At 46.3% G+C, this 144,179-nt stretch overlaps 5 protein-coding genes and 1 non-coding gene across 11 annotated transcripts in view; 4 read left to right on the forward strand and 2 right to left on the reverse strand.

Annotated features, from left to right (window-relative positions):
- Positions 1 to 11,106: 11,106 nt before the first annotated feature.
- LOC115122816 (spastin-like) lies at positions 11,107 to 41,241 on the reverse strand. Of its 3 annotated transcripts, none has more exons than XM_065007791.1 (16): positions 40,885 to 41,241; positions 40,592 to 40,675; positions 40,404 to 40,487; positions 37,872 to 38,026; positions 36,607 to 36,743; positions 35,398 to 35,491; positions 30,011 to 30,085; positions 29,757 to 29,828; positions 26,756 to 26,831; positions 23,451 to 23,542; positions 19,547 to 19,626; positions 17,851 to 17,893; positions 17,627 to 17,706; positions 17,432 to 17,502; positions 15,742 to 15,782; positions 11,107 to 14,962 (listed from the first exon to the last, which is right to left on the reverse strand). In XM_065007791.1, exons 1-16 carry the CDS (start codon positions 41,000 to 41,002, stop codon positions 14,837 to 14,839), a joined length of 1,428 nt encoding a protein of 475 aa, XP_064863863.1. In that variant the 5' UTR covers positions 41,003 to 41,241; the 3' UTR covers positions 11,107 to 14,836. The 3 variants fall into 3 exon arrangements, with proteins under 3 accessions (XP_064863863.1, XP_064863862.1, XP_064863864.1); XM_065007790.1 differs by having other exon boundaries at positions 23,430 to 23,542; XM_065007792.1 differs by lacking the exon at positions 30,011 to 30,085 and having other exon boundaries at positions 23,430 to 23,542.
- A 687-nt stretch (positions 41,242 to 41,928) lies between these two features.
- Positions 41,929 to 48,340, forward strand: LOC115122817 (protein dpy-30 homolog). 3 transcript variants are annotated; one of them, XM_029652082.2, is made up of 4 exons: positions 41,929 to 42,037; positions 45,909 to 45,949; positions 47,074 to 47,264; positions 48,053 to 48,340. In XM_029652082.2, exons 1-4 carry the CDS (start codon positions 42,028 to 42,030, stop codon positions 48,123 to 48,125), a joined length of 315 nt encoding a protein of 104 aa, XP_029507942.1. In that variant the 5' UTR covers positions 41,929 to 42,027; the 3' UTR covers positions 48,126 to 48,340. The 3 variants fall into 3 exon arrangements, with proteins under 3 accessions (XP_029507942.1, XP_029507944.1, XP_029507943.1); XM_029652084.2 differs by having other exon boundaries at positions 47,125 to 47,264; XM_029652083.2 differs by having other exon boundaries at positions 41,930 to 42,037; positions 47,122 to 47,264.
- Positions 48,341 to 51,317: 2,977 nt separating this feature from the next.
- trnah-gug (transfer RNA histidin (anticodon GUG)) lies at positions 51,318 to 51,389 on the forward strand. Its single transcript has one exon. It is a non-coding gene; the product is annotated as a tRNA-His (tRNA).
- A 597-nt stretch (positions 51,390 to 51,986) lies between these two features.
- Positions 51,987 to 79,011, forward strand: memo1 (mediator of cell motility 1). Its single transcript, XM_065007793.1, has 9 exons — positions 51,987 to 52,219; positions 67,463 to 67,544; positions 67,769 to 67,837; positions 68,268 to 68,380; positions 72,083 to 72,194; positions 76,084 to 76,226; positions 77,076 to 77,152; positions 77,974 to 78,078; positions 78,411 to 79,011. Exons 1-9 carry the CDS (start codon positions 52,159 to 52,161, stop codon positions 78,540 to 78,542), a joined length of 894 nt encoding a protein of 297 aa, XP_064863865.1. The 5' UTR covers positions 51,987 to 52,158; the 3' UTR covers positions 78,543 to 79,011.
- A 6,511-nt stretch (positions 79,012 to 85,522) lies between these two features.
- On the reverse strand, positions 85,523 to 86,566 carry LOC135564038 (small nuclear ribonucleoprotein-associated protein B-like). The gene has a single exon (XM_065008444.1). The coding sequence runs from the start codon at positions 86,564 to 86,566 to the stop codon at positions 85,523 to 85,525; it is 1,044 nt and encodes a 347-aa protein (XP_064864516.1).
- Positions 86,567 to 100,677: 14,111 nt separating this feature from the next.
- Positions 100,678 to 144,179, forward strand: part of srd5a2b (steroid-5-alpha-reductase, alpha polypeptide 2b) — a 65,994-nt gene continuing 22,492 nt past the window's right edge. The window contains exons 1-4 of one of the 2 annotated variants that reach the window (XR_010460645.1): positions 100,678 to 100,914; positions 105,976 to 106,301; positions 133,924 to 134,087; positions 134,651 to 134,752. Coding sequence is in view for 1 of the 2 variants with exons in the window: in XM_065007794.1 (XP_064863866.1) it covers positions 106,018 to 106,301; positions 133,924 to 134,087; positions 134,651 to 134,752 (550 nt within the window). In the remaining variant the exon portion in view is untranslated. The remainder of the gene's footprint in view (positions 100,915 to 105,975; positions 106,302 to 133,923; positions 134,088 to 134,650; positions 134,753 to 144,179) is intronic. The other variant, XM_065007794.1, reaches the window with a different exon arrangement.

Raw genomic sequence — 144,179 nt, forward strand, 5'->3', positions numbered from 1 at the left:
TGTCTGTTTGAGTTGTTCCAGAGGGTCGCTAGCATTAGTGGATTATATTAGGCTGACGTTGTGTAATAATTTGGGACATTTGGCCCTATTGAATCAGTATGGAACTCAGACCACACCTAGCAGGTTAAAGCTGGGGCCTGGAGCACGGTTCACGACGACTGGACGTTGTCATCACAGTTCCATGATTAGTGAGGATCAGGGTAGATTTATAGGACTACTGGTCAACCCCTATTGGACACTTCTCTCACCTTCCAATATTTAATGGATTGAACAGTTGAATACGGCAACTTTCAGGATGAATCAAACCACTGTATTTTTTATTCACCAATATATTTAGTGTATAAAGGCTCTCCAACCCTGTTTTTAATTTCCTAACTCTAAATAATATACAAGATTTATTTGTTTATCTACCAATTGGTGCTGAAAAGGAGATGAATATGCATGTATTTACATGGCTTACTGTTACTGATCCCCACACTGCCTGTAGCTAAACAGCCGGTCAATTACACACTAGTCATTTAATGACTCTAAACACTTTAATGACTCTAAACACTTTAATGACTCTAAACACTTTAATGACTCCCTTGTAAACACTCTCTTTCTGTTCCAAGTCAGAAAGGTAATCAACTTGGCACACCTGATAATTATGCATCAGTCATAGTGGCCATGTTGAAACGAATACCCTCAGCAAAACTAACCTTTACCTTAACGAACTCTAACCATTACCTTAACAAACTCTAACCATTACCTTAATGAACTCTAACCTTTACCTTAATGAACTCTAACCCTAACCTTAATGAACTCTAACCTTAACAAACTCTAACCTTTACCTTAACAAACTCCAACCTTAACAAACTCTAACCTTTACCTTAACAAACTCTAACCTTTACCTTAACGAACTCTAACCTTTACCTTAATGAACTCTAACCCTAACCTTAATGAATCTAACCTTAACAAACTCTAACCTTTACCTTAACGAACTCTAACCTTTACGAACTCTATCCTTTACCTTAACAAACTCTAACCTTAACAAAATCTAACCTTTACCTTAACGAACTCTAACCTTTACCTTAATGAACTCTAACCCTAACCTTAATGAATCTAACCTTAACAAACTCCAACCTTAACAAACTCTAACCTTTACCTTAACGAACTCTAACCTTTACCTTAACAAACTCTGACCTTTACCTTTACTCTAACCTTTACCTTAACAAACTCTGACCTTTACCTTTACTCTAACCTTTAGCATTTTCTTGGGTATATAATATTTATGCTGATGTAACTTTCTCACTCATCATTATTCACGATTCATTCAGGATTATCCATAATCATGGTAGCATCCATATTAACATAGATCTTAGGCTTGTGTGCGGCTGCTCGGCCACGGAAACTCATTTCATGAAGCTCCCGACAAACAGTTATTGTGCTGACGTTGCTTCCAGAGGCAGTTTGACACTCGGAAGTGAGTGTTGCAACATAAATTGCACACCATTTTTACATGTTATGTGCTTCAGCACTTGGCGGTCCCGTTCTGTGAGCTTGTGTGGCCTACCACTTCACGACTGAGCCGTTGTTGCTCCTAGACTTTTCCACGTCACAATAACAGCACTTACAGTTGACCGGGGGGCAGCTCTAGCAGGGCAGAAATTTGACGAACTGACTTGTTGGAAAGGTGGCATCCTATGACGGTGCCACATTGAAAGTTACTTAGCTCTTTAGTACGGGCCATTCTATTGCCAATGTTTGTCTATGGAGATTGCATGTCTGTGTGCTCGATTTAATACATCTGTCAGCAACGGGTGTGGCTGAAATAGCCAAATCAACTCATTTGAAGGAGTGTCCACATACTTTTGGCCATGCAGTGTATGTACATACAGTTAGGGATAAAGTGACTGAACTCTCATGCATGGTTCAGTGTTGTTTCGAAACGAGCAAAGAAGGTACAGTCGTTAGTACCCCTGGTAGGCTCGCATCACTGGGCAGCTCACAGCTGGGTTTCCCTATGTAATCCATGATAGTTTGCAAGCCAGTGTAGTAGGATTCGATCATGGTCCTGTATTGATGCTTTGCCTGTTTGATGGTTCGTCGGAGGGCGTAGCAGAATTACATATAACTGTCCGGAATAGTGTCCTGCTTCCTGAAAGCGGCAGCTCTAGCCTTTAGCTCGGTGTGGATGTTGCCTGTAACCCATGGCTTCTGGTTGGGATATGTACGTACGACACAGGAGGTTGGTAGCACCTTAACTGGGGAGGACGAGCTTGTGGTAGTGGTTAGAGGCGGAAATTAGAGGAATGGTATCAAATACATCAATCAAACACATAGTTTTCATGTGTTTGATGCCATTCCCTCAGCAGCCTCTTGTGACGTGTCATCGATGCACTTATTAATGAAGTCGTTGACTAATGTGGTAAACTCCTCTATTCCATCGGATGAATCCCGAGAACATATTCCAGTCTGTACTAGCCAAACAGTCCTGTAGCTTAGCATCCGCTACATATTTAGCACGTCACTGATACTTCCTGTTTGAGTTGTTGCTTGTAAGCAGGAATCAGGAGGATAGAGGTATGGTAACATTTTTCCAAATGGAGGGTGATCTAGAATTTTCTATGTGTCAGCGGTCATGAGGTCACAAAAACAAACAGCCCAAAATAAACTTTATGTCAAACTTCAGGCCTCACCTCTAACTGACTGACATGGGGAAAAGAGAATTGTTTGAGTGAGATTGATTTGACGAGGATTTGCTCTGTCTTCAAAGCAGAAGGTTTTTAAGACGTGGACGTTCTGTAACAGACTCCGACCTGAACGACAGCAGCTGACCCCCGTCAGTATGCATCTCTTTATTGACGTGGAGAGAGAGTCAGTGAGATCAAGCTACAGCTGCTTATCATAACTCAAGTCATCATCAGTGCTGTGACCTCTCCCTGAAGAGGACATGCACAAACATGAAGACACCTGTACATAATAAATATCCCACAGGTAGAAGGGCTGAGGGATATTTTTTTTATTTTACCTTTATTTAACCAGGTAGGCTAGTTGAGAACACCTTTATTTAACCAGGTAGGCTAGTTGAGAACACCTTTATTTAACCAGGTAGGCTAGTTGAGAACACCTTTATTTAACCAGGTAGGCTAGTTGAGAACACCTTTATTTAACCAGGTAGGCTAGTTGAGAACAAGTTCTCATTTGCAACTGCGACCTGGCCAAGATAAAGCATAGCAGTGTGAACAGACAACACAGAGTTACACATGGAGTAAGCAATTAACAAGTCAATAACACAGTAGGAAAAAAAGAGTCTATATACATTGTGTGCAAAAGGCATGAGGAGGTAAGGCAATAAATAGGCCATAGGAGCAAATAATTACAATTTAGCAGATTAACACTGGAGTGATAAATGATCAGATGGTCATGTACAGGTAGAGATACTGGTGTACAAAAGAGCAGAAAAGTACATAAATAAAAACAGTATGGGGAAGAGGTAGGTAAATTGGGTGGACTATGTACAGCTGCAGCGATCGTTTAGCTGCTCAGATAGCTGATGTTTAAAGTTGGTGAGGGAAATAAAAGTCTCCAACTTCAGCGATTTTTGCAATTCGTTCCAGTTGCAGGCAGCAGAGAACTGGAAGGAAAGGCGGCCAAATGAGGTTTTGGCTTTAGGGATGATCAGTGAGATACACCTGCTGGAGCGCGTGCTACGGGTGGGTGTTGGCATCATGACCAGTGAACTGAGATAAGGCGGAGCTTTACCTAGCATGGACTTATAGATGACCTGGAGCCAGTGGGTCTGGCAACGAATATGTAGTGAGGGCCAGCCGACTAGAGCATACAGGTCACAGTGGTGGGTGGTATAAGGTGCTTTAGTAACAAAACGGATGGCACTGTGATAAACTGCATCCAGTTTGCTGAGTAGAGTATTGGAAGCTATTTTGTAGGTGACATCTCTGAAGTCGAGGATCGGTAGGATAGTCAGTTTTACTAGGGTGCAGGTTGAAAAGCATGCATTTAGTTTTACTTGCGTTTAAGAGCAGTTGGAGGCCACGGAAGGAGAGTTGTATGGCATTGAAGCTCGTTTGGAGGAACAGGATTACACAGAGACAGGTAGGAGGGCTGAGGACTACACAGGGACAGGTAGGTGGACTGAGGACTACACAGGGACAGGTAGGTGGGCTGAGGACTACACAGGGACAGGTAGGAGGACTGAGGACTACACAGGGACAGGTAGAAGAACTGAGGACTACACAGGGACAGGTAGAAGGACTGAGGACTACACAGGGACAGGTAGAAGGACTGAGGACTACACAGGGACAGGTAGAAGGACTGAGGACTACACAGGGACAGGTAGGAGGACTGAGGACTACACAGGGACAGGTAGGAGGGCTGAGGACTATACAGGGACAGGTAGAAGGGCTGAGGACTACACAGGGACAGGTAGGAGGGTTGAGGACTACACGGGGACAGGTAGGAGGGTTGAGGACTACACAGGGACAGGTAGAAAGACTGAGGACTACACAGGGACAGGTAGGAGGCTGGGTTGAGGAATACACCGGGACAGGTAGAAGGGCTGAGGACTACACAGGGAGAGGTAGAAGGACTGAGGACTACACAGGGACAGGTAGAAGGACTGAGGACTACACGGGGACAGGTAGAAGGACTGAGGACTACACAGGGACAGGTAGAAGGGCTGAGGACTACACAAGGACAGGTAGGTGGGCTGAGGACTACACAGGGACAGGTAGAAGGACTGAGGACTACACGGGGACAGGTAGGAGGCTGGGTTGAGGACTACACAGGGACAGGTAGAAGGACTGAGGACTACGCAGGGACAGGTAGAAGGACTGAGGACTACACAGGGACAGGTAGAAGGACTGAGGACTGCACAGGGACAGGTGGAAGGACTGAGGACTACACAGGGACAGGTAGAAGGGCTGAGGACTACACAGGGACAGGTAGAAGGACTGAGGACTACACATGGACAGGTAGAAGGATGAGGACTACACAGGGACAGGTAGAAGGGCTGAGGACTACACAGGGACAGGTAGGAGGGTTGAGGACTACACGGGGACAGGTAGGAGGGTTGAGGACTACACAGGGACAGGTAGAAAGACTGAGGACTACACAGGGACAGGTAGGAGGCTGGGTTGAGGACTACACCGGGACAGGTAGAAGGACTGAGGACTACACAGGGACAGGTAGAAGGGCTGAGGACTACACAGGGACAGGTAGAAGGACTGAGGACTACACAGGGACAGGTAGAAGGACTGAGGACTACACGGGGACAGGTAGAAGGACTGAGGACTACACAGGGACAGGTAGAAGGGCTGAGGACTACACAGGGACAGGTAGGTGGGCTGAGGACTACACAGGGACAGGTAGGTGGGCTGAGGACTACACAGGGACAGGTAGGAGGGTTGAGGACTACACAGGGACAGGTAGAAGGACTGAGGACTACACGGGGACAGGTAGGAGGGTTGAGGACTACACATGGACAGGTAGAAGGACTGATGACTACACGGGGACAGGTAGAAGGGTTGAGGACTACACAGGGACATGTAGGAGGGTTGAGGACTACACAGGGACAGGTAGGAGGCTGGGTTGGGGATGTGGCGCTGTACTCTTATGTGATTTATGACTACCTGATACACACACACACAAACACTCCCCAAAACCGAACCCACCCCACTTGTGATTTATACTCACACCTGCACATCTCATCCAGCCTCCTCACTCAACCTATGGAAGCCAACCAACCAGAAAACATCCTTCATGATGTACTGTGCTCAGCAAAGTTGGACAGGAATGTACAACAGAAATACAACCTTATACATAAGGACATATAAGAATCTCTGACCTACATATTAATATGAATCCGTTTGTGTTGTGGTTCACTGTGTGTTTTCAGATGGGGTTAAGTGCAGCTATTGAGAAGTTGAGCAAACTAGCACTGTGGCGCCATCTAGCTACAAGACCTGGGATATGTTCTCTGAGTGAGTCCCAAGCGTGTTCTCTGAGTGAGTCCCAAGCGTGTTCTCTGAGTGAGTCCCAAGCGTGTTCTCTGAGTGAGTCCCAAGCGTGTTCTCTGAGTGAGTCCCAAGCGTGTTCTCTGAGTGAGTCCCAAGTGTGTTCTCTGAGTGAGTCCCAAGCGTGTCGTATCAGTATCTTCAAATTCAGACCTTGAAGCCAGTTCCACTTACCTTTTTCATTGTTCCCCTTTAAGCAGGGGACTGATTTAGATCTACGACACCAATTCGTTATCAGGTATAACAGAAAACTGACAGTAGTCGGGGCCTCGTAAGGTCACGTTGAATTACCCATGGTATTGTGTTTCAGGATAGGTTAGTGCAGAGGAACAGTGGATGCAATTTAGAGATACAAAACAACCCTTTCAGAGTGGATTCTTCTTTAGACGTGTCTCTGTGTCATAACAACACGATTAAAAACAAAACATTGGTTTATTTTCACACAAGACAAGCCATTCCAACCCCCTCTAGTTGGAATACAGGCCATTCCAACCCCCTCTAGTTGGAAGACAAGCCATTCCAACCCCCTCTAGTTGGAAGACAAGCCATTCCAACCCCCTCTAGTTGGAAGACAAGCCATTCCAACTCCCTCTAGTTGGAAGACAAGCCATTCCAACCCCCTCTAGTTGGAAGACAGGCCATTCCAACCCCCTCTAGTTGGAAGACAAGCCATTCCAACCCCCTCTAGTTGGAAGACAGGCCATTCCAACCCCCTCTAGTTGGAAGACAGGCCATTCCAACCCCCTCTAGTTGGAAGACAGGCCATTCCAACCCCCTCTAGTTGGAAGACAGGCCATTCCAACCCCTCCAGTTGGAAGACAAGCCATTCCAACCCCTCTAGTTGGAAGACAGGCCATTCCAACCCCTCTAGTTGGAAGACAAGCCATTCCAACCCCCTCTAGTTGGAAGACAAGCCATTCCAACCCCTCTAGTTGGAAGACAGGCCATTCCAACCCCTCTAGTTGGAAGACAGGCCATTCCAACCCCTCTAGTTGGAAGACAGGCCATTCCAACCCCTCTAGTTGGAAGACAGGCCATTCCAACCCCCTCTAGTTGGAAGACAGGCCATTCCAACCCCCTCTAGTTGGAAGACAGGCCATTCCAACCCCCTCTAGTTGGAAGACAGGCCATTCCAACTCCCTCTAGTTGAAAGACAGGCCATTCCAACCCCCTCTAGTTGGAAGACAGGCCATTCCAACTCCCTCTAGTTGAAAGACAGGCCATTCCAACCCCCTCCAGTTGGAAGACAGGCCATTCCAACCCACTCTAGTTGAAAGACAGGCCATTCCAACTCCCTCTAGTTGAAAGACAGGCCATTCCAACCCCCTCCAGTTGGAAGACAGGCCATTCCAACCTCCTCTAGTTGGAAGACAAGCCATTCCAACCCCCTCTAGTTGGAAGACAAGCCATTCCAACCCCCTCTAGTTGGAAGACAGGCCATTCCAACCCCCTCTAGTTGAAAGACAGGCCATTCCAACTCCCTCCAGTTGGAAGACAGGCCATTCCAACCTCCTCTAGTTGGAAGACAGGCCGTTCCAACCCCCTCTAGTTGGAAGACAGGCCATTCCAACCCCCTCTAGTTGGAAGACAGGCCATTCCAACCACCTCTAGTTGGAAAACAGGCCATTCCAACCCCCTCTAGTTGGAAGACAGGCCATTCCAACTCCCTCTAGTTGGAAGACAAGCCATTCCAACCCCCTCTAGTTGGAAGACAGGCCATTCCAACCCCCTCTAGTTGGAAGACAAGCCATTCCAACCCCCTCTAGTTGGAAGACAAGCCATTCCAACCCCCTCTAGTTGGAAGACAGGCCATTCCAACCCCCTCTAGTTGGAAGACAGGCCATTCCAACCCCCTCTAGTTGGAAGACAGGCCATTCCAACCCCCTCTAGTTGGAAGACAGGCCATTCCAACCCCCTCTAGTTGGAAGACAAGCCATTCCAACCCCCTCTAGTTGGAAGACAGGCCGTTCCAACCCCCTCTAGTTGAAAGACAGGCCATTCCAACCCCCTCCAGTGGCAGTTACAGCAGCTGAGTGACAGGCCGATATTATCATTCTCAGTGAAATCATCCTTTAGCCGACAGCTGAGTGACAGGCCGATATTATCATTCTCAGTGAAATCATCCTTTAGCCGACAGCTGAGTGACAGGCCGATATTATCATTCTCAGTGAAATCATCCTTTAGCCGACAGCTGAGTGACAGGCCGATATTATCATTCTCAGTGAAATCATCCTTTAGCCGACAGCTGAGTGACAGGCCGATATTATCATTCTCAGTGAAATCATCCTTTAGCCGACAGCTGAGTGACAGGCCGATATTATCATTCTCAGTGAAATCATCCTTTAGCCGACAGCTGAGTGACAGGCCGATATTATCATTCTCAGTGAAATCATCCTTTAGCCGACAGCTGAGTGACAGGCCGATATTATCATTCTCAGTGAAATCATCCTTTAGCCGACAGCTGAGTGACAGGCCGATATTATCATTCTCAGTGAAATCATCCTTTAGCCGACAGCTGAGTGACAGGCCGATATTATCATTCTCAGTGAAATCATCCTTTAGCCGACAGCTGAGTGACAGGCCGATATTATCATTCTCAGTGAAATCATCCTTTAGCCGACAGCTGAGTGACAGGCCGATATTATCATTCTCAGTGAAATCATCCTTTAGCCGACAGCTGAGTGACAGGCCGATATTATCATTCTCAGTGAAATCATCCTTTAGCCGACAGCTGAGTGACAGGCCGATATTATCATTCTCAGTGAAATCATCCTTTAGCCGACAGCTGAGTGACAGGCCGATATTATCATTCTCAGTGAAATCATCCTTTAGCCGACAGCTGAGTGACAGGCCGATATTATCATTCTCAGTGAAATCATCCTTTAGCCGACAGCTGAGTGACAGGCCGATATTATCATTCTCAGTGAAATCATCCTTTAGCCGACAGCTGAGTGACAGGCCGATATTATCATTCTCAGTGAAATCATCCTTTAGCCGACAGCTGAGTGACAGGCCGATATTATCATTCTCAGTGAAATCATCCTTTAGCCGACAGCTGAGTGACAGGCCGATATTATCATTCTCAGTGAAATCATCCTTTAGCCGACAGCTGAGTGACAGGCCGATATTATCATTCTCAGTGAAATCATCCTTTAGCCGACAGCTGAGTGACAGGCCGATATTATCATTCTCAGTGAAATCATCCTTTAGCCGACAGCTGAGTGACAGGCCGATATTATCATTCTCAGTGAAATCATCCTTTAGCCGACAGCTGAGTGACAGGCCGATATTATCATTCTCAGTGAAATCATCCTTTAGCCGACAGCTGAGTGACAGGCCGATATTATCATTCTCAGTGAAATCATCCTTTAGCCGACAGCTGAGTGACAGGCCGATATTATCATTCTCAGTGAAATCATCCTTTAGCCGACAGCTGAGTGACAGGCCGATATTATCATTCTCAGTGAAATCATCCTTTAGCCGACAGCTGAGTGACAGGCCGATATTATCATTCTCAGTGAAATCATCCTTTAGCCAACAGGTGGGCAGCGTGACTCCTCCCTTGTACTTGATTGATCAATTAACAAAATGTTACTTATGAGTTATAAAACACCCAATACCAGGACACAACATTTTGGGATGTTCAGATAGAAATATGTAGACCAAGGAATCATGTTGGAAGACAAGCCATTCACGGAATTTCTATCTGCAACGTTCGACAACGTTTCGGGGGAACTGAAGGTTTTTATTTTATTTTTACCCCCTTTTCTCCTCAATTTCGTGGTGTCCAATTGTTAGTAGTTACTGTCTTGTCTCATCGCTGCAACTCCCGTACGGGCTTGGGAGAGACAAAGGTCCAGAGCCATGCGTCCTCCGAAACACAACCCAACCAAGCCGCACTCCTTAACACAGCGCGTATCCAACCCGGAAGCCAGCCACACCAATGTGTCGGAGTAAACACCGTACACCTGGCAACCTTGGTTAGCGCGCATTGCGCCCGGCCCGCCACAGGAGTCGCTGGTGCGCGATGAGACAAGGATATCCCTACCGGCCAAACCCTCCCTAACCCGGACGACGCTAGGCCAATTGTGCGTCACCCCATGGACCTCCCGGTCGCGGCCGGCTGCAACAGAGCCTGGGCACGAACCCAGTCTCTGGTGGCACAGCTAGCACTGCCTTAGACCACTGCGCCACCCGGAAGGTGTTCAGATTTTAATTGAACTGAAAGGAAACAACTAAAACCAGCAGCCTCTCAGCCCTCCATGGAATGAGTTGGGACACCCCCCCCCCCCAGCCCTCCATGGAATGAGTTGGGACCCCCCCAGCCCTCCATGGAATGAGTTGGGACACCCCCAGCCCTCCATGGAATGAGTTGGGACCCCCGCCCTCCCAGCCCTCCATGGAATGAGTTGGGACCCCCAGCCCTCCATGGATGAGTTGGGACCCTCCCCCAGCCCTCCATGGAATGAGTTGGGACCCTCCCCCCCAGCCCTCCATGGAATGAGTTGGGACCCTCCCCCCCAGCCCTCCATGGAATGAGTTGGGACCCCCCAGCCCTCCATGGAATGAGTTGGGGACACCCCCAGCCCTCCATGGAATGAGTTGGGACACCCCCCCCAGCCCTCCATGGAATGAGTTGGGACCCCCAGCCCTCCATGGAATGAGTTGGGACACCCCCCAGCCCTCCATGGAATGAGTTGGGACACCCCCCCCCCAGCCCTCCATGGAATGAGTTGGGACATCCCCCCCCCCAGCCCTCCATGGAATGAGTTGGGACACCCCCCCCAGCCCTCCATGGAATGAGTTGGGACACCCCCCCAGCCCTCCATGGAATGAGTTGGGACACCCCCCCAGCCCTCCCCCCCCCCCCAGCCCTCCATGGAATGAGTTGGGACACCCCCCCCAGCCCTCCATGGAATGAGTTGGGACACCCCCCAGCCCTCCATGGAATGAGTTGGGACACCCCCCCAGCCCTCCATGGAATGAGTTGGGACACCCCCAGCCCTCCATGGAATGAGTTGGGACATCCCCCATCAGTTACTTTACAAAATAAGTTAATCAATCAATCAAATCGATCAGAAATCTGGAGCTGTAGGATGCAACTTTATAACTTTATTGGGATCCCCGTTAATAGCGACAGCCCATCTTCCTGGGGTTCGACAAATAACGAAAAATACATTAAACATTAAACAGTGTTTTAGTCTGTAAACACATGAACATAGACAGACTTACATGAATACATGAACAGATAGGGACAGGCCCGCTGTTGAATCTAGTTGATGAGCCTTGGTTTAAAAAGGTGATAGCAAGAAGTTAATTAAGTCTCCTCAATTTGCTCAACAGCCACACTATTCATTGCCAGATTCAGCGGAGGTGTGGAACTTGCGAAGAATGATTTGTAACAAATACAATTACTCTTAGTTTTAGAGATGTTCAGGACTAGTTTATTTTTTATTTTACCTTTATTTAACTAGGAAAAGTCAGTTAAGAACACATTCTTATTTTCAATGACGGCCTAGGAACGGTGGGTTAACTGGCCTAGGAACAGTGGGTTAACTGGCCTAGGAACAGTGGGTTAACTGGCCTAGGAACAGTGGGTTAACTGGCCTAGGAACAGTGGGTTAACTGGCCTAGGAACAGTGGGTTAACTGGCCTAGGAACAGTGGGTTAACTGGCCTAGGAACAGTGGGTTAACTGGCCTAGGAACGGTGGGTTAACTGGTCTAGGAACAGTGGGTTAACTGGTCTAGGAACAGTGAGTTAACTGCCTGTTCAGGGGCAGAACGACAGATTTTGTACCTTGTCAGCTCAGGGGTTTGAACTTACAACCTTCCGGTTACTAGTCCAATGCTCTAAACCACTAGGCTACCCTGCTGTCCCTACACTCTAACCACTAGGCTGCCCTGCCGTCCCTACACTCTAACCACTAGGCTACCCTGCCGTCCCTACACTCTAACCACTAGGCTACCCTGCCGTCCCTACACTCTAACCACTAGGCTACCCTGCCGTCCCTACACTCTAACCACTAGGCTACCCTGCCGTCCCTACACTCTAACCACTAGGCTGCCCTGCCGTCCCTACACTCTAACCACTAGGCTACCCTGCCGGCCATCCATTCTAAAACTCTTTGTTTAGAGAGTTGCCGTGGTTTCACTAGCTGTGGTTGCTGACATGTACACTGAATGGACAAAACATTAGGAACGACTGCTCTTTCCATGACAGGGTGATCCCCTATTGATGTCACTTGCTAAATCCACTTCAAATCAGAATTGTTTTGTTTTTAAATATGTTTTTTAAGCCTTGAGACATGGATTGGGTGTGTGTGCCATTCAGAGGGTGAATGGGCAAGACAGAAGGTTTAATTGCCTTTGAACAGGGTATGGTAGTAGGCCCCAGGTGCACCGGTTTGTGACAACTGTAACGCAGCTGGGCTTTTCACACTCAAGTGTTTCCCGTGTGTATCAAGAATGGTCCACCACCCATCCAGCCAACTGGACACAACTGTGAGAAGCATTGGAGTCAACATGGTCCACCACCCATCCAGCCAACTGGACACAACTGTGGGAAGCATTGGAGTCAACATGGTCCACCACCCATCCAGCCAACTGGACACAACTGTGGGAAGCATTGGAGTCAACATGGTCCACCACCCATCCAGCCAACTGGACACAACTGTGGGAAGCATTGGAGTCAACATGGACCAGCTTCTCTGTGGAATGCTTTCGACACCTTGAGGAGGCAATATGGGAGTAAGGGGGGGGGGGGTAATATCCTGTCTTTAAGCAGTAGCTATATACACAGTAGTAAAGGGGGGGGGGGGTAATATCCTGTCTTTAAGCAGTAGCTATATACACAGTAGTAAGGGGTGGGGGGTAATATCCTGTCTTTAAGCAGTAGCTATATACACAGTAGTAGAAGTTCAACTCTCAAAGCAGTCAATACAACAATATCAGCAAATCAGAACGTAATTCCTGTCTCTATGCAATTTTCTACATTTTTAATCAAATTCTACAGTGGTCTATTCTATGCATCTCCATTTCCCTCCCACAAAACTGAAGCAAAACGTTGAAACTGGGAGAGACTGTTTGCTATGGTGGTGTGCACTAATGAACACACCCCTGGTTCCATCACGTCTCAGATGGAACTAACCCAGCTAGCAGATTTGGTTCGTTGGAAGTTAAGGGAACATACGGTTTAGGTTTCACATTGGTTGTGGGAACGAAGCCATATGCTTCCCGAGCATTTACATTTTTTAAAAACGTTCTGAGAATAGAAGTGAAAACGTTGACTGTTCTGGGTTTAATTTTTAGGTTGCAGGGAGGTTCTGAGAACGTTTTCCTTTGGTTCCTTGATAATACATTTTTTTTTAAAGATTTTTAAAAATGTTATTTTATTTTCATTGTTTTTTTCTTTCTTTCTTCTATTTGTTAGTTGTATAACTTTTAAACTGCATTGTTGGGAAAGGACTCGTAAGGAATCATTTAATGGTAAAGTCTATACTTCCCGGGGGTTTTTAATTAGCGCAGTGAAAATGGAAATTATAGGTTATTTTGGAGGTTTCTGAAAAACTTCCTTAAAACGTTCACTGAATATTTCAATGGGACTTTTAATAACACAGCTTAGGTTGTTTGGAACTCCCAGCACAGCTTAGGTTGTTTGGAACTCCCAGCACAGCTTAGGTTGTTTGGAACTCCCAGCACAGCTTAGGTTGTTTGGAACTCCCAGCACAGCTTAGGTTGTTTGGAACTCCCAGCACAGCTTAGGTTGTTTGGAACTCCCAGCACAGCTTAGGTTGTTTGGAACTCCCAGCACAGCTTAGGTTGTTTGGAACTCCCAGCACAGCTTAGGTTGTTTGGAACTCCCAGCACAGCTTAGGTTGTTTGGAACTCCCAGCACAGCTTAGGTTGTTTGGAACTCCCAGCACAGCTTAGGTTGTTTGGAACTCCCAGCACAGCTTAGGTTGTTTGGAACTCCCAGCACAGATAGGACGCATGGAAATTAATTTGCTTAGGTATTAAATCATCCATAACACAGTTTTTTAAATTTATTGTGACACGGCATCAGTGAGATTCAAATTTATAATCTTCTGTTCTTCATCCATGAAATGAGTCCACTGCATCACCAGGATGCAGCTGGAATGCCGTGTTTTTTAAAACTCAAACGAAGCGGTTCATTTTTAGTCTATTTTAAAAACAGACCACGTTTCAAAAGGAAACAAGCACTCATTAAGATCAGCTATGGCCAATTAGTGGGTTACGGCCAACACACCTGAACACACTTATTAATAATAAGATAGAGGATAGAGGGAGAGTTTTGTTGACGCTGAGAACGGTATGTTTTTAAATAAGATTCTTAGAATGTTCTGTGAACGTTAAAGTTGTCTTGTGGTTTTTATGGAACGTTTTAATGCTCTCAGATTATTATTTGTATTCCTTAAATAGAACCATGAGGCAATCAGAAGGGAACGTTAGGTTAAAGTACTGAAATTCCCACAGAAGAACGTTGTTTCTTAGCATTCTCTGAACAATTTGAGAACATTCCCAACGTCAAACCAGCTGGAGAACGTTCCCAGAACGTAACCATGTTTGAACGTTTAGGAAACATTCTGGTTAAAGCAATGAAATACCGCAAAAAAAAAATGTTTTGTCAAGTTCCTTAAATGTGCTGAGAATGTTCCAAAGCCAAGCGACTCCCTGTACCATTCCCAGAAAGTTGTGAAAAGGTTTTATGGCAAAATAAGCATAGAACAACAACCACGCTCTAAGAGACATATGGTTCTCAGAACGTTATGCGCTAGCTGGGAAATGAGTTAGTTCCATGGTTCTAGAAGGCTGTAGTGTCTCCGTAGTCAGTGTTCCATCGTACATAGAGGTCCAGGGTTGTGGGACTGACACTGGGCTTAATACGCTTCAGAGAATCCTCAAAGTCCTTGCAGCGGATGTTACGCATCTGTAACAGCATACACATAAATATATTCTCTATTTCATACACAGAAATATATTCTCTATTTCATACACAGAAATATATTCTCTATTTCATACACAGAAATATATTCTCTATTTCATACACAGAAATATATTCTCCATTTCATACACAGAAATATATTCTCTATTTCATACACAGAAATATATTCTCTATTTCATACACAGAAATATATTCTCCATTTCATACACAGAAATATATTCTCTATTTCATACACAGAAATATATTCTCTATTTCATACACAGAAATATATTCTCCATTTCATACACAGAAATATATTCTCTATTTCATACACAGAAATATATTCTCTATTTCATACACAGAAATATATTCTCCATTTCATACACAGAAATATATTCTCTATTTCATACACAGAAATATATTCTCTATTTCATACACAGAAATATATTCTCCATTTCATACACAGAAATATATTCTCTATTTCATACACAGAAATATATTCTCCATTTCATACACAGAAATATATTCTCTATTTCATACACAGAAATATATTCTCTATTTCATACACAGAAATATATTCTCCATTTCATACACAGAAATATATTCTCTATTTCATACACAGAAATATATTCTCCATTTCATACACAGAAATATATTCTCTATTTCATACACAGAAATATATTCTCTATTTCATACACAGAAATATATTCTCTATTCCATACACAGAAATGTATTCTCTATTCATGTCAGACAGTCTATTATAGCTTTGAGCTGTTATAACTTACATCACTAGCAGCCATGTTTTTCACTTGCTCTGGTCCCAGTTCTGTGTGAACAGACAAAAGAAACATGATCAGGGGCCAGGCATAAAGACACTTAGCGACCTCGTCAAGGCATAAAGACATTGTAGTGACCTTAACCCAACACTTAGCGACCTCCTCAAGGCATAAAGACAATGTAGCGACCTTAACCCAACACTTAGCGACCTCGTCAAGGCATAAAGACAATGTAGCGACCTTAACCCAACACTTAGCGACCTCGTCAAGGCATAAAGACATTGTAGCAACCTTAACCCAACACTTAGCGACCTCGTCAAGGCATAAAGACAATGTAGCGACCTTAACCCAACACTTAGCGACCTCGTCAAGGCATAAAGACAATGTAGCGACCTTAACCCAACACTTAGCGACCTTAACCCAACACTTAGCGACCTCCTCAAGGCATAAAGACAATGTAGCGACCTTAACCCAACACTTAGCGACCTTAACCCAACACTTAGCGACCTCGGCAAGGCATAAAGACACTGTAGCGACCTTAACCCAACACTTAGCGACCTTAACCCAACACTTAGCGATCTCGTCAAGGCATAAAGACATTGTAGCGACCTTAACCCAATACTTAGCGACCTCGTCAAGGCACAAAGACAATGTAGCGACCTTAACCCAATACTTAGCGACCTCGTCAAGGCACAAAGACATTGTAGCAACCTTAACCCAACACTTAGCGACCTCGTCAAGGCATAAAGACACTGTAGCGACCTTAACCCCCCCCTCAAGTTTGCTAAAATATTATAATATACACCGACCAGACAGTTTATTAGGTACACCCAACTAGTACAGGGGACGGACTCCGCTTTGCCTCCAGAACGCCTGATTATTCGGGGGAATTCTACAAAGGTGTCGGAAACGTTCCACAAGGATGTCGGTCCATGCTGACGCGATGGCATCATGCAGTTGCTGCAGATTGGACGGCAGTACATTCATGCTGCTAACGGCTCGTTCCATCTCTTCCCATTAGACTCTATTAGGTCGAGGTGTGGGACTGACCAGGCCACTCAAATACGCTGAACTGACCGTCACGTTCCAGGAAATGGTTTTCCACTCTTCAATTGTCCAGTGTTGGTGATGGCCTTGTCTACTGGAGCTGCTTCCTCTTGTTTTAAGCTGATAGGAGTGGAACCCAGTGTGGTCGGCAGCTGCAACAGCCCATCCATGACAAGGATCGCCGAGTTGCGAGTTCCCCCGAGTTGCCTTTCTGCACATCACTGTTGCACTGCGCCGTTATTTGCCTGTTAGCTTGCAACATTCTCCTTTTCACCTCTTTCATCAACATTTTCCCCCACCAGGACTGCCGCCGACTGGATGTTTATGTTTTGTCGACACCCTTCTCAGGAAACCCTAGACGCTCTCCTGCGTGAAAAGCCCAGGAGGCCGTCTGTTTCAGTGATTATGGATCCAGTCCGCTTGGCACCGACGATGACACCACAACGTCGCTTAGGTCACTAGTTTAACCCATTCTAACATTCAGTGGAGCATTACCTGAATGCCTTGATGCCTGTTTTATATAGTAGGAGCGATCCGAGGTGTACCTAATAAACTGTCCGGATAGTGTATAATAGGTACATTGTCTATTACTATTGCACATAGCCATAACTTTTGGGCATTGGGACAGGCTGAAAGATAGGTCTTTACTCACCCCTGATTGGTCCAAGAGCAGCATCCTTAGCCAACGATGTAAGATCACTTCCTGAATAGCCCCCCGTCATTCTGAGAAGGTTTATATTTCGGTTAGAGCGTGTTTAGGTTGTATAGTTTTATCTCTACGGTTTATGCTGGGGGGGGGGGGGGGGGGGGGGGGGGTTGCCTAGTGTAGCGTAGTGTGAGAACTTACTTTGCTAGATGGGCTAATTCCTTCTGATTGAGTGGGTGTCCATGTTTTCCCAATAGATTCTTCAGCAACTTGAAACGCGTCTGTGATGATAGCAAACAAAACATTGGTTAAAAAAATGTATTTTTATTATTGTTGTTTTTTAAAATCTACCCAGTAAACCGCTCGAGCCATAACAAAGTTCAGTGTTGGTCCTACACAAGAGGAAACATGCAACAAGGGTTTACCTCCTCTGTTGGTAAGGCCACATGCACCCTTTTGGCAAATCGCCTGTAGAGGGAAAAACAAAATGACAAATTAAATATTGTCACCAGGGGTTTGAACCGGTTCAGGGAACAGAACCGTAAACAGAAGAAAAACAAATGACATGAACAGAATCACAACAGGGAATGAAAGTGATCTATACTGGTTTTGGAACAGAACTGTTATTTCCCCCAGCCGTTTTAGGCTACCTGCCTCTCTCCCATCTGAAGCATAGGCTACAGTAGCCTACCGACGTTACAAGACTGATTCAGAAATTAGGTAGAGAAAATAGATTTTTTTTAATTAGAAAAATAATAGATAAAACGTTTTCAATGCGTGTGTGTGTTGTGTCCAGTACCTGAGCACAGCTTCCTGTGTGTGTGTTGTGTCCAGTACCTGAGCACAGCTTCCTGTGTGTGTTGTGTCCAGTACCTGAGCACAGCTTCCTGTGTGTGTGTTGTGTCCAGTACCTGAGCACAGCTTCCTGTGTGTGTGTTGTGTCCAGTACCTGAGCACAGCTTCCTGTGTGTGTTGTGTCCAGTACCTGAGCACAGCTTCCTGTGTGTGTGTTGTGTCCAGTACCTGAGCAAAGCTTCCTGTGTGTGTGTTGTGTCCAGTACCTGAGCACAGCTTCCTGTGTGTGTGTTGTGTCCAGTACCTGAGCACAGCTTCCTGTGTGTGTGTTGTGTCCAGTACCTGAGCACAGCTTCCTGTGTGTGTGTTGTGTCCAGTACCTGAGCACAGCTTCCTGTGTGTGTGTTGTGTCCAGTACCTGAGCACAGCTTCCTGTGTGTGTTGTGTCCAGTACCTGAGCACAGCTTCCTGTGTGTGTGTTGTGTCCAGTACCTGAGCACAGCTTCCTGTGTGTGTGTTGTGTCCAGTACCTGAGCACAGCTTCCTGTGTGTGTGTTGTGTCCAGTACCTGAGCACAGCTTCCTGTGTGTGTGTTGTGTCCAGTACCTGAGCACAGCTTCCTGTGTGTGTGTTGTGTCCAGTACCTGAGCAAAGCTTCCTGTGTGTGTGTTGTGTCCAGTACCTGAGCACAGCTTCCTGTGTGTGTGTTGTGTCCAGTACCTGAGCACAGCTTCCTGTGTGTGTGTTGTGTCCAGTACCTGAGCACAGCTTCCTGTGTGTGTGTTGTGTCCAGTACCTGAGCACAGCTTCCTGTGTGTGTGTTGTGTCCAGTACCTGAGCACAGCTTCCTGTGTGTGTGTTGTGTCCAGTACCTGAGCACAGCTTCCTGTGTGTGTGTTGTGTCCAGTACCTGAGCACAGCTTCCTGTGTGTGTGTTGTGTCCAGTACCTGAGCACAGCTTCCTGTGTGTGTGTTGTGTCCAGTACCTGAGCACAGCTTCCTGTGTGTGTGTTGTGTCCAGTACCTGAGCACAGCTTCCTGTGTGTGTTGTGTCCAGTACCTGAGCACAGCTTCCTGTGTGTGTGTTGTGTCCAGTACCTGAGCACAGCTTCCTGTGTGTGTGTTGTGTCCAGTACCTGAGCACAGCTTCCTGTGTGTGTGTTGTGTCCAGTACCTGAGCAAAGCTTCCCGTGTGTGTGTTGTGTCCAGTACCTGAGCACAGCTTCCCGTGTGTGTGTTGTGTCCAGTACCTGAGCACAGCTTCCTGTGTGTGTGTTGTGTCCAGTACCTGAGCACAGCTTCCTGTGTGTGTGTTGTGTCCAGTACCTGAGCACAGCTTCGTCCAGCTCCTGTGGTCTGTTTGTAGCTCCCATCACCAGAACCCTCTCTGCCCCTTCCGACTGCACCTGTAACCATCAAGGAGACTGTTGAAGGATCCCATATATACAACCATCCAGGAGACTGTTGAAGGATCCCATATATACAACCATCCAGGAGACTGTTGAAGGATCCCATATATACAACCATCCAGGAGACTGTTGAAGGATCCCATATAGACAACCATCCAGGAGACTGTTGAAGGATCCCATATATACAACCATCCAGGAGACTGTTGAAGGATCCCATATATACAACCATCCAGGAGACTGTTGAAGGATCCCATATATACAACCATCCAGGAGACTGTTGAAGGATCCCATATAGACAACCATCCAGGAGACTGTTGAAGGATCCCATATATACAACCATCCAGGAGACTGTTGAAGGATCCCATATAGACAACCATCCAGGGAGACTGTTGAAGGATCCCATATATACAACCATCCAGGAGACTGTTGAAGGATCCCATATATACAACCATCCAGGAGACTGTTGAAGTATCCCATATATACAACCATCCAGGAGACTGTTGAAGGATCCCATATAGACAACCATCCAGGAGACTGTTGAAGGATCCCATATATACAACCATCCAGGAGACTGTTGAAGGATCCCATATAGACAACCATCCAGGAGACTGTTGAAGGATCCCATATATACAACCATCCAGGAGACTGTTGAAGGATCCCATATATACAACCATCCAGGAGACTGTTGAAGGATCCCATATATACAACCATCCAGGAGACTGTTGAAGGATCCCATATATACAACCATCCAGGAGACTGTTGAAGGATCCCATATAGACAACCATCCAGGAGACTGTTGAAGGATCCCATATATACAACCATCCAGGAGACTGTTGAAGGATCCCATATAGACAACCATCCAGGATACTGTTGAAGGATCCCATATATACAACCATCCAGGAGACTGTTGAAGGATCCCATATAGACAACCATCCAGGAGACTGTTGAAGGATCCCATATATACAACCATCCAGGAGACTGTTGAAGGATCCCATATAGACAACCATCCAGGAGACTGTTGAAGGATCCCATATAGACAACCATCCAGGAGACTGTTGAAGGATCCCATATAGACAACCATCCAGGAGACTGTTGAAGGATCCCATATATACAACCATCCAGGAGACTGTTGAAGGATACCTACACCATATATACAAAAGTATGTGGACACCACTTCAAGGAAACGTCTAGGATCAACAACGGCTCAGCCGTGAAGAGGACCGCTGAGTGCTGAAACGCATAGAAATCGTCTGTCCTCGGTTGCAACACTCACTACCAAGTTCAAAACTGCCTCTTGAAGCAACGTCAGCATAATAACTGTTTGTCAGGAGCTTCATGAAATGGGTTTCCATGGCCGAGCAGCCGCACACAAGGCTAAGATCACCATGCACAATGCCAAGCGTCGGCTGGAGTGGTGTACAGATCACCACCATTGGACTCTGGAGCAGTGGAAACGCGTTCTCTGGAGTGATGAATCACGCTTCACCATCTGGCAGCCCGATGGACGAATCTGTGTTTGGCGGATGCCAGGAGAACACTACCTGCCCCAATGCATAGTGCCAACTGTAAAGTTTGGTGGAGGAGGAATAATGGTCTGGGTTTGGCGGATGCCAGGAGAACCCTACCTGCCCCAATCCATAGTGCCAACTGTAAAGTTTGGTGGAGGAGGAATAATGGTCTGGGTTTGGCGGATGCCAGGAGAACCCTACCTGCCCCAATCCATAGTGCCAACTGTAAAGTTTGGTGGAGGAGGAATAATGGTCTGGGTTTGGCGGATGCCAGGAGAACAGTACCTGCCCCAATCCATAGTGCCAACTGTAAAGTTTGGTGGAGGAGGAATAATGGTCTGGGTTTGGCGGATGCCAGGAGAACAGTACCTGCCCCAATCCATAGTGCCAACTGTAAAGTTTGGTGGAGGAGGAATAATGGTCTGGGTTTGGCGGATGCCAGGAGAACCCTACCTGCCCCAATCCATAGTGCCAACTGTAAAGTTTGGTGGAGGAGGAATAATGGTCTGGGTTTGGCGGATGCCAGGAGAACAGTACCTGCCCCAATCCATAGTGCCAACTGTAAAGTTTGGTGGAGGAGGAATAATGGTCTGGGTTTGGCGGATGCCAGGAGAACCCTACCTGCCCCAATCCATAGTGCCAACTGTAAAGTTTGGTGGAGGAGGAATAATGGTCTGGGTTTGGCGGATGCCAGGAGAACAGTACCTGCTCCAATCCATAGTGCCAACTGTAAAGTTTGGTGGAGGAGGAATAATGGTCTGGGTTTGGCGGATGCCAGGAGAACCCTACCTGCCCCAATCCATAGTGCCAACTGTAAAGTTTGGTGGAGGAGGAATAATGGTCTGGGTTTGGCGGATGCCAGGAGAACAGTACCTGCCCCAATCCATAGTGCCAACTGTAAAGTTTGGTGGAGGAGGAATAATGGTCTGGGGCTGTTCATGGTTTGAGCCCCTTAGTTCCAGTGAAGGGAAATCTTAAACGCTACAGCATTCAATGGCATTCTAGACGATTCTGTGCTTCTAAATTTGTGGCAACAGTTTGGGGAAAGCCCTTTCCTGTTTGAGCATGACAATGTCCCCCGTGCACAAAGCAAGGTCTATACAGATGGTTTGTCGCAATCGGTGTGGAAGAACTTGACTGTCCTGCACAGAGCCCTGATCTCAACACCATTGATCCCCTTTGGGATGAATCGGAATGCCGACTGCGAGCCAAGCCTAATCGCCCAGGCCTAATTGCTCATTAGTGAGGCTGTCAGTGGACAGCCTCACTAATGAGCCTATGGCTGAATGGAAGCAAGTCCCCACAGCAATGTTCCTACATCTAGTGGAAAGCCTTCCCAGAAGAGTGGAGGCTGTTATAGCAGCAATGTTCCTACATCTAGTGGAAAGCCTTCCCAGAAGAGTGGAGGCTGTTATAGCAGCAATGTTCCAACATCTAGTGGAAAGCCTTCCCAGAAGAGTGGAGGCTGTTATAGCAGCAATGTTCCTACATCTAGTGGAAAGCCTTCCCAGAAGAGTGGAGGCTGTTATAGCAGCAATGTTCCTACATCTAGTGGAAAGCCTTCCCAGAAGAGTGGAGGCTGTTATAGCAGCAATGTTCCTACATCTAGTGGAAAGCCTTCCCAGAAGAGTGGAGGCTGTTATAGCAGCAATGTTCCTACAAGTGGAAAGCCTTCCCAGAAGAGTGGAGGCTGCAGCAATGTTCCTACATTTAGTGGAAAGCCTTCCCAGAAGAGTGGAGGCTGTTATAGCAGCAACGTTCCAACATCTAGGAGAAAGCCTTCCCAGAAGAGTGGAGGCTGTTATAGCAGCAATGTTCCAACATCTAGTGGAAAGCCTTCCCAGAAGAGTGGAGGCTGTTATAGCAGCAATGTTCCTACATTTAGTGGAAAGCCTTCCCAGAAGACTGGAGGCTGTTATAGCAGCAATGTCCCAACATCTAGTGGAAAGCCTTCCCAGAAGAGTGGAGGCTGTTATAGCAGCAATGTCCCAACATCTAGTGGAAAGCCTTCCCAGAAGACTGGAGGCTGTTATAGCAGCAAAGGGGGGACCAACTCCACACTAATACCCATGGTTTTGGAATGAGATGTTCGATGAGCAGGTGTCCACATACTTTTGGTCATGTAGTGTGCATAAGGTATTTTATAGCTCATTCATAACCCATACAGGAAACACTCATAAGGTCTTTTATAGCTCATTCATAACCCATACAGGAAACACTCATTAAACAGTACATAGACATTGCGACTGTCGTTGATCATTGCAGACGGGAGTAACATTACCGGGACATAACTAAAATGGTCGTTGGTCTCACCCCGTCAAACTGTATGAGAAACTCTGTTTTCAAACGTCGGCTGGCATCGTGTTCTCCTTCCCGTCTCTCACAGAGCAGGCTGTCGATCTCATCTGGGAGGACGGCAAAACAGACAGGGATCATAGCGAACGTCACCACAACAGCTACTGTCTGTTCAGTCTCTCAGAAACAAACCACACTCTAACCACTAGGCTACCCTGCCACCTCTACACTCTAACCACTAGGCTACCCTGCCGCCTCTACACTCTAACCACTAGGCTACCCTGCCGCCTCTACACTCTAACCACTAGGCTACCCTGCCGCCTCTACACTCTAACCACTAGGCTACCCTACCACCTCTACACTCTAACCACTAGGGTAAAACATTTTTATTAAAAGCTGTTAAAATGTCACTTTTTTTTGGACGACCTGACCAAATTCACATAGAAATGTGTGTTATAGATCTGTCACTCTCATTGACAAGCCTGTCTAAGAAGCTGTACATCTGATCTATGTGCGCTAGTTCTATGCTTCTCGTTCTTAAGTTTAGTTTTTTGCGTCTTTTACTTTCGGTTTTGTACACCAGCTACAAACAGCTGAAAATACAATATTTATGCTTATGGAAAATATATTTCACAGCGATTTAGATGGTACAATGATTCTCTACACTACACCTGCTTGTTTAGTCACATAAAAACTGAAAATAGGCAAAACTATTGGAATATTAGCTACCAGGAAATGGCAAAGTGATTTCTGCATCTTTAACTAGTCCAATTCACCCCTTACTATGTAAAGCGCTTCGAGTAACTCATTATGTAGAAAGTCGCTATAAAACTCCATAATTATTATTAAACAAATGTAATGAACGGTCGGTTTCTTTGGACAGACTAAAAGCCTAGTACTTTTTATTCTACCTTTATTTAACTAGGCAAGTCAGTTAAAAGAACAAATTATTATTTTCAATGACGGCCTGGGAACAGTGGGTTAACTGGCCTAGGAACAGTGGGTTAACTGCCTTGTTCAGGGGCAGAACGACAGATTTGTACCTTGTCAGCTCGGGGATTTGAACTTGCAACCTTTCTGTTACTAGTCCAACACTCTAACCACTAGGCTACCCTGCCGCCTCTACACTCTAACCACTAGGCTACCCTGCCGTCTCTACACTCTAACCACTAGGCTACCCTGCCGCCTCTACACTCTAACCACTAGGCTACCCTGCCACCTCTACACTCTAACCACTAGGCTACCCTGCCGTCTCTACACTCTAACCACTAGGCTACCCTGCCGCCTCTACACTCTAACCACTAGGCTACCTGCCCCCTACACTCTAACCACTAGGCTACCCTGCCGCCTACACTCTAACCACTAGGCTACCCTGCCGCCTCTACACTCTAACCACTAGGCTACCCTGCCGCCTCTACACTCTAACCACTAGGCTACCATGCCGCCTCTACACTCTAACCACTAGGCTACCCTGCCGCCTCTACACTCTAACCACTAGGCTACCCTGCCGCCTCTACACTCTAACCACTAGGCTACCCTGCCGCCTCTACACTCTAACCACTAGGCTACCCTGCCGCCTCTACACTCTAACCACTAGGCTACCCTGCCGCCTCTACACTCTAACCACTAGGACTCTAACCATACCCTGCCGCCTCTACACTCTAACCACTAGGCTACCCTGCCCCTACCACCACTAGGCTACCCTGCCGCCTCTACACTCTAACCACTAGGCTACCCTACCACCTCTACACTCTAACCACTAGGCTACCCTGCCACCTCTACACTCTAACCACTAGACTACCTGCCTCCTCTACACTCTAACCACTAGGCTACCCTGCCACCTCTACACTCTAACCACTAGGCTACCCTACCACCTCTACACTCTAACCACTAGGCTACCCTACCACCTCTACACTCTAACCACTAGGCTACCCTGCCACCTCTACACTCTAACCACTAGGCTACCTGCCACCTCTACACTCTAACCACTAGGCTACCCTGCCACCTCTACACTCTAACCACTAGGCTACCCTGCCACCTCTACACTCTAACCACTAGGCTACCCTACCACCTCTACACTCTAACCACTAGGGCTACCTGCCTCCTCTGCCTCCTCACCTTAACCACTAGGCTACCATGCCGTCTCTACACTCTAACCACTAGGCTACACCTAACCACTAGGCTACCTGCCTCCTCTACACTCTAACCACTAGGCTACCCTGCCGCCTCTACACTCTAACCACTAGGCTACCTACCCCCTACACTCTAACCACTAGGCTACCTGCCTCCTCCACTAACCACTAGTCTACCTGCCACCTCTACACTCTAACCACTAGGCTACCCTGCCACCTCTACACTCTAACCACTAGGCTACCCTGCCACCCACACTCTAACCACTAGGCTACCCTGCCGCCTCTACACTCTAACCACTAGGCTACCCTGCCACCTCTACACTCTAACCACTAGGCTACCCTGCCACCTCTACACTCTAACCACTAGGCTACCTGCCACCTCTACACTCTAACCACTAGGCTACCCTGCCACCTCTACACTCTAACCACTAGGCTACCTGCCACCTCTACACTCTAACCACTAGGCTACCCTGCCACCTCTACACTCTAACCACTAGGCTACCTGCCACCTCTACACTCTAACCACTAGGCTACCTGCCACCTCTACACTCTAACCACTAGGCTACCCTGCCGCCTCTACACTCTAACCACTAGGCTACCTGCCACCTCTACACTCTAACCACTAGGCTACCTGCCACCTCTACACTCTAACCACTAGGCTACCCTGCCGCCTCTACACTCTAACCACTAGGCTACCTGCCACCTCTACACTCTAACCACTAGGCTACCTGCCACCTCTACACTCTAACCACTAGGCTACCTGCCACCTCTACACTCTAACCACTAGGCTACCCTGCTACCTGCCACCTCTACACTCTAACCACAGGCTACCCTGCCGCCTCTACACTCTAACCACTAGTCTACCTGCCACCTCTAACCACTAGGCTACCTGCCACCTCTACACTCTAACCACTAGGCTACCTACCGTCCCTACACTCTAACCACTAGGCTACCTGCCACCTCTACACTCTAACCACTAGGCTACCTGCCTCCTCTACACTCTAACCACTAGGCTACCTGCCACCTCTACACTCTAACCACTAGGCTACCTACCGTCCCTACACTCTAACCACTAGGCTACCCTGCCGCCTCTACACTCTAACCACTAGGCTACCAAGTTCAAATATTAATGTTGGACGTCAGATCATTGTTGGATGCTACTGAGTATACAGTGAAATCGCTCAAACCAACCAATGAAGATGATGGCAGGCTGTAGTTCTCTGGCCACAGCAAACAGAGCTCTGACCAGCTTCTCTCCCTCTCCCACCTGGGAAGGAGAGATACAGGTCAGAGGTCACTCAAGTACAACTACTGGTACGAACACTTTACACTGGAACGTAAAAAGGTCAACTTTATAAAGTGGTTTTAAAAGAGTTCATAAGCAGTTTAAAGACTTATAACCATCTGTTTATTGATAGTTAGACTGATCAGCTAGTTAGCTAATCCACTAGTTGGGACATATTTCTACCTGGGTACTGGTCTACAGTAGTCCACTACCCTGGTCTACAGTAGTCCACTACCCTGGTCTACAGTAGTCCACTACCCTGGTCTACAGTAGTCCACTACCCTGGTCTACAGTAGTCCACTACCCTGGTCTACAGTAGTCCACTACCCTGGTCAACAGTAGTCCACTACCCTGGTCAACAATAGTCCACTACCCTGGTCAACAGTAGTCCACTACCCAGGTCAACAGTAGTCCACTACCCAGGTCTACAGTAGTCCACTACCCAGGTCTACAGTAGTCCACTACCCTGGTCTACAGTAGTCCACTACCCTGGTCAACAGTAGTCCACTACCCTGGTCTACAGTAGTCCACTACCCAGGTCTACAGTAGTCTATAGACCCTGGTCAACAGTAGTCCACTACCCTGGTCAACAGTAGTCCACTACCCTGGTCAACAGTAGTCCACTACCCTGGTCTACAGTAGTCCACTACCCTGGTCTACAGTAGTCCACTACCCTGGTCTACAGTAGTCCACTACCCTGGTCAACAGTAGTCCACTACCCTGGTCAACAGTAGTCCACTACCCTATAGACCCTGGTCAACAGTAGTCCACTACCCTATAGACCCTGGTCTACAGTAGTCCACTACCCTGGTCAACAGTAGTCCACTACCCTATAGACCCTGGTCAACAGTAGTCCACTACCCTATAGACCCTGGTCAACAGTAGTCCACTACCCTATAGACCCTGGTCAACAGTAGTCCACTACCCTGGTCTACAGTAGTCCACTACCCTGGTCTACAGTAGTCCACTACCCTGGTCTACAGTAGTCCACTACCCTGGTCAACAGTAGTCCACTACCCTGGTCTACAGTAGTCCACTACCCTATAGACCCTGGTCAACAGTAGTCCACTACCCTGGTCTACAGTAGTCCACTACCCTGGTCTACAGTAGTCCACTACCCTGGTCAACAGTAGTCCACTACCCAGGTCTACAGTAGTCCACTACCCTGGTCTACAGTAGTCCACTACCCTGGTCTACAGTAGTCCACTACCCTGGTCAACAGTAGTCCACTACCCTGGTCAACAGTAGTCCACTACCCTATAGACCCTGGTCAACAGTAGTCCACTACCCTATAGACCCTGGTCTACAGTAGTCCAATACCCTGGTCAACAGTAGTCCACTACCCTATAGACCCTGGTCAACAGTAGTCCACTACCCTATAGACCCTGGTCTACAGTAGTCTACTACCCTTGTCTACAGTAGTCCACTACCCTGGTCAACAGTAGTCCACTACCCTGGTCTACAATAGTCCACTACCCTGGTCTACAGTAGGCCACTACCCTGGTCTACAGTAGTCCACTACCCTATAGACCCTGGTCAACAGTAGTCCACTACCCTGGTCAACAGTAGTCCACTACCCTGGTCTACAGTAGTCCACTACCCTGGTCTACAGTAGTCCACTACCCTGGTCTACAGTAGTCCACTACCCTGGTCTACAGTAGTCCACTACCCTGGTCAACAGTAGTCCACTACCCTGGTCAACAGTAGTCCACTACCCTATAGACCCTGGTCAACAGTAGTCCACTACCCTATAGACCCTGGTCTACAGTAGTCCACTACCCTGGTCAACAGTAGTCCACTACCCTGGTCAACAGTAGTCCACTACCCTATAGACCCTGGTCAACAGTAGTCCACTACCCTATAGACCCTGGTCAACAGTAGTCCACTACCCTGGTCTACAGTAGTCCACTACCCTGGTCTACAGTAGTCCACTACCCTGGTCTACAGTAGTCCACTACAGTAGTCCACTACCCTGGTCTACAGTAGTCCACTACCCTATAGACCCTGGTCAACAGTAGTCCACTACCCTGGTCTACAGTAGTCCACTACCCTGGTCTACAGTAGTCCACTACCCTGGTCAACAGTAGTCCACTACCCAGGTCTACAGTAGTCCACTACCCTGGTCTACAGTAGTCCACTACCCTGGTCTACAGTAGTCCACTACCCTGGTCAACAGTAGTCCACTACCCTGGTCAACAGTAGTCCACTACCCTATAGACCCTGGTCAACAGTAGTCCACTACCCTATAGACCCTGGTCTACAGTAGTCCAATACCCTGGTCAACAGTAGTCCACTACCCTATAGACCCTGGTCAACAGTAGTCCACTACCCTATAGACCCTGGTCTACAGTAGTCCACTACCCTTGTCTACAGTAGTCCACTACCCTGGTCAACAGTAGTCCACTACCCTGGTCTACAGTAGTCCACTACCCTGGTCTACAGTAGGCCACTACCCTGGTCTACAGTAGTCCACTACCCTATAGACCCTGGTCAACAGTAGTCCACTACCCTGGTCTACAGTAGTCCACTACCCTGGTCTACAGTAGTCCACTACCCTGGTCTACAGTAGTCCACTACCCTGGTCAACAGTAGGCCACTACCCTGGTCAACAGTAGGCCACTACCCTGGTCTACAGTAGTCCACTACCCTGGTCTACAGTAGTCCACTACCCTGGTCTACAGTAGTCCACTACCCTGGTCTAAAGTAGTCCACTACCCTATATACCCTGGTCTACAGTAGTCCACTACCCTATAGACCCTGGTCAATAGTAGTCCACTACCCTGGTCAACAGTAGTCCACTACCCTGGTCAACAGTAGTCCACTACCCTGGTCTACAGTAGTCCACTACCCAGAGAATAGGGTGCCATTTTGGACACAGTAAATGACCACAGTCTTAAGACTCCTCACCCATTTAGAGGTCAGACTGGAAGCACTGATGTTAAAGAAGGTGGCATGGGACTCCATGGCTACTGCTTTGGCCTGGGGAGAGGGTCAAAACAGATCAATCATTATCACGAGAAAGAGGACTCCATTTCTACTGCTTTGGCCTGGGTAGAGGGACACAATAGATACATTTATTATCATGAGAAATAGGCATAATGTCGTCAACATGCAGTCAACACCATGTGATGTCATTTGATGGTCACAAACGTCTGACTCACCAGCATAGTCTTTCCGTTGCCTGGGGGACCGAAGAGGAGCAGACCTCGTGCCGGGGATCTGAGACCAGTGAACAGCTAGAGGGGACCAACACAACACCATAGACTGGAGTAGAGACACCACTATAGACTGGAGTAGAGACAACACTATAGCCTCTCTACTGTATATAGCCTCTCTACTGTATATAGCCCTCTACTGTATATAGGCCCTCTACTGTATATAGCCCCTCTACTGTATAAAGCCTCTCTACTGTATATAGCCTCTCTACTGTATATAGCCTCTCAACTGTATATAGCCTGGTTACTGTATATAGCCTCTCTACTGTATATAGCCTCTCTACTGTATATAGCCCCTCTACTGTATATAGCCCCTCTACTGTATATAGCCCCTCTACTGTATATAGCCCCTCTACTGTATATAGCCTCCCTACTGTATATAGCCTCCCTACTGTATATAGCCTCTCTACTGTATATAGCCTCTCTACTGTAAATAGCCTCTCTACTGTATATAGCCTCCCTACTGTATATAGCATCCCTACTGTATATAGCCTCCCTACTGTATATAGCCTGGTTACTGTATATAGCCTCTACTGTTATATAGCCTCTACTGTATATAGCCCCTCCCTACTGTATATAGCCTCTCTACTGTATATAGCCTCCCTACTGTAAAGAACAGGGCTCCGGGCAGCTTTCTACCACTCTAAATTCCAAGCATCTGCCTCTAACCCTAGGAAGCTCTTTGCCATCTTCTCCTCCCTCCTGAATCCTCCTCCCCCTCCCCCCTCCTCCCTCTCTGCAGATGACTTCGTCAACCATTTTGAAAAGAAGGTCGACGACATCCGATCCTCGTTTGCTAAGTCAAACGACACCGCTGGTTCTGCTCACACTGCCCTACCCTGTGCTCTGACCTCTTTCTCCCCTCTCTCTCCAGATGAAATCTCGCGTCTTGTGACGGCCGGCCGCCCAACAATCTGCCCGCTTGACCCTATTCCCTCCTCTCTTCTCCAGACCATTTCCGGAGACCTTCTCCCTTACCTCACCTCGCTCATCAACTCATCCCTGACCGCTGGCTACGTCCCTTCTGTCTTCAAGAGAGCGAGAGTTGCACCCTTCTGAAAAAACCTACACTCGATCCCTCCGATGTCAACAACTACAGACCAGTATCCCTTCTTTCTTTTCTCTCCAAAACTCTCGAACGTGCCGTCCTTGGCCAGCTCTCCCGCTATCTCTCTCAGAATGACCTTCTTGATCCAAATCAGTCAGGTTTCAAGACTAGTCATTCAACTGAGACTGCTCTTCTCTGTATCACGGAGGCCCTCCGCACTGCTAAAGCTAACTCTCTCTCCTCTGCTCTCATCCTTCTAGACCTATCGGCTGCCTTCGATACTGTGAACCATCAGATTCTCCTCTCCACCCTCTCCGAGTTGGGCATCTCCGGCGCGGCCCACGCTTGGATTGCGTCCTACCTGACAGGTCGCTCCTACCAGGTGGCGTGGCGAGAATCTGTCTCCTCACCACGCGCTCTCACCACTGGCGTCCCCCAGGGCTCTGTTCTAGGCCCTCTCCTATTCTCGCTATACACCAAGTCACTTGGCTCTGTCATAACCTCACATGGTCTCTCCTATCATTGCTATGCAGACGACACACAATTAATCTTCTCCTTTCCCCTTCTGATGACCAGGTGGCGAATCGCATCTCTGCATGTCTGGCAGACATATCAGTGTGGATGACGGATCACCACCTCAAGCTGAACCTCGGCAAGACGGAGCTGCTCTTCCTCCCGGGAAGGACTGCCCGTTCCATGATCTCGCCATCACGGTTGACAACTCCATTGTGTCCTCCTCCCAGAGCGCTAAGAACCTTGGCGTGATCCTGGACAACACCCTGTCGTTCTCAACTAACATCAAGGCGGTGGCCCGTTCTTGTAGGTTCATGCTCTACAACATCCGCAGTGTACGACCCTGCCTCACACAGGAAGCAGCGCAGGTCCTAATCCAGGCACTTGTCATCTCCCGTCTGGATTACTGCAACTCGCTGTTGGCTGGGCTCCCTGCCTGTGCCATTAAACCCCTACAACTCATCCAGAACGCCGCAGCCCGTCTGGTGTTCAACCTTCCCAAGTTCTCTCACGTCACCCCGCTCCTCCGCTCTCTCCACTGGCTTCCAGTTGAAGCTCGCATCCGCTACAAGACCATGGTGCTTGCCTACGGAGCTGTGAGGGGAACGGCACCTCAGTACCTCCAGGCTCTGATCAGGCTCTACACCCAAACAAGGGCACTGCGTTCATCCACCTCTGGCCTGCTCGCCTCCCTACCACTGAGGAAGTACAGTTCCCGCTCAGCCCAGTCAAAACTGTTCGCTGCTCTGGCCCCCCAATGGTGGAACAAACTCCCTCACGACGCCAGGACAGCGGAGTCAATCACCACCTTCCGGAGACACCTGAAACCCCACCTCTTTCAGGAATACCTAGGATAGGATAAAGTAATCCTTCTCACCCCCCTTAAAAGATTTAGATGCACTATTGTAAAGTGGCTGTTCCACTGGATGTCTTAAGGTGAACGCACCAATTTGTAAGTCGCTCTGGATAAGAGCGTCTGCTAAATGACTTAAATGTAAATGTAAATGTAATTATTCACTGTAATTTACTATTTTTTATTTCCTTACTTATCTATTGTTCACCGAATACCTTAAAAATTGCACTGTTGGTTAGGGGTTTGTAAAGTAAGCATTTCACTGTAAGGTCTACTACACCTGTTGTATTCAGCATTTCACTGTAAGGTCTACTACACCTGTTGTATTCAGCATTTCACAGGTTTCACCTGCATTTCACTGAGGTCTACTACACTTGTTGTATTCAGCATTTCACTGTTGAGCATTTCACTGTGAGGTCTACTACACTTGTTGTATTCAGCATTTCACTGCATTTCAGAGGTCTACTACACCTGTTGTATTCAGCATTTCACTGAGGTCTACTACACCTGTTGTATTCAGTCACTGTAGGTCTACACCTGTTGTATTCAGCATTTCACTGTGAGGTCTACTACACCTGTTGTATTCAGCATTTCACTGTCAGGTCTACTACACCTGTTGTATTCAGCATTTCATTTCACTGTCAGGTCTACTACACCTGTTGTATTCAGCATTTCACTGTGAGGTCTACTACACCTGTTGTATTCAGCATTTCACTGTAAGGTCTACTACACCTGTTGTATTCAGCATTTCACTGTGAGGTCTACTACACCTGTTGTATTCAGCATTTCACTGTGAGGTCTACCTACACCTGTTGTATTCAGCATTTCACTGTAAGGTCTACTACACCTGTTGTATTCAGCATTTCACTGTACGGTCTACTACACCTGTTGTATTCAGCATTTCACTGTGAGGTCTACTACACCTGTTGTATTCAGCATTTCACTGTAAGGTCTACTACACCTGTTGTATTCAGCATTTCACTGTAAGGTCTACTACACTTGTTGTATTCAGCATTTCACTGTAAGGTCTACTACACCGTGACAAATAAACATTTTTGACCTGTTGTTTGATTTGACTAGAGACATTAGACTGGACAAGAGACAACAAGACACACCTGTTGAAGCCTGATTCCCACATTTCACTGTAAGGTCTACTACACCTGTTGTATTCAGCATTTCACTGTAGGTCTCAACTGCATTTCACTGTGCCCTGCATTTCACTGTAAGGGGATGTGTAAACAGACCAGACTACACCTGTTGTATTCAGCAGCTCAGCATTTCACTTAAGGTCTACTACACCTGTTGGCATTTTTGACCCTGTTGTATTCGAATGAGAATCAGGCATAACTGTCTACTACACAGACAGCAGCTCATGTATTCACACAAGTCTACTACACCTGTGTATTCAAGTCTACTACAGTATTCAGCATTTCAAAGTCAAACATGTTCAGGTCCTCAGGTCTGACCTGTTGTGCAGGCAGGATATTTCACTAGGTCTCTCCTGAAGAGCTTGTTTAGCATTTCCAGCTACACCTGATTCCCTGTGAGGCTATGTCTTCAAAGCTCACTGCATTTCACTGACCCACTGAAATCACAGGTCACACAATGTATTTAAATGACTCACAGAAACCCCAGCATTTCACAGTCTCACACCTGTTGTATTCAGCATTTCACTGTGGGTTGTTGTATTCAATTTCACAGGAGAGCTCAGAAACCCGTATTCCATTTCACTGTAAGGTCTAACAAAAGTATCAGTGTCTACTACACCTGTGTATTCAGCATTTCCTGTAAGGTCTAAAGGTCTAAGAGTTTGCATTTCACGTCTACTCTGTTGTATTCAGGCGTCTACCCCAAGATGTTCAACGTTGTATTCAATTTTTGATCCTGTTGTATTCAGACTGTAGTCCACCTGTTGTATTCAGCATTTCACTGTAGGTCTACCACCTGTTGTATTCAGCATTTCATCGTCTACTACACCTCATTTAGAATCCCTCCATTGAATGTGCTGAGGGTCTTCTCCGCATTTCATAGCCTGGTCATTTCACGTCTGTTAGTTCTGTATTCAGCCAACTCCCCAGACAATGACCAAAGGCATTTCACGTCTACTACACCGGCATTTCATCGCTACCAGGGATTTCCGGGCTGTTGTATTCAGCATTTCACTGTGAGGTCTACTACACCTGGATTCAGCATTTCACTGTGAGGTCTACTACACCTGGGACCGGGCTACGCTGTTGTATTCAGATTTCACTGTGAGGCTACTACGGGGACATGGTATTCAGCATTTCACTACACCTGTTGTATTCCATTTCACTGGGACATGGCTACACCTGTTGTATTCGCTCCGGGGTCGGGCACCGTTGTATTCAGCATTTCACTGGGACCTGTTGTATTCAGCATTTCACTGTAAGGCTACTATTTCCGGGGATTCAGCATTTCACTGTGAGGTCTACTACACCTGGGACACGTCTACTACACCTGTTGGCATTTCACTCACGGTCTACTACACCTGTTGTATTCAGCATTTCACGTCTACTACACCTGGGATTTCACTGTAAGGTCTACTACACCTGGATTCGCATTTCCTGGGACTGTGAGGTCTACTACACCTGGATTCAGCATTTCCTGGGACCTGGTGCTATTCGCATTTCACTGGATCGTCTACTCCTGGTACCGTGACAAATAAACTTTGATTTGATTTGACTAGAGACATTAGACTGGACAAGAGACAACAAGACAACTGTGAAGCCTGATTCCCACAATAGGGCCGACCTCAACTGTACTGTGCCCTGCTCGGGGATGTGTAAACAGACCAGATCGAAGCAGCTCAGCTTGGGTAGGTTTGACCCTCGAATGAGAATCAGGCATAACTGACAGACAGCAGCTCATAACACAAGAGTAGAAAGCAAACATGTTCACCTCAGGTCTGAGTGCAGGCAGGATAACTATCTCCTGAAGAGCTTGTTTAGCCAGCTCCTGACCCGCTATGTCTTCAAAGCTCACTGACGACCCACTGAAATACACACACAATGTATTTAAATGACTCCAGAAACCCCAGCAGTCTCAATTACAGTCATGGGTTGTGAATACAGGAGAGCTAGAAACCCGCCTTAACAAAAGTATCAGTGTGTGCCGCCTCAAAGGTCTAAGAGTTTGACGTCGGGGCGTCCCCAAGATGTTCAACGTGTAATTTGATCCTGACTGTAGTCCACTGCGCTATCCACTATCATCGACTCTAGAATCCCTCCATTGAATGTGCTGAGGGTCTTCTCCGTCATAGCCTGGTCACACGTCTGTTAGTTCTGTATAGCCAACTCCCCAGACAATGACCAAAAGGCTACGCGGATCGCTCCAGGGACCGGGCTACGCGGATCGCTCCGGGGACCGGGCTACGCGGACCGGGCTACGCGGATCGCTCCGGGGACATGGCTACGCGGATCGCTCCGGGGACCGGGCTACGCGGATCGCTCCGGGGACCGGGCTACGCGGATCGCTCCGGGGACCGGGCTACGCGGATCGCTCCTGGGACCGGGCTACGCGGATCGCTCCGGGGACCGGGCTACGCGGATCGCTCCGGGGACATGGCTACGCGGATCGCTCCTACGGGGACATGGCTACGGACCGGATCGCTCCGGGGGATACGCGGATCCGGGGGCTACGCGGATCGCTCCGGGGGGCTACGCGGACGCGGATCGCTGGGGACCGGCTACGGATCGCTCCGGGGACATGGCTACGCGGATCGCTCCGGGGACCGGGCTACGCGGATCGCTCCGGGGACATGGCTACGCGGATCGCTCCGGGGATATGGCTACGCGGATCGCTCCGGGGATATGGCTACGCGGATCGCTCCGGGGATATGGCTACGCGGATCGCTCCGGGGACATGGCTACACGGATCGCTCCGGGGACATGGCTACGCGGATCGCTCCGGGGACATGGCTACACGGATCGCTCCGGGGACATGGCTACGCGGATCGCTCCGGGGACATGGCTACGCGGATCGCTCCGGGGGACATGGCGCGGATCGCTCCGGATCGCTCCGGGGACATGGCTACGCGGATCGCTCCGGGGACATGGCTACACAGATAGCTCCGGGGACATGGCTACACAGATTGCTCATCTATCCTACCCGTCTACGATTTCATTCAGTATGAAGCTGGCCAACTTGCTGTCCACATTCTTGAAGTTCTTCATATCCCTCTTCTGTGGTTCCTTCGATGCTGCTGGTCTACCATTCTGTCCTCTCCCTGCAGCCCGAGGGACAACCTTAGAGAGAACAAGTGCACAATATCATAGGACCATAAAAATACACATAAAACAAACAGGATACACTATGAGCAACAACGTCCCATTTGAAACAGTATTTAAGACAAATTACGACTCAGAAACGTTGTTTTCCGTAAACTGTTAGCGGGGAGGTTATAAAACTAGGACTAAATCATTTATGGGACTAGAGGATAGGGGACGGGGATAGAACAAGGTCTGTACTTTAATGGGACCAGGGACAGAGACAGGACAAGGCCTGTACTTTAATGGGACCAGGGACAGAGACAGGACAAGGCCTGTACTTTAATGGGACCAGGGACAGAGACAGGACAAGGTCTGTACTTTAATGGGACCAGGGACAGAGACAGGACAAGGTCTGTACTTTAATGGGACCAGAGACAGGACAAGGCCTGTACTTTAATGGGACCAGAGACAGGACAAGGCCTGTACTTTAATGGGACCAGGGACAGAGACAGGACAAGGCCTGTACTTTAATGGGACCAGGGACAGAGACAGGACACGGTCTGTACTTTAATGGGACCAGGGACAGAGACAGGACAAGGCCTGTACTTTAATGGGACCAGGGACAGAGACAGGACAAGGCCTGTACTTTAATGGGACCAGGGACAGAGACAGGACAAGGCCTGTACTTTAATGGGACCAGGGACAGAGACAGGACAAGGTCTGTACTTTAATGGGACCAGGGACAGAGACAGGACAAGGTCTGTACTTTAATGGGACCAGGGACAGAGACAGGACAAGGCCTGTACTTTAATGGGACCAGGGACAGAGACAGGACAAGGCCTGTACTTTAATGGGACCAGGGACAGAGACAGGACAAGGCCTGTACTTTAATGGGACCAGGGACAGAGACAGGACAAGGTCTGTACTTTAATGGGACCAGGGACAGAGACAGGACAAGGTCTGTACTTTAATGGGACCAGGGACAGAGACAGGACAAGGCCTGTACTTTAATGGGACCAGGGACAGAGACAGGACAAGGCCTGTACTTTAATGGGACCAGGGACAGAGACAGGACAAAGCCTGTACTTTAATGGGACCAGGGACAGAGACAGGACAAAGCCTGTACTTTAATGGGACCAGGGACAGGACCTGTACCAGGGATACCTTGATATTGTTGGTCCTGCTTGAGCCAGTGCTTGCTGGCTTACTGTGTCCTGGTCCTGGCTTGTTCTTTGGACCAGTAGGCCTCACTGGAGGGGTAGGGAGATGGCCTGGTGGACTCTGAGGGCTGTGGCTCGTTTTAGACGCCGATGTACCTTCTGTGGCGAGAGACAGAGAGAGACAGAGAGAGAGAGAGACAGAGAGACAGACAGAGAGACAGAGAGGACAGAGGGTGAGAGAGAGAAGACGGAGAAAGAGAGGACAGAGAGAGAGGACGGAGAGACAGGGTGAGAGAGAGAAGACAGAGAGAGACAGAGGATGAGAGAGAGAGGACGGAGAGAGAGGATGGTGAGAGAGAGAAGACGGAGAGAGAGAGGACAGAGAGAGAGGACGGAGAGACAGGGTGAGAGAGAGAAGACAGAGAGAGACAGAGGATGAGAGAGAGAGGACGGAGAGAGAGGATGTGAGAGAGAGAGGATGGAGAGAGAGAGAGGATGGAGAGAGAGAGAGGTTGAGAGAGAGAGGACGGAGAGAGAGGATGGTGAGAGAGAGAGGACGGAGAGAGACAGAGGGTGAGAGAGAGAGGACGGAGAGAGAGGATGGTGAGAGAGAGAGGACGGAGAGAGAGGATGGTGAGAGAGAGGACGGAGAGAGACAGAGGGTGAGAGAGAGAGGGTGAGAGAGAGAGGATGGAGAGAGACAGAGGGTGAGAGAGAGAGAGGATGGAGAGAGAGGGGATGGAGAGAGACAGAGGGTGAGAGAGGATGGAGAGAGACCGAGGGTGAGAGAGAGGATGGAGAGAGACCGAGGGTGAGAGAGAGAGGACGGAGAGAGAGGATGAGAGAGAGGACGGAGAGAGAGAGGATGGTGAGAGAGAGAGGATGGTGAGAGAGAGGGTGAGAGAGAGAGGATGGAGAGAGACAGAGGGTGAGAGAGAGAGGATGGAGAGAGACAGAGGGTGAGAGAGAGAGTTAGGAGAGAGACAGAAGGTGAGAGAGAGAGGAACGGAGAGAGAGGATGAGAGAGAGAGGACGGAGAGAGAGGATGGTGAGAGAGAGAGGATGGTGAGAGAGAGAGGATGGAGAGACAGAGGGTGAGAGAGAGAGGATGGAGAGAGACAGAGGGTGAGAGAGACAGAGGGTGAGAGAGAGTAAGCGAGAATGGAGAGAGAGACCCTACAAGGTTCAATTTTAAAAAACAAAAACATTAGTAATATAACTATTTGCAAATTGCTAAAACACATAGCTGCTAATATAACAATTCAAATGTCAATATCTTTTAAACCTTTTTGAGTGAGAAATACTGATCTTAGTCAGGATTTATTTACAACACAGATCTGTGTAGCTCAAAATCTAAGTGTGGCATCACTTCAAAGTGTTATGAGAGAAGACTGCAGCATGCCTCATATATTACCAGAATGAGAAGTCATCATGAAGTCTGCAGCATGCCTCATATATTACCAGAATGAGAAGTCATCATGAAGTCTGCAGCATGCCTCATATATTACCAGAATGAGAAGTCATCATGAAGACTGCAGCATGCCTCATATATTACCAGTATAGGAAGTCATCATGAAGACTGCAGCATGCCTCATATATTACCAGAATGAGAAGTCATCATGAAGTCTGCAGCATGCCTCATATATTACCAGAATGAGAAGTCATCATGAAGACTGCAGCATGCCTCATATATTACCAGTATAGGAAGTCATCATGAAGACTGCAGCATGCCTCATATATTACCAGTATAGGAAGTCATCATGAAGACTGCAGCATGCCTCATATATTACCAGTATAGGAAGTCATCATGAAGACTGCAGCATGCCTCATATATTACCAGTATAGGAAGTCATCATGAAGACTGCAGCATGCCTCATATATTACCAGTATAGGAAGTCATCATGAAGACTGCAGCATGCCTCATATATTACCAGTATAGGAAGTCATCATGAAGACTGCAGCATGCCTCATATATTACCAGAATGAGAAGTCATCATGAAGTCTGCAGCATGCCTCATATATTACCAGAATGAGAAGTCATCATGAAGACTGCAGCATGCCTCATATATTACCAGTATAGGAAGTCATCATGAAGACTGCAGCATGCCTCATATATTACCAGAATGAGAAGTCATCATGAAGTCTGCAGCATGCCTCATATATTACCAGAATGAGAAGTCATCATGAAGACTGCAGCATGCCTCATATATTACCAGTATAGGAAGTCATCATGAAGACTGCAGCATGCCTCATATATTACCAGTATAGGAAGTCATCATGAAGACTGCAGCATGCCTCATATATTACCAGAATGCCTCATATATTACCAGTATAGGAAGTCATCATGAAGACTGCAGCATGCCTCATATATTACCAGTATGGGAAGACATCATGAAGACTGCAGCATGCCTCATATATTACCAGTATAGGAAGTCATCATGAAGACTGCAGCATGCCTCATATATTACCAGTATGGGAAGACATCATGACGTGAAACAATCTAAAACAACGTTCTCAACATCGTCAGAGAGCTGACCTAGAAGAGCGAGTCGGTCCTTTGCCATGGTGAGATTGTTGATCATCTTAGTTTGAAGCCTCTTGGAACGATCACAATGTTCTCCTAAAGTGAAAGTGAAAGACAGCGAAACGTGGTCACTGGCCAACGGCCACAACACAAACAACCTCATATTAACTTGAAAGATAATGAGGTAGGAATTAGCTTACCTTGTCCTGTGACTTCAATAGCGATCCCCCTTTGAAGCTCCGCAATGCCTTTCTGATACCACTGTACTGCCTCCTCCTTGACACCTGCCATAACAAACCCACAGGCTCAGTCACAGAGACAGACAGACAGACACTCCCAGTGAGCCATTGCATAGTCACACAACATGTACGATTGGCTTCGATGCAACCAAGAGTTTTGACATGGTAAAACTCTCTTGGTTTCATCGAAGCTACTAATGTATGATAAACATATACAATATATATTTTTTTTAAGATAAGGAGATGCATTCAACCTTTGTCATCTTCATCGATCTTTAGTGCCACGGATATGTATTCAAATGCTCGTTTATGGTAGTTTCTAATGATTTCTCCGTTGTCGTTGCTGTCCCCCGCCCTAACTTTGGCCGACATGGTAGTGAAATAATGTACAACTAGTTACAGTCGCTAGCTACATCAGAATCTCAAATACAGGAGTAAACAGAGATCTAAACACCAGAAAAGGGCGTCAGCGAACTCAGCAATGTATTATTGTATCTCTGACCATTTTCATATCCGACAGATGATCGTAAACGTGTCTATTTTTACAATAATATCAAAACCAATGCAGAGACCCAGTTCCAAGACATCGGTGTTTTGTTGAAACAGGAAGTTGGCGTTACGCATGCGTGGAACTGCCGCACTTGTCGAACATTTAAACAAGATCCTAAATACGGTAATAAGTGTATATACGCAAATATAATGTAATACGGTCACGTAAATCGATAAGCACTGACAGTAGATAAATAGGGTGGAAGTTTACCGTGGCATACCAAAAGTAATGTAATATTAGTTTATTTTTAGAAATAACGGGGGAAGACGCGAAGCGAGAGGGATAACTGGACACAAAATCTGTCATCTCCAGGTTCACTTTTTTCCCCGCTCAACAAGCGGCGAGTTTTCTATGCAGGTCAATGAGTGTCGCGTTTGGTTAATTAAACACAATTGAATGGTTTATTTGTTACTTGTGTCTTATGTAATCGAATAAACGTGTCGTAATGTTTAGATTCTTACGAGTGTACTGATATATAAGTAGGACAAGTGACATCCCGCCAACTTTGAGGGGAAAAAAACACTTTATATCGGAGTTGTTCAAGCGCATATCTGCCCTCTCATTGGCTTGAATGGTCCCACCTGATCTTGCGTCCTCCCGACTGCCTTCCATTTCTGAATACATTTATTTTTCATTGTTTGAACGGTCACTTTGAGCATCTGGTCATACATCATAGATCATCTGTGGCTCTGCGTTCAGAAATGTCAGTACTATACCTTTAAAAGTCACATTTCCGGGTTTTGGATAGCCAATCAGAGCGCCTTATATTCTGACGCCTGCTCAGTTATCTCTCCGCGGCTGTAGTTGTTTCGGCGGCGACATCAATTTTGGAAAATCAACATAAACCATGGCAGAAGGTAACCAAAAATATGATTATACGAATATCTAACGCCTAAGATCACGTAGAAAATATTTATTTTGCAGCCAGTTTCAGATTTATAAGCGTTTTTGGAAACCGTAGATGAGAGACCACGTCGAGTAGCTAGCGAGCTAACATTAGCTAGCTCGTAGTTGGTGACTTGTCCATTGTTGGGGAGTAATTAACAATGTAACGTTACATGTATATAGAAAGAAAATATAAACTAAATCATTTCGAAGATTTTACTGTGTTACAGTTCATATCAGGAAATCGGTCAATGTAAATCAATAGGGCATTAATATATGGCTTTCAACATGGAAGGGAATACAGATTCCTAATATCTGTTGGTCAGATACCTTAGAAGGAAAAAAAATAAGGACAAAAAAAGTAGGGTCTTGGATCAGAACCAGTCAGTATCTGGTGTGACCACCATTTGCCACATGCAGCGCAACACATCACCTCGTTGGTATAGAGTTGATGAATCTGTTGATTGTGGCCTGTGGACTGTTGTCCCAATCGTCTTCAATGGCTGTGTAAAGTTGCTGGAATTTTGACTTTCATATTAGGAATGTGACGAAAATAGCTTTTTACCACCTGAGGAACATTGCCACGGTGCAGCCGTTTCTCTCTCAGGCTGATACAGAGAGACTCATCGCTTTAATTACAAGCAGGCTTGACTGCTGTAATGCTCTCCTGTCTGGTCTACTCATGAAAGCCATTGGTCAACTGCAAAACATACAGAATGCTGCAGCACGGGTACTGACCAAGACCAGATGGAGAGGACACATTACACCGGTGTAATGGCTGCCTGAGAGTGTTAGAATTCATTTTAGGATTCCACTATTGGTTTTTAAATCAATCCACCATTGTGCAGCTCAGTACATATCAGACATGCTTTTATGTTATGTACCCAGTAGGTCCCTCAGATCCTCTGGCCTTTTAACTATCCCAAAACCTAGGACCAAGCGGCATGGAGAGACAGCCTTTAGTTATTATGCCCCCAGCCTCTGGAACGGCCTGCCAGAGAACCTGAGGGGGACCAAGAGGCATGGAGAGACAGCCTTTAGTTACTATGCCCCCAGCCTCTGCCAGAGAACCTGAGGGGACCAAGAGGCATGGAGAGACAGCCTTTAGTTACTATGCCCCCAGCCTCTGCCAGAGAACCTGAGGGGACCAAGAGGCATGGAGAGACAGCCTTTAGTTACTATGCCCCCAGCCTCTGCCAGAGAACCTGAGGGGACCAAGAGGCATGGAGAGACAGCCTTTAGTTACTATGCCCCCAGCCTCTGCCAGAGAACCTGAGGGGACCAAGAGGCATGGAGAGACAGCCTTTAGTTACTATGCCCCCAGCCTCTGCCAGAGAACCTGAGGGGACCAAGAGGCATGGAGAGACAGCCTTTAGTTACTATGCCCCCAGCCTCTGCCAGAGAACCTGAGGGGACCAAGAGGCATGGAGAGACAGCCTTTAGTTACTATGCCCCCAGCCTCTGCCAGAGAACCTGAGGGGACCAAGAGGCATGGAGAGACAGCCTTTAGTTACTATGCCCCCAGCCTCTGCCAGAGAACCTGAGGGGACCAAGAGGCATGGAGAGACAGCCTTTAGTTACTATGCCCCCAGCCTCTGCCAGAGAACCTGAGGGGACCAAGAGGCATGGAGAGACAGCCTTTAGTTACTATGCCCCCAGCCTCTGCCAGAGAACCTGAGGGGACCAAGAGGCATGGAGAGACAGCCTTTAGTTACTATGCCCCCAGCCTCTGCCAGAGAACCTGAGGGGACCAAGAGGCATGGAGAGACAGCCTTTAGTTACTATGCCCCCAGCCTCTGCCAGAGAACCTGAGGGGACCAAGAGGCATGGAGAGACAGCCTTTAGTTACTATGCCCCCAGCCTCTGCCAGAGAACCTGAGGGGACCAAGAGGCATGGAGAGACAGCCTTTAGTTACTATGCCCCCAGCCTCTGCCAGAGAACCTGAGGGGACCAAGAGGCATGGAGAGACAGCCTTTAGTTACTATGCCCCCAGCCTCTGCCAGAGAACCTGAGGGGACCAAGAGGCATGGAGAGACAGCCTTTAGTTACTATGCCCCCAGCCTCTGCCAGAGAACCTGAGGGGACCAAGAGGCATGGAGAGACAGCCTTTAGTTACTATGCCCCCAGCCTCTGCCAGAGAACCTGAGGGGACCAAGAGGCATGGAGAGACAGCCTTTAGTTACCTGAGGGGGGCTGAAACTGGACATTTAGAAGAGATCTTAAAACACACTTTTTTTTTAGATTTGCTTTACATTACGGTGCTTTTTAGTAGTTCCATTTTTGTTATTCTTTTAAAAAAAAATGTATCCTCTGTTGTGTAGTAAATATTTCAGTTTTTTTTCCTGAGGTAACTTTAGTTCAGTAAACTATATTTTTATTAAGGATTGCTTTAGTCATTTCATTCCCCGCCATCATCATGTTCAGCTTCCCCAACCCCGCTGCCGTCGTCATGTTCAGCTTCCCCAACCCCGCTGCCATCATCATGTTCAGCTTCCCCAACCCTGCTGCCGTCGTCATGTTCAGCTTCCCCAACCCTGCTGCCGTCGTCATGTTCAGCTTCCCCAACCCTGCTGCCGCCATGTTCAGAGTGGCTTCCCCAACCCTGCTGCCGCCATGTTCAGAGTGGCTTCCCCAACCCTGCTGCCGTCGTCATGTTCAGCTTCCCCAACCCTGCTGCCGCCATGTTCAGCTTCCCCAACCCTGCTGCCGCCATGTTCAGAGTGGCTTCCCCAACCCTGCTGCCGCCATGTTCAGAGTGGCTTCCCCAACCCTGCTGCCGTCGTCATGTTCAGCTTCCCCAACCCTGCTGCCGCCATGTTCAGAGTGGCTTCCCCAACCCTGCTGCCGCCATGTTCAGAGTGGCTTCCCCAACCCTGCTGCCGTCGTCATGTTCAGCTTCCCCAACCCTGCTGCCGTCGTCATGTTCAGAGTGGCTTCCCCAACCCTGCTGCCGCCATGTTCAGAGTGGCTTCCCCAACCCTGCTGCCGCCATGTTCAGAGTGGCTTCCCCAACCCTGCTGCCGCCATGTTCAGAGTGGCTTCCCCAACCCTGCTGCCGCCATGTTCAGAGTGGCTTCCCCAACCCTGCTGCCGCCATGTTCAGAGTGGCTTCCCCAACCCTGCTGCCGCCATGTTCAGAGTGGCTTCCCCAACCCTGCTGCCGTCGTCATGTTCAACTTCCCCAACCCTGCTGCCGCCATGTTCAGAGTGGCTTCCCCAACCCTGCTGCCGCCATGTTCAGAGTGGCTTCCCCAACCCTGCTGCCGTCGTCATGTTCAGCTTCCCCAACCCTGCTGCCGCCATGTTCAGAGTGGTCTTCCCCAACCCTGCTGTCGTCATGTTCAGAGTGGCTTCCCCAACCCTGCTGCTGTCGTCATGTTCAGCTTCCCCAACCCTGCTGCCGCCATGTTCAGAGTGGCTTCCCCAACCCTGCTGCCGCCATGTTCAGAGTGGCTTCCCCAACCCTGCTGCCGTCGTCATGTTCAGCTTCCCCAACCCCGCTGCCATCATCATGTTCAGCTTCCCCAACCCTGCTGCCGTCGTCATGTTCAGAGTGGCTTCCCCAACCCTGCTGCCGCCATGTTCAGAGTGGCTTCCCCAACCCTGCTGCCGCCATGTTCAGAGTGGCTTCCCCAACCCTGCTGCTGTCGTCATGTACAGTTGACAGAGACTAGCTACTAGAATCGACTCCATCTGTTTGCTGCAGATGGTTGGTTGCTTTGACATCCTAGATCAGAACGGAGACCAATGCTATCGTAGAAATAGAATTGCTATGTCACTGACTTTGATACCTGATCAACACCTTTGCCTTTTTACTCACGTTGTGTTTTGTTGACATTCAGATCACACAGGCATGGACCAGAGCAGGGAGAGCCATGCAGCTGTAAGTCACTGTAGTGTGTTGAATCAGAGTCTGGGCTTACAGGAGACATGGAACATGGCGATTCTCCTTTAAACCCACGAATCAGCCATTCACCACATTTTTTCAAGCTTAATAACTGTCAAAATACATGTTGGTACTTACCAAAGAATGGAGTTTCGCTGAACAGCCAACGTCATTGCAGCCGTTACAACCGGTGTGTCCAAATCCACCTCTTCTGCACCTCCAATAAAATGACTCGTTGCTGCCACCTGCAGGTCGGCTGATCCAGCAGCAGGAAAGGTCATTGAGTTTTATCACCTACAACAACCGTGTGTTTACGTCATAACAATCTGTTTCAGCCGAGCTAAATGTAATCATGTTTTAGGTAAGTAGATTTAGTTGACACATTTTACGTAGGTTTTATTCAGTAGACACTAGGATACATGTTTACAGTGATTGTATATTTCTAGATGGGATTTAGTTAGTAGACACTAGGATACATGTTTACAGTCCCTGTATATTTCTAGATGGGATTTATTCAGTAGACACTAGGATACATGTTTACAGTGATTGTATATTTCTAGATGGTCTTTATTCAGTGTATTGTAATTACATTACTAATATTGCAAGAGGCAGAGGTGGATTTGACGGATGGTCAAATACAATACTTATATTCTTTCCAGACAACAATTTTCCAGTTGCCTTGTAACTTTTTATTTAAACCTGTTTAGGATGTACATACTGACAGGAATGACGATAGTTGCTCGGCGACACTCCATTCTTTGAACATATTTTGACATGGTTAATCTTGAAAAGCTGGTGAATGGTAAATAGAATGGATGCTTCTTGGGTTTTAAAGGCGAATCGCCATATTTAACATCTCCTGTAAGCCCAGATGCTGGTGTGTGTGTGTTAGACTGTTTTAGGGAAATATTAGCCTCTGCTACAGTGTTTCACCTCAAAGTGAATGAAGCCTTGAGCTGAGGTTAGGAAAATATTAACACATGTTATAGACATCTATGTTACTGTTCAATAATAACTACTGTCTACATGATGGTGAAGCTAGGGAACTATTAACACATGTTATAGCCATTGATCTTACTGTATACTAACTGTCTGCATTACATGATGGTGAACTTGTGAAGCTAGGGAAATACAGGCTGACATGCTTCTACAATACTCCTCCCCTCCAGAAGATGGAGGATACCGACAGGTCCACCACGGAGAAGTCGTCTAAACAGAAAGTGGATCTTCAGTCTCTCCCAACACGGGCATATCTGGACCAGACTGTTGTGCCAGTCCTTCTACAGGGGCTCTCTGTGTTAGCCAAAGAACGGTGGGCTTAAAGAAATCAAATATTTATAAAGTCCTTTTTTTCCCGTCAAAACCTGAAAGAGCCAGCAATGCGGAGGCAGAAGCACAATGGCTATGGGGGAAACGTCCCTAGAAGGCAGGAACCTAGGGAGAAAAATAGATGAACCAGGCACCAATACATTATATTTTATTTATTTATTTCACCTTTATTTAACCAGGTAGGCTAGTTGAGAACAAGTTCTCATTTACAACTGAGACCTGGCCAAGATAAAGCGTAGCAGTGTGAACAGACAACACAGAGTTACACATGGAGTAAAACAAAAATACAGCCAATAACACAGTAGGAAAATCTATATACAGTGTGTGCAAATGAGGTAGGAAAAGATAGGTAAGGAAATAAATAGGCCAAGGTGGCAAAGTAATTACAATATAGCAATTAAACACTGGAATGGTAGGATGTGCAGAAGATGAGTGTGCAAGTAGAGATACTGGGGTGCAAAGGAGCAAGATAAATAAATAAATACTGTATGGGGATGAGGTAGTTGGGCTACATGTCCTTTCCCTGTCTTTTATGCTGTATAACCCCAGTCTCTCAACATCAGCCTGTGTTGTGTGGTCGGGCTGGTCACTGAAATAAAGAATAGATACCCGCCCACTGAATAACGCCCTCGTTGTTTTTATTGAACACTGTGTCAAATAAAACAACACATTTCAGTTTCTGTATAATGGACCAACAAAGATATCGTATCGTGTTATTTACGTTTTCTTTGATGACTGATTTTTGTATTAATCCTAGCTCTTCTCTTCTAGGCCTCATAATCCCATTGAATTTCTAGCTGCACATCTCCACCAGAACCAGTTTCAATATGAGGACCGCATCTAACACCTCTGAAGAAACTACACTGGTCGACTTATCATCAGAGACAAGCTGTGTGTTTTCATTTAGCATCTGAATTGTAAAGTGTTTTTTTTTTTTTCTATACTGTATGTACCGGCTGGAGTATACTGATTTCTTATTATTTTCTACGATACATGTTTGTTGAACAAACACTTTTTTCCCCCACATATTCCCATTAAATACCCATGACTGATATCAAATGTCTGATATTCTGATTCATTAAATACCCATGACTGATATCAAATGTCTGATATTCTGATTCAGAACATTCTGCATTCATAAGAGAACCAAATATCACAGTCATGGTAAGAAAAACTTTAATCGAGTAAAGTAAAGATCAGCTAAATCATTGCTCGTAAGCAGTGCTTGACTTGGGATGAAATACGTTCAGGAGCTGTCATTTCCCAAATCGGTTCACTGAAATTCACAAATTACATTATGCTATATAGAGACCTCTGATTATTCACTGTTAAGGGTTCATACACATTTTCCATTACATCTCAAATTACTTTTAACCACGTTTTCATTATAGCCTGGAAAAGTAAGCATTATTGACATTTTGAAGGCTGCTGTGTCTGATTCCCATGTAGGCCTACCATCTCCTGCCGTTGTGCCCTTGTCAACATGTGGTCAACCCTCCATCTGGAGAGCTCCTGTTTTGTGAAGACTTGGCTTTTGATCCAACCCCGAAACACCCAAGTCTGCCCAAGGTCTTGTTGAGCAGCTGATGTTTAGGCTACAATGTGGTTAGAGCAGGGCTTGAACAAAAGCCTGCACACCCAGTAGCTATCCTGGAGGATGGTTGCCACCCTTGATATAAAAAATTACAACCATATTATTCCCTCATTCAGGGGATCAAATGGATATGGTCAGCTACTTCCAAGCCAGGAACTGTATCTAACTAGACATGTTCACATTCAGTATATACTATGCTCTAATATCCATGTTTCAGGGGAGATCTATGCACAGCAAATTATTTGTCAATTAGCCTATTCTTATATGTTTTACCCTTATCGAATATACATGGCTACTGTTTAATTGAGGGGAAGCCCAGCTTTCCAACGGTACATATTTATTTAGGCTATCTACTGTGCCGGCGGAAAGGGGTCAACATGAATGCTTAGTTAGCTATAGTTACCTAGCGAGAACTGCTATAAGTTAAGTTTTTAATTGGTTGTCTAGTTAGTCGTTATTATATACCTGCTGCTGAAATATCGCTTGCTCTATCCTCACGCTGGTTCACATCCAGCACACAGACATGCACTAAAAGGCCATTCCAATGATGGCTGATATGTAGATTGTTTTTAAACGATTCATAATATTTAAACGTGTGAATTACTTTAACTTGGAATCATGTGCGTTCAGGTTGGCGCATTTTCAATTTTCCGCAATGCACAGATTGACAAGACTAGCGGGTCAATAAACATGAACAATTCAGATTCAGGAAATGAATCCCCACTCTGCATTACTATTCAATGCAGATCCCGCCTTTATTGCGCATTGGTCAACCTTTTTTTGCCTTGGTGTGTGTAACAGTATAGCTTTATAACGCCGATACCCGGGCGCGAATCAGGGACACTCTGCATCAACAATAGTCACCCACGAAGCATCGTTACCCATTGCTCCACAAAAGCCACTAGTTCAAGGCCTCAGAGCGGGTGACGTCACCGATTGAAACGCTATTTAGCGCGCAACACCGCTAACTAGCTAGCCGTTTCACATCCGTTACGTGTGAATCTGGGCCGGCGATAGGCTACTTTGTTTTATAGACATACAAAAATAATTCCCTCATGTCTAGATCACTATTTATCTCATGATCACGGCATAATAAAAGTTGTTTTGTCAAGGTCACGAGATAATTTTCTCATGATCATGACATTACAAAAATGTTTTTATAAATAGGAATATAATAATTTATGATAGGTTGACAGCATGGTTGAGCCGGCAGAGCCCACTGTGGATCAGGACGTGTTTTAATTGATTGCTACACTAGACATGTCATGCTAACATTATGCTTTCATTATCAGTTTATAAATTAGAGTGTTAGCAGGCTAAATGTTCCTTACCGTGAGCTAAGAGCTTGGGGCATCTGAGCCCTAAACAATGCCTGACAGACAACTAAGCCTCCCAGGCTGTATGACACCCCCAAGACCAAAGCCAATCCCATGCAAGCAGCTAACTTGGCTAGTCTTGTGAGCGAGCTAGCTAGCCAGGTAGTCTTGTTAGTTAGCGAGCTACTTATATATGCTAGTTGTTAGCATGCATAACTGATATGTGTATAATTGTAAGGGACACTTCATGTTTTATGGATAATATTTATATTTACAGTGGGTGAGCTTCATGCCTGACAGTCTGATCAAATTCAATAGCAGTCTCAGTGGCTGATAAATCAGGATTCTACCTTGTAGGCTATTTCATAGGTAAAGCTCCTGGCAGGCAGATTAGCAGTCAGTGCATTATGTATATGATCAAGACTGGGTGGGCTCTATTCCTGGCAGGTTTATCAGATTCAATAGCAGCCTCAGAGACTGATAAATCAGGACGCTGCCTTGTAGGCTGTCTGCAGGGAGCCTTATATATGAAACGGTCTACAAGGCAACATCCTGATTTATTGATTATTTATTCCTATTGATTTAAAGCCCACTGCGAAATCGGTTTAAAACAAAGTGATTTAAAGGGCATGTGGAGTAATGAGTAGCCCTCTTTGTTTTGACATGTAAAAGTGATTGCTTTTGGGCTTTATCTGTCTTTCCGAATTCTGACGAGTTAGACAATTAAAACATTTATTTTGTGTTTCTGGCCTTGTTGACCAAATTACGAAGTGGCACAGATTCCCGATGTTGAAACGAGCAGAAGTCCGGTGCCCGCCGCTCAGCAAAATCGAATCCGCCTATTTATACACAACAATGGGCGAGTTCGTTTTGCATGGCCCAGTGGTGGGCAGAGTTTGTACATTTTAGATCAAATCCGTTGAAATCTCCCCTCAACCGGGGAACCGGGCCATGGTGTCCCAAAGAAGTCCCGAAAATGCACAGTTTGCATTGAGAAAATCAGCTTTGTACCATGATTTCAATTAAATGAGAATTACAGGATAAGCAACACCTCCAACGAAATGCGGTGAATGCGCGCTCTATGGGAGGGGGATATATCCCACGTACATATAAGCCCTGGTAGCTCGCCGTGATCGTATAGTGGTTAGTACTCTGCGTTGTGGCCGCAGCAACCCCGGTTCGAATCCGGGTCACGGCATTGCGGTAGACAATATCACGGCAAAAGGGCTCTTTTTGAATAGCTTCAAAACCTAATAACTATTCGTTGTTACGATATCTATTTAAGTATTTCATGGGAAGAAATTAAGAAATATATCATATTTGTTATGCCGGTGAACCGACTCTTTCTACAGCTGGGTCATAGCCACGCCTAACACTTTTTTTTTTAACGAATCGTTTCACATGCTCTTCGAGCAGCCAATCCACGCAGCCTTACGTCATTTTTAGTAAACGTTTAACACCGCCTTATTACCTGCCATCAAGAAGCAACCAATCCGTGTAAAGTAAAATATGGTGCCGGCCAATGGCTGGTTGTTATTTACTTGGAGTCGGATCTAACGAAAGCAGCAGGCGTAAAAAGAATCTGATGCTACTAGCTATCCCGATTTATGTCATACCGGTTTTAGTCAAGTCAAATGGTGTTATTTATGACAACCAACTGACAACACTGCATTGAGATTTTGTTCATCCGTAATTATCGTTTAAAAGTATTGTATTTTAAAGTAGTCTGCTGGCTAACTATCAAATATAATCACTTTTCTCAACATTTTTTTTATCTAACGTTAGCTGGCTAGCTAACTTCCTATTTTTTTTTGCATTCCTTCTTTGTCTTAGTCGACGTTTTGTTTTTGTTGGTGGTTTCTATCTGGCCAGTTGTTTTATTCTCTTCCCCACCCCACTCCCGGAGTTTTTACTTTTTCTACCTGACAAGGTTCCAGTTTACCAAGATTGGCAGCTCCGGAGTTAAGATGTCCAACCGAACAGTGTGCAGAGAAGCAAGTCACGCTGGCAGTTGGTACGCCGCCTCAGGTATAGAACTGAACCGGGGGAATGGGCCAGAGACCAGGGAAGTTGCTAGCAGGGTTATCTAACCTAGCTAGCTAGCAGACTGGTCTCTGTAATGTTTGGGTTGTTGTCCAGGGAAGTTGCTAGCTGGGTTAGCTAACCTAGCTAGCTAGCAGACTGGTCTCTGTAATGTTTGGGTTGTTGTCCAGGGAAGTTGCTAGCTGGGTTAGCTAACCAAGCTAGTTAGCTAGCAGACTGGTCTCTGTAATGTTTGGGTTGTTGTCCAGGGAAGTTGCTAGCTGGTTTAGCTAACCTAGCTAGCTAGCAGACTGGTCTCTGTAATGTTTGGGTTGTTGTCCAGGGAAGTTGCTAGCTGGGTTAGCTAACCTAGCTAGCTAGCAGACTGGTCTCTGTAATGTTTGGGTTGTTGTCCAGGGAAGTTGCAGCTGGGGAAGTAGCAGACTGGTCTCTGTAATGTTTGGGTTGTTGTCCAGGGAAGTTGCTAGCTGGGTTAGCTAACCAAGCTAGCTAGCAGACTGGTCTCTGTAATGTTTGGGTTGTTGTCCAGGGAAGTTCCTAGCTGGGTTAGCTAACCAAGCTAGCTAGCTGACCTGTCTTTCAGGGGCTGTTGTTGTGAGGGGTAGTACCTAGTTAGCAGGGTTACTATAGCAAGCCTACCTAGCTGCAGACTATTCTCTCTGGGCTGGTGTCCTGGAAATTATTTTACAGAGTTACACTTCATATAAGGAAATCAGTCAATTGAAATAAAAGCATTATGTCCTAATCTATGGATTTCACATGACTGGTAAGGAGCACAGAAATACTACTCAGTTTCATCAGCTGGCCGGGTGGCTGGTCTCAGACGCTGGCTGGCGTGGTTACATGTGGTCTGCGGTTGTGAGGCAGGTTGGACATACAGCCAAATTCTCTAAAATCATGAAAGCGGCTTATGGTAGAGAAATTAACATTACATTCTCTGGCAACAGCTCTGGTGGACAATCCTGCAGTCAGCATGTCAATTACACGCTCCCTCAACTGGAGACATCTGTGGCACTGACATAACTGCACATTTTAGTGTGTCTTTTATCACCCCCCAGCACAAGGTGCACCTGTGTAATGACCATGTTATTTTATCAACTTCTTGATATGCCACACCTGTCAGGTGGATTGATTTCCTTAGCAAAGGAGAAATGCTCACTAACAGGGATGTAAACAAACATTTACATTTAAGTCATTTAGCATTTAGCAGACGCTCTTATCCAGAGCGACTTACAAACATGTGCACAATTTGAGCTAAGTAAGCTTTTTGTGCACATGGAACATTTGAGATCCTTTGTTTCCGCTCATGAAACCAACACTTTATATGTTGCGTTTATATGTTTGTTCAGTATAGATGGGTTGCTAGCTAGTTGACTCATTGAGGAGGATAGCAGTGAGGAAAGAACAGACCGTGCTCTCTCTCAGTTGGTTGAGAGCAACAAAACCTGCAAATGTTTCTTTTTCTTTCTTTTTTTTTTTCTGTCCTGGCCAGATGAAATGGCCTGGTCATATAAACCTTAGATTGCTGATACTACGTATTGGCCAGTGAGAGGCTTTGAAGCCACCAGTCGGCCATATTGGCACCCCCCAGTAGGAGCAGTCCTCCATAGGAATGGATGGAATTCTATAGTATTTAAATTAAGTGTTTCAAGGACAAAATCTCATATAAGTATTTTTGTTGTAGTAGGGACAGTAGCATTAATAATCTAAAATTATACTTTAGGAAAATGTTTTTACATGTTTTCTATTTTTTGTTTTACAAACATGCAATAATGTGTAATATAATATATAAAACGAATGTAAGACATTAATGAATTCATTTCTATAGCTTCCAAAAATATTTTTTACAATAGGAGGTGTACCAAGATGGAGGCACTGTGGCTTCACCGCAATGGTGAGGGAGTTCCAAGATGGAGGCACAGTGGCTTCAACACAATGGTGAGGGTGTACCAAGATGGAGGCACAGTGGCTTCAACACAATGGTGAGGGAGTACAAAGATGGAGGCACAGTGGCTTAAATTCAACTTGTATTTCATGGTTTGAAACTGAATTGAATTAATATTGCATTCAGTTTTTAAATGTCTAATTACATTTTGATATTCAATAATTATTCAGTTTCAATACGTAAATATTACATGCATTGTTTGTATCCAGTTTCCAAACTATAATTTCAAGTGTCTCAAAGTGTCATTTATTTTCTTCCAATGAAATTGGCTCTAGCGTTTGAACCGTTTGCCTATACGCTGTTATGATCCCATTTCTGAAAGCTAAGACTCTCTTAGCCTTCTGTTCCCCTCTATAGACACGTTATAATGGAGTGTGAATAGCCCTGTCATAGCCCTGTCATAGCCCTGTCATAGCCCCATAACACTCCCTAATTCATCTTGATCTTGTGACTGACTGAGTGTGAACCACCCTTTGACCTCAATAGAGAGACAGAATCAATGCCTAGGCTTTAGCTCAGTAGGCTAACCGTCTTAACCCAGTCAGTCACATTACCCCTTTTTTAATGAGTACTCTTGCAAGAGACTTGTCTAACTAACACGTCTTCAGGTCTCCGCCAAGTATCTCATCACACAAGCGTGGGTCACCAAACCGCACTATTTTCTATTTTGATGACTAACCTTGCTAGATCTTGAAGGGATTAGTGTAGCAGATGAAATCTGTTACTCGCTAAGTAAGCAGCAGGTTTCTTTTAACTTCCAGATCTCATCCCCACCGGTTATAGTCAATAACATCAAAGGCTGCACTGAAATCTAACACTGTAGCTCCCACAATTCTATCATCGATGTATTTCAACCAATCATCGGTCGTTTGTTGTCAGTGCAGTGCGTTCTGTAAGTCTGTCAATTTGTTTACAGAGAAATGGCATTGCATCTAGTTGAACACCGTTTATTTTTTATTTATTTCTCCAGAAGTTTGATAAGAGTTGGCAGCAAGCTGATTGGTCGGCTGTTAGAACCAGTACTTTACCATTCTTGGGTAGGGGAATTCTCTTCTCCCAGTAAACCAGTGCGCTGTTGCATACAGACTAAAGCTGTGCCCTATAGAGCAAGAGTGTGGAAACACACACTCCTCAGTCCTATAGCTCAGTAACATCATGCCGGTACACATCAAATCACCGTTTATTATACTGACCCGTGTGGGGTAGAGCTCCTCACATAAGTGATCACGGTCTCTATTCCATGGTCTTTATTCCGTGGTCTTTGGGTCTTTATTCCGTGGTCAGTAGGTCTTTATTCCATGGTCTTTGGGTCTTTATTCCGTGGTCAGTGGGTCTTTATTCCGTGGTCAGTGGGTCTTTATTCCATGGTCTTTGGGTCTTTATTCCGTGGTCAGTAGGTTTTTATTCCGTGGTCAGTAGGTCTTTATTCCGTGGTCAGTGGGTCTTTATTCCAACGGTCTTTATTCCGTGGTCAGTAGGTCTTTATTCCAACGGTCTTTATTCCGTGGTCAGTTGTAACTTTTGATTGTGTTCGGGAAAGGTCTACTGGTGTGCATTAATTTGGTCAGCGCATCCACACACATCATTGTTAATCAGATCATTGCATATTTATTATTATTTTCGGCCTCGAGGTCACCAAGCTGCTCGTTATGGTGCACACGTGCCTCCATCGTTACGTGTATCAGCGCATCAATAAGGACACTCACCTGAACTCCAATCACCTCCTTGATTACCTGCCCTATGGCACTCCCTTTGGTTCCTGCCCTATATATGTCACTCCCTATGGTTCCTTCCCTATATATGTCACTCCCTTTGGTTCCTTCCCTATATATGTCACTCCCTTTGGTTCCTTCCCTATATATGTCACTCCCTATGGTTCCTTCCCTATATATGTCACTCCCTATGGTTCCTTCCCTATATATGTCACTCCCTATGGTTCCTTCCCTATATATGTCATGGTTCCTTCCTATATATGTACTCCCTTTGGTTCCTTCCCTATATATGTCACTCCCTATGGTTCCTTCCCTATATATGTCACTCCCTTTGGTTCCTTCCCTATATATGTCACTCCCTTTGGTTCCTTCCCTATATATGTCACTCCCTTTGGTTCCTTCCCTATATATGTCACTCCCTTTGGTTCCATCCCCAGGCGTCATTGTTTCAAGTCTGTGCGTTGTTGTTTCTTGTTTTGTATTATGATTTCTATTTATTTAACGTTTCACTTCCTGAACTTGCTTCCTGATTGCTAGCGTACATCCCAGTATTCCCTTTGGAACTGTAGTCTTTAGTATAGGTGTTAGTAGTATATTTTTCTTCTACTGTGTGTGTGTGTGTCATAATCGGTCCTGCATACTGCTGTGTAAACTCACCTTGGTCTCCAGAGGAAATCAACTCTGTCTTGAATACAAAACCTTGTCTACTTATTTTCATTATTGACAGACTAATCTACTGGTTTATTGAAACGTGTTTACTTACCAAGAAATACAAGATGAAATGATACACCAACTCCCTGCATCGTTTTGATTTAGCAGTAAGATTGTAGGATCCAGGTGGGATGGATGGGGAGCCCGTCACTGGGACGACAACCCAATATGGTAAATATGGGATTAGGGGGGTTTAGCGGGTGGTATAGTGGAGAACAATTGGAGGTTTACTTAATAGCAGTGCAAATATCTTGGTACAGCAAAATGGACACTCATATGATGATAAATATAATTGAAACTTTGGTATCTTGTTATGGTGAAATAAGAATAGCCAGTTATTTAAAAAAAATTTTTTTTTAATTTACCTTTATTTTACTAGGCAAGTCAGTTAAGAACAAATTCTTATTTTCAATGACTGCCTAGGAACAGTGGGTTAACTGCCAGTTCAGGGGCAGAACGACAGATTTGTACCTTGTCAGCTCGGGGATTCGAACTTGCAACCTTTCGGTTACTAGTCCAACACTAACCACTAGGCTACCCTGCCGCCCCTTAGCAGAAAACACTATCAGTATTTATCTGGCTAAAAGAGAAGGGATATCATATCTGTTTAGATTTAAGTTGTGGATAAAGGACTGGGGTGGTGAAATGTATTTCTCCCAAACTATTCTGTCTAGGTATAGCAGATCCTCCTTGTTGTATAGGACCCTTTTTTAAAATGTGCTTTTTAGAGGCCATGCAATTCCGTGCTCGTCTTTTAAAACAAAAGCATTTTAGGTCGAGTTTATATTAACGAAGGAAATAGGGGGACTAACAGTTAGACAGCAATAAAAACTGAACCATAGAGGCAGAGAATAAGTTAGAGGAGAAACAAAAAGGAATGGAGGAACTTATTCAAGAAAGATCATGTGTAATATATCATTATTATTTTTAAATAAAGTGACCTGGATAGAATGAGTCACCCGTGATTCACCGAACAATTTTTTTGAAAGAGGAAATACTTGTAAGCATATGTTTTCGTTTCAGTCTCTATCTCCACCAACCAAAGTTAATTGTAAGGATTTGTGTTCTATTTAAGAATGTAAAATTAACATCTGTACAGAAAGACTCATGTGAAGGTCAAATTACAGAGGAGGAACTTCTTGATGCAATTAAAGCCTTTAAGTCTGGGAAAACTCCAGGCCTGGATGGTATACCAGGCCTGGATGGCAGACCAGTGGTAGTATACTAAACTCCAGACCTGGATGGTATACCAGTGGTAGTATACTAAACTCCAGGCCTGGATGGTATACCAGTGGTAGTATACTAAACTCCAGGCCTGGATGGCATACCAGTGGTAGTATACTAAACTCCAGACCTGGATGGCAGACCAGTGGTAGTATACTAAACTCCAGACCTGGATGGCAGACCAGTGGTAGTATACTAAACTCCAGACCTGGATGGCAGACAAGTGGTAGTATACTAAACTCCAGACCTGGATGGCAGACCAGTGGTAGTATACTAAACTCCAGGCCTGGATGGCCTACCAGTGGTAGTATACTAAACTCCAGACCTGGATGGCAGACCAGTGGTAGTATACTAAACTCCAGACCTGGATGGCAGACCAGTGGTAGTATACTAAACTCCAGACCAGTGGTAGTATACTAAACTCCAGACCTGGATGGCCTACCAGTGGTAGTATACTAAACTCCAGGCCTGGATGGCCTACCAGTGGTAGTATACTAAACTCCAGACCAGTGGTAGTATACTAAACTCCAGACCTGGATGGCCTACCAGTGGTAGTATACTAAACTCCAGACCAGTGGTAGTATACTAAACTCCAGACCTGGATGGTATACCAGTGGTAGTATACTAAACTCCAGGCCTGGATGGCCTACCAGTGGTAGTATACTAAACTCCAGACCTGGATGGCCTACCAGTGGTAGTATAGTAAACTCCAGACCAGTGGTAGTATACTAAACTCCAGACCTGGATGGCCTACCAGTGGTAGTATACTAAACTCCAGACCAGTGGTAGTATACTAAACTCCAGACCTGGATGGTATACCAGTGGTAGTATACTAAACTCCAGGCCTGGATGGCCTACCAGTGGTAGTATACTAAACTCCAGACCAGGCCTACCTGGATGGCAGACCAGTGGTAGTATACTAAACTCCAGACCTGGATGGCAGACCAGTGGTAGTATACTAAACTCCAGGCCTGGATGGTATACCAGTGGTAGTATACTAAACTCCAGACCTGGATGGTATACCAGTGGTAGTATACTAAACTCCAGGCCTGGATGGCAGACCAGTGGTAGTATACTAAACTCCAGGCCTGGATGGCAGACCAGTGGTAGTATACTAAACTCCAGACCTGGATGGCAGACCAGTGGTAGTATACTAAACTCCAGACCTGGATGGCAGACCAGACCAGTGGAAACTAAACTCCAGACCTGGATGGCAGACCAGTGGTAGTATACTAAACTCCAGACCAGTGGTAGTATACTAAACTCCAGACCTGGATGGCATACCAGTGGTAGTATACTAAACTCCAGACCAGTGGTAGTATACTAAACTCCAGGCCTGGATGGCAGACCAGTGGTAGTATACTAAACTCCAGGCCTGGATGGCAGACCAGTGGTAGTATACTAAACTCCAGACCTGGATGGTATACCAGTGGTAGTATACTAAACTCCAGGCCTGGATGGTATACCAGTGGTAGTATACTAAACTCCAGACCTGGATGGCAGACCAGTGGTAGTATACTAAACTCCAGACCTGGATGGCAGACCAGTGGTAGTATACTAAACTCCAGGCCTGGATGGCCTACCAGTGGTAGTATACTAAACTCCAGGCCTGGATGGCAGACCAGTGGTAGTATACTAAACTCCAGACCTGGATGGTATACCAGTGGTAGTATACTAAACTCCAGGCCTGGATGGCCTACCAGTGGTAGTATACTAAACTCCAGACCTGGATGGCAGACCAGTGGTAGTATACTAAACTCCAGACCAGTGGTAGTATACTAAACTCCAGGCCTGGATGGCATACCAGTGGTAGTACACAGAACTATATATTTTTTATACTCAGAGGGCCATTATTAACATGATAACCACTCCTATGTAAATGGTAGATTATCAGATACTCAGCAAGAAGGCCTGGTTTGAATTATTACTGAAACCGGATCCAAGAAGTAAATATAAAGATCCAGTCCATTTACACAGTTGGAGGCCCTTTACAGTTCAGTGTTGTGATGCAAAAATTCTAGCAACATGCTTAGCGCATATAAGTTAAAAAGATTTTGTCCGATATGATTAATTCTGATCAAGTACTGGACACAATAGAAAACTATGAAAAATCAGGAGTGCCAAGCTTGTAGTCAAACCGAAGAAGACTCAATGCTGCCAAAGGTGCTTCAACAAAGTACTGAGTAAAGGGTCTGAATACTTATGTAAATCTGATATTTCAGTTTTTTAATTTTTTTTTATAGTTTTGCAAAAAAATATTTAAAATTTAAAATAACGTTTTTGCTTTGTCATTGTTGTATTGTGTTCAGATTGATGAGGTTGGGGGTCTATTTAATCCATTTTAGAATAAGGCTGTAACGTAACAAAATGTGAAGGGGTCTGAATAATTCCCGAATGCCCTTACACAACAGCTAGTAATATTTATAGCAAAATACAGTGGTGAGTATACTAGGCGTTCTATAGTCGACCTCTTGCAGATTTCTTTGTCCTGGAAAGACCATGAAGACTGATCGTGAGGATTGTGTAACCATACAATAAACCATGTGCTACTAAAGCTGGTGTTATCAGCAGCAGGGTTAGTCTGTACACAGTAGCCAACATTTGACTACTTTGTCCCTATCAATACACACTCAAATGAGGCACTATACCCCCCCCCCCCATGTCAATATATCATGCGTACTGACTGACCTTCACACACAATACTCACATCCAACAGACACCAGTCAGTCACCCACACCATCATCCCCTCATACGAATACCCCCTTTTCTCCAATTCAAGCCTTACATGAACCAATCAGCTAAGCGATTCCATGCCCAGAAATAATACAGAAACGACGACGACAGCAGAAGTTGCAGTTGAATTGTTGAACTCACCCAACAGAACACTTGACTATGCGTAGTTCCAGTGTATTTATTTGCTCGCCTTGTGAGGTGATCGAGAGGTGACTTGCATTAGTTCCTGGTGCTGAGCTTGACGTTGATGCCGCTGCGGAAATTAATGGGAGCGGACTCTAAATAGAGTCGTTAGTTAGCGGTAGCTAACGGTTACGGTGCCTTCAGACTTCTTGACTTCCTGTAAATGTGTTTACAGCCTGAATATTTAAAAAAAAATGAAGACATTTTGTTTTTCTCCCTCAACCGTCTACAAACAATACCCCATAATGATAGTGAAAACGTGTTTTTAGACATTATAGGACATTTTTTTTATTGCCAATGAAATATCTCATAAGTATTCGCACCCCTGGGTCAATACTTTGTAAAATAACTTTTGGTAACGATTACAACTTTGAGTCTGTAAGAGCTTTCCACACCTGAATTGTGCAACATTTGCCCGTCAAACAAAAGCTCTGTCAAATTTGGTTGTTGATCATTGCTGGACAGTCATTTTCAAGTCGATTTAAGTCAACTGTTACTCAGCCATTCGGGAACATTCACTGTCTTCATGCTAAGCAACTCCAGTGTAGATGTGGCCTAGTGTGTCTGGTGGAAAGCAGACTGAACCAGCTTTTCCTCTAGGATTTTGCCTGTGCTTAGCTTCATTCCGTTTCTTTTAATCCTGGGGAAAACTCCCCAGTCCTTAACGATTACAAGCATACCCATAACATGGTGCAGCCTCCACAATGCTTGAAAATATGGAGTGTGGTACTCTGTAATGTGTTGTATTTGATTTGCCCCAAACATACCACTTTTTTTGCAGTATTACTTTAGTTCCTTGTTGTGGAATATTTGTATTGGATACAGGCTTCCTTTTCACTCTGTAAATTAGGTTCGGTTTGTGGAGTAACTATACAATGTTGTTGATCCATCCTCAGTTTTCTCCAATCACAACCCATTAAATTCTATAACTTTTTTAAAAGTCAACATTTGCCTCATGGTGAAATCGCTGAGAAGTTTCCTTCCTCTCTGGCAACTCAGTTATCTTTGTTAGTGACTGGGTGTATTGATACACCATCCAAAGTGTAATTAAATACTTCAGCTCAACGGGGGTGTTCAATGTCTTTTTTTTCCTTCTTTTTTTTTTACACAAATACCAATAGGTAGAGTTGGAGTTTATTTGTTAGGCATTGGAAAACTTCCCTGGTCTTTGTGGTCTGTGTTTGAAATTCTCTGCTCCACTGTGGGACTTTACATATAATTGGATGTGTGGGGTACAGAGATGACATGGTCATTCAAAAATCATGTTAAACATGTAATTACAGTGGTATTATTACAGTTTGTTCTTTTGTCCATCTTAATCTTTTTTTTTTTTTATTGGCCAGTCTGAGATATGGCCTTTTTTTTTTTTTGCAACTCTGCCTAGAAGACCAGCATCCCGGAGTCGCCTCTTCACTGTTGACATTGAAACTGGTGTTTTGTGGGTACTATTTAATGAAGCTGTCAGTTGAGGACTTGTGAGGCGTCCGTTTCTCAAACTAGACGCTAATCTACTTGTCCTCTTGCTCAGTTGTGCACGGGGGGCCTCCCACTCCTCTTTCTATTCTGGTTAGGGCCAGTTTGCGCTGTTCTGTGAAGGGAGTAGTACACAGCGTTGTACGAGATCTATAGTTTCTTGGCAATTTCGTCGAACAAGAATAGACTGACCAAGTTTCTGGCCATTTTTGAGCCTGTAATCGAACCCACAAATGCTGATGCTCCAGATACTCAACTAGTCTAAAGAAGGTCAGTTTTATTGCTTCTTTAATCAGGACAACAATTTTCAGCTGTGCTAACATAATTGCAAAAGGGTTTTCTAATGATCAATTAGCCTTATAATTATAAAAGCTTGGTTTTCTAATGACTTTTCAATTAGAACAAATATATATAATTATAAAAGCTTTTTCAAACAGAAATTTGCATCCTTTACCACAAACCCAAAAAGTTCTGTGACACTGTAAAGTCCATGCAGCACTCCTTTGCTCTGAGGCTAGGAAACACTGTAAAGCCCATGGAGAATAAAGCATATACAGCTGCAGCACTTAAGGAAACACTGTAAAGCCCATGGAGAAGCACCTCCTCCCAGCTGCCCACTTTAGGAAAAGCCCAGAAATTTGCATGCCCCTTTAGGAAACACACAAAGCCCATGGAGAAAAGCACCTCCTCCCAGCTGCCCACTGCACAGGCTAGGAAACACTGTAAAGCCCATGGAGAATAAGAGCACCTCCTCCCAGCTGCCCACTGCACTGAAGATAGGAAACACTGTAAAGCCCATGGAGAATAAGAGCACCTCCTCCCAGCTGCCCCCACTGCTAGGAAACACTGTAAAGCATGGAGAATAGAAACACTGTAAAGCCCATGGAGAATAAGAGCACCTCCTCCCAGCTGCCCACTGCACTAGGAAACAGGCTGGAGAAACACTGTAAAGCCCATAAGAATAAGCACCTCCTCCCAGCTGCCCACTGCACTGAGGCTAGGAAACACTGTAAAGCCCTGGAGAATAAGGCACCTCCTCCCAGCTGCCCACTGCACTGAGGCTAGGAAACACTGTAAAGCCCATGGAGAATAAGAGCACCTCCTCCCAGCTGCCCACTGCACTGAGGCTAGGAAACACTGTAAAGCCCATGGAGAATAAGAGCACCTCCTCCCAGCTGCCCACTGCACTGAGGCTAGGAAACACTGTAAAGCCCATGGAGAATAAGAGCACCTCCTCCCAGCTGCCCACTGCACTGAGGCTAGGAAACACTGTAAAGCCCATGGAGAATAAGAGCACCTCCTCCCAGCTGCCCACTGCACTGAGGCTAGGAAACACTGTAAAGCCCATGGAGAAACACTGCACTGAGGCTAGGCTGTAAAGCCCATGGAGAATAAGAGCACCTCCTCCCAGCTGCCCATTGCACTGAAGATAGGAAACACTGTAAAGCCCATGGAGAATAAGAGCACCTCCTCCCAGCTGCCCACTGCACTGAGGCTAGGAAACACTGTCACCTCCTCCCACACTGTAAAGCCCATGGAGAATAAGAGCACCTCCTCCCAGCTGCCCATTGCACTGAGGCTAGGAAACACTGTCACCACCGATAAATCCACAATAATTTAGCTTTTCAATGAGCATTTTTCTACAGCTTCTATGCTTTCCACCTGGCTACCCCTACCCCGGTCAACAGCCCTGCACCCCTCCACAGCAACTTTCCCAAACCTCCTCCATTTCTCCTTCTCCCAAATCCAGATAGCTGATGTTCTGGAAGAGCTGCAAAATCTGGACCTCTACAAATCAGCCGGGTGAGACAATCTGGACCCTCTCTTTCTAAAACTATCTGCTGAAATTGTTGCAACCCCTATTTACCAGCCTGTTCAACCTCTTTAGTTTCGTCTGAGATCCCCACAGATTGGAAAGCTGCCGCGGTCATCCCCCTCTTCAAAGGGGGAGACACTCTAGACCCAAACTGCTACAGACCTATATCTATCCTACACTGCCATTCAAAGGTCTTTGAAAGCCAAGTGAACAAACAGATCACCGACCATTTAGAATCCCACCGTACATTCTCCGCTATGCAATCTGGTTTCAGAGCTGGTCACGGGTGCACCTCAGCCATGCTCAAGGTCCTAAACGACATCATAACCGCCATCGATGAAAGATTGTACTGTGCAGCTGTATTCATCAACCTGGCCAAGGCTTTCGACTTTGTCAATCACCGTATTCTTATCGGCAGACTCAACAGCCTTGGTTTCTCAAATGACTGCCTTACCTGGTTCACCAACTACTTCTCTGATAGAGTTCAGTGTGTCAAATCGGAGGGCCTGTTGTCCAGACGTCTGACAGTCTATGGGTGTGCCACAGGGTTAAATTCTCAGGCGTCTCTTTTCTCTGTATACATCAATGATGTCGCTCTTGCTGCTGGTAATTCTCTGAAACACCTCTACGCAGACGACACCATTCTGTATACTTCTGGCCCTTGGGACACGGTGTTAACTAACCTCCAGACGAGCTTCAATGCCATACAACTCTCCTTCCGTGGCCTCCAACTCCTCTTAAATGCAAGTAAAACTAAATATATGCTCTTCAACTGATCGTTGCCCGCACCTGCTCGCCCATCCAGCATCACTACTCTGGACGGTTCTGACTTAGAATATGGGGCCAATTAGAAATACCTAGGTGTCTGGTTAGACTGTAAACTCTCCTTCCAGACTCTTTAAGCATCTCCAATCCAAAATGAAATCTAGAATTGGCTTTCCATTTCGCAACAAGCATCCTTCGCTCATGCTGCCAAACACACCCGTGTAAAACTGACTATCCAACCGATCCTTGACTTCTTCGATGTCATTTGCAAAATAGCCTCCAACACTCTACTCAACAAATTGGATGCATTCTATCACAGTGCCATCTGTTATGTCACCAAAACCCCAAATACTACCCACCACTGCGACCTGTATTCTGTCCCTCGCTTCATATTCGTCGCCAAACCCACTGGCTCATGGTCATCTATAAGTCTTTGCTAGGTAAAGCCCCGCCTTATCTCAGATCACTGGTCACCATAGCGGCACCCACCCGTAGCACACGCTCCAGCAGGTATATCTCATTGGTCACCCCCAAAGCCTATTCCTCCTTTGGCTGCCTTTCCTTCCAGTTCTCTGCTGCCAATGACTGGAACGAATTGCAATAATCACTGAAGTTGGAGACTCGTATCACCCCCACTAACTTTAAGCATCAACTGTCAGAGCAGCTCACAGATCACTGCACCTGTACATAGCCCATCTTTAAATAGCCCATCCAACTACCTCATCCCCATATTGTTAATTTTTATTTATTTTTGTTCCTTTGCACCCCAGTATCTCTACTTGCACATTCAGGTCACAGACGTGCTCAATGAGATTGAGATCCGGGCTCTTCGCTGTTCATGGCAGAACACTGACATTCCTGTCTTGCAGAAAATCTCACACAGAACGAGCAGTTTGGCTGGTGGCATTGTCATGCTGGAGGGGTACCACATGAGGGAGGAGGATGTCTTCCCTGTAAAGCACAACGTTGAGATTGCCTGCAATGACAACAAGCTCAGTCCGATGATGCTGTGACACACCGCCCCAGACCATGACAGACACTCCACCTCCAAATCAATCCCGTTCCAGAGTACAGACCTCGGTGTAACGCTCATTCCTTCGACGATAAACGTGAATCAGACCAGCACCCCTGGTGAGACAAAACCACCACTCGTCAGCGAAGAGCACTTTTTGCCATTCCTGTCTGGTCCAGCGACGGTGGGTTTGTGCCCATAGGCGACGTTGTTGCCGGTGATGTCTGGTGAGGACCTGCTTTACAACAGGCCTACAAGCCCTCAGTCCAGCCTCTCTGAGCCTATTGAGGACAGTCTGTACTCTGATTTAGGGATTGTGCTTTCCTGGTGTAACTCGGGCAGTTGTTGCATCCTTCACCTGTCCCGCAGGTGTGATGTTGGGATGTACCGATCCTGTGCAGGTGTTGTTACACGTGGCCTGCCACTACGAGGACGATCAGCTGTCCGTCCTGTCTCCCTGTAGCGCTGTCTTTGGCGTATCACAGTACGGGCATTGCAATTCATTGCCCTGGCCACATCTGTAGTCTTCATGCCTCCTTGCAGCATGCCTGTTCACGCAGATGAGCAGGGACCCTGGGCATCTTTCTTTTTGGGTGATTTTCAGAGTCAGTAGAAAGTCCTCTTTAGTGTCCTAAGTTTTCATAACTGTGACCTTAGTTGCCTACCGTCTGTAAGCTGTTAGTGTCTTAACGACCGTTCCACAGGTGCATGTTCATTAATTGTTTATGGTTCATTGAACAAGCATGGGAAACAGTGTTCAAACCCTTAACAATAAGCATGGGAAACAGTGTTCAAACCCTTTACAATAAGCATGGGAAACAGTGTTCAAATCCTTAACAATAAGCATGGGAAACAGTGTTCAAATCCTTAACAATAAGCATGGGAAACAGTGTTCAAATCCTTTACAATAAGCATGGGAAACAGTGTTCAAACCCTTAACAATAAGCATGGGAAACAGTGTTCAAATCCTTAACAATAAGCATGGGAAACAGTGTTTAAACCCTTTACAATAAGCATGGGAAACAGTGTTCAAATCCTTTGGGAAACAGTGTTCAAACAATAAACATGGGAAACAGTGTTCAAACCCTTTACAATAAGCATGTTCAAATCCTTAACAATAAGCATGGGAAACAGTGTTCAAACCCTTTACAATAAACATGGGAAACAGTGTTCAAATCCTTTACAATAAGCATGGGAAACAGTGTTCAAATCCTTTACAATAAACATGGGAAACAGTGTTCAAATCCTTTACAATAAACATGGGAAACAGTGTTCAAACCCTTTACAATAAGGATCTGTGAAGTTACTTGGATTTTCACGAATTGTCTTTTGAAAAACAGGGTCCTGAAAAAGGGGTGTTAATTATTTTTTTTTGTTGCTGAGTTTGTTTGTGTGTGTTTTATATATATATATGTATATGTATATGAAACAATTAGACTTTGACATTACGGGGTATTGGTTTGTAAGCCATCGACACAATCTCAATGTAATTCGTTTTAAATTCAGGCTGTAACACAACAAAATGTGGGAAAGGTCCAGGGGTGTGAATACTTCCTGAAGGCCCTGTGTGGTTGGCTGCAGCAGAAGACTAATTTCTGTTTTTGTATGAAGTGTAATTCTCTTCCAATTGTTTCCCCCTCTTCCCTTTCTGCAGGCTCCCAGCTAAATACACAACTAGAAGGTTGGTTGTCTCAAGCACAATCCACGATCAGCCCCGCTAGAGCCATCATAGCACCGTAAGCTCCACTGATGCTTATAATATCCCAGTCAAGGCCTCACCTTTGTCATCAAGAGTCATTCCTAAATATGATTGGATAACGGTTTATGAATGACTAAAATGTGTACGTGTTGATGGGGGAAGTGGAGGTCGAACATCTTCAAAGGGTTGTTTTGTGTTTGTTGTAATGGTGTCTGGCCTGCCATGATGTCATTTCCTCCTAACAGACATCTGTGTTTTCAGGCACGCTGGATATTCCTACTGTGGCGCTTGTGCTGCACACGCCTACAAACAAATAGACCCTTCTGTCACGTAAGTCATTTACCACGTCTCGTTTAGTTACGGTAAAAATGTCCAGGGAACTTTCTAAACGGAACAGCTTTTGTCAGTAACCAAATTTAATTTCCGTGTAAAGTATAATAATATTATATCGAAATTTAGATGTTTGAAAATGTAAATGTATTTTTTTTTTTTCGTTTCTACATTTTCCCTCCTTATCAAACCTTAGATCTGCCTGCCCTGTTTCACCCTGAAGGAACTATCTGCCCCTTAGTTACCTCAGACAGAGAGTAGTTAGCAGTATTGGCCTAGCCTCTGTCACAGCCTCACCTTGGAACGACGTGAGCGAAGCCTGCTGGGCCGAGGCTACTAATGACTGGGTCCACTGAGCTGCTATGCTAATGTGAGTCAGGGAGGTAAAGGTGACAGAGTGAGGTGACGGACTCCTCTCTTCCCCCTGTAGTCGCAGGGTGTTCATCCTGGGCCCGTCTCACCATGTTCCTCTGTCCCGCTGTGCCCTGTCCTCTGCTGAGGTTTATAAAACACCTCTCTACGATCTCAGGATTGACCAGAATGGTAGGTACATGCATACATACATACATACATACATACATACATACATACATACATACATTCTGTGCCACTCGGCAATCTCCGGATTGACCAGAAGGGTAATTTTCAAATTTAACAAAATAACCCTGTTTTGACGTTTCTGTGTATTTTGTTTTAAACGGTGAAGCTTGACACGTGTAGGGGGGGGGGACGTAAATGTCCTCAGTGGACCCAACCATCTGACTGACACTGCCAAACAAGCTGCAGTGTGTCTAGTAGGCCCGGGTATGTATTGTGGTTTTGGGATCGTGGTCCGGGGTATGTTTTGGGATCGCGGTCCGGGTTATGTTTTGGGATCGCGGTCCGGGGTATGTTTTGGGATCGCGGTCCGGGGTATGTTTTGGGTCCGGGGTATGTTTTGGGATCGCGGTCCGGGGTATGTTTTGGGATCGCGGTCCGGGGTATGTTTTGGGATCGCGGTCCGGGTATGTTTTGGGATCGTATGTTTTGGGATCGCGGCCCGGGTATGTATTGCCGTTTTGGCATCGCGGTCCGGGGTATGTTTTGGGATCGCGGCCCGGGTATGTGTTGCCGTTTTGGGATCGCGGTTCAGTTTCGGTACAGCGGGAAAATTAAATTCCAAAAGTTACTGTAGTTAATTTTAGTGTAAGAAAATACAAAGTGTTGGTATTCCTGATTTTGAAGACACAATTACTCATCAACAACACTGAAATAAAGTGCCATTATGCATGTGTATAGGTTGTAAAGTTTTTCTTACAAAGACAGAAAGATGTACACTTGTGACTCTCGTAAAGGGGTCTGTACCATGCTACTTCTCACATCCCACTCTCCAGGCTAATGTGAAGTACCTCTCTGTACCCCATTGAGGTCCATCCATCTGTAGTAAGCCAATTACATGACAACTTCCGCTTTAGCTTTCTTCCATAGAGCAGGTACTTCCTGTTTGCTGAAATCGATGGGAGAGGAAAGTTCGTAACGTGGCTCGAGCACTTTAACGAGATAACGGAAACTCCTATTCTTCTCACCCACTGAGAATGGGCGCATATCTGCGGCTATAAACATAGCTATCGATCTTGTCATTTCTTTGGCCTGGTCAGAATCGGCTGTGAAAGGGCTGCTTGATTGCAGAGGGGAGACGCTGTGTCGTTTTTGCGTTTCCGTCTTGCTCCTGTAGAAGGGGGGGGTGATATCGTTTTTGTGTTTCCGTCTTGCTCCTGTAGAAGGGGGGTGATATCGTTTCTGTGTTTCCGTCTTGCTCCTGTAGAAGGGGGTGATATCGTCTTTTGTGTGATTTCCGTCTTGCTCCTGTAGAAGGGGGGTGATATCGTTTCTGTGTTTCCGTCTTGCTCCTGTAGAAGGGGGTGATATCGTTTTTGTTTCCGTCTTGCTCCTGTAGAAGGGGGGTGATATCGTTTCTGTGTTTCCGTCTTGCTCCTGTAGAAGGGGGGTGATATCGTTTCTGTGTTTCGTCTTTCTGTGTTATCGTTTTGTGTTTCCGTCTTGCTCCTGTAGAAGGGGGGGTGATATCGTTTTTGTGTTTCCGTCTTGCTCCTGTAGAAGGGGGGGTGATATCGTTTTTGTGTTTCCGTCTTGCTCCTGTAGAAGGGGGGTGATATCGTTTTTGTGTTTCCGTCTTGCTCTGTAGAAGGGGGGTGATATCGTTTTTGTGTTTCCGTCTTGCTCCTGTAGAAGGGGGTGATATCGTTTTTGTGTTTCCGTCTTGCTTTCGTTTTTGTGTTTCCGTCTTGCTCCTGTAGAAGGGGGGGGGGTGATATCGGCCCAAATGTGTCGGCGTGTTTGAGGTGTCGGCAGCTGCTATTCTGGTTGAGCGTGGCGACATACTGTTAAACTTTTTATCCACAACTTCCTGTCCATCGTCGTTGTAATCTACTGGGAACCCAAAATGTTCCCAAACTGGAGATTTAAAAAGATGTAGAATCCTCCTGGTTTATCAGCCCGACCCACTCACCATGGTACAGAACTACATCCCGGCTGCACCTCACAAAAAGGAGAATCCTCCTGGTTTATCAACCCGACCCACTCACCATGGTACAGAACTACATCCCGGCTGCACCTCACAAAAAGGAGAATCCTCCTGGTTTATCAACCCGACCCACTCACCATGGTACAGAACTACATCCCGGCTGCACCTCACAAAAAGGAGAATCCTCCTGGTTTATCAACCCGACCCACTCACCATGGTACAGAACTACATCCCGGCTGCACCTCACAAAAAGGAGAATCCTCCTGGTTTATCAACCCGACCCACTCACCATGGTCAGAACTGCACCTCACAAAAAGACAGTTTGAAATGTACCAGTTTTTAAGATTTGATTACAACGACTGTGTCAGCTCTAGATATTTTAACGGAATAGACTTATATGCTTATATGCACACTACCGTTCAAAAGTTTGGGGTCACTTAGAAATGTCCTTGTTTTTTAAAGAAAAGCGCGAGAAAAAAAATGGTCAATTCTTTTAAATAACATAAAATGGATCAGACCAGCATCCGAGTTGTCTCTTCACTGTTGACATTGAGACTGGTGTTTTTCAGGTACTATTTAATGAAGCTGCCAGTTGAGGACTTGTGAAGCATCTGTTTCTCAAACTAGACACTAATCTACTTGTCCTCTTGCTCAGTTGTGCACCGGGGCCTCCCACTCCTCTTTCTATTCTGCTTAGAGCCAGTTTGCACTGTTCTGTGAAGGGAGTAGTACACAGTGTTGTATGAGATCTTCAGTTTCTTGGCAATTAGCCTTCATTTCTCAGAACAAGAATAGACTGAGGAGTTTCTGGACATTTTGAGCCTGTAATCGAACCCACAAATGCGGATGCTCCAGATACTCAACTAGTCTAAGGAAGGACAGTTTTATTGCTTCTTTAATCAGGACAACAGTTTGCAGCTGTGCTAACATAATTGCAGAAGGGTTTTCTAATGATCAATTAGACTTTTTAAAATGATAAACTTGGATTAGCTAACACAACGTGTCATTGGAACACAGGAGTGATGGTTGCTGATAATGGGCCTATGTAGATATTCCATAGAAAATCATCCGTTTCCAGCTACAATAGTCATTCACAACATTAACAATGTCTACACTGTATTTCTGATCAGTGTAGTCGTGGCGTACAAGGCCGCGTAGCCCTCAGGCCTAGTGTTTTCCTTTTTATGTTTTCATTTGTGTTCACAGTGCGGACCGAACCCAGGTCCGCACTGGTTACACCCCTAGTGTCTAAACGAATGAATCGTTGTAATGTGCTAATTCAAACCTCACATGGCCAGTAATAATGAATATGTGTATATTGAATCCTCACCTCCCTCTAGTCTATGTTGACCTCCTGTATATTGAATCCTCCCCTCCCTCTAGTCTATGATAATGTCTGTATATTGAATCCTCACCTCCCTCTAGTCTATGATAATGTCTGTGTATTGAATCCTCCCCTCCCTCTAGTCTATGCTGACCTCCTGTATATTGAATCCTCCCCTCCCTCTAGTCTATGATAATGTCTGTATATTGAATCCTCCCCTCCCTCTAGTCTATGCTGACCTCCTGTATATTGAATCCTCACCTCCCTCTAGTCTATGATAATGTCTGTATATTGAATCCTCACCTCCCTCTAGTCTATGATAATGTCTGTATATTGAATCCTCACCTCCCTCTAGTCTATGATAATGTCTGTATATTGAATCCTCCCCTCCCTCTAGTCTATGCTGACCTCTGGAAGACTGGGATGTTTGAGAGGATGAGTCTTCAGACAGACGAGGAGGAGCACAGCATTGAAATGCATCTGCCTTACACTGCTAAAGCCATGGAGAGGTAAGACAGAGTAACACACTGCATCTATAAAGAAAAAAGGGACCTGTCAAATGTCTGCTTCAATAATCACTAAGCCATCCATCAGTAGAGAGTACAGTAACATAGGACTGAGAGGCTCTACAGACCTAGCCTGTCTGCCTGGTAGGGGTGGTGGTGGGAGCCAGCAGGGATTCATGACTGGTTTGTCTTGACATTTTGTTAAGCGCTCTCTCTCCCCCCCCACAGTTCCAGGATGGTTTGAGTCTTTACTATGGCTTATGATTGGTTGTTTACTAAAGAAGTAAGGCCTGCATGCTCAATTAATAGGCCCACTATATGAACACACACACACCTTTTATCAGGAATACACCACATGGCCAAAAGTATGTGGACATACCTTCAAATTAGTGGATTTTTCAGCCACAAATGTTGCTGACGGGTGTATAAAATCGGGGCACACAGCCATGCAATCTCCATAGACAAACATTGGTAGTAGAATGTCCCTTACTGAAGAGCTCAGTGACTTTCAACCTGGCACCGTCATGGGATGCCACCTTCCCAACAAGTCAGTTCGTCAAATTTCTGCCCTGCTCGAGCTGCCCTGGTCAACTGTAAGTGCTGATATTGTGAAGTGGAAATGTCTAGGAGCAACGACGGCTCACAGAAACGGACCGCTCGTAGCGCATAGAAATGGTCTGTCCTCGGTTGCAACACTCACTACCGAGTTCCAAACTGCCTCTGGAAGCAACGTCAGCACAAGAACTGTTCGTTGGGAGCTTATTGAAATGGGTTTCCATGGCTGAGCAGCTGCATACAAACCTAAGATCACCATGCGCAATGCCAAGCGCTGGCTGGAGGGGTGTACAGATCACCACCATTGGACTCTGGAGCAGTGGAAACGTGTTCTCTGGAGTGATGAATCATGCTTCACCATCTGGCAGCCCAGACAAATCTGTGTTTGGCGGATGGCAGGAGAACAGTACCTGCCCCAATCCATAGTGCCAACTGTAAAGTTTGGTGGAGGAGGAATAATGGTCTGGGTTTGGCGGATGCCAGGAGAACCCTACCTGCCCCAATCCATAGTGCCAACTGTAAAGTTTGGTGGAGGAGGAATAATGGTCTGGGTTTGGCGGATGCCAGGAGAACGCTACCTGCCCCAATGCATAGTGCCCACTGTAAAGTTTGGTGGATAATAAATAATGGTTCTGGCTAGGCCCTTTAGTTTCAGTGAAGGGAAATCTTAACACCACAGCTTAAAATTACATTCTAGATGATTCTGTGCTTCTAACTTTGGCAGCATTTTGGGGAAGGCCATTTCCTGTTCCAGCATGACAATGCCCAACGTGCACAAAGCGAGGTCCATGCAGAAATGGTTTGTCAGGATCGGTGTGGAAAAACTTGACTGTCCTGCACAGAGCTCTGACCTCAAACCCATCAAACACCCTTGGGATGAATTGGAGCCTCCGACTGTGAGCCAGGCCTAATCGCCCAACATCAGACCTCACTAATGTTCTTGACTAACTCCATATTAATTTCTCTCTCATCATCACTCAATGCCTCGGTTTACCTCCAATGTACTCACATCCTACCATACCTTTTTGTCTGTACATTATGCCTTGAATCTATTCTACCGCGCCCAGAAACCTGCTCCTTTTACTCTCTGTTCCGAACCTACTAGACGACCAGTTCTTATAGCCTTTATCCGTACCCTTATCCTACTCCTCCTCTGGTGATGTAGAGGTTAATCCAGTCCCTGCGGTGCCTAGCTACACTCCTATTCCCCAGCCGCTCTCATTCGTTGACTTCTGTAACTGTAAAAGCCCTGGTTTCATGCATGTTAACATCAGAAGCCTCCTCCCTAAGTTTTTGTTTTATTCACTGCTTTACCACACTGCCAACCCTGATGTCTTAGCCGTGTCTGAATCCTGGCTTAGGAAGACCACCAAAAACCCTGAAATTTCCATCCCCAACTATAACATTTTCTGACAAGATAGAACTGCCAAAGGGGGTGGAGTTAGCCTTCAGAGTTCTGTCTACTATCCAGGTCTGTACCCAAACAATTTGAGCTTCTACTTTTAAAAATCCACCTTTCCAGAAACAAGTCTCTCACCGTTGCCGCTTGCTATAGACCCCCCTCAGCCCCCAGCTGTGCCCTGGACACCATATGTGAATTGATTGCCCCCCATCCATCTTCAGAGCTCGTGTTGTTAGGTGACCTAAACTGGGACATGCTTAATACCCCGGCCATCCTACAATCTAAGCTTGATGCCCTCAATCTCACACAAATTATCAACGAACCTACCAGGTACCTCCCCAAAGCCTTAAACACGGGCACCCTCCGTAGATATCATCCTAACCAACCTGCCCTCCAAATACACCTCTGCTGTTTTCAACCAAGATCTCAGCGATCACTGCCTCATTGCCTGCATCCGTAATGGGTCTGCGGTCAAACGACCACCTCTCAACACTGTCAAACGCTCCATTAAAAACTTCTGCGAGCAGCCCTTTCTAATTGACCTGGCCCAGGGTATCCTGGAATGACATTGACCTCATTCCGTCAGTAGAGGATGCCTGGTTATTCTTTAAAAGTGCCTTCCTTACCATCTTAAATAAGCATGTTCCATTCCAAAAAATGAGAACTAGGAATAGATATAGTCCTTGGTTCACCCCAGACCTCACTGTCCTTAACCAGCACAAAAACATCCTGTGGCTTTCTGCATTCGCATCGAATAGCCCCTGTGATATACAACTTTTCAGGGAAGTTGGGAACCAATATACACAGTCAGTTAGGAAAGCCAAGACTAGCTTTTTCAAACAGAAATGTGCATCCTGTAGTACTAACTCAAAAAAGTTCTGGGACTTGTAAAGTCCATGGAGAATAAGAGCACCTCCCAGCTGCCCACTGCACTGAGGCTAGGAAACACTGTCACCACCGATAAATCCACTATATAATTGAGAATTTCAATTAACATTTTTCTACGGCTGGCCATGCTTTCCACCTGGCTAACCATAACCCGGTCAAAAGCCCTGCGCTCCCCACAGCAACTTGCCCAAGCCTCCTCATTTCTCCTTCACCCAAATCCAGATAGCTGATGTTCTGAAAGAGCTGCAAAATCTGGACTCCTACAAATCAGCCGGGCTAGACAATCTGGACCCTTTCTTTCTAAAATGATCTGCCCGAAATTGTTGCAACCTCAATTACTAGCCTGTTCAACCTCTTTCGTATCGTCTGAGATCCCCAAAGATTGGAAAGCAGCTTCGATCATCCCCTTCTTCAAAGGGGAGACACTCTAGACCCAAAATGATTTTGGAATGAAATGTTCAATGAGCACGTGTCCACATACTTTTGATCATGTCGTGAAAATCTACAGAAATAAGACAGATCCTTCCTCTGTTTCCTGTTTGAGTGTTTAATTAGGTGGGTTTAATTAGGTGGGTTTAATTAGGTGGGTTTATTTAACACTTTAATTGGGTGGGTTTAATTAGGTGGGTTTAATTAACACACTGTTTAATTAGGTGGGTTTAATTAGGTGGGTTTAATTAGCACACTGTTTAATTGTTTAATTAGGTGGGTTTAATTAGGTGGGTTTAATTAGCACACTGTTTAATTAGGTGGGTTTAATTAGGTGGGTTTAATTAGGTGGGTTTAATTAGGTGGGTTTAATTAGGTGGGTTTAATTAGGTGGGTTTAATTAGCACACTGTTTAATTAGGTGGGTTTAATTAGGTGGGTTTAATTAGGTTGGGTTTAATTAACACACACTGTAATTAGATGGGTTTAATACAGATACCTTCGGTTGGTTTACATGTGTTCAGTCCCTGTAACAGCTTCTACCATCTCGGTCAGGTAACTGCCCAGTGCACCACGCCCATACAGACTTGTAATGTGTTGTCTCCGTTTCCTACTGCAGTCATAAAGATGAGCTCAGCATTGTCCCGGTGCTGGTTGGAGCCCTCAGTGAGTCTAAAGAACAGGATTATGGGAAACTGCTCAGCAGGTATCTGGCTGATCCCTCCAACTTGTTCATCATCTCCTCTGACTTCTGCCACTGGGGTACGTACTGAACAGGACTGGTAGAGATCAATATATTATACCCTGTTCACACTACTGAGTTGCGCTAGTCTGGTTATACATCCATTCATCGAAGTTGCTGGAACTGTGCTGGAAAGACCATGTGAAAGAAAAGCCAGCACAGTTTGTTTCAGGACAAGTGAGAAGTAAAGCCAGCACAGTGTGGTTCAGGACAAGTGAGAAGTAAAGCCAGCACAGTGTGGTTCAGGACAAGTGATATGAAGAGCCAGCACAGTTTGTTTCAGGACAAGTGAGAAGTAAAGCCAGCACAGTGTGGTTCAGGACAAGTGAAATGAAAAGCCAGCACAGTTTGGTTCAGGACAAGTGATATGAAAAGCCAGCACAGTTTGGTTCAGGACAAGTGATATGAAAAGCCAGCACAATTTGGTTCGGGACAAGTGAGAAGTAAAGCCAGCACAGTTTGGTTCGGGACAAGTGAGAAGTAAAGCCAGCACAGTTTGGTTCAGGACAAGTGAGAAGTAAAGCCAGCACAGTTTGGTTCAGGACAAGTGAGAAGTAAAGCCAACACAGTTTGGTTCAGGACAAGTGAGAAGTAAAGCCAGCACAGTTTGGTTCAGGACAAGTGAGAAGTAAAGCCAACACAGTTTGGTTCGGGACAAGTGAGAAGTAAAGCCAGCACAGTTTGGTTCAGGACAAGTGAGAAGTAAAGCCAACACAGTTTGGTTCAGGACAAGTGATATGAAAAGCCAGCACAGTTCGAGACAATCTTGTGAAAGGGGTTCTAAATATAGAAACAATGGTTCTGTCTCCTTGAAAAACCCTCTCCTTCACGGTTGGGCCTGAGTTAATATATTTACCTCCTTCCCACAGGCCAACGGTTCCGCTACACGTACTATGACGAGGCTCAAGGAGAGATTCACAGATCCATTGAACACCTTGATAAAATGGTTAACACATTTTGATATTCAGTTCCTACCAAGTTGTAACATGAAACCCCTCAGCTCCTTCCATGTATAAAATTGAGACATCAAAGCCAGCTCTAGGGTTGGTTCAGACAAGTATCAGACTGGGTTCTAACACAGTTTGTCTCTCCAGGGTTAGGGTTATATAGTTAAGCCAGCACAGACTGGACTAAATCTTGTCTCTCTAGGGTTAGGGTTAAATAGTTAGAAACAATGGTTCTGTTCTGAAAAACCCTCTCTCTGTCTCTCTAGGGTTAGGGTTATATAGTTAACTCCTTCCCACAGGCCTGGGTTCGCCCTCTCTCTTGTCTCTCTAGGGTTAAGGATAGATTAACCATATCAGACTGGGTTCTAAACACATTCTTGTCTTCCAGGGTTAGGGTTATAAGTTAACCGTAAGACTGTTCTAAACCCCTCAGCTCTTGTCTTCCAGGGTTATAAACTGTATCAGACATCTAAACCACCTCTTGTCTCTCCAGGGTTAGGGTTATATAGTTAACCATATCAGACTGGGTTCTAAACCCCTCTCTCTTGTCTCTCCAGGGTTAGGGTTATATAGTTAACCATATCAGACTGGGTTCTAAACCCCTCTCTCTTGTCTCTCCAGGGTTAGGGTTATATAGTTAACTGTATCAGACTGGGTTCTAAACCCCTCTCTCTTGTCTCTCTAGGGTTAGGGTTATATAGTTTACTGTATCAGACTGGGTTCTAAACCCCTCTCTCTTGTCTCTCCAGGGTTAGGGTTATATAGCTAACTGTTAGTGTTTTCAGACTGGGTTCTAAACCTCTCTCCCTTGTCTCTCCAGGGTATGGGCATTATAGAAACACTGGACCCCATGTCCTTCACCAACTACTTGAAGAAATACCACAACACCATCTGTGGCCGTCATCCTATTGGAGTGCTGCTAAACGTGAGTCATAACAAGTACAACAGCGAGCATACGGGTACAACTAACCTTCTGTTAGTTAAACAGGTCTTCTTGCACAAAGGATGCCTGTCTGACTGCTCCCGTGTCGCGTGATGCCTGTCTGACTGCTCCCGTGTCGCGTGATGCCTGTCTGACTGCTCCCATGTCGCGTGATGCCTGTCTGACTGCTCCCGTGTCGCGTGATGCCTGTCTGACTGCTCCCGTGTCGCGTGATGCCTGTCTGACTGCTCCCGTGTCGCGTGATGCCTGTCTGACTGCTCCCGTGTCATGTGATGTCTGTCTTACTTACTTACTTGATTGATTGTGTTTTCCAGGCCGTGTCTGAGCTGAGGAAGAGTGGAACAGAGATGAACTTCTCCTTCCTGGACTATGCCCAGTCTTCCCAGTGCAGGAACTGGCAGGACAGCTCTGTTAGCTACGCAGCCGGGGCCCTCATTGTACATTGATGTGGTCCCAAATGGCACCCTATTACCTATATAGTGCACTTCTTTTGACCAGGGCTCATGGTAGCCTTGTCCGAGCCGGAATGGCCCGTAGGTCAGGAGCCCATCTCCTGTTTCTGTAGCGGCGAGGCAGCTTGATAGACAAGTACAAACCCTGGACAGGACGCTAGTCTATCGCAGGGTCCATAGGACTCTGGTCAAAAGTAGTGCACTATATAGGGAATAGGGTGCCACTGCAGCTCTAAACCACCCAAACTTCTATCGCCATAACGATGATCTGGACTAGCCAATGAGGAGAGATATTATATTCACAGCACCCCCTACCTGCCTCCCCCTCTCCGCAGTTGTGAGTCGGAGAGTTTCTCTTTGTCTTAAAACGTTTGCTTGAAGTGCAGTTGCAGTTTTTGAGATTGAAGGGAAGGAGTGTTATTTTGGCATGGAGCAGGGATGGTTGGGGGGGTAAGGGGAGGCGAAGGGGGGTGTATTTGGGGCTCGTTTAGGGGGTTAAGTGGGGTGTATTTGGGGCTCGTTTAGGGGTTAAGTGGGGTGTATTTGGGGCTCGTTTAGGGGTTAAGTGGGGTGTATTTGGGGCTCGTTTAGGGGGTTAAGTGGGGTGTATTTGGGGCTCGTTTAGGGGGTTAAGTGGGGTGTATTTGGGGCTCTTTTAGGGGGGTCTTGTAGGAGGTTGGGGGGGGATGTTTGGGTGTCTTGTAGGGGGTTAAGGAGGGTGGGTCTTGTAGGGGGTTAAGGGGAGGGTGTATTTGGGGATCTTGTAGGGCACTCGTCTTGTTCCATATGACCCTGGTTTCCCGAATGAGAAAAGTAAAATTAATATTACAATTTTAAATAATGTATAAGCATTAATTAATCTATACAGACCTGTGCTCATGTAATCTGATTCACAGACCTGCACTCATGTAATCTGATTTACAGACCTGTGCTCATGTAATCTGATTCACAGACCTGCACTCATGTAATCTGATTTACAGACCTGTGCTCATGTAATCTGATTTACAGACCTGCGCTCATGTAATCTGATTCACAGACCTGCGTTCATGTAATCTGATTTACAGACCTGCGCTCATGTAATCTGACTGCAAATGGAAAAGTGATCCCTGATGATAAGGAAATAAATGTTGACTGACTGCTTAACAAGCTATTATAATGTCTTATTAGTTATACCCTCCTTTGAGTCACAAATAGCACCCTATGCCCTATGTAGTGCACTACTTTTGACCAGTCTCCTTAGGGTGCAATTTGGGACATACTGAGAATAGCATCCTAGGTGGCTACTACCTTCCACCATTGTTTAACATATTAAGGCCGCACAAAATAAATGTGTCCCAAATCGCACCCTATAGCTTATCTAGTGCACTTCCCTATTGGAGCCGTTCGGCCATCCGGATCTCGTAAGCTTATATATATATATATATATATGGATTGAAGTGAAACGAGAGGGCAGTGTTCAGGATGGGAGGATCAGGTTACTGCCCTATAGGGTCCTGGTCTGAAGTCGTGCCCTATAAAGGGATCAGGGTGCCATGTGGGATATAGATAACCAGTTCACTAACTGACCCTCTGCTGTAAAAATACAAAAAAAAAAAAAGTGTGTTATTTTTTATTAGATATATATATAGTATGTTTGCTTTTTAATTTGAGACTGTTTACGTCCTGACATGTAGGTCTGCTCTCACCTAGTGCCCAGAAATATATCTCCTAATATGCCCTATAGTCCACAGTAGAGTATATGATCTGTTCTGATCGCTTGTCTGAGATGGTATCGCCTGTTCTCCCCCTCTACCTATTTCTGAGATGGTATCGCCTGTTCTCCCCCTCTACCTATTTCTGAGATGGTATCTCCTGTTGTCCCCCTCTACCTATTTCTGAGATGGTATCGCCTGTTGTCCCCCTCTACCTATTTCTGAGATGGTATCGCCTGTTGTCCCCCTCTACCTATTTCTGAGATGGTATCGCCTGTTGTCTACCTTTTTCTGAGATGGTATCTCCTGTTGTCCCCCCTCTACCTATTTCTGAGATGGTATCTCCTGTGGTCCACCCTCTACCTATTTCTGAGATGGTATCTCCTGTTGTCCCCCTCTACCTATTTCTGAGATGGTATCGCCTGTTGTCCACCCTCTACCTATTTCTGAGATGGTATCTCCTGTTGTCCCCCTCTACCTATTTCTGAGATGGTATCGCCTGTTATCTCCTTACTTCAGCAGGGGAAAAGTGTATTCAGTCAGTCAGTACCAATTCTCTCCCCACCCCTTCCCCTTGGCTAACACCTTGCAGATCTACCAACATTGAATGTATAGGGCCAAATGAAAATGCTAGGGAGTGAATTGGAACTGGCCCTCAACTTACTGTCCCTGTTCGGGAGCATCCTCAATTTACTGTCCCTGTTCAGGAAGACCCTCAATTTACTCTCCCTGTTCGGGAGGACCCTCAATTTACTGTCCCTGTTCGGGAGGGCCCTCAATTTACTCTCCCTGTTCGGGAGGGCCCTCAATTTACTCTCCCTGTTCGGGAGGGCCCTCAATTTACTCTCCCTGTTCGGGAGGGCCCTCAATTTCCTGTTCGGGAGGGCTCCTCCCTGTTCGGGAGGGCCCTCAATTTACTCTCCCTGTTCGGGAGGACCCTCAATTTAGGACCCTCGATTTACTCTCCCTGTTCGGGAGGGCCCTCAATTTACTCTCCCTGTTCGGGAGGGCCCTCAATTTACTCTCCCTGTTCGGGAGGGCCCTCAATTTACTCTCCCTGTTCGGGAGGGCCCTCAATTTACTCTCCCTGTTCGGGAGGGCCCTCAATTTACTCTCCCTGTTCGGGAGGACCCTCAATTTAGGACCCTCGATTTACTCTCCCTGTTCGGGAGGACCCTCAATTTACTCTCCCTGTTCGGGAGGACCCTCGATTTACTCTCCCTGTTCGGGAGGGCCTCGATTTACTCTCCCTGTTCGGGAGGGCCCTCGATTTACTCTCTCCCTGTTCGGGAGGACCTCTGTTCGGGAGGGCCCTTTCTCCCTGTTCGGGAGGACCTCGATTTACTCTCCCTGTTCGGGAGGGCCCTCGATTTACTCTCCTGTTCGGGAGGGCCCTCGAGGGCCTCAACTCCCTGTTCGGGAGGGCCTCTGTTCGGGAGGGCCTTTACTCTCCCTGTTCGGGAGGACCCTCAATTTAGGACCCTCGATTTACTCTCCCTGTTCGGGAGGACCCTCGATTTACTCTCCCTGTTCGGGAGGACCCTCGATTTACTCTCCCTGTTCGGGAGGGCCCTCAATTTACTCTCCCTGTTCGGGAGGGCCCTCAATTTACTCTCCCTGTTCGGGAGGGCCCTCAATTTACTCTCCCTGTTCGGGAGGGCCCTCGATTTACTCTCCCTGTTCGGGAGGGCCCTCGATTTACTCTCCCTGTTCGGGAGGGCCCTCGATTTACTCTCCCTGTTCGGGAGGGCCCTCAATTTACTCTCCCTGTTCGGGAGGGCCCTCGATTTACTCTCCCTGTTCGGGAGGGCCCTCGATTTACTCTCCCTGTTCGGGAGGGCCCTCGATTTACTCTCCCTGTTCGGGAGGACCCTCGATTTACTCTCCCTGTTCGGGAGGATTGATTTTTTTTTCTCTTTTTTTTCTCTCTTTTATGTTTAATTATTGTTTTCTTTCTTTTTGTGTTCTGTTGCGTAGAGAGAATGAACGTTACTCCACAGATTCACATTAAACCTCCATTAATAAATATATTGAAGTAAATCTCCCCAGAAGGAGTTATTTAATCTCAGGTTAAACTGATTTAAAGCATCTCTAAGACAATATGTAGGTAGGATTCATGTTACCAAAAAAAAAAAAAAAAAAAGTAAAATTGATTGAAAATCTGAAGTTTTGTCTGTTTCTTAAAGCATTTATCATGCTTGTTCATTGTCAACTTTATAAAATGTTTTCTCTAAATTAGAGTAATTCAGCAATACTGAAACCAGGATTCAATCCCATCGCGCTGTCAGCTATTCGCCTTTTTAAAGGAGATGTTTCAGCGTCGTGCACGAGACCACATTCACGGTTAACCTTGCATATGTCAGCCGTGGTATATCAGACTGTATACTACTGTGTGACAACATTTATTTGTACTGCTCTAACTACGTTGGTAACCAGTTTATAATAGCAATATATATAGTATTTACAAATTAAGCAATAAGGCGTGGGTTGGTCCAAATACCACGGCTAAGGGCTGTGTGCAGGCACTCGGCGTTGCGTCGTGCATAAGAACAGCCCTTAGCCGTGATATATTGGCCGTATACCACACCAGAGTGGACTGTTATTGCTTAATTGTAAATACTAGATGAGCTATATGTTGCCAGCTGAGGGAGTCTGGGGATGGACAGGAGTCGATGTCCTGACACAAAGTTCCCGGGACAGGATCACTTTTTGTGTTAAAAAAATATATATATATTTCACCTTTATTTAACCAGGTAGGCTAGTTGAGAACACCTTTATTTAACCAGGTAGGCTAGTTGAGAACACCTTTATTTAACCAGGTAGGCCAGTTGAGAACACCTTTATTTAACCAGGTAGGCTAGTTGAGAACACCTTTATTTAACCAGGTAGGCTAGTTGAGAACACCTTTATTTAACCAGGTAGGCCAGTTGAGAACACCTTTATTTAACCAGGTAGGCTAGTTGAGAACAAGTTCTCATTTACAACTGCGACCTGGTCAAGATAAAGCAAAGCAGTTCGACAGATACAACGACACAGAGTTACACATCGAGTAAAACAAACATACAGTCAATAATACAGGAGAAAAGTCTATATACAGTGTGTGTAAATGAGGAAGGATAAGAGAGGTAAGGCAATAAATAGGCCATGGTGGCGAAGTAATTACAATATAGCAATTAAACACTGGAATGGTAGATCGGCAGAAGATGAATGTGCAAAGAAGCAAGATAAATAAATACTGAATGGGGATGAGGTAGATTGGATGGGCTAATTACAGATGAGCTATGAACAGGTGCAGTGATCTGTGAGCTGCTCTGACAGCTGGTGCTTAAAGCTAGTGAGGGAGATATGAGTCTCCAGCTTCAGTGATTTTTGCAGTTCGTTCCAGTCATTGGCAGCAGAGAACTGGAAGGAAAGGCGATCAAAGGAGGAATTGGCTTTGGGGATGACCAATGAGATATAACTGCTGGAGCGTGTGCTACGGGTGAGTGTTGCTATGGTGACCAGTGCGCCGAGATAAGGGTGGACTTTACCTAGCAGAGACTTGTAGATGACCTGGAACCAGTGGGGTTGGCGACGAATATGAAGCGAGGGCCAACCAACGAGAGCGTACAGGTCGCAGTGGTGGGTAGTATATGGGGCTTTGGTGACAAAACGGATGGCACTGTGATAGACTGCATCGAATTTGTTGAGTAGAGTGTTGGAGGCTATTTTATAGATGACATCACCGAAGTCGAGGATCGGTAGGATGGTCAGTTTTACGAGGGTATGTTTGGCAGCATGAGTGAAGGTGTGTGTAGTAGATTAGATCAGAAAATAGAAAGGTACATTTTATAATGTTGGTTTATATTTGTGAAACATTCCGATTGATGATAGTTTGTTTTATTTGTACCTTTTATTTAACTCGGCAAGTCAGTTAAGAACAAATTCTTATTTTCAATGACGGCCTAGGAACAGTGGGTTAACTGCCTGTTCAGGGGCAGAACGACAGATTTGTACCTTGTCAGCTCGGGGGTTTGAACTTGCAACCTTCCAGTTACTAGTCCAATGCTCTAACCACTAGGCTACCCTGCCGCCTCTACACTCTAACCACTAGACTACCCTGCCGCCTCTACACTCTAACCACTAGGCTACCCTGCCGCCTCTACACTCTAACCACTAGGCTACCCTGCCGCCTCTACACTCTAACCACTAGGCTACCCTGCCGCCTCTACACTCTAACCACTAGGCTACCCTGCCGCCTCTACACTCTAACCACTAGGCTACCCTGCCGCCTCTACACTCTAACCACTAGGCTACCCTGCCGCCTCTACACTCTAACCACTAGGCTACCCTGCCGCCTCTACACTCTAACCACTAGGCTACCCTGCCGCCTCTACACTCTAACCACTAGGCTACCCTGCCGCCTCTACACTCTAACCACTAGGCTACCCTGCCGCCTCTACACTCTAACCACTAGGCTACCCTGCCACCTCTACACTCTAACCACTAGGCTACCCTGCCGCCTCTACACTCTAACCACTAGGCTACCCTGCCGCCTCTACACTCTAACCACTAGGCTACCCTGCCGCCTCTACACTCTAACCACTAGGCTACCTGCCTCCCCTACACTCTAACCACTAGGCTACCTGCCTCCCCTACCCTCTAACCACTAGGCTACCTACCACCTCTACACTCTAACCACTAGGCTACCTGCCTCCTCTACACTCTAACCACTAGACTACCTGCCTCCTCTACACTCTAACCACTAGGCTACCTGCCACCTCTACACTCTAACCACTAGGCTACCTGCCTCCTCTACACTCTAACCACTAGGCTACCTGCCTCCTCTACACTCTAACCACTAGGCTACCTGCCTCCTCTACACTCTAACCACTAGGCTACCTGCCTCCTCTACACTCTAACCACTAGTCTACCTGCCTCCTCTACACTCTAACCACTAGGCTACCTGCCACCTCTACACTCTAACCACTAGACTACCTGCCTCCTCTACACTCTAACCACTAGGCTACCTGCCTCCTCTACACTCTAACCACTAGTCTACCTGCCTCCTCTACACTCTAACCACTAGGCTACCTGCCTCCTCTACACTCTAACCACTAGGCTACCCTGCCGCCTCTACACTCTAACCACTAGGTGATGAAGACCTGGAATGTTGGCTACAAATAAGGATCCTTGTTCTGAAATAATGAAGTGAACCTGAACTATACTGAGAGAAAAAATATATAAACGGTTCATATAAGTAAATCAGTCGATTTAAATTTATTAGGCCCGAATCTATGTACTTCACATGACTAGGCAGGGGTGCATAGGCCCACCCACTGGGAAGCCAGGACCAGCCTGATCTATAGACTTCACATGACTGGGCATAGGCCCACCCACTGGGAAGCCAGGACCAGCCTGATCTATAGACTTCACATGACTGGGCATAGGCCCACCCACTGGGAAGCCAGGACCAGCCTGATCTATAGACTTCACATGACTGGGCATAGGCCCACCCACTGGGAAGCCAGGACCAGCCTGATCTATAGACTTCACATGACTGGGCATAGGCCCACCCACTGGGAAGCCAGGACCAGCCTGATCTATAGACTTCACATGACTGGGCATAGGCCCACCCACTGGGAAGCCAGGACCAGCCTGATCTATAGACTTCACATGACTGGGCATAGGCCCACCCACTGGGAAGCCAGGACCAGCCTGATCTATAGACTTCACATGACTGGGCATAGGCCCACCCACTGGGAAGCCAGGACCAGCCTGATCTATAGACTTCACATGACTGGGCATAGGCCCACCCACTGGGAAGCCAGGACCAGCCTGATCTATAGACTTCACATGACTGGGCATAGGCCCACCCACTGGGAAGCCAGGACCAGCCTGATCTATAGACTTCACATGACTGGGCATAGGCCCACCCACTGGGAAGCCAGGACCAGCCTGATCTATAGACTTCACATGACTGGGCATAGGCCCACCCACTGGGGACGCAGGCACAGCCTGATCTATAGACTTCACATGACTGGGCATAGGCCCACCCACTGGGAAGCCAGAACCAGCCTGATCTATAGACTTCACATGACTGGGCATAGGCCCACCCACTGGGAAGCCAGGACCAGCCTGATCTATAGACTTCACATGACTGGGCATAGGCCCACCCACTGGGGACGCAGGCACAGCCTGATCTATAGACTTCACATGACTGGGCATAGGCCCACCCACTGGGAAGCCAGGACCAGCCTGATCTATAGACTTCACATGACTGGGCATAGGCCCACCCACTGGGAAGCCAGGACCAGCCTGATCTATAGACTTCACATGACTGGGCATAGGCCCACCCACTGGGAAGCCAGGACCAGACAATCAGAATTAGTTTTCCCCCCACAAAATAGCTTTATTACGGACAGAAATACTCCTCAGTTTCAACAGCTGTCCAGGCGGCCGGTTGGACTTATCGCCAATTTCTCTAAATTGACGTTGGAGGCGCCTTATGGTAGAGAAATGAACATTACATTCTCTGGCAACAGCTCTGGTGAACATTCCTGCAGTCAGCATGCCAATTGCACGCTTCCTCAAAACTTGAGACATCTGTAGCATTGTGTTGTATGACACAACTGCACATTTTAGAATGGCCTTTAATTGCCCCCAGCACCAGGTGCACCTGTGTAACATTCATGCTGTCTAATCAGCTTCTTGATATGCCACACCTGTCAGGTGGATGGATTATCTTGGCAAAGGAGAAAGGCTCACTAACAGGGATGTAAACAAATGTGTGCACATAATTTAAGAGAAATACGCATTTTAGTAGGTATGGAACATTTCTGGGATGTTTTATTTCAGCTCATGAAACATGGAACCAACACTTTACCTGTTGCCATTATGTTCTTGTTCGGTATAATTGGGTTAGGATCCAGATGAGAGGAAGCTTGTTTCGGGTTACTGTAGAGAGATCTGATGGTCTGATCTGGGAAACTGGATCACGTTGTGTGGAACAGAGCGTTGGTTGAATTCAATCCAAAAAACATCTTTTCACCATGGGAGACCAGCGTTCTCCCTCCTAGTGTTTTTAATCCTTCTGTTTGGCCAACCTTTACCACTTTTTATTGTTTACAAAGGGGTATGTCAATCAGATTAACAGAATCGGCAGGATTACATTGTCATTTTACACAGCTTCAAAAAAAAATAGGAAAGTCCATGCTATGTTGACGCAGGTGTTTCATACGTTAACAGTCTGTCATGACAGACCAAGAGAGCTTCATTCTTTAACAGTCTGTCATGACAGACCAAGAGAGCTTCATTCTTTAACAGTCTGTCATGACAGACCAAGAGCTTCATTCTTTAACAGTCTGTCATGACAGACCAAGAGCGCTTCATTCTTTAACAGTCTGTCATGACAGACCAAGAGAGCTTCATATGTTAACAGTCTGTCATGACAGACCAAGAGCTTCATATGTTAACAGTCTGTCATGACAGACCAAGAGCTTCATATGTTAACAGTCTGTCATGACAGACCAAGAGCTTCATATGTTAAGTCTGTCATGACAGACCAAGAGAGCTTCATACTTTAACAGTCTGTCATGACAGACCAAGAGAGCTTCATATGTTAACAGTCTGTCATGACAGACCAAGAGCGCTTCATTCTTTAACAGTCTGTCATGACAGACCAAGAGAGCTTCATTCTTTAACAGTCTGTCATGACAGACCAAGAGAGCTTCATTCTTTAACAGTCTGTCATGACAGACCAAGAGAGCTTCATTCGTTAACAGTCTGTCATGACAGACCAAGAGCTTCATATGTTAACAGTCTGTCATGACAGACCAAGAGAGCTTCATATGTTAACAGTCTGTCATGACAGACCAAGAGAGCTTCATTCTTTAACAGTCTGTCATGACAGACCAAGAGAGCTTCATTCTTTAACAGTCTGTCATGACAGACCAAGAGAGCTTCATTCTTTAACAGTCTGTCATGACAGACCAAGAGAGCTTCATATGTTAACAGTCTGTCATGACAGACAGACCATTCTTTAACAGTCTGTCATGACAGACCTTCATTCTTTAACAGTCTGTCATGACAGACCAAGAGAGCTTCATTCTTTAACAGTCTGTCATGACAGACCAAGAGAGCTTCATTCTTTAACAGTCTGTCATGACAGACCAAGAGAGCTTCATTCTTTAACAGTCTGTCATGACAGACCAAGAGAGCTTCATTCTTTAACAGTCTGTCATGACAGACCAAGAGAGCTTCATTCTTTAACAGTCTGTCATGACAGACCAAGAGAGCTTCATTCTTTAACAGTCTGTCATGACAGACCAAGAGAGCTTCATTCTTTAACAGTCTGTCATGACAGACCAAGAGAGCTTCATTCTTTAACAGTCTGTCATGACAGACCAAGAGAGCTTCATTCTTTAACAGTCTGTCATGACAGACCAAGAGAGCTTCATATGTTAACAGTCTGTCATGACAGACCAAGAGAGCTTCATTCTTTAACAGTCTGTCATGACAGACCAAGAGAGCTTCATTCTTTAACAGTCTGTCATGACAGACCAAGAGAGCTTCATTCTTTAACAGTCTGTCATGACAGACCAAGAGAGCTTCATATGTTAACAGTCTGTCATGACAGACCAAGAGAGCTTCATATGTTAACAGTCTGTCATGACAGACCAAAGAGAGCTTCATGACAGACCAAGAGAGCTTTTAACAGTCTGTCATGACAGACCAAGAGAGCTTCATTCTTTAACAGTCTGTCATGACAGACCAAGAGCGCTTCATTCTTTAACAGTCTGTCATGACAGACCAAGAGAGCTTCATATGTTAACAGTCTGTCATGACAGACCAAGAGAGCTTCATTCGTTAACAGTCTGTCATGACAGACCAAGAGAGCTTCATTCTTTAACAGTCTGTCATGACAGACCAAGAGAGCTTCATTCTTTAACAGTCTGTCATGACAGACCAAGAGAGCTTCATTCTTTAACAGTCTGTCATGACAGACCAAGACCAAAAGATGGGGAGTTAAAATTATTCTAGTCGGTGCCAGAATGGTATACTATGAATCAAGCTTGATCTAGTCAGGCTTTTTCTAAAGTTAGCCAGCTTCAGTTAGCTTCACATTCCATCTGTATGGTGGATATTGCTCTTCCGCCTGCCGCTAACGCTAGCAGTAACTGCATGTCGAATGCCGAACTTTATTGAGACGATGCTGAAACATCAATTCATGGGCGAGTCAATCCTACAATTTTTCAACGAAAAGTATGCTGATGACACAATTATTTATTCTAATATTGACAAGGCTTTCCAGGACTTACTGTTGGCCTTATTCAAGGGCAGCTTTTCCAATTCAAACTTGTTCTTCACGAAAAGGAAAACTAAGTTAATGGTTTTCTCTTCCCTGAATGTGAACAGATGGACTCACTTGTAGATTTGAACTAGAACAGGCCAGCAAATTGATATAGGGTCACCTCTGATGAGTGTCCTGGGATTTGGTTAGAACCAGGAACAAATCTTGTTCAAAGCACTTTTTAATCAGTCCAGGATTATGGTGATATTATCTATATGCCTCAGCAAGTACCGTAAACTTAACCTTAACTCCGGAGTGTATCATGGTGCTTTAAAGATGTATTACCAACGCTAGATCACTGACCCACAGCCTCCATTCTCATCAACGGGGTGGAGCCGGTTGAGAGCTTCAAGTTCCTTGGTGTCCACATCAACAACAATCTAACATGGTCCAAGCACACCAAGACAGTCGTGAAGAGGGCACGACAAAACCTATTCCTCCCTCAGGAGACTGAAAAGATTTGGCATGGGGGTCCTCAGATCTTCAAAAGGTTCTACAGCTGCACCATCGAGAGCATCCTGACGGGTTGCATCACCGCCTGGTATGACAACTGCTCTGCCTCCGACCGCAAGGAACTACAGAGGGTGGTGCGTACGGCCCAGTACATCACTGGGGCCAAGCTTCCTGACATCCAGGACCTCTATACCAGGCGGTGTCAGAGGAAGGCCCTAAAAATTGTCAAGAACTCCAGCCAACCCAGTCATAGTCTGTTCTCTCTGCTACCACACGGCAAGCGGTACCGGAGCACCAAGTCTAGATCCAAGAGGCTTCTCAACAGCTTCTACCATCAAGCCATAAGACTCCTGAACACCTAATCAAATGGCCACCCAGACTATTTGCATTGTGTGCCTCCCCCTCTTTTACACAGCTGCTACTCTCTGTTGTTATCATCTATGCAGAGTCACTTTAATATCTCTACCTACATGTACATATTACCTCAACTACCCAGTGCCCCCGCACATTGACTCTGTACCGGTACCCCCCTGTAAATAGTCTCACTATTGTTATTTTACTGCTGCTCTTTAATTACTTGTTACTTTTATTTCTTGTTCTTACCCATATTTTTTTTTAACTGCATTGTTGGTTAAGGGCTTGTAAGTAAGCATTTCACTAAGGTCTACACCTGTTGTATTCAGCATTTCACTGTGAGGTCTACACCTGTTGTATTCAGCATTTCACTAAGGTCTACACCTGTTGTATTCAGCATTTCACTGTGAGGTCTACACCTGTTGTATTCAGCATTTCACTGTAAGGTCTACTACACCTGTTGTATTCAGCATTTCACTGTGAGGTCTACTACACCTGTTGTATTCAGCATTTCACTGTGAGGTCTACTACACCTGTTGTATTCAGCATTTCACTGTGAGGTCTACTACACCTGTTGTATTCAGCATTTCACTGTGAGGTCTACTACACCTGTTGTATTCAGCATTTCACTGTGAGGTCTACTACACCTGTTGTATTCAGCATTTCACTGTGAGGTCTACTACACCTGTTGTATTCAGCATTTCACTGTGAGGTCTACTACACCTGTTGTATTCAGCATTTCACTGTGAGGTCTACTACACCTGTTGTCAACAAGATGTTTTCAGCATTTCACTGTAAGGTCTACTACACCTGTTGTATTCAGCATTTCACTGTAAGGTCTACTACACCTGTTGTATTCAGCATTTCACTGTAAGGTCTACTACACCTGTTGTATTCAGCATTTCACTGTAAGGTCTACACCTGTTGTATTCAGCATTTCACTGTGAGGTCTACACCTGTTGTATTCAGCATTTCACTGTAAGGTCTACTACACCTGTTGTATTCAGCATTTCACTGTGAGGTCTACTACACCTGTTGTATTCAGCATTTCACTGTGAGGTCTACTACACCTGTTGTATTCAGCATTTCACTGTGAGGTCTACTACACCTGTTGTATTCAGCATTTCACTGTGAGGTCTACTACACCTGTTGTATTCAGCATTTCACTGTGAGGTCTACTACACCTGTTGTATTCAGCATTTCACTGTGAGGTCTACTACACCTGTTGTATTCAGCATTTCACTGTGAGGTCTACTACACCTGTTGTATTCAGCATTTCACTGTGAGGTCTACTACACCTGTTGTATTCAGCATTTCACTGTAAGGTCTACTACACCTGTTGTATTCAGCATTTCACTGTAAGGTCTACTACACCTGTTGTATTCAGCATTTCACTGTAAGGTCTACTACACCTGTTGTATTCAGCATTTCACTGTGAGGTCTACTACACCTGTTGTATTCAGCATTTCACTGTGAGGTCTACTACACCTGTTGTATTCAGCATTTCACTGTAAGGTCTACTACACCTGTTGTATTCAGCATTTCACTGTGAGGTCTACTACACCTGTTGTATTCAGCATTTCACTGTGAGGTCTACTACACCTGTTGTATTCAGCATTTCACTGTGAGGTCTACTACACCTGTTGTATTCAGCATTTCACTGTAAGGTCTACCTACACCTGTTGTATTCAGCATTTCACTGTGAGGTCTACTACACCTGTTGTATTCAGCATTTCACTGTGAGGTCTACTACACCTGTTGTATTCAGCATTTCACTGTGAGGTCTACTACACCTGTTGTATTCAGCATTTCACTGTGAGGTCTACTACATCTGTTGTATTCAGCATTTCACTGTGAGGTCTACTACACCTGTTGTATTCAGCATTTCACTGTGAGGTCTACTACACCTGTTGTATTCGGTGCATGTGATTTGTAACATTTTATTTGATCACTGTGGGGGCGGCAGGTAGCCTAGTGGGGCGGCAGGTAGCCTAGTGGGGCGGCAGGTAGCCTAGTGGGGTGGCAGGTAGCCTAGTGGGGTGGCAGGTAGCCTAGTGGGGTGGCAGGTAGCCTAGTGGGGTGGCAGGTAGCCTAGTGGGGTGGCAGGTAGCCTAGTGGGGGTGGCAGGTAGCCTAGTGGGGTGGCAGGTAGCCTAGTGGGGCGGCAGGTAGCCTAGTGGGGCGGCAGGTAGCCTAGTGGGGTGGCAGGTAGCCTAGTGGGGTGGCAGGTAGCCTAGTGGGGTGGCAGGTAGCCTAGTGGTTAGAGCATTGGACTAGTAACCGGAAGGTTGCAAGCTGACAAGGTACAAATCTGTCATCCTGCCCCTGAACAGGCAGTTAACCCACTGTTCCTAGGCCAGTTAACCCACTGTTCCTAGGCCAGTTAACCCACTGTTCCTAGGCCAGTTAACCCACTGTTCCTAGACCAGTTAACCCACTGTTCCTAGACCAGTTAACCCACTGTTCCTAGGCCAGTTAACCCACTGTTCCTAGGCCAGTTAACCCACTGTTCCTAGGCCAGTTAACCCACTGTTCCTAGACCAGTTAACCCACTGTTCCTAGGCCAGTTAACCCACTGTTCCTAGACCAGTTAACCCACCGTTCCTAGGCCAGTTAACCCACTGTTCCTAGACCAGTTAACCCACTGTTCCTAGACCAGTTAACCCACTGTTCCTAGACCAGTTAACCCACTGTTCCTAGGCCAGTTAACCCACTGTTCTAGGCCAGTTAACCCACTGTTCCTAGGCCAGTTAACCAACTGTTCTAGGCCAGTTAACCCACTGTTCCTAGACCAGTTAACCCACTGTTCCTAGACCAGTTAACCCACTGTTCCTAGACCAGTTAACCCACTGTTCCTAGGCCAGTTAACCCACTGTTCCTAGACCAGTTAACCCACTGTTCCTAGACCAGTTAACCCACTGTTCCTAGGCCAGTTAACCCACTGTTCCTAGGCCAGTTAACCCACTGTTCCTACACCAGTTAACCCACTGTTCCTAGACCAGTTAACCCACTGTTCCTAGGCCAGTTAACCCACTGTTCCTAGACCAGTTAACCCACCGTTCCTAGGCCAGTTAACCCACCGTTCCTAGACCAGTTAACCCACCGTTCCTAGGCCAGTTAACCCACCGTTCCTAGACCAGTTAACCCACTGTTCCTAGACCAGTTAACCCACTGTTCCTAGGCCAGTTAACCCACTGTTCCTAGGCCAGTTAACCCACTGTTCCTAGACCAGTTAACCCACTGTTCCTAGACCAGTTAACCCACTGTTCCTAGGCCAGTTAACCCACTGTTCCTAGGCCAGTTAACCCACTGTTCCTAGACCAGTTAACCCACTGTTCCTAGGCCAGTTAACCCACTGTTCCTAGGCCAGTTAACCCACTGTTCCTAGGCCAGTTAACCCACTGTTCCTAGGCCAGTTAACCCACTGTTCCTAGGCCAGTTAACCCACTGTTCCTAGGCCAGTTAACCCACTGTTCCTAGGCCAGTTAACCCACTGTTCCTAGGCCAGTTAACCCACTGTTCCTAGGCCAGTTAACCCACTGTTCCTAGGCCAGTTAACCCACTGTTCCTAGGCCAGTTAACCCACTGTTCCTAGACCAGTTAACCCACTGTTCCTAGGCCAGTTAACCCACTGTTCCTAGGCCAGTTAACCCACTGTTCCTAGGCCAGTTAACCCACTGTTCCTAGGCCAGTTAACCCACTGTTCCTAGACCAGTTAACCCACTGTTCCTAGACCAGTTAACCCACTGTTCCTAGACCAGTTAACCCACTGTTCCTAGGCCAGTTAACCCACTGTTCCTAGGCCAGTTAACCCACTGTTCCTAGACCAGTTAACCCACTGTTCCTAGGCCAGTTAACCCACTGTTCCTAGGCCAGTTAACCCACTGTTCCTAGGCCAGTTAACCCACTGTTCCTAGGCCAGTTAACCCACTGTTCCTAGGCCAGTTAACCCACTGTTCCTAGGCCAGTTAACCCACTGTTCCTAGACCAGTTAACCCACTGTTCCTAGGCCAGTTAACCCACTGTTCCTAGGCCAGTTAACCCACTGTTCCTAGGCCAGTTAACCCACTGTTCCTAGGCCGTCATTGAAAATAAGAATTTGTTCTTAACAAACTTGCCGAGTTAAATACAAAATTTTTTTACAATCTTTTTAAAACTTTATGTTATGGTGTAATGGACCTTTCTCTCCACCAGGAGGCTAAAACACTGATACACTTTTATCTACAAAGCATTGATGGGACGACTCCCTTTGTATCTCTGTTCTCTACTGAACAGATCAGTTACTCAATACAGTCTTCGTTCAGTCGCTACTGTCCAAATCTGTTCCTGAGGTTAGAACTGAGATGGGGGGGGGGATATTTTTTCCATAATGCCCTTCATCCTGGAACATGTTTCCGAAGATATTGGAGTTAGAGGAGTTAGTGTCCTTGCCTGTTTTTAAGACTCTGATCGACAACACCGTTTGTGACAACTGCAGTTGTTTCTAATCTTCAATTGAATCTTTAACTCGTGAAATTGTCTTTTGTGTGTATTCCGTATTTTTCTGTCATGTTTTATGGACACGGCTTCTATTTCCCTGTTTTGACTTCTTGCCCTCGCAAAAAAAAAAAGGGGTTTTAACCTCAATGGGTTTTACCTGGTTAAATAAAAGTCAGCAGGCTGTGAAATAGGTGATTAGAAGTGGCGTTTTTATTTATTGTGAATGATGTCTTTGATGAGCTTATCAATGCACAAACACCTTTTTTCCCCCACCTATCAATAAAATAATTGTATAAAGTAATTTGAAAGTTTTACTGTGTGTGAACTTTCAAATGCATCCTGTTTTTACTTAATGTATAACGTGATGGGTATTTTAAATATTACTATTTTAAAAACATTTGATTAATAAAATGTTATGAGTCCACTTCCTCAAACGAAAGGGATGATGATGCAATCATTGCGAGATGGAGGGAATCTGATTTCATTGGTCCTCAACTCGACAGCTCAGTCATTTCAGTCGGGGTAAGTGGAGTTAGCCCTGAGTTAGCCTGTCCCGGAGCAGGTTAGTACTGAATGATTCGTTGCCATAGAAACGTACCTGGCTGAAAGGTGAGACACTTTCCTGTGACCGGTTATCCTGATTTTTGAACCTCGCTAACTCCTCAAACCTGCTCTGTAGTATAGGGCTCTGGACAGTATATCACTCAATATGTTGGCTACAAAGTACAACTGCCAGGCAGGTCTAATGTAGGGAGTGGCTGAAGATCCGTCTCCTGTAGTGTCTCAAATTTCTCCCTATTTCCTATTTAGTGCACTATATTTTGCAACAGCCAATAGGACACAATATAGGGAATAGGGAGCTATTCAGTACGCAGGCTTGGTGAGAGTAGCTGTCTGTGCTGGTTCTTGGTCCATCCTGGGACCAGTACTGCCTGGACAATAGGCTCTGTCTTGGTACTCGGATGAGAGTGTGAAGGATCATGCAGGGCTGGTGGACAACTGGTGTGCTCTGGAGTGAAGGGAAACGATCATGGTGAGACTTTCCACCACCTAAAGGCTTGGAAACCAGATGATGTGTTCTGTTTCTCTCCCTCTTGTATGCAGTGTTACGGAGTAGTGAACTACACCTTAGTTCAACTAGTAATTTATTAACTACAGTAGCTTGGTGGTAGTTGAACTGAACTCAAATCTTCGTCGTGTTTTCAGTAGTTAATTCGCGTTTTTGTCTGATAGGCTACATTGCACATTCTTTTAACGTCTGACTCCAAAGTGAAGAGAGTCTGTGACATTTCAGATTCATGACGAAGTAGTTTGATGAGGTGAACTGCTTTTTTTTTTCGAAGTAACTTCAGTTAGATAAACTATATTCTTAAGGACGGCTTTACTATAGCTTGACTTCCCCCAGTGTAACGTAATTGGTAGCTTTGGTCAACTAATATGTTCAGAGGAGCTTCCCTCAACACTGCTTGTGTGTGTTTTAATTTCCATCTGAACTGCCACATCTGCTCCTGCCACACCCTCTAGTGCTCATCCGGTGTCTCATTGACCTGCCACCACTCCCCCAGTGCTCTCTCTCTATCCTCTCTCTCTCTCTAGCTCCCCCCTCTCTCTCTAGCTCCCCCCTCTCTCTCTCTCTCTCTCTAGCTCCCCCTCTCTCTCCTCTCTCTCTCTAGCTCCCCCTCTCTCTCTAGCTCCCCATCTCTCTCCTCTCTCTCTCTAGCTCCCCCCTCTCTCCCCCTCTCTCTCTAGCTCCCCCTCTCTCTAGCTCCCCCCTCTCTCTAGCTCCCCCTCTCTCCCCTCTCTCTCTAGCTCCCCCTCTCTCCCCCTCTCTCTCTAGCTCCCCCTCTCTCTCTAGCTCCCCCTCTCTCTAGCTCCCCCTCTCCCTCTATCCTCTCTCTAGCTCCCCCTCTCTCTCTCTATCCTCCTCTCTCTCTAGCTCCCCCTCTCTCTAGCTCCCCCCTCTCTCCTCTCTCTAGCTCCCCCTCTCTCCCCCTCTCTCTCTAGCTCCCCCTCTCTCCCCCCTCTCTCTAGCTCCCCCTCTCTCCCCCTCTCTCTCTAGCTCCCCCCCTCTCTCCCCCTCTCTCTTTAGCTCCCCCTCTCTCTAGCTCCCCCTCTCTCTCTCTCTCTCTCTCTAGCTCCCCCTCTCTCCTCTCTCTAGCTCCCCCTCTCTCCTCTCTCTCTAGCTTCTCTCCTCTCTCTCTAGCTCCCCCTCTCTCCTCTCTCTCTAGCTTCTCTCCTCTCTCTCTAGCTCCCCCTCTCCCTCTCTCTCTAGCTCTCTCCTCTCTCTCTAGCTTCTCTCCTCTCTCTCTTGCTCCCCCTCTCTCCTCTCTCTCTAGCTCCCCCCCTCCTCTCTCTCTCTAGCTCCCCTCTCCTCTCTCTCTAGCTCCCCCCCTCTCCTCTCTCTCTAGCTCCCCCTCTCTCCTCTCTCTCTAGCTCCCCCTCTCCTCTCTCTCTAGCTCCCCCTCTCCTCTCTCTCTAGCTCCCCCTCTCCTCTCTCTCTAGCTCCCCCTCTCCTCTCTCTCTAGCTCCCTCTCTCTCTAGCTCCCCCTCTCCTCTCTCTCTAGCTCCCCCTCTCTCTAGCTCCCCCTCTCCTCTCTCTCTAGCTCCCCCTCTCTCTCTAGCTCCCCCCCTCTCTCTCTCTCTAGCTCCCCCTCTCTCCTCTCTCTCTAGCTCCCCCTCTCTCTCTAGCTCCCCCCTCTCTCTAGCTCCCCCTCTCTCTCTCTCTCTCTAGCTCCCCCTCTCCCTCTCTAACCCCCTCTCTCCCTCTCTCTCTCTTTCTCTCTCTGATCTTTTACCTGTTGCTGTTTTCCTCTCTGCTACAGTTCTACCCGCTCTGACTCTGGTCCCTGTCTCCAGTCCGACTTCTAATCAGTCCTGCTACTCTGTCCTGGATTCCCCACTCTACTACTCCCTTGGCTTCCTGGATCTGCTTCCCTGCACCCACACACCTCTCACTCCCCCCGTGTTAAAATAAATACCTTGGTTACCTCATCCCAGTGTCTGAGTCTGCTCAGTTCACCTGTTCTGCTCCGCGTGACATGAGCATTCCCTGGCCCTCCTCTCTTCTTTAAGGGTGCATTCCAAACAGCACTATGTAACCTATATAGTGCACTATTGACCAGGGCTCTTAAGTAGTGCACTATATAGGGAACAGGGCACCATTTGGAACGCAGACTAAATTATATTGCCTACGTATGATTAGCGAGGTAACTTTGGTCAACTCTGAGTTCAAATCAGGATATCCGGTCACAGGAAAGTGTCTCACCTTTCAGCCAGGTACGTTTCTATGGCAACGAATCGTTCAGAACTAACCTGCTCCGGGACAGGCTAACTCAGGGCTAACTCCACTTACCCCGACTGAAATGACTGAGCTGTCGAGTTGAGGACCAATGAAATCAGATTCCCTCCATCTCGCAATGATTGCATCATCATCCCTTTCGTTTGAGGAAGTGGACTCATAACATTTTATTAATCAAATGTTTTTAAAATAGTCATATTTAAAATACCCATCACGTTATACATTAAGTAAAAACAGGATGCATTTGAAAGTTCACACACAGTAAAACTTTCAAATTACTTTATACAATTATTTTATTGATAGGTGGGGAAAAAAGGTGTTTGTGCATTGATAAGCTCATCAAAGTCAACAAGAGCAGCTACTCCCTGTGGGCCAAACATCGGTAAGAAAGAGCAGCTACTTCCTGTGGCCCAAACATCGGTAAGAAAGAGCAGCTACTTCCTGTGGGCCAAACATCGGTAAGAAAGAGCAGCTACTTCCTGTGAGCCAAACATCGGTAAGAAAGAGCAGCTACTTCCTGTGGGCCAAACATCGGTAAGAAAGAGCAGCTACTTCCTGTGTGCCAAACATCGGTAAGAAAGAGCAGCTACTTCCTATGTGCCAAACATCGGTAAGAAAGAGTAGCTACTTCCTATGAGCCAAACATCGGTAAGAAAGAGCAGCTACTTCCTGTGGGCCAAACATCGGTAAGAAAGAGCAGCTACTTCCTGTGGGGCCAAACATCGGTAAGAAAGAGAAGCTACTTCCTGTGGGCCAAACATCGGTAAGAAAGAGCAGCTACTTCCTGTGTGCCAAACATCGGTAAGAAAGAGCAGCTACTTCCTATGTGCCAAACATCGGTAAGAAAGAGCAGCTACTTCCTGTGGGCCAAACATCTGTAAGAAAGAGCAGCTACTTCCTGTGGGCCAAACATCGGTAAGAAAGAGCAGCTACTTCCTATGTGCCAAACATCGGTAAGTCAGGAAGTTCTGTCCCAGTTCTACTTATGTTTATTTATCAAAGTCAGGATTTAGCCACAAAAACAAAACAATAGTGAAAACCCTAGATACCTCCCAAATAGTCCTATCCACATTGACGGGACCGCAGTAGAGAAGGTGGGAAGCTTCAAGTTCCTCGGCGTACATATCTCCGACAAACTGAAATGGTCCACCCACACAGACAGCGTGGTGGAGAAGGCACAACAGCGCCTCTTCAACCTCAGGAGGCTGAAGTTGTCACACCCTGACCTTAGAGAGCTTTTTATGTCTCTAGTTTGGTTTGGTCAGGATGTGATTTGGGTGGGCATTCTATGTTATTTTTTCTATGTTTTGTATTTCTATGTTTTGGCCGGGTTATGGTTCTCAATCAGGGACAGCTGACTATCGTTGTCTCTGATTGGGAACCATACTTAGGTAGCTTTTCCCCCCCTATGTGTTGTGGGTGGTTGTTGTCTGTTTAGTGTTCTGCAACTGACAGGACTGTTCCGGTTTCGTTTTTGCACTTTGTTATTTTTGTTCTAGTGTTCAGTTGTTAATAAAAACCATGAACACTTACCACGCGCTTTGGTCAGATTCTTTGGTCAGATTCTTCATCAGACGACACCCGTTACAGAAGTAATTTGGCTTGGCACCTAAAACCCTGACAAACTTTTATAGATGCACAATTGAGAGCATCCTGTTGGGCTGTATCAACGCCTGGTACGGCAACTGCACCACCCTCAACCGCAGGGCTCTCCAAAGGGTGGTGCGGTCTGCTCAACGCATCACCGGGGGAAAACTTCCTGCCCTCCAGGACACCAACAGCACCCGATATCACAGGAAGGTCAACAAGATCATCGAGGACAACAACCACCCGAGCCACTGCCTGTTCACCCCACTATCATTCAGAAGGCAAGGTCAGTACAGGTTCTTCAAAGCTGGGACCGAGAGACTGAAAAACAGCTTCTATCTCAAGGCCATCAGACTGTAAAATTCTGTTAAATAGCCATCACTAGCACATTAAAGGCAGCTGCCCTATATACTGTACATACACTTGGAATGACTGGCCACTTTAATAATGGAACACTAGTCATTTTAATAATGTTTACATATTTTGCATTACTCATCTCATATGTATATACTGTATTCTATACCATTCTACTGTATCTTAGTCTATGTATTACTCATCTCATATGTATATACTGTATTCTATACTATTCTACTGTATCTTAGTCTATTCCACTCGGACATTGCTCGTCCATATATTTATTATATACTCTTAATTCCATTACTTTAGATTTGTGTGTATTGTTAGATATTACTGTACTGTTAGAGCTAGAAAAATAAGCAATTCACTACACCCACAATAACATCTGATAAACACATGTATGTGATAAATAAAATTGGATTTCATTTGATGTAATACAATGAAAGAGAGTGAGGACTGTGGAGGATAGAACACATGTTAGGAAAGTCAGGCTGGACTTGGAATAGAATAGAATGTAACTTTATTGTTGATCCCTTGAAGACAACTCATTTGAGGTTTGGAACCAAGGGGACCAGACTAGTGCACTCCTCTGTAATGTAATGTTTTAATCGTAGCAGCTTGACAGTGTGGACTGCAGAGGGCAGGTTAGGTCAGTAAGGCTGGAGGGTTGCTTTCTGGGTTACTTTCCCTGAATGGGATTCTATGAAGGGGATTATGGGGACCAGTCCAGGGCGACCTAGGGGTGGGAAACTAAAGGATTGATTCAAAACGCTGGACCTGGACTCCATCAGAACAGGCACAGCTGCCCAGGAATAAAGTGAGTTATAACAGAGAGACAGGGTGGTTGTTGGTTAGAGGATAACACATCTGCTTGCCTGTCTGTCTGCCTGTCTGTCTGCCTGCCTGTCTGTCTGTCTGCCTTTTTTGTCTGCCTGCCCGTTTGACTCTCTGCCTGCCCGTTTGTCTCTCTGCCTGCCCGTTTGTCTCTCTGCCTGCCCGTTTGACTCTCTGCCTGCCCGTTTGTCTCTCTGCCTGCCCGTTTGTCTCTCTGCCTGCCCGTTTGACTCTCTGCCTGCCCGTTTGCCTCTCTGCCTGCCCGCTTGCCTCTCTGCCTGCTGGTTTGTCTCTCTGCCTGCCCGTTTGTCTCTCTGCCTGCCCGTTTGCCTCTCTGCCTGCCCGTTTGCCTCTCTGCCTGCCCGTTTGCCTCTCTGCCTGCCCGTTTGTCTCTCTGCTTTTCTGTCTGCTGCTACTCACTTGCCTGGAGAATATGAATTAGATGTATTATGTAGAAGCTAACACATTGTTATTTTCCCACTGTACCATGCTAAGCGACGTTAACATGGTATGACAGTGGTATATGGACGGGAGAGATGGTAACATGCTATAACAGTGGTATACAGTGAATTGTTCAGGTAATCAATAAGGGGAAAATGTTTAATTTAATCAACATCCTCACAGCCCTAGGTATTCTGGATTGTAATGGGTGAGTGCTTTTGGCTAGCCTTTGAGCTAGTCTGGATAGTAATGGGTCAATGGGATTGGCTAGTCTGGATCATAATGGGTCAATGGGATTGGCTAGCCTTTGAGCTAGTCTGGATAGTAATGGGTCAATGGTATTGGCTAGCCTTTGGGCTAGTCTGGATCATTATGGGTCAATGGTATTGGCTAGCCTTTGAGCTAGTCTGGATAGTAATGGGTCAGTGGTATTGGCTAGCCTTTGGGCTAGTCAGGATAGTAATGGGTCAATGGGATTGGCTAGCCTTTGGGCTAGTCTGGAATGTAATGGGTCAATGGTATTGGCTAGCCTTTGGGCTAGTCTGGATCATTATGGGTCAATGGTATTGGCTAGCCTTTGAGCTAGTCTGGATAGTAATGGGTCAGTGGTATTGGCTAGCCTTTGGGCTAGTCAGGATAGTAATGGGTCAATGGGATTGGCTAGCCTTTGGGCTAGTCTGGATCATAATGGGTCAATGGGATTGGCTAGCCTTTGAGCTAGTCTGGATAGTAATGGGTCAGTGGTATTGGCTAGCCTTTGGGCTAGTCTGGATCATAATGGGTCAATGGTATTGGCTAGCCTTTGAGCTAGTCTGGATAGTAATGGGTCAATGGTATTGGCTAGCCTTTGAGCTAGTCTCTCTTGTCAGACTCATAGAGAGACTGGCCTCATTTAGAGAAGCTAGTATATTTGGAGAGAGACGCTGGTAGAGATAGATAACGGTTCCTGTCATTTTGTCCTGCGAATGCATCCCAAATGGCACCCTATATTTTACCCCTATGGGGAATAGCTTGACATTTGGGATGCAAATTCTGTTTGGCAGACTGTTGAAACTCTTACAAATTCCATCCATTCTACTTATCCAGACAGAGAATGATGTTAATATAGCAGAAGGGACTTTGTGAAACTCACTCCTCAGCCTGAAATGTCTCCACTTAGGCTGTCGAGTCCAATCCTTTTCAGTACCGCAACTGGTTAGAATGTTTTAGGAGGGCGGTCTCCTGTGTTTGTGAGGCAGAGGTCCCGGGATCTAGTCTTACTGTGAGCTGGAGAGGGAGGAAGTGGAATGACTAAGCAAGCACTGTGTTGTCAGCTCCATTAGCACTGTGTTGTCAGCTACATTAGCACTGTGTTGTCAGCTACATTAGCACTGTGTTGTCAGCTACATTAGCACTGTGTTGTCAGCTACGTTAGCACTGGTTTGTCAGCTACATTAGCACTGTGTTGTCAGCTACATTAGCACTGTGTTGTCAGCTACGTTAGCACTGTGTTGTCAGCTACATTAGCACTGTGTTGTCAGCTACATTAGCACTGTGTTGTCAGCTACGTTAGCACTGTGTTGTCAGCTACGTTAGCACTGTGTTGTCAGCTACGTTAGCACTGTGTTGTCAGCTACGTTAGCACTGTGTTGTCAGCTACGTTAGCACTGTGTTGTCAGCTACATTAGCACTGGTTTGTCAGCTACATTAGCACTGGTTTGTCAGCTACATTAGCACTGTGTTGTCAGCTACGTTAGCACTGTGTTGTCAGCTACGTTAGCACTGTGTTGTCAGCTACGTTAGCACTGTGTTGTCAGCTACGTTAGCACTGTGTTGCACTGTGTTGTCAGCTACGTTCAGCACTGTGTTGTCAGCTACGTTAGCACTGTGTTGTCAGCTACGTTAGCACTGTGTTGTCAGCTACGTTAGCACTGTGTTGTCAGCTACGTTAGCACTGTGTTGTCAGCTACGTTAGCACTGGTTTGTCAGCTACGTTAGCACTGTGTTGTCAGCTACATTAGCACTGTGTTGTCAGCTACGTTAGCACTGTGTTGTCAGCTACGTTAGCACTGTGTTGTCAGCTACGTTAGCACTGTGTTGTCAGCTACGTTAGCACTGTGTTGTCAGCTACGTTAGCACTGTGTTGTCAGCTACGTTAGCACTGTGTTGTCAGCTACGTTAGCACTGTGTTGTCAGCTACGTTAGCACTGTGTTGTCAGGTACGTTAGCACTGTGTTGTCAGCTACATTAGCACGGTTTTCACAACACACATAAAGCTTTCTGGATAGGAAGTGACACCCGCCATTAACAAGTCCCAGTCAATATGGAACTCTATTGGGGAAGGATAATTTAGTTTTATTACGGGCTCTTGTACTACAATCACTCTGTGTGAGTCCCCAAATGGCACCGTATTCCCAAAAATGAATGTAGAAAGTGCAGACTGCCCCTTTAATAAAGCTACACTTCCACAGTGATTTATATCACTCCAAACTGATCTATACACTACCAATAGTTTGGACACACCTACTCATTCATGGGTTTTTCTTTATTTTGTTACTATGTTTTACATTGTAGAATAATAGTGAAGACATCAAAACTTTGAAATAGCACATATGGAATCATGTAGTAACCAAAACAGTGTTAAACAAATCAAAATGTATTTTATATTTGAGGTTCTTCAAATAGCCACCTTTTGCCTTGTTGACAGCTTTGCACACTCTTGGCATTCTCTCAACCAGCTTCACCTGGAATGCTTTTCCAACTGTCTTGAAGGAGTTCCCACATATGCTGAGCACTTGTTGGCTGCTTTTCCTTCACTCTGCGATCCTACTCATCCCAAACCATCTCAATTGGGTTGAGGTCGGGTGATTGTGGAGGCCAGGTCATCTGATGCAGCACTCCATCACTCTCCTTCTTGGTCATATAGCCCTTACACAGTCTGGAGGTGCTATGAGTTATTGTCCTGTTGATAAACAAATGATAGTCCCACTAAGCCAAAACCAGATGGGATGGCGTATCGCTGCAGAATACTGTGGTAGCCATGCTGGTTAAGTGTGCCTTGCCTTCTAAATATATCACAGACAGTGTCACCAGTAAAGTTCCCCAACACCATAACACCACCTCCTCCATGCTTTTTCGGTGGGAAATACACATGAGGAGATCATCCGTTCACCCACACTACATCTCTCAAATTTGGACTCCAGATCAAAGGACAAATTTGCACCTAATGTCCATTGCTCGTGTTTCCTGGCCCAAGCAAGTCTCTTGTTATTGATATCCTTTAGTAGTGGTTTCTTTGCAGCAATTCAGCCATGAAGGCCTGATTTATTGAGTCTCCTCTGAACAGTTGATGTTCAGATGCGTCCGTTACTTGACCTCTGTGCAGTATTTATTTGGGCTGCAATTTCTGAGGTGCAGTTAACTCTAATGAACTTATCCTCTGCAGCAGAGGTAACTCTGGGTCTTCCTTTCCTGTGGCGGTCCTCATGAGAGCCAGTTTCATCATAGTGCTTGATGGTTTTTGCGAATGCACTTGAAGAAACTTTCAAAGTTCTTAAAATTTTACGGATTGTCTGACCTTCATGTCTTTAAGTAATGACGGACTGTCATTTCTCTTTGCTTATTTGAGCTGTTCTTGCCATAGTATGGACTTGGTCTTTTACCAAATAGGGATATCTTCTGTATACCACCCCTACCTTTTCACAAACACACCTGATTGGCTCAAACGCATTAAGAAGGAAAGAAATTCCACAAATGAACTTTTAGGAATGCACGCCTTTTAATTTAAATGCATTCCACGTGACTACCTCGTGAAGCTGGTTGAGAGAATGCCAAGAGTGTGCAAAGCTGTCATCAAGGCAAAGGGTGGCTATTTGATGAATCTTAAGTATAAAATATATTTTTATAACACTTTTTTGGTTACTACGTGATTCCATATGTGTTATTTCTTAGTTTTGATGTCTTCACTATTATTCTACAATGTAGAAAATAGTAAAAATAAAGAAAAACCCTTGAATGAGTAGGTGTGTCCAATATTTTGACTGATACTGTATGACATCACTCCCCCCCCCAATGAACACATTCACAGTGTCCTGCATACACCGACTTCATTCTGATTCGTCCCAGTTACAGACAAGAACTCAACATGACATGAGTCAACAGACACACACAGAGGAAGGATCTGGAAATATTGTGGTGTTTCAGTTCAGCAGAAAGAGGACTGGGGTGGTGCTGCTCCTCTGGGAAGGAGTTGGGCAGGCTGGTTAACCCTGAGAGAGGGAGATGGATCTGCCTCACTGCCTGTGACCCTCGTTAACCCTGAGAGGGGGAGATAGATCTGCCTCACTGCCTGTGACCCTCGTTAACCCTGAGAGGGGGAGATAGATCTGCCTGTGACCCTCGTTAACCCTGAGAGGGGGAGATAGTTCTGCCTCACTGCCTGTGACCCTCGTTAACCCTGAGAGGGGGAGATAGATCTGCCTCACTGCCTGTGACCCTCGTTAACCCTCGTTAACCCTGACACACTGAAGGAGGTGACAAACACACCAACACATCTCTGTTATTTTCCTGCTGTAAAAACTCACTTTTTTTTTGTGTGTGTGTGCGAACCATTCGTCATTTTTAGGACCTTGTCGGCACTGAGACGAAGGCAGAGCTCTGACCCAGAATGCAGTGTTGGGACAACCTGATCAACACCCTGAGCTGTGTGCTATTCCTGATGGGAGTGAGCCACCTGGTGCGTCTGCCCCAGGCCCCCTACGGACGCTACCTGGACTTGGGGCTGTCCTCCTCCTCCTCCTCCTCCATGCCCAGGATGATGCCTGCTAGGCTGGCCTGGTTCCTCCAGGAGCTCCCCTCTCTCCTGGTACCCCTGATGATGATGACTACCACACCCAACCACACGGGGTCCAGCCTGCTACTGGGGACCTTTTGTCTGCACTACTTCCAGAGGTACCATAGTGCCAGCCCTGTACTGTACTAACCCTGTACTGTACTGTACTAACCCTAACCCTGTACTGTACTAACCCTAACCCTGTACTGTACTAACCCTAACCCTGTACTGTACTAACCCTGTACTGTACTAACCCTAACCCTGTACTGTACTAACCCTAACCCTGTACTGTACTAACCCTGTACTGTACTAACCCTAACCCTGTACTGTACTAACCCTAACCATGTACTGTACTAACCCTGTACTAACCCTGTACTGTACTAACCCTGTACTGTACTAACCCTAACCCTGTACTGTACTAACCCTAACCCTGTACTGTACTAACCCTGTACTGTACTAACCCTAACCCTGTACTGTACTGTACTAACCCTAACCCTGTACTGTACTAACCCTGTACTGTACTAACCCTGTACTGTACTAACCCTAACCCTGTACTGTACTGTACTAACCCTAACCCTAACCCTGTACTGTACTAACCCTGTACTGTACTGTACTAACCCTAACCCTAAACCTGTACTGTACTGTACTGTACTAACCCTAACCCTAACCCTGTACTGTACTAACCCTGTACTGTACTGTACTAACCCTAACCCTGTACTGTACTGTACTAACCCTAACCCTGTACTGTACTAACACTAACCCTGTACTCTACTAACCCTGTACTCTACTAACCCTGTACTGTACTAACCCTGTACTGTACTAACCCTGTACTGTACTGTACTAACCCTAACCCTGTACTGTACTAACCCTGTACTGTACTGTACTAACCCTAACCCTGTACTGTACTAACCATGTACTGTACTAACCCTGTACTGTACTAACCCTGTACTGTACTAACCCTGTACTGTACTAACCCTAACCCTGTACTGTACTAACCCTGTACTGTACTAACCCTGTACTGTACTAACCCTAACCCTGTACTGTACTAACCCTAACCCTGTACTGTACTAACCCTAACCCCACTGTACTGTACTAACCCTAACACTGTACTGTACTAACCCTGTACTGTACTAACCCTAACCCTGTACTGTACTAACCCTAACCCTGTACTGTACTAACCATGTAGTGTACTGTACTAACCCTGTACTGTACTAACCCTAACCCTGTACTGTACTAACCATGTAGTGTACTGTACTAACCCTGTACTGTACTAACCCTAACCCTGTACTGTACTAACCCTAACCCTGTACTGTACTAACCCTAACCCTGTACTGTACTGTACTAACCCTGTACTGTACTAACCCTAACCCTGTACTGTACTGTACTAACCCTGTACTGTACTAACCCTGTCCTGTCCTGTACTGTACTAACCCTGTACTGTACTAACCCTGTACTGTCCTGTACTATACTAACCCTGTACTGTACTAACCCTGTACTGTACTAACCCTATACTGTACTAACCCTGTACTGTACTAACCCTAACCCTGTACTGTACTAACCCTGTACTGTACTGTACTAACCCTAACCCTGTACTGTACTCTACTAACCCTGTACTGTACTAACCCTAACCCTGTACTGTACTAACCCTGTACTGTACTGTACTAACCCTAACCCTGTACTGTACTAACCCTGTACTGTACTGTACTAACCCTAACCCTGTACTGTACTAACCCTGTACTGTACTGTACTAACCCTAACCCTGTACTGTACTAACCCTGTACTGTACTAACCCTAACCCTGTACTGTACTAACCCTATCCCTAACCCTAATGCCTAACCCTTAACCCCTAACCCTAAACCTAACCCTAATGCCTAACCCCTAACCTCTAACCCCTACCCCCTAACCCTAACCCTAATGCCTAACCCCTACCCACTAGCCCTAACCCTAATGCCTAACCCCTAACCCCTAACCCTAACCTCTAACGCCTACCCCTTAACCCTAATGCCTAACCCCTACCCCCTAACCCTAATGCCTAACCCCTACCCCTTAACCCTAATGCCTAACCCCTAACCCCTCACTTTAAATTAAGACATCTGCTGACCCAGATGTCGTATTACTGTCTGAGACCTGGCTTAATAAATCTGTTCTAAATCAGTCTATAGACTTGGATGGTTATAATGTTTATCGATGTGACCAACAAAGTAAGGGGGGGGGAGTATAACCATCTATATTAAAGACAGATATGTGGTTACTGAGGTCTTTATCTAAACCAAAACAGTTTGATTTTTTTATCATTGAAGCTGCAATTATCGAAAGCTGTGAACTCCGATTTCCATCTGCAAAAGTTGAATCTCTGGATTCTCTGGCTGAACTGATGCGTTGTTGGGGGGGAAATGAAATGGTCCTTATGGGCGATTTAAACTGGGATTGGTTATCTCCAAACTCCGAGGACATAAGAGGACTGTGCAATATACTACATTTTATTCAAATTATAAATGCAAGTCACGAGACTCAATCCAAAACACATCTTTAAGTCAACACTTAGAGATGTGTAGGTAGGTAAGTAAAGAAATAAAACAACAGTAGAAAGCCTTGCTACTCTTTTTTCAAATGTGGCTGGAGTCTTTGACAATTTTTAGGGCCTTCCTCTGACACCGCCTGGTGTAGAGGTCCTGGATGGCAGGCAGCTTTGCCCCAGTGATGTACTGGGCCGTACGCACTACCCTCTGAAGTGCCTTGCCGTACCAGGCAGTGATGCAACCGGTCAGGATGCTCTCGATGTTGCAGCTGTAGAACCTTTTGAGGATCTCAGGACCCATGCCTAATCTGTTTAGTTTCCTGAGGGGGAATAGGCTTTGTCGTGCCCTCTTCACGACTGTCTTGGTGTGTTTGGACCAATCTAGTTTGTTGTTGATGTGGACACTAAGGAATTTGAAGCTCTCAACCTGCTCCACTACAGCCCCGTTGATGAGAATGGAGACGTGCTCGGTGCTCCTTTTCCTGTAGTCCACAATCATCTCCTTAGTCTTGGTTACATTGAGGGATAGGATGTTATTCTGGCACCACCCGGCCAGGTCTCTGACCTCCTCCCTATAGGCTGTCTCGTCATTGTGGGTGATCAGGCCTACTACTGTTGTGTCGTCAGCAAACTTAATAATGGTGTTGGAGTCGTGCCTGGCCATGCAGTCGTGGGTGAACAGGGAGTACAGGAGGGGACTGAGCACGCACCCCTGGGGAGCTCCAGTGTTGAGGATCAGTGTAGCAGATGTGTTGCTACCTACCCTCACCACCTGGGGGTGGCCTGTCAGGAAGTCCGGGATCCAGTTGCAGAGGGAGGTGTTTAGTCCCAGGTTCCTTAGCTTAGTGATGAGCTTCGTGGGCACTATGGGGTTGAACGCTGAGCTGTAGTCAATGAACAGCATTTTCACATAGGTGTTCCTTTTGTCCAGGTGAGAAAGGGCAGTGTGGAGTGCAATAGAGATTGCATCAACTGTGGATCTGTTTGGGCGGTATGCAAATTGGAGTGGGTCTAGGGTTTCTGGGATAATGGTGTTGATGTGAGCCATTACCAGCCTTTCAAAGCACTTCATGGCTACAGATGTGAGTGCTACGGGTCTGTAGTCATTTAGGCAGGTTGCCTTTGTGTTATTGGTCTGCTTGAAGCATGTTGGTATTACAGACTCAATCAGGGACATGTTGAAAATGTCAGTGAAGACACCTGCCAGTTGGTCAGCACATTTTTTTTTTTTACCTTTATTTAACCAGGCAATTCAGTTAAGAACAAATTCTTATTTTCAATGACGGCCTAGGAACAGTGGGTTAACTGCCTGTTCAGGGGCAGAACGACAGATTTGTACCTTGTCCGCTCGGGGGTTTGAACTCGCAACCTTCCGGTTACTAGTCCAACGCTCTAACCACTAGGCTACCCTGCCCGGAGCACACGTCCTGGTAATCCGTCTGGCCCAGCGGCCTTGAGAATGTTGACCTGTTTAAAGGTCTTACTCACGTCGGCTACGGAGAGCGTGATCACACAGTCGTCCGGAACAGCTGATGCTCTCATGCATGCCTCAGTGTTGCTTGCCTGGAAGCGAGCATAGAAGTGATTTAGCTCGTCTGGTAGGCTCGTGTCACTGGGCAGCTTGCGGCTGTGCTTCCCTTTGCAGTCTGTAATATTTTGCAAGCCCTGCCACATCCGACGAGCGTCGGAGCCGGTGTAGTATGATTCAATCTTTGCCTGTTTGATGGTTCGTCGCAGGGCATAGCGGGATTTCTTGTAAGCTTCCTGGTTAGAGTCCTGCACCTTGAAAGCGGCAGCTCTACCCTTTAGCTCAGTGCGAATGTTGCCTGTAATCCATGGCTTCTGGTTGGGGTATGTACGTACAGTCACTGTAGACACTTATTGATAAAGCCAGTGACTGATGTGGTGTGTTCCTCAATGTCATCGGAAGAATCCCGGAACATGTTCCAGTCTGTGATAGCAAAACAGTCCTGTAGTTTAGCATCTGCTTCATCTGACAATTTTTTTATAGACCGAGTCACAATGTTGATTTTAGACTGGTCTCTAATCTATTCATGACAAATCAAGATGGCGGCAGGGCAGTTTCGCTGAGCATGTTGTGTCACACTGTTTGTTGGTTTAAATGTTCCCAGTTTTTATTACTTAGCAAAATCGTTACAGGTTGCGAAAGTTGTCATTAAATATCAGGTCAAATCTAAAATCCTACAGGATCAAAGCGTTAAATTCGCTAGTAAACCAAGCAGTGACATCTGCTGGTTTCTACACGATGAGATAGAGCCGGTGTGGTAACTGCATGAAAGCCGAGAGATGATACATTTGCGCTGTGTCTAACGGTCTAGACAGGTTGGGCCGACTAGCTTTGGATACTCCTCAACGGTCAGGTTTTTCAAACTGTGTTTCACCATCTACCGGAGACTTCTGACTCCTCCTTCTTGTGCTGTGTGGTGGAACCGGAGGTCGGTATCTGCTCCGTGACATAACGTCTAGCCCAGGATACCCCTGCTGTGTGGACTCGCTACCTGTTGATTGGCCGGTCTACTGGCCCCGCTGCAGCCTACTGCGAGGCGACTGGGTGCGTTGACCAGAACCACACACTGGGCGACATCCCTGTCAGTACATTCCTGCAGCGGCTGTTGAACGCGCTGAACGTTGTCACTACAATGCTTGGCCACACACTTGGTTTCTAACTCTACTAGACCTGTAGGCTACATGGGCGCTCTACAACACTCAGACAAAAGTTGACATTGTGTTTAGTGAGTCCGCCAGATCAGAGGCGCAAGGGATGTTGTCTTGATAAGTGTGTGACATTTCAACATTTTTATGGAGTTTAACGTTTCAAAAGACTGACTCGGTACATTTTAATTTTGTTTTATTTTTATTTGAGTGAATTGTTGAATTCAGTGGTTAAAATTGGTATTTTTGTACAAATGGTTTTAATTCCTGTCTACATGGGTTATGGCTCATTGCGTAGTCTAAACAATAAAAAAACTCAAATCTCATCTCCTAACTCAGAGATACCGCTAAACCCTACTTGGACTGACCGTATAGCAATTATCATCTTTCAGAGGGATCTGATTGTGTAACCACTTGACTCCTACTGTGACAGGCTCATAAAACCTTCTCATATTCAAGGGTTGGTCTGGCTAAAAACTGTGTTTGTTGTATCAGATGACTGTAGTTTTGGGTTATTTTAAATCATCTAAGTGCAGAAAGATTTTTTAGGAAGAAACAAATCGAGGTCTTTTATTATTCTGCTGCTTTTGATGTCAGGAAACGTTCACCCAAACCCAGGCCCATTGGCTATGGATCAGGAAACGTTCACCCAAACCCAGGCCCATTGGCTATGGATCAGGAAACATTCCCCCAAACCCAGGCCCATTGGCTATGGATCAGGAAACATTCACCCAAACCCAGGCCCATTGGCTATGGATCAGGAAACGTTCCCCCAAACCCAGGCCCATTGGCTATGGATCAGGAAACATTCACCCAAACCCAGGCCCATTGGCTATGGATCAGGAAACGTTCACCCAAACCCAGGCCCATTGGCTATGGATCAGGAAACGTTCACCCAAACCCAGGCCCATTGGCTATGGATCAGGAAACATTCCCCCAAACCCAGGCCCATTGGCTATGGATCAGGAAACATTCACCCAAACCCAGGCCCATTGGCTATGGATCAGGAAACGTTCCCCCAAACCCAGGCCCATTGGCTATGGATCAGGAAACATTCACCCAAACCCAGGCCCATTGGCTATGGATCAGGAAACGTTCACCCAAACCCAGGCCCATTGGCTATGGATCAGGAAACATTCACCCAAACCCAGGCCCATTGGCTATGGATCAGGAAACGTTCACCCAAACCCAGGCCCATTGGCTATGGATCAGGAAACATTCACCCAAACCCAGGCCCATTGGCTATGGATCACCCAAACCCAGGCCCATTGGCTATGGATCAGGAAACATTCACCCAAACCCAGGCCCATTGGCTATGGATCAGGAAACATTCACCCAAACCCAGGCCCATTGGCTATGGATCAGAAACATTCACCCAAACCCAGGCCCATTGGCTATGGATCAGGAAACATTCACCCATTGGCTATGGATCAGGAAACAAACCCAGGCCCATTGGCTATGGATCAGGAAACATTCACCCAAACCCAGGCCCATTGGCTATGGATCAGGAAACATTCACCCAAACCCAGGCCCATTGGCTATGGATCAGGAAACGTTCACCCAAACCCAGGCCCATTGGCTATGGATCAGGAAACGTTCACCCAAACCCAGGCCCATTGGCTATGGATCAGGAAACATTCACCCAAACCCAGGCCCATTGGCTATGGATCAGGAAACATTCACCCAAACCTCAGGAAGCATTCACCCAGGCCCAGGCCCATTGGCTATGGATCAGGAAACATTCCCCCAAACCCAGGCCCATTGGCTATGGATCAGGAAACATTCACCCAAACCCAGGCCCATTGGCTATGGATCAGGAAACATTCACCCCAAAGGCCCATTGGCTATGGAAGGAAACATTCCCCAAACCCAGGCCCATTGGCTATGGATCAGGAAACATTCCCCCAAACCCAGGCCCATTGGCTATGGATCAGGAAACATTCACCCAAACCCAGGCCCATTGGCTATGGATCAGGAAACATTCACCCAAACCCAGGCCCATTGGCTATGGATCAGGAAACGTTCACCCAAACCCAGGCCCATTGGCTATGGATCAGGAAACGTTCACCCAAACCCAGGCCCATTGGCTATGGATCAGGAAACATTCACCCAAACCTCAGGAAGCATTCACCCAGGCCCAGGCCCATTGGCTATGGATCAGGAAACATTCCCCAAACCCAGGCCCATTGGCTATGGATCAGGAAACATTCACCCAAACCCAGGCCCATTGGCTATGGATCAGGAAACATTCACCCAAACCCAGGCCCATTGGCTATGGGTCAGGAAACATTCACCCAAACCCAGGCCCATTGGCTATTGATCAGGAAACATTCCCCCAAACCCAGGCCCATTGGCTATGGATCAGGAAACATTCACCCAAACCTCAGGAAGCATTCACCCAGGCCCAGGCCCATTGGCTATGGTTCAGGAAATGTTCACCCAAACCTCGAAACATTCCCCAAACCCAGGCCCATTGGCTATGGATCAGGAAACATTCCCCCAAACCCAGGCCCATTGGCTATGGATCAGGAAACATTCCCCCAAACCTCGAAACATTCACCCAAACCCAGGCCCATTGGCTATGGATCAGGAAACATTCCCCCAAACCTCGAAACATTCACCCAGGGCCAGGCCCATTGGCTATGGATCAGGAAACATTCACCCAAACCTCAGGAAGCATTCACCCAGGCCCAGGCCCATTGGCTATGGATCAGGAAACATTCCCCCAAACCCAGGCCCATTGGCTATGGATCAGGAAACATTCCCCCAAACCCAGGCCCATTGGCTATGGATCAGGAAACATTCACCCAAACCTCAGGAAGCATTCACCCAGGGCCAGGCCCATTGGCTATGGTTCAGGAAATGTTCACCCAAACCCAGGCCCATTGGCTATGGATCAGGAAACATTCCCCCAAACCTCGAAACATTCACCCAGGCCCAGGCCCATTGGCTATGGATCAGGAAACATTCACCCAAACCTCAGGAAGCATTCACCCAGGCCCATTGGCTATTGATCAGGAAACATTCCCCCAAACCCAGGCCCATTGGCTATGGATCAGGAAACATTCCCCCAAACCCAGGCCCATTGGCTATGGATCAGGAAACATTCCCCCAAACCCAGGCCCATTGGCTATGGATCAGGAAACATTCACCCAAACCTCAGGAAGCATTCACCCAGGGCCAGGCCCATTGGCTATGGTTCAGGAAATGTTCACCCAAACCCAGGCCCATTGGCTATGGATCAGGAAACATTCCCCCAAACCTCGAAACATTCACCCAGGCCCAGGCCCATTGGCTATGGATCAGGAAACATTCACCCAAACCTCAGGAAGCATTCACCCAGGCCCATTGGCTATTGATCAGGAAACATTCCCCCAAACCCAGGCCCATTGGCTATGGATCAGGAAACATTCACCCAAACCTCAGGAAGCATTCACCCAGGCCCAGGCCCATTGGCTATGGATCAGGAAACATTCACCCAGGCCCAGGCCCATTGGCTATTGATCAGGAAACATTCCCCCAAACCCAGGCCCATTGGCTATGGATCAGGAAACATTCACCCAAACCCAGTCCCATTGGCTATGGGTCAGGAAACATTCCCCCAAACCCAGACCCATTGGCTATGGATCAGGAAACATTCACCCAGGCCCAGGCCCATTGGCTATTGATCAGGAAACATTCCCCCAAACCCAGTCCCATTGGCTATGGGTCAGGAAACATTCCCCCAAACCCAGTCCCATTGGCTATGGATCAGGAAACATTCACCCAGGCCCAGGCCCATTGGCTATGGATGAACTTCCCACTCCAAACGATTTCAAAACTAAATCAGGGTTTGGACTGATATTAATATGAGGAGTCTGATGCAAAAATGATGTCTGGGTTCACACTGCTGACCCAGATGTCGTATTACTGTCTGAGACCTGGCTTAATAAATCTGTTCTAAATCAGTCTATAGACTTGGATGGTTATATTGTTTATCGATGTGACCGACAAAGTAAGGGGGGAGTATAACCATCTATATTAAAGACAGATATGTGGTTACTGAGGTCTTTATCTAAACCAAAAAACAGTTTGATTTTTTTAGCATTGAAGCTGCAATTATCGAAAGCTGTGAACTCCGATTTCCATCTGCAAAAGTAGAATCCCTGGATTCTCTGGCTGAACTGATGCGTTGTTGGGGGGAAAATGAAATGGTCCTTATGGGCGATTTAAACTGGGATTCTATTACCCCCCCCCCCCCCCCCCCCCCAGAACGCTGCTGCTACTCTCTGTTTATTATCTGTACATGGTCACTTTAATAACTCTACCTACATGTACATATTACCTCAACTAACCGGTACCTACATGTACATATTACCTCAACTAACCGGTACCTACATGTACATATTACCTCAACTAACCGGTACCTACATGTACATATTACCTCAACTAACCGGTACCTACATGTACATATTACCTCAACTAACCGGTACCTACATGTACATATTACCTCAACTAACCGGTACCTACATGTACATATTACCTCAACTAACCGGTACCTACATGTACATATTACCTCAACTAACCGGTACCTACATGTACATATTACCTCAACTAACCGGTACCTACATGTACATATTACCTCAACTAACCGGTACCTACATGTACATATTACCTCAACTAACCGGTACCTACATGTACATATTACCTCAACTAACCGGTACCTACATGTACATATTACCTCAACTAACCGGTACCTACATGTACATATTACCTCAACTAACCGGTACCTACATGTACATATTACCTCAACTAACCGGTACCTACATGTACATATTACCTCAACTAACCGGTACCTACATGTACATATTACCTCAACTAACCGGTACCTACATGTACATATTACCTCAACTAACCGGTACCTACATGTACATATTACCTCAACTAACCGGTACCTACATGTACATATTACCTCAACTAACCGTACCTACATGTACATATTACAACTCAACTAACCGTACCTACATGTACCTACATACATACAGTCATTTAGCAGACTCTCAACTAACAACGGTACCTACATGTACATATTACCTCAACTAACCGGTACCTACATGTATATATTACCTCAACTAACCGGTACCTACATGTACATATTACCTCAATTACCTCTGTACCGTAACACCCTGTATATAGCCTCCACATTGACTCTGTACCGGTACCCCCTGTATATAGCCTCCACATTGACTCTGTACTGTAACACCCTGTATATAGCCTCCACATTGACTCTGGTACCCCTGTACATATAGCCTCCACATTGACTCTGTACCTGTAACACCCTGTATATAGCCTCCACATTGACTCTGTACCGTAACACCCTGTATATAGCCTCCACATTGACTCTGTACCGTAACACCCTGTATATAGCCTCCACATTGACTCTGTACCGGTAACACCCTGTATATAGCCTCCACATTGACTCTGTACCGTAACACCCTGTATATAGCCTCCACATTGACTCTGTACCGTAACACCCTGTATATAGCCTCCACATTGACTCTGTACCAATACCCTGTATATAGCCTCCACATTGACTCTGTACCGTAATACCCTGTATATAGCCTCCACATTGACTCTGTACCGTAATACCCTGTATATAGCCTCCACATTGACTCTGTACCGTAACACCCTGTATATAGCCTCCACATTGACTCTGTACGGTGCCCCCTGTATATAGCCTCCACATTGACTCTGTACATGTACCCCCTGTATATAGCCTCCACATTGACTCTGTACCGGTACCCCCTGTATATATCCTCCACATTGACTCTGTACTGTAACACCCTGTATATAGCCTCCACATTGACTCTGTACCGGTACCCCCTGTATATAGCCTCCACATTGACTCTGTACCGGTACCCCCTGTATATAGTCTCCACATTGACTCTGTACCGGTGCCCCCTGTATATAGCCTCCACATTGACTCTGTACCGTAACACCCTGTATATAGCCTCCACATTGACTCTGTACCGGTACCCCCTGTATATAGCCTCCACATTGACTCTGTACCGGTACCCCTGTATATAGCCTCCACATTGACTCTGTACCGGTACCCCTGTATATAGCCTCCACATTGACTCTGTACCGGTACCCCTGTATATAGCCTCCACATTGACTCTGTACCGGTACCCCCTGAATAAAGCCTCCACATTGACTCTGTACCGTAACCCCTGTATATAGCCTCCACATTGACTCTGTACCGGTACCCCTGTATATAGCCTCCACATTGACTCTGTACCGGTACCCCCTGTATATAGCCTCCACATTGACTCTGTACCGGTACCCCTGAATAAAGCCTCCACATTGACTCTGTACCGGTACCCCCTGTATATAGCCTCCACATTTGACTCTGTATATAGCCTCCACATTGACTCTGTACCGTAACACCCTGTATATAGCCTCCACATTGACTCTGTACCGGTACCCCTGTATATAGCCTCCACATTGACTCTGTACCGGTACCCCTGTATATAGCCTCCACATTGACTCTGTACCTGTACCCCTGTATATAGTCTCCACATTGACTCTGTACCGGTATCCCCTGTATATAGCCTCCACATTGACTCTGTACCAGTACCCCCTGTATATAACCTCCACATTGACTCTGTACCGGTACCCCCTGTATATAGCCTCCACATTGACTCTGTACCGTAACACCCTGTATATAGCCTCCACATTGACTCTGTACCGTAACACCCTGTATATAGCCTCCACATTGACTCTGTACCGGTACCCCCTGTATATAGCCTCCACATTGACTCTGTACCGTAACACCCTGTATATAGCCTCCACATTGACTCTGTACCGTAACACCCTGTATATAGCCTCCACATTGACTCTGTACCGGTACCCCCTGTATATAGCCTCCACATTGACTCTGTACTGTAACACCCTGTATATAGCCTCCACATTGACTCTGTACCGGTACCCCCTGTATATAGCCTCCACATTGACTCTGTACTGTAACACCCTGTATATAGCCTCCACATTGACTCTGTACCGTAACACCCTGTATATAGCCTCCACATTGACTCTGTACCGGTACCCCCCTGTATATAGCCTCCACATTGACTCTGTACCGTAACACCCTGTATATAGCCTCCACATTGACTCTGTACCGTAACACCCTGTATATAGCCTCCACATTGACTCTGTACCGTAACACCCTGTATATAGCCTCCACATTGACTCTGTACCGTAACACCCTGTATATAGCCTCCACATTGACTCTGTACCGTAACACCCTGTATATAGCCTCCACATTGACTCTGTACCGTAACCCCCTGTATATAGCCTCCACATTGACTCTGTACCGTAATACCCTGTATATAGCCTCCACATTGACTCTGTACCGTAATACCCTGTATATAGCCTCCACATTGACTCTGTACCGTAACACCCTGTATATAGCCTCCACATTGACTCTGTACCGTAACACCCTGTATATAGCCTCCACATGGACTCTGTACCGTAATACCCTGTATATAGCCTCCACATTGACTCTGTACCGTAACACCCTGTATATAGCCTCCACATTGACTCTGTACCGGTGCCCCCTGTATATAGCCTCCACATTGACTCTGTACCGGTACCCCCTGTATATAGCCTCCACATTGACTCTGTACCGGTACCCCCTGTATATATCCTCCACATTGACTCTGTACTGTAACACCCTGTATATAGCCTCCACATTGACTCTGTACCGGTACCCCCTGTATATAGCCTCCACATTGACTCTGTACCGGTACCCCCTGTATATAGTCTCCACATTGACTCTGTACCGGTGCCCCCTGTATATAGCCTCCACATTGACTCTGTACCGTAACACCCTGTATATAGCCTCCACATTGACTCTGTACCGGTACCCCTGTATATAGCCTCCACATTGACTCTGTACCGGTACCCCTGTATATAGCCTCCACATTGACTCTGTACCGGTACCCCCTGTATATAGCCTCCACATTGACTCTGTACCGGTACCCCTGTATATAACCTCCACATTGACTCTGTACGGTACCCCCTGTATATAGCCTCCACATTGACTCTGTACCGGTACCCCCTGAATAAAGCCTCCACATTGACTCTGTACCTGTACCCCTGTATATAGCCTCCACATTGACTCTGTACATAGCCTCCACATTGACTCTGTACCGTAACACCCTGTATATAGCCTCCACATTGACTCTGTACCTGTACCCCTGTATATAGCCTCCACATTGACTCTGTACCGGTACCCCCTGTATATAGCCTCCACATTGACTCTGTACCGGTACCCCCTGTATATAGCCTCCACATTGACTCTGTACCGGTACCCCCTGTATATAGCCTCCACATTGACTCTGTACATAGCCTCCACATTGACTCTGTACCGTAACACCCTGTATATAGCCTCCACATTGACTCTGTACCGGTACCCCCTGTATATAGCCTCCACATTGACTCTGTACCGGTACCCCCTGTATATAGCCTCCACATTGACTCTGTACCGGTACCCCTGTATATAGCCTCCACATTGACTCTGTACCGGTACCCCCTGTATATAGCCTCCACATTGACTCTGTACCAGTACCCCCTGTATATAGCCTCCACATTGACTCTGTACCGGTACCCCCTGTATATAGCCTCCACATTGACTCTGTACCGGTACCCCCTGTATATAGCCTCCACATTGACTCTGTACCGGTACCCCTGAATAAAGCCTCCACATTGACTCTGTACCGGTACCCCCCTGTATATAGCCTCCACATTGACTCTGTACCGGTACCCCCTGTATATAGCCTCCACATTGACTCTGTACCGGTACCCCCTGTATATAGCCTCCACATTGACTCTGTACCGGTACCCCCTGTATATAGCCTCCACATTGACTCTGTACATAGCCTCTGACTCTGTACCGTAACACCCTGTATATAGCCTCCACATTGACTCTGTACCGGTACCCCCTGTATATAGCCTCCACATTGACTCTGTGCGGTACCCCCTGTATATAGCCTCCACATTGACTCTGTACCGGTACCCCTGTATATAGCCTCCACATTGACTCTGTACCGGTACCCCCTGTATATAGCCTCCACATTGACTCTGTACCGGTACCCCCTGTATATAGCCTCCACATTGACTCTGTACCGGTACCCCCTGTATATAGCCTCCACATTGACTCTGTACCGGTACCCCCTGTATATAGCCTCCACATTGACTCTGTACCGGTACCCCCTGAATAAAGCCTCCACATTGACTCTGTACCGGTACCCCCTGTATATAGCCTCCACATTGACTCTGTACCGGTACCCCCTGTATATAGCCTCCACATTGACTCTGTACCGGTACCCCCTGTATATAGCCTCCACATTGACTCTGTACCGGTACCCCCTGAATAAAGCCTCCACATTGACTCTGTACCGGTACCCCCTGTATATAGCCTCCACATTGACTCTGTACATAGCCTCCACATTGACTCTGTACCGTAACACCCTGTATATAGCCTCCACATTGACTCTGTACCGGTACCCCCTGTATATAGCCTCCACATTGACTCTGTACCGGTACCCCCTGTATATAGCCTCCACATTGACTCTGTACCGGTACCCCCTGTATATAGTCTCCACATTGACTCTGTACCGGTATCCCCTGTATATAGCCTCCACATTGACTCTGTACCAGTACCCCCTGTATATAACCTCCACATTGACTCTGTACCCCCTGTATATAGCCTCCACATTGACCCTGTACCCCCTGAATAAAGCCTCCACATTGACTCTGTACCGATACCCCCTGTATATAGCCTCCACATTGACTCTGTACCGGTACCCCCTGTATATAGCCTCCACATTGACTCTGTACCGGTACCCCCTGAATAAAGCCTCCACATTGACTCTGTACCGGTACCCCCTGAATAAAGCCTCCACATTGACTCTGTACCGGTACCCCCTGTATATAGCCTCCACATTGACTCTGTACTGGTATCCCCTGTATATAGCCTCCACATTGACTCTGTACTGTAACACCCTGCATATAGCCTCCACATTGACTATGTACCGTAACACCCTGTATATAGCCTCCACATTGACTCTGTACCGGTACCCCCTGTATATAGCCTCCACATTGACTCTGTACTGGTATCCCCTGTATATAGCCTCCACATTGACTCTGTTCCGTAATACCCTGTATATAGTCTCCACATTGACTCTGTACCGGTACCCCCTGTATATAGCCTCCACATTGACTCTGTACCGGTACCCCCTGTATATAGCCTCCACATTGACTCTGTACTGGTATCCCCTGTATATAGCCTCCACATTGACTCTGTACCGTAATACCCTGTATATAGTCTCCACATTGACTCTGTACTGGTACCCCCTGTAAATAGCCTCCATATTGACTCTGTTCCGTAACACCCTGTATACAGCCTCCACATTTACTCTGTACTGGTACCCCCTGTATATAGCCTCCACATTGACTCTGTACCGTAATACCCTGTATATAACCTCCACATTGACTCTGTACCGGTGACCCCTGTATATAGCCTCCACATTTACTCTGTACTGGTACCCCCTGTATATAGCCTCCACATTGACTCTGTACCGTAATACCCTGTATATAACCTCCACTTTGACTATGCACCGGTGACCCCTGTATATAGCCTCCACATTGACTCTGTACCGTAATACCCTGTATATAGCCTCCACATTGACTCTACCGGTACCCCCTGTATATAGCCTCCACATTGACTCTGTACTGGTACCCCCTGTATATAACCTCCACATTGACTTTGTACCGGTACCCCCTGTATATAGCCTCCACATTGACTCTGTACCGGTACCCCCTGTATATAGCCTCCACATTGACTCTGTACCGGTACCCCCTGAATAAAGCCTCCACATTGACTCTGTACCGGTACCCCCTGTATATAGCCTCCACATTGACTCTGTACATAGCCTCCACATTGACTCTGTACCGTAACACCCTGTATATAGCCTCCACATTGACTCTGTACCGGTACCCCCTGTATATAGCCTCCACATTGACTCTGTACCGGTACCCCCTGTATATAGCCTCCACATTGACTCTGTACCGGTACCCCCTGTATATAGTCTCCACATTGACTCTGTACCGGTATCCCCTGTATATAGCCTCCACATTGACTCTGTACCAGTACCCCCTGTATATAACCTCCACATTGACTCTGTACCGGTACCCCCTGTATATAGCCTCCACATTGACTCCGTACCGGTACCCCCTGAATAAAGCCTCCACATTGACTCTGTACCGATACCCCCTGTATATAGCCTCCACATTGACTCTGTACCGGTACCCCCTGTATATAGCCTCCACATTGACTCTGTACCGGTACCCCCTGAATAAAGCCTCCACATTGACTCTGTACCGGTACCCCCTGAATAAAGCCTCCACATTGACTCTGTACCGGTACCCCCTGTATATAGCCTCCACATTGACTCTGTACTGGTATCCCCTGTATATAGCCTCCACATTGACTCTGTACTGTAACACCCTGCATATAGCCTCCACATTGACTATGTACCGTAACACCCTGTATATAGCCTCCACATTGACTCTGTACCGGTACCCCCTGTATATAGCCTCCACATTGACTCTGTACTGGTATCCCCTGTATATAGCCTCCACATTGACTCTGTTCCGTAATACCCTGTATATAGTCTCCACATTGACTCTGTCGGTACCCCCTGTATATAGCCTCCACATTGACTCTGTACCGGTACCCCTGTATATAGCCTCCACATTGACTCTGTACTGGTATCCCTGTATATAGCCTCCACATTGACTCTGTACCGTAATACCCTGTATATAGTCTCCACATTGACTCTGTACTGGTACCCCCTGTAAATAGCCTCCATATTGACTCTGTTCCGTAACACCCTGTATACAGCCTCCACATTTACTCTGTACTGGTACCCCCTGTATATAGCCTCCACATTGACTCTGTTGTAATACCCTGTATATAACCTCCACATTGACTCTGTACCGGTGACCCCTGTATATAGCCTCCACATTTACTCTGTACTGGTACCCCCTGTATATAGCCTCCACATTGACTCTGTACCGTAATACCCTGTATATAACCTCCACTTTGACTATGTACCGGTGACCCCTGTATATAGCCTCCACATTGACTCTGTACCGTAATACCCTGTATATAGCCTCCACATTGACTCTACCGGTACCCCCTGTATATAGCCTCCACATTGACTCTGTACTGGTACCCCCTGTATATAACCTCCACATTGACTTTGTACCGGTACCCCCTGTATATAGCCTCCACATTGACTCTGTACCGGTACCCCCTGTATATAGCCTCCACATTGACTCTGTACCAGTACCCCCTGTATATAGCCTCACATTGACTCTGTACTGTAACACCCTGTACATAGCCTACACCTGTTGTATTCAGCATTTCACTGTAAGGTCTACTACACCTGTTGTATTCAGCATTTCACTGTAAGGTCTACTACACCTGTTGTATTCAGCATTTCACCGTAAGGTCTACCTACACCTGTTGTATTCAGCATTTCACTGTAAGGTCTACTACACCTGTTGTATTCAGCATTTCACTGTAAGGTCTACTACACCTGTTGTATTCAGCATTTCACTGTAAGGTCTACTACACCTGTTGTATTCAGCATTTCACTGTGAGGTCTACTACACCTGTTGTATTCAGCATTTCACTGTAAGGTCTACTACACCTGTTGTATTCAGCATTTCACTGTAAGGTCTACTACACCTGTTGTATTCAGCATTTCACCGTAAGGTCTACCTACACCTGTTGTATTCAGCATTTCACTGTAAGGTCTACTACACCTGTTGTATTCAGCATTTCACTGTGAGGTCTACTACACCTGTTGTATTCAGCATTTCACTGTAAGGTCTACTACACCTGTTGTATTCAGCATTTCACTGTAAGGTCTATTACACCTGTTGTATTCAGCATTTCACTGTGAGGTCTACTACACCTGTTGTATTCAGCATTTCACTGTGAGGTCTACTACACCTGTTGTATTCAGCATTTCACTGTGAGGTCTACTACAACTGTTGTATTCAGCATTTCACTGTGAGGTCTACTACAACTGTTGTATTCAGCATTTCACTGTGAGGTCTACTACACCTGTTGTATTCAGCATTTCACTGTGAGGTCTACTACACCTGTTGTATTCAGCATTTCACTGTGAGGTCTACTACACCTGTTGTATTCAGCATTTCACTGTGAGGTCTACTACACCTGTTGTATTCAGCATTTCACTGTGAGGTCTACTACACCTGTTGTATTCAGCATTTCACTGTGAGGTCTACTACACCTGTTGTATTCAGCATTTCACTGTGAGTTCTACTACACCTGTTGTATTCGGCATTTCACTGTGAGGTCTACTACACCTGTTGTATTCGGCATTTCACTGTGAGGTCTACTACACCTGTTGTATTCGGCATTTCACTGTGAGGACTACTACACCTGTTGTATTCAGCATTTCACTGTGAGGTCTACTACACCTGTTGTATTCAGCATTGCACTGTGAGGTCTACTACACCTGTTGTATTCAGCATTGCACTGTGAGGTCTACTACACCTGTTGTATTCAGCATTTCACTGTAAGGTCTACTACACCTGTTGTATTCAGCATTCAGTTCTCTACTCCCTCTGTACTGGGTTCTCTACTCCCTCTGTACTGGGTTCTCTACTCCCCTCTGTACTGGGTTCTCTACTCCTCCCTCTGTACTGGGTTCTCTACTCCCTCTGTACTGGGTTCTCTACTCCTCCCTCTGTACTGGGTGCTCTACTCCCTCTGTACTGGGTGCTCTACTCCCTCTGTACTGGGTTCTCTACTCCCTCTGTACTGGGTTCTCTACTCCCTCTGTACTGGGTTCTCTACTCCCTCTGTACTGGGTTCTCTACTCCCTCTGTACTGGGTTCTCTACTCCCTCTGTACTGGGTTCTCTACTCCCTCTGTACTGGGTTCTCTACTCCCTCTGTACTGGGTTCTCTACTCCCTCTGTACTGGGTTCTCTACTCCCTCTGTACTGGGTTCTCTACTCCTCCCTCTGTACTGGGTTCTCTACTCCCTCTGTACTGGGTTCTCTACTCCCTCTGTACTGGGTTCTCTACTCCTCCCTCTGTACTGGGTTCTCTACTCCTCCCTCTGTACTGGGTTCTCTACTCCTCCCTCTGTACTGGGTTCTCTACTCCTCCCTCTGTACTGGGTTCTCTACTCCCTCTGTACTGGGTTCTCTACTCCTCCCTCTGTACTGGGTTCTCTACTCCCTCTGTACTGGGTTTTCTACTCCCTCTGTACTGGGTTCTCTACTCCCTCTGTACTGGGTTCTCTACTCCCTCTGTACTGGGTTCTCTACTCCCTCTGTACTGGGTTCTCTACTCCCTCTGTACTGGGTTCTCTACTCCTCCCTCTGTACTGGGTTCTCTACTCCTCCCTCTGTACTGGGTTCTCTACTCCTCCCTCTGTACTGGGTTCTCTACTCCCTCTGTACTGGGTTCTCTACTCCCTCTGTACTGGGTTCTCTACTCCCTCTGTACTGGGTTCTCTACTCCTCCCTCTGTACTGGGTTCTCTACTCCTCCCTCTGTACTGGGTTCTCTACTCCCTCTGTACTGGGTTCTCTACTCCCTCTGTACTGGGTTCTCTACTCCCTCTGTACTAAAGTAATATATTCAGGAAGCAAATGGTCTGATATCAAACTCTTGGTTCAGACCTCTAGGGGACACAGTGGACAAACGGTCTGATATCAACCTCTTGGTTCAGACCTCTAGGGGACACAGTGGACAAACGATCTGATATCAAACTCTTGGTTCAGACCTCTAGGGGACACAGTGGACAAATTGTCTGATATCAAACTCTTGGTTCAGACCTCTAGGGGACACAGTGGGCAAACGGTCTGATATCAACCTCTTGGTTCAGACCTCTAGGGGACACAGTGGACTAACGGTCTGATATCAACCTCTTGGTTCAGACCTCTAGGGGACACAGTGGACAAACGATCTGATATCAAACTCTTGGTTCAGACCTCTAGGGGACACAGTGGACAAACAATCTGATATCAAACTCTTGGTTCAGACCTCTAGGGGACACAGTGGACAAACGGTCTGATATCAAACTCTTGGTTCAGACCTCTAGGGGACACAGTGGACAAATGGTCTGATATCAACCTCTTGGTTCAGACCTCTAGGGGACACAGTGGACAAACGGTCTGATATCAAACTCTTGGTTCAGACCTCTAGGGGACACAGTGGACAAACGGTCTGATATCAAACTCTTGGGGCAGACCTCTAGGGGACACAGTGGACAAATGGTCTGATATCAACCTCTTGGTTCAGACCTCTAGGAGACACAGTGGACTAATGGTCTGATATCAAACTCTTGGTTCAGACCTCTAGGGGACACAGTGGACAAACGATCTGATATCAACCTCTTGGTTCAGACCTCTAGGAGACACAGTGGACAAACGGTCTGATATCAAACTCTTGGTTCAAACCTCTAGGGGACACAGTGGACTAACGGTCTGATATCAAACTCTTGGTTCAGACCTCTAGGGGACACAGTGGACAAACGGTCTGATATCAAACTCTTGGTTCAGACCTCTAGGGGACACAGTGGACAAATGGTCTGATATCAACCTCTTGGTTCAGACCTCTAGGGGACACAGTGGACAAACGGTCTGATATCAAACTCTTGGTTCAGACCTCTAGGGGACACAGTGGACAAACGGTCTGATATCAAACTCTTGGTTCAGACCTCTAGGGGACACAGTGGACAAATGGTCTGATATCAACCTCTTGGTTCAGACCTCTAGGGGACACAGTGGACAAATGGTCTGATATCAACCTCTTGGTTCAGACCTCTAGGAGACACAGTGGGACAAACGGTCTGATATCAAACTCTTGGTTCAGACCTCTAGGGGACACAGTGGACAAACGGTCTGATATCAACCTCTTGGTTCAGACCTCTAGGGGACACAGTGGACAAACGGTCTGATATCAACCTCTTGGTTCAGACCTCTAGGGGACACAGTGGACAAACGGTCTGATATCAACCTCTTGGTTCAGACCTCTAGGGGACACAGTGGACAAACGGTCTGATATCAACCTCTTGGTTCAGACCTCTAGGGGACACAGTGGACAAACGGTCTGATATCAACCTCTTGGTTCAGACCTCTAGGGGACACAGTGGACAAACGGGGAATCCAATACAATTCTCTTCTAGATCAGCAGTATATTCTCCCCTCTCCTAGGAGTCTTAACATGTTCGATACCAATGTGTCTCAGAGAGCTGATGCTGTGACGAGCCTCCGTGTAATGCTCAGCCAACAGGGTTCTGACCCTGGGTCCTCACCACCTGGATTCGATCTTATGTAGCAAAATGTGCATCTCTGTTATTTACATCGGATAAAAGTAGAGACTTAATATTGTTACTCCAGTGTTCTGCGCTATCCTTGTTTTCAGAGGGCGTTTTTGTTTTTCCTACACAGCATAGACCACAAATACATTTGATCAGGTAAACTCAGCAACAACAAAAAAAGGAACGTCCTCTCACTGTCAACTGCGTTTATTTTTAGCAAACTTAAGATGTGTAAATATTTGTATGAACACAACAAGATTCAACAACTGAGACATAAACTAAACTGAACTGAACAAGTTCCACAGACATGTGACTAACATAAATGTAATAATGTGTCCCTGAACAAAGGGGAGGTCAAAATCAAAAGTAACAGTAACAGTCAGTATCTGGTGTGGCCACCAGCTGCATTAAGTACTGCAGTGCACCTCCTCCTCATGAACTGCACCAGATTTGCCAGTTCTTGCTGTGAGATGTTACCCCACTCTTCCACCAAGGCACCTGCATGTTCCCTGACATTTCTGGGGGGAATGGCCCTAGCCTTCACCCTCCGATCCAGAAGGTCCCAGACGTGCTCAATGGGATTGAGATCCGGGCTCTTGTGCGATGTACCGATCCTGTGCAGGTGCTGTTACACGTGGTCTGCCACTGCGAGGGCGATCTGCTGCACGTCCTGGCTCCCTGTAGCGCTGTCTTAGATATCTCACCGCATGGAACATTGCAATTTATTGCCCCAGCCAACATCTGCAGTCCTCATGCCTCCTTGCAGCATGCCTAAGGCACATTCATGCAGATGAGCAGGGACCCTGGGTATCTTTCTTTGGGTGATTTTGAGTCGGTAGAAAGTCCTCTTTAGTGTCCTAAGTTTTCATAACTGTGACCTTAATTGCATACCGTCTGTAAGCTGTTAGTGTCTTCACGACCGTTCCACAAGTGCATGTTCATTAATTGTTGATGGTTCATTGAACAAGCATGGGGAAACAGTGTTTAAACCCTTTACAATGAAGATCTGTGAAGTGAATTGGATTTTTACTAATTATCTTTGAAAGCCAGGGTCCTGAAAAAGGGACGTTTCTTTTTTCGCTGAGTTTAAATCCATTTTTTTGTAGAACATGTAATGATGCCCTTGATCTTAATGGCCTTGCCCGTAATCGGGTGATTGAACATTGTGCATTTGTTGGTGAATTACATCTATAGTTACCGTCAGGCACGTTGTCTAGGAAGGTGCTACGTGGCACTGTTTGGAAGATCAGACCTCCCCACCATGTGACTGATGTTGGGGGCGTGTCTGAGGACTACCCTCTGGGGTGCTTTAAACGTCTTCTCCAATTGTGAATCAGTTATCAAGATGTACCAGTGTTTTTAATGATGTGGTCAAACTGTTTACCGACGGAAGGAAGCGTTGAACGTGACGGTCAAGGAGGGCGGAGAGGTTTGGGTGAGGCTGTCATCCTGGGTCATATTTTTATAACATGCTGACCAAACCGGACACGCCATCGAGCGCACGTTGATTTTGTTCACCCACACCATAACCGATCAGGACACGCAGGTTGACATATCGAGGGTTGGGGCAGAGAGACAAAGAGAGGGAGGAGGGCATACGCCTTGTGGTAAAATGGAGTCCTGAGAGAAAGCAAGAACAAGATGGTTGTCAGTAGTATTATCATAAGGAGATGAATACTTGGAAAACGGGGGAGTGGAGGGAAAAAGAGAGGGAGGAGGTCTAAGAGAGAGAGAGAGAGAGAGAGCGAGAGAAGAAGAAGAGTATGAGCTTGGGTCGGATAAAAATGGACAAAAGGGAGATGGTTTGTTAAAGGAGAACGGTAGAAAGTGTAAGCAGAGGGAGCTGAAGACAGGAGGAGAAATGGAAGTACATGAGGGTGAAGTCTCGGAGGTGGTAGGAGGTGGTGAAGTTATCGGAGACCGAGGTATGAACAGAGGATCAGGAAAAAAGATGAGTCTGTGACAGTAGGAGTGAAGTTTATGGAAAAAGTGGACTCTTGCCTTTTGGCTGATCTATTTGTGGTTTCAGGGTGGGTGAATAAAATAGTTGAGTCATGTGGAATCGGTAAGGGTAACAAGAAGTGGTCTAGTGATAATTGTTTGTTTTTCTGTTGGTCAGGGGGAGAATGCAGAGTAAAACGAGCGGGGGCAAGAAGAGTGAATTGTTACCCTCTCTAGAAAAGGGCAGTAAATTTAAAAGTTAACCATCTGAGGGGATGTGTGATGCTCGTCGTTTGATGCGACGAGGGGGGAGAGAGTCATTGTCTGTTCTTTTGAGTTTTGAGTCTTTACCCGACAAAGTTTAAGTTAGGCTATATAAGTTATCCTGTACGAGTTTATGTTCCCGAATAAAGTTAACATGTTACAGGTGCCACGCTGATGGACATGTGGCAGCGGTGTGTAGGAGAGATGGTCCGAGGTGTGAGAAATGTACAGACGGGCATTTAGACAAAGGAATGTGTAGTATTTGGGGAACGTACTGGTATGTATTAATTGTAGGGGTGCCCATAGAGCTGGGGATCAGAAATGTCCCGTGCGAGAAAGGCAGGAAGAATAGAGAGGCAGGAAGAATAGAGAGGCAGGAAGAATAGAGAGGCAGGAAGAATAGAGAGGCAGGAAGAATAGAGAGGCAGGAAGAATAGAGAGGCAGGAAGAATAGAGAGCCAGGTTGAGGTTTCCAGGGTTAGAATAGAGAGCCAGGTTGAGGTTTCTAGGGTTAGAATAGAGAGGCAGGAAGAATAGAGAGCCAGGTTGAGGTTTCCAGGGTTAGAATAGAGCGGCAGGAAGAATAGAGAGCCAGGTTGAGGTTTCCAGGGTTAGAATAGAGCGGCAGGAAGAATAGAGAGCCAGGTTGAGGTTTCCAGGGTTAGAATAGAGAGCCAGGAAGAATAGAGAGGCAGGTTGAGGTTTCCAGGGTTAGAATAGAGAGGCAGGAAGAATAGAGAGCCAGGTTGAGGTTTCCAGGGTTAGAATAGAGAGCCAGGAAGAATAGAGAGCCAGGTTGAGGTTTCCAGGGTTAGAATAGAGAGGCAGGTTGAGGTTTCCAGGGTTAGAATAGAGAGGCAGGAAGAATAGAGAGCCAGGTTGAGGTTTCCAGGGTTAGAATAGAGAGCCAGGTTGAGGTTTCCAGGGTTAGAATAGAGAGGCAGGAAGAATAGAGAGCCAGGTTGAGGTTTCCAGGGTTAGAATAGAGAGCCAGGAAGAATAGAGAGGCAGGTTGAGGTTTCCAGGGTTAGAATAGAGAGGCAGGAAGAATAGAGAGCCAGGTTGAGGTTTCCAGGGTTAGAATAGAGAGCCAGGAAGAATAGAGAGCCAGGTTGAGGTTTCCAGGGTTAGAATAGAGCGGCAGGAAGAATAGAGAGGCAGGTTGAGGTTTCCAGGGTTAGAATAGAGAGGCAGGTTGAGGTTTCCAGGGTTAGAATAGAGAGGCAGGAAGAATAGAGAGCCAGGTTGAGGTTTCCAGGGTTAGAATAGAGAGCCAGGTTGAGGTTTCCAGGGTTAGAATAGAGAGGCAGGAAGAATAGAGAGCCAGGTTGAGGTTTCCAGGGTTAGAATAGAGCGGCAGGAAGAATAGAGAGCCAGGTTGAGGTTTCCAGGGTTAGAATAGAGCGGCAGGAAGAATAGAGAGCCAGGTTGAGGTTTCCAGGGTTAGAATAGAGAGCCAGGAAGAATAGAGAGGCAGGTTGAGGTTTCCAGGGTTAGAATAGAGAGGCAGGAAGAATAGAGAGCCAGGTTGAGGTTTCCAGGGTTAGAATAGAGAGCCAGGAAGAATAGAGAGCCAGGTTGAGGTTTCCAGGGTTAGAATAGAGTGGCAGGAAGAATAGAGAGCCAGGTTGAGGTTTCCAGGGTTAGAATAGAGAGCCAGGAAGAATAGAGAGGCAGGTTGAGGTTTCCAGGGTTAGAATAGAGAGGCAGGAAGAATAGAGAGCCAGGTTGAGGTTTCCAGGGTTAGAATAGAGAGCCAGGTTGAGGTTTCCAGGGTTAGAATAGAGAGGCAGGAAGAATAGAGAGCCAGGTTGAGGTTTCCAGGGTTAGAATAGAGAGCCAGGAAGAATAGAGAGCCAGGTTGAGGTTTCCAGGGTTAGAATAGAGAGCCAGGAAGAATAGAGAGCCAGGTTGAGGTTTCCAGGGTTAGAATAGAGTGGCAGGAAGAATAGAGAGCCAGGTTGAGGTTTCCAGGGTTAGAATAGAGAGCCAGGAAGAATAGAGAGGCAGGTTGAGGTTTCCAGGGTTAGAATAGAGAGGCAGGAAGAATAGAGAGCCAGGTTGAGGTTTCCAGGGTTAGAATAGAGAGCCAGGTTGAGGTTTCCAGGGTTAGAATAGAGAGGCAGGAAGAATAGAGAGCCAGGTTGAGGTTTCCAGGGTTAGAATAGAGAGCCAGGTTAGAGGGATCAGAGGGATCCGGGGTTACAGTAGAGTAGGAGTTGTCACATGCTGAGGCAGTGAAGAAAGTAGAGGGAGATGGGCTAAGGGCTTGTAAGTAAGCATTTCACGGTAAAGTCAACACCTGTTGTATTCGGCGCATGAGATAAATACAATTTGATTTGGTATACATGGAATAAACTCAGGTCTAGCACTGCCCCCCAACACATTCAAGAGACAGATTAAATGTTTCCATTCTATCAATGTGGTGACACAACAGTATCAACAACTGCACATTGATCATTTAAGTACAAGTGCCTTTAACTATATTACATGCCATTTTAGTATATACGATTTTATCCAAAGCAAACACGGTCACGCGTGCATTCATTTTCCCATATGACGGGGCCCAGGAATCAGACACACTATCCTGCCGTTTCAAGCGTCATGCTCTACCAACGGAGCTAGGACCTTAACACATGACTCACTGTGACAACAAAACATGTCAACTTGTGGAATGCATTATGTACTGCTTATGAATACATTATGTACTGCCTATGAATGCATTATGTACTGCCTATGAATGCATTATGTACTGCCTATGAATGCATTATGTACTGCGTATGAATGCATTATGTACTGCCTATGAATGCATTATGTACTGCCTATGAATGCATTATGTACTGCATATGAATACATTATGTACTGCGTATGAATGCATTATGTACTGCCTATGAATGCATTATGTACTGCCTATGAATGCATTATGTACTGCCTATGAATGCATTATGTACTGCGTATGAATGCATTATGTACTGCCTATGAATGCATTATGTACTGCCTATGAATGCATTATGTACTGCCTATGAATGCATTATGTACTGCCTATGAATGCATTGTGTACTGCCTATGAATGCATTATATATGGGTTATGAATGCATTATGTACTGCCTATGAATGCATTGTGTACTGCCTATGAATGCATTATGTACTGCCTATGAATGCATGATGTACTGCCTATGAATGCATTATGTACTGCCTATGAATGCATTATGTACTGATTATGAATGCATTATGTACTGCCTATGAATGCATTATGTACTGATTATGAATGCATTATGTACTGCCTATGAATGCATTATGTATGGGTTATGAATGCATTATATATGGGTTATGAATGCATTATGTACTGCCTATGAATGCATTATGTATGGGTTATGAATGCTTCACGTAGCCCTTACGTAGGTATTCTCTTCTGTTCCTCTATCGTGGACAGGACATTTGTGTACTCCTAACCATGCACTGTACACTGAGTGTCCAAAACATTAGGAACACCTTCCTGATATTGAGTTACACCCCCGTTTGCCCTCAAAACAGACTCAATTTGTCAGGGTATGGACACCACAGAGATGCAGGCCCATTCAGTGTACTTTCTACCCTGTCATTCAGTGTACTTTCTACCCTGTCATTCAGTGTACTTTCTACCCTGTCATTCAGTGTACTTTCTACCCTGTCATTCAGTGTACTTTCTACCCTGTCATTCAGTGTACTTTCTACCTTGTCATTCAGTGTACTTTCTACCCTGTCATTCAGTGTAGTGTCTACCCTGTCATTCAGTGTAGTGTCTACCCTGTCATTCAGTGTAGTGTCTACCCTGTCATTCAGTGTACTTTCTACCCTGTCATTCAGTGTACTTTCTACCTTGTCATTCAGTGTACTTTCTATCCTGTCATGTAACTCTTTTCACTCCTTCTTCTTCCCTCCCATGCTGCCAGGACGTTTGTGTACTCGGTGCTGATGCGAGGACGACCGTTCCCCCTCCGTGTGATGATAGAGGCGGGGGTGTTCTGCAGTCTGAACGGGTTCACACAGAGTCACTACCTGGTCCACTGTGCCCACTACCACCCCACATGGACCTCTGACACACGATTCCTCATTGGTACAAACATTTATTAGAGCAAGAAGATAAACCTGAGTTTACTAATCGATCAGATGTTGTTTGTTATAGCGAACAATGTTTTCACACTACAATGATTCTCCTTTAAAAAGTGATTAGAACTTACATAGATAGTTCACCCAAATTACATGCTTTGGTTTAGTTTGCCTGGCGCTGTTCCCACATGCTAATGTTTTACCATTCGTGACACAAATCCCATTCAAGTCATGGGACCGATATAACTTTTTTTTTGTGGGGGGGGGGGATGTCCAAATCATCCAAAAGTATCTCAAATTGATTGAGAAGTTTAACAAAGTCACTTATAGATGATTTGAATATGATGTATGAAAAATGCTAATATCGGTCCCATGGCATGAATGGGATTTGTGTCACGATGGTAAAACGTTAGCTTGTGGAAACAGCGCCAGGCAAACTAAACCAAAGCCTGGATATGCAGCCATACCTTGGCCATAGACCGCTGACAGGGTAAGGAAACCATTGGGTCATTTTGGTTCAACCCTGTTTCTCCTGGGAATGATTCAAAAACCAAGTGTTTATTTTCCCAGGTTCGACCCTGTTTCTCCTGGGAATGGCTATCAACGTCCACAGTGACTATCTTCTACGGAACCTGAGACAGCCAGGAGAAGTCGTCTACAAGATCCCTAAAGGTACACAGTGGCTTGCGAAAATATTCACCCCCCCCCCCCCCCCTTGACATTTTTTTCCTGTTTTGTTGCCTTACAACTTGGAATTAAAATATATTTTTTTAGGGGGGAGGGGTTTGTATCGTTTGATTTAGACAACATGCCACTTTGAAGATTCAAACAAGAAATAAAACCAAAAAACGGACAATTCGAGTGCCCATAACTATTCACCCCCCCCAAGGTCAATACTTTGTAGAGCCCCCTTTGCTGCAATTACAGCTGCAAGTCTCTTGGGGGTATGTCTCTATAAGCTTGGCACATCTAGTCACTTTGATTTTTGGCCATTCTTCAAGGCAAAACTGATCCAGCTCATTCAAGTTGGATGGGTTCTGCTGGTGTACAGAAATCTATAAGTCATACCAACGATTCTCAATTGAATTGAGGTCTGGGCTTTGACTAGGCCATTCCAAGACATTTAAATGTTTCCCCTTAAACCACACGAGTGTTGCTTTAGCAGTATGCTTAGGGTCATTGTCCTGCTGGAAGGTGAACCTCCATCCCAGTGCCCCTTGCTTAGTGGTGTTGCATACTCTGGGGCCTTTCAGAACAGGTACATATATACTGAGATCATGTGACAGATCATGTGAATCTTAGATTGCATACAGGCGGACTTTATTTAACTAATTATGTGACTTCTGAAGGTAATTGGTTGCACCAGATCTTATTTATGGGCTTCATAGCAAAGGGGGTGAACACATATGCATGCACCACTTTTCAGTTTTTAATTTTCTATAATTTTTTTTAAACAGGTAATTTTTTTGAAATTTCACTTCACCAATTTTGACTATTTTGTGTATGTCCATTACATGAACCCCCCAAATCCATTTAAATTACAGTTTGTAATGCAACAAAATAGGACAAATGCAGAGGGGGATGAATACTTTCGCACGGCACTGAGATCAAGTGTGATGATGCACACACAATTTCTTAAGCCTGGCGTCTGATATTTTGTACTGTCTTTGCCAACTCCTCTGGTTATTCTCACTCAGAAAGAATTCTCAGAAAGAATTCAAGAACTATAAACGCCAATGGTCCAATGATCTAGAATGTGGCCGTGTGGACATTTAGATCTTTTTGTACTGTCTTGCCAACTCCTCTGGTTATTCTCACTCAGAAAGAATTCTCAGAAAGAATTCAAGAACTATAAACGCCAATGGTCCAATGATCTAGAATGTGGCCGTGTGGACATTTAGATCTTTTTGTACTGTCTTGCCAACTCCTCTGGTTATTCTCACTCAGAAAGAATTCTCAGAAAGAATTCAAGAACTATAAACGCCAATGGTCCAATGATCTAGAATGTGGCTGTGTGGACATTTCGATTCTGATAATTGCCTTATACAGTACAAAAGGGTATGGGTCCAGACTACTAGCTTTAGTACCCCTAGTGACTTTGAACCCTATTGTAATATCTAAAAACCCAAACTACTACTTGTTTACACTATAATGACAAAGTGTCCTGTCTTCCCCCTAAAGTTATTCAGTGTATACTGGACAAAAATATAAACGCAACATGTCCCAGTGTGTAATGAGCTGAAATAAAAGATCCCAGAAATGTTCCATACGCACAAAAAGCTTATCTCTCTCAAATATTGTGCGCAAATTTGTTTACATCCCTGTTAGTGAGCATTTCTCCTTTGCCAAGATAATCAATCCACCTGACAGGTGTTGCATATCAAGAATCTGATTAAATTTAAAATGGTTAAAAATTGTTTTTTTATAATGAGGTTTTCCGGCTTCTGAATCTTGCAGGTAAATGCTGCTAGTAGATATTTTCAAATAGACCTGGCTGGTGCATCGCTATCCCCAGCTATCCCCAGCTATCCCCAGCTATCCCTAGCTATCCCCAGCTATCCCTAGCTATCCCCAGCTATCCCCAGCTATCCCCAGCTATCCCTAGCTATCCCCAGCTATCCCTAGCTATCCCTAGCTAACAGGGAAGACATCAGCACGGACCATAGGAGTAAAAAAAAAACACCACAAAAGGCAAAACCCAATTTGGGATTATTTTTGAGTACATTGCTGGACAAAAAGCAAATGTATTTTGGTGTCAGAAGATGGCAGCATGTGTGGAACAGAGATAACAGGGGAAAACCCCTACCAACCTCGAAGTCAATCTGAACAGAACCCACAAACAATTTCAGAATAACGTGATGGTGAGACGGACGTTATTTAATTGTTGCCAGGATTTGACTCCTGGTATCATAGGGTACCCTAGTGGTTAGAGCGTTGGACTAGTAACTGGAAGGTTGCAAGTTCAAACCCCCGAGCTGACAAGGTACAAATCTGTCGTTTTGCCCCTGAACAGGCAGTTAACCCACTGTTCCTAGGCCGTCATTGAACATAAGAATTTGTTCTTAACTGACTTGCCTAAAGGTAAAATTAAATAAAGGTAAAATAAATATATAAATATATGAACACACGTAAGATGTGGAAAATGTTTAGAATGACAGAAAATGAGCTTTAAAACCTCCAAATGTTTTTTTCTTTGCAAACAAGAAGGGTGTGAACAGGTTGGGGTTTGTTACTACGGCAATAAATGACAAGACCCATCCAGACCTTTAAAAATCCTACAATGTGATTTTCTGGATTTTTTTTCTCATTTTGTCTGTCATAGTTGAAGTGTACCTATGATGGAAATTACAGGCCTCTCTCATCTTTTTAAGTGGGAGAACTTGCACAATTGGTGGCTGACTAAATAATTTTTTGCCCCACTGTAGGTCTACAACACATTAATACATAGTACTGAAATGCCCCTGCTATAGGTCTACAACACATTAATAAATAGTACTGAAATACCCCTGCTATAGGTCTACAACATATGAATAAATAGTACTGAAATACCCCTGCTATAGGTCTACAACATATGAATAAATAGTACTGAAATACCTCTGCTATAGGTCTACAACACATTAATAAATAGTACTGAAATACCCCTTCTATAGGTCTACAGCACATTAATAAATAGTACTGAAATACCCCTGCTATAGGTCTACAGCACATTAATAAATAGTACTGAAATACCCCTGCTATAGGTCTACAACACATATTGTGCATTTGGAAAGCATCAGACCACTTTACCTTTTCCACAATTTGTTACGTTACAGCCTGATGAAATTACATTTTTTTCCTAATTAATCTACACACAATACCTGTCACGTTTCATCATATTGATGGGACCAAGGCGCAGCGTGATAAGCATACATTCTCCTTTTAATGAAGGAAAACCACGAAACAAAGAAACAAAACGAACGTGCCACTATCTAACACGAGTGCTGACAGGCAACTACACATAGACAGTAAACCCACAAAACCAAAATGGAAAAAATGGCAACCAAAACAGGATCCCCAATCAGAGACAACGATAAACAGCTGTCTCTGATTGGGAACCAATTCAGGCCACCATTGGACATGATTTGGAAAGGCACACACCTGTTTATATAAGATCCCACAGTTGACAGTGCATGTCTGAGCAAAAACCAAACATGAGGTCGAAGGAATTTTCCGTAGAGCTCAGAGACAGGATTGTGTCGAGGCACAGATCTGGGGAAGGGACCAAAACATTTCTGCAGCATTGAAGGTCCCCGAGAACACAGTGGCCTCCATCATTCTTAAATGGAAGAAGTTTGGAACCACCAAGACTCTTCATAGAGCTGGCCGCCCGGCCAAACTGAGCAATTGAGGAGAAGGGCCTTGGTCAGGGAGGTGACCAAGAACCCGATGGCCACTCTGACAGAGTTCCAGAGTTCCTCTGTGGAGAAACTTCCAGAAGAACAACCATCCCTGCAGCACTCCACCAATCAGGCCTTTATGGTAGAGTTGCCAGATGGAACCCACTCCTCATGAAAAGGCACATGACAGCCCTCTTGGAGTTTGACAAAAGGCACCTAAGGAACTCTCAGACCATGAGAAACAAGATTCCCACTCTGATGAAACCAAGATAGCACCATTTGGCCTGAATGCCAAGCGTCACGTCTGGAGGAAACCTGGCACCATCCCTACGGTGAAGCATGGTGTTGGCAGCATCATGCTGTGGGGATGTTTCTCAGTGGCAGGGACTGGGAGACTAGTCAGGATCGAGGGAAAAATGAATGGAGCGAAGTACAGAGAGATCCTTGATGAAAACCTGCTCCAGAGCGCTCAGGACCTCAGACTGGGGTGAATGTTCACCTTCCAACAGGACAACGACCCTAAGTACACAGCCAAGACAACGCAGGAGTGGCTTCGGGACAAGTCTCTGAATGTTCTTGATTGACCCAGCCAGAGCCCAGACTTGAACACGATCGAACATCTCTGGAGAGACCTGAAAATAGCTGTGCAGCGACGCTCCTCCTCCAATCTGACAGAGCTTGAGAGGATCTGCAGAGAAGAATGGGAGAAACTCCCCAAATACAGGTGTTTCAAGCTTGTAGCGTCGTACCCAAGAAGACTCAAGGCTATAATCGCTGCCATTAGGTGCTTCAACAATGGACTGAGTAAATGGTCTGAATACAATATGATATCTGTTTTTTATTTGTCACCGCGGGGTATTGTAGATTGATGAGAGGAAAAAAGCTGTAACGTAACAAAATGTGGAAAAAGTCAAGGGGTCTGAATACTATCCTAATGCACTGCAGCTGTCTCCAACCCTTCCATGCACGGGGCTACTTATTGTACCAAACACTAAAACGATTCAATCAAGTCTGAAAACTAACTGAAACTAAATAAAACAAGAGAATCCAGTCTGAAAACTAACTACAGGGGTGTGTTTCCTCTCTCCCAGGTGGTCTGTTTCAGTATGTGTCTTCTCCCCAGGTGGTCTGTTTCAGTATGTGTCCTCTCTCCCAGGTGGTCTGTTTCAGTATGTGTCCTCTCTCCCAGGTGGTCTGTTTCAGTATGTGTCCTCTCCCCCAGGTGGTCTGTTTCAGTATGTGTCCTCTCCCAGGTGGTCTGTTTCAGTATGTGTCCTCTGTCCCAGGTGGTCTGTTTCAGTATGTGGCCTCTCTCCCAGGTGGTCTGTTTCAGTATGTGTCCTCCCCCAGGTGGTCTGTTTCAGTATGTGTCCTCTCCCCCAGGTGGTCTGTTTCAGTATGTGTCCTCTCCCCCAGGTGGTCTGTTTCAGTGTGTGTCTTCTCCCCCAGGTGGTCTGTTTCAGTATGTGTCCTCTGTCCCAGGTGGTCTGTTTCAGTATGTGTCCTCTCTCCCAGGTGGTCTGTTTCAGTATGTGTCCTCTCCCCCAGGTGGTCTGTTTCAGTATGTGTCCTCTCCCCCAGGTGGTCTGTTTCAGTATGTGTCTTCTCTCCCAGGTGGTCTGTTTCAGTATGTGTCCTCTCCCCCAGGTGGTCTGTTTCAGTATGTGTCCTCTCTCCCAGGTGGTCTGTTTCAGTGTGTGTCCTCTCCCAGGAGGTCTGTTTCAGTATGTGTCCGCTCCCAACCCCCAGGTGGTCTGTTTCAGTATGTGTCCTCTCCCAACCCCCAGGTGGTCTGTTTCAGTATGTGTCTTCTCCCCCAGGAGGTCTGTTTCAGTATGTGTCCTCTCTCCCAGGTGGTCTGTTTGAGTATGTGTCCTCTCCCCCAGGTGGTCTGTTTCAGTATGTGTCCTCTCCCAGGAGGTCTGTTTCAGTATGTGTCCTCTCTCCCAGGTGGTCTGTTTCAGTATGTGTCCTCTCTCCCAGGTGGTCTGTTTCAGTATGTGTCCTCTCTCCCAGGTGGTCTGTTTCAGTATGTGTCCTCTCCCAGGAGGTCTGTTTCAGTATGTGTCATCTCCCCCAGGTGGTCTGTTTCAGTATGTGTCCTCTCTCCCAGGTGGTCTGTTTCAGTATGTGTCCTCTCTCTCAGGTGGTCTGTTTCAGTATGTGTCCTCTCTCCCAGGTGGTCTGTTTCAGTATGTGTCCTCTCCCCCAGGTGGTCAGTTTCAGTATGTGTCCTCTCCCCCAGGTGGTCTGTTTCAGTACGTGTCCTCTCCCAGGTGGTCTGTTTCAGTATGTGTCCTCCCCCAGGAGGTCTGTTTCAGTATGTGTCCTCTCCCAGGTGGTCTGTTTCAGTGTGTGTCCTCTCCCAGGAGGTCTGTTTCAGTATGTGTCCTCTCCCAACCCCCAGGTGGTCTGTTTCAGTGTGTGTCTTCTCCCCCAGGTGGTCTGTTTCAGTATGTGTCCTCTGTCCCAGGTGGTCTGTTTCAGTATGTGGCCTCTCTCCCAGGTGGTCTGTTTCAGTATGTGTCCTCCCCCAGGTGGTCTGTTTCAGTATGTGTCCTCTCCCCCAGGTGGTCTGTTTCAGTATGTGTCCTCTCCCCCAGGTGGTCTGTTTCAGTGTGTGTCTTCTCCCCCAGGTGGTCTGTTTCAGTATGTGTCCTCTGTCCCAGGTGGTCTGTTTCAGTATGTGTCCTCTCTCCCAGGTGGTCTGTTTCAGTATGTGTCCTCTCCCCCAGGTGGTCTGTTTCAGTATGTGTCCTCTCCCCCAGGTGGTCTGTTTCAGTATGTGTCTTCTCTCCCAGGTGGTCTGTTTCAGTATGTGTCCTCTCCCAGGAGGTCTGTTTCAGTATGTGTCCTCTCTCTCAGGTGGTCTGTTTCAGTATGTGTCCTCTCTCCCAGGAGGTCTGTTTCAGTATGTGTCCTCTCTCCCAGGAGGTCTGTTTCAGTATGTGTCCTCTCCCCCAGGTGGTCTGTTTCAGTATGTGTCCTCTCCCAGGAGGTCTGTTTCAGTATGTGTCCTCTCCCAGGAGGTCTGTTTCAGTATGTGTCCTCTCTCCCAGGTGGTCTGTTTCAGTATGTGTCCTCTCTCCCAGGTGGTCTGTTTGAGTATGTGTCCTCTCCCCCAGGTGGTCTGTTTCAGTATGTGTCCTCTCCCAGGTGGTCTGTTTCAGTATGTGTCCTCTCCCCCAGGTGGTCTGTTTCAGTATGTGTCCTCTCCCCCAGGTGGTCTGTTTCAGTATGTGTCCTCTCCCCCAGGTGGTCTGTTTCAGTATGTGTCCTCTCTCCCAGGTGGTCTGTTTCAGTGTGTGTCCTCTCCCAGGAGGTCTGTTTCAGTATGTGTCCGCTCCCAACCCCCAGGTGGTCTGTTTCAGTGTGTGTCTTCTCCCCCAGGTGGTCTGTTTCAGTATGTGTCCTCTGTCCCAGGTGGTCTGTTTCAGTATGTGTCCTCTCCCCCAGGTGGTCTGTTTCAGTATGTGTCCTCCCCCAGGTGGTCTGTTTCAGTGTGTGTCCTCTCTCCCAGGTGGTCTGTTTCAGTATGTGTCCTCTCTCCAAAGGTGGTCTGTTTCAGTATGTGTCCTCTCCGCCAGGTGGTCTGTTTCAGTATGTATCCTCTCCCCCAGGTGGTCTGTTTCAGTATGTGTCCTCTCTCCCAGGTGGTCTGTTTCAGTATGTGTCCTCTCCCCCAGGTGGTCAGTTTCAGTATGTGTCCTCTCCCCCAGGTGGTCTGTTTCAGTACGTGTCCTCTCCCAGGTGGTCTGTTTCAGTATGTGTCCTCCCCCAGGAGGTCTGTTTCAGTATGTGTCCTCTCCCAGGTGGTCTGTTTCAGTGTGTGTCCTCTCCCAGGAGGTCTGTTTCAGTATGTGTCCTCTCCCAACCCCCAGGTGGTCTGTTTCAGTATGTGTCCTCTCCCAGGTGGTCTGTTTCAGTATGTGTCCTCTCCCCCAGGTGGTCTGTTTCAGTATGTGTCCTCTCCCAGGAGGTCTGTTTCAGTATGTGTCCTCTCTCCCAGGTGGTCTGTTTCAGTATGTGTCCTCTCCCCCAGCTGGTCTGTTTCAGTATGTGTCTTCTCTCCCAGGAGGTCTGTTTGAGTATGTGTCCTCTCCCCCAGGTGGTCTGTTTCAGTATGTGTCCTCTCTCCCAGGTGGTCTGTTTCAGTATGTGTCCTCTCCCAGGAGGTCTGTTTCAGTATGTGTCCTCTCTCCCAGGTGGTCTGTTTCAGTATGTGTCCTCTCCCCCAGCTGGTCTGTTTCAGTATGTGTCTTCTCTCCCAGGAGGTCTGTTTGAGTATGTGTCCTCTCCCCCAGGTGGTCTGTTTCAGTATGTGTCCTCTCCCAGGAGGTCTGTTTCAGTATGTGTCCTCTCCCCCAGGAGGTCTGTTTCAGTATGTGTCCTCTCTCCCAGGTGATCTGTTTCAGTATGTGTCCTCTCCCAGGTGGTTTGTTTCAGTATGTGTCCTCTCCCAGGTGGTCTGTTTCAGTATGTGTCCTCTCCCCCAGGTGGTCAGTTTCAGTATGTGTCCTCTCTCCCAGGTGGTCAGTTTCAGTATGTGTCCTCTCCCCCAGGTGGTCTGTTTCAGTATGTGTCCTCTCTCCCAGGTGATCTGTTTCAGTATGTGTCCTCTCCCAGGTGGTTTGTTTCAGTATGTGTCCTCTCCCCCAGGTGGTCTGTTTCAGTATGTGTCCTCTCTCCCAGGTGGTCAGTTTCAGTATGTGTCCTCTCTCCCAGGTGGTCAGTTTCAGTATGTGTCCTCTCCCCCAGGTGGTCTGTTTCAGTATGTGTCCTCTCTCCCAGGTGGTCAGTTTCAGTATGTGTCCTCTCTCCCAGGTGGTCAGTTTCAGTATGTGTCCTCTCTCCCAGGTGGTCAGTTTCAGTATGTGTCCTCTCCCCCAGGTGGTCTGTTTCAGTATGTGTCCTCTCCCAGGAGGTCTGTTTCAGTATGTGTCCTCTCTCCCAGGAGGTCTGTTTCAGTATGTGTCCTCTCCCAACCCCCAGGTGGTCTGTTTCAGTATGTGTCTTCTCTCCCAGGTGGTCTGTTTCAGTATGTGTCCTCTCCCAGGAGGTCTGTTTGAGTATGTGTCCTCTCCCCCAGGTGGTCTGTTTCAGTATGTGTCCTCTCTCCCAGGTGGTCTGTTTCAGTATGTGTCCTCTCCCAGGTGATCTGTTTCAGTATGTGTCCTCTCCCAGGTGGTTTGTTTCAGTATGTGTCCTCTCCCAGGAGGTCTGTTTCAGTATGTGTCCTCTCCCCCAGCTGGTCTGTTTCAGTATGTGTCCTCTCCCCCAAGTGGTCTGTTTCAGTATGTGTCCTCTCTCCCAGGTGGTCTGTTTCAGTATGTGTCCTCTCCCCCAGGTGGTCTGTTTCAGTATGTGTCCTCTCCGCCAGGTGGTCTGTTTCAGTGTGTGTCCTCTCCCAGGAGGTCTGTTTCAGTATGTGTCCTCTCCCAACCCCCAGGTGGTCTGTTTCAGTGTGTGTCTTCTCCCCCAGGTGGTCTGTTTCAGTATGTGTCCTCTGTCCCAGGTGGTCTGTTTCAGTATGTGTCCTCTCTCCCAGGTGGTCTGTTTCAGTATGTGTCCTCTCTCCAAAGGTGGTCTGTTTCAGTATGTGTCCTCTCCGCCAGGTGGTCTGTTTCAGTATGTGTCCTCTCCCCCAGGTGGTCTGTTTCAGTATGTGTCCTCTCTCCCAGGTGGTCTGTTTCAGTATGTGTCCTCTCCCAGGTGGTCTGTTT

The sequence above is a fragment of the Oncorhynchus nerka genome, linkage group LG23 (assembly GCF_034236695.1).
Source record: "Oncorhynchus nerka isolate Pitt River linkage group LG23, Oner_Uvic_2.0, whole genome shotgun sequence".
In the NCBI taxonomy this organism is placed as follows: Eukaryota; Metazoa; Chordata; class Actinopteri; order Salmoniformes; family Salmonidae; genus Oncorhynchus; species Oncorhynchus nerka.

Bases quoted from the DNA above. Each gene is read 5' to 3' on its own strand.
- memo1 (XM_065007793.1), top strand. From the start codon at position 52,159: ATGTCCAACCGAACAGTGTGCAGAGAAGCAAGTCACGCTGGCAGTTGG. The intron at 72,195-76,083 runs GTAAGACAGAGT...TTCCTACTGCAG, and splicing joins ACTGCTAAAGCCATGGAGAG to TCATAAAGATGAGCTCAGCA. The intron at 77,153-77,973 runs GTTAACACATTT...TTGTCTCTCCAG, and splicing joins TTGAACACCTTGATAAAATG to GGTATGGGCATTATAGAAAC.
- LOC135564038 (XM_065008444.1), bottom strand. From the start codon at position 86,566: ATGCCCAGTCATGTGAAGTCTATAGATCAGGCTGGTCCTGGCTTCCCA.
- LOC115122817 (XM_029652082.2), top strand. The intron at 45,950-47,073 runs GTAAGTCACTGT...GAACTTGTGAAG, and splicing joins GCAGGGAGAGCCATGCAGCT to CTAGGGAAATACAGGCTGAC. The intron at 47,265-48,052 runs GTGGGCTTAAAG...CTTCTCTTCTAG, and splicing joins TCTGTGTTAGCCAAAGAACG to GCCTCATAATCCCATTGAAT.
- LOC115122816 (XM_065007790.1), bottom strand. From the start codon at position 41,002: ATGTCGGCCAAAGTTAGGGCGGGGGACAGCAACGACAACGGAGAAATC. The intron at 40,488-40,591 runs GTAAGCTAATTC...CTTTCACTTTAG, and splicing joins TATTGAAGTCACAGGACAAG to GAGAACATTGTGATCGTTCC. The intron at 38,027-40,403 runs GTCAGCTCTCTG...CTCTCGCCACAG, and splicing joins GGACCGACTCGCTCTTCTAG to AAGGTACATCGGCGTCTAAA.